A 144,179-nucleotide genomic window follows, 5' to 3' on the forward strand; every position below is an offset into this window, starting at 1 on the left:
CGAAATGTTCAGCCATGCCCATTTTTCGGCCACAGCGATGCGGGTTTCGATCAAGTTGCTTCTTTTCTTTATTTTTGGAACCATTTCTGCTGATGTAGCTGTTTTCTTCTGCCCACTTCCTTGACGTCGGGCTACGCTACCAGTATCACGGTAACGAGCGATGGTACGAGACACAAAAGATCTATTCACATTTAGATTTTGGAGTGCTCTAACGATAGCCACTTGTGTTTTTCCAGCCAAATATAAAGAAATCACACTATCCCGCTTGAGATCCTTCACGAATAACTTTTTTTCTGGAAAATTCTCATCAATATGCTTTTGTACGCTTATAAACAATATAATGAGCTATCACTGGAATAATTTTAACAGCTGTCGGACGAGTGGCTTAAAAATGACAGCAGTCTGAAGTTGGTTGCAGTTTTTTTCATCTCACCCTGTATATATTTGGTGCACAATAAACCTAATATCGTATAAAGATATATATGGGAGCTATATCCTAATTTGAACCGATCTCGATAAAATTCGACAGAATATTTTTCGAGCAGTATCTGATGTCCGGTACCAAATATTATTCTTCTGGAGTGCATATTACGCTTGTGAGGGACTTGAAACCCCAAATTGGATGAAATATATATATATATATATATATATATATATATATATATATATATATATATATATATATATATATATATATATATATATATATATATGTATATATATAACTTTGATTTACTTGTTTCTAGACTGAATTCGAAGCGATGCAAAATACAGGTCATCTCGACTTATATTAGCCATTTTGTGCACAATTAACCCGAAATCGGTTGAAAATATATGGGAGCTATATCTAAATCTGATCCGATTTTCGATTTGTATATCTCAAAACCAATGTATCTTACATGAAAAACAATTCCTCTCGGATTTCCCTATCCGCGAGCACACGGCATTGACAACACTGTCCAATGTTTACTGCACGATGCTGCACATACTCTATGCACATTTTTATTGGCTTTGTTGTTTACGTCTGCATTCATCCCAACATTCACCTATTACACATGGATCAAATGAAGACAGCCGGCTGGCTAGCTGATGAATGCATCTGAGTGGAAACTAAGACTTGGCTAGCCTTAGCATCCTCAGATTTTACTTCTGATACATAAAAGCAGTTGCCTAGATAATTTTCTTGTCATTTTATTAGTTCAGCTCCTTGCAATCACATCATTCACATTCACACCACTTTCGATTGTCGTCGGTTTGGAGCGGATAGAAGAAAAGTGAAAAGTTGTCAGGAAGCAAAACAGTGAATTAAAAAAAAGAAAACAAAAGTAAACCAATCAAAATGTCCTGCAATATAATTGTGGTTGTTAGTTTTGTCTATATCTTCAGCACCAAAACCCTTATTGTAGCGGCCACAAATTCAACTACCAATTCTTATAATTCTCGTCCGCGTTCTCTGCTAACAAAAAGTGATGCATATGTTGCGCAAAATCAAAAACAGTGTCTCCAAACTCGCAGTATAGTGTCGTGCATTAAATATAAAGCTTCGAAAATTGTTTGGAAATTGGCAACAAATAGTTTGGGATATTTTCCACGGCAAAATAGTCGTGAAATGGCCGAGGATAAACGTAGAATCAATTTTGTTCAATTGGATGAACCATCGGATATTAGTTTTTTCGGTGATGTCAGAAGTTTTGAAGGTATGTGTGAAAATCGTTTAGCTGCGAGGAACTGCATACAGACGGCAGGAAGATATATCTTTAAATTTACAAAAAAGGAAAAAATAGTAAAAAAGCTGTATGTTCGGCCGGGCCGAACTTTGAATACCCTCCACCATTTGGAACGAATTCACAATACTTAAATTGGGGTATGAAATCATTCCTGTAAAGGATAAGATCAGGTATTTAGGTGTTATACTTTGTGAGAAATTCGAATTCATCAGGCATGTGGATTTCATACTTGAACGGGCGAAAAAAGTATATTTTGCATATCAAGGCGTCCTTAGATATAATGGTGGGCTATCAAATGACATCAAATTCCTATTGTATAAACAGGTAATTAGACCCATAATATCCTATGCCTTTCCGATCTGGTCCCCTATTTCGTCGAGTCAGATGGAAAGGCTTATAAAATGGGAAAGGTCCATTTTAAACTATTGCTTAGGGCTGAGACCAACTTTAAGATATGATGGGTCCATTAAAAGCCCATCATATAGAGTCACATATGTAATGGCAGGCATCGAGCGAATTGATCGCTTCCTCATGAGGGGGGCCTTGAACTTTGTACAAGGGGCACAACAACTGGAGAATGGTTTGGTTGAGGATTCTCTGTATTGCCCATACGATACAGAGGCTCTGCGTTTAAAGAAACACTTCCCACCAGGGTCTCTTCCTAAACTACTTGAAGAAGGTCTATTATATAATGAATCAGAAGAATTGTTATTCTACCATAGAAGGTATAATACTTTTTATACCCTACACCACAAGGTGGTCAGGGTATTATGTCTTTGTGCATTTGTTTGTAACAGGCGGAAGGAAACGAGATAGACCCATAGTTCCTTTTGATGATCAGCATAGAATCACATTCTGAGTCGATTTATGCATGTCCGTCAGTCCGTCTGTCCATGTATTTTTGTAAACAAAGTACAGGTCGCATTTATTGCCCGATCCAGATGAAATTTTGCAAAGATCTTTCGTTTGGCCCAAGGACGAACCCTATTGAAATTGGAGATAATCGGTCAAAATTTAGATATAGCTCCCATATATATCTTCGTCCGATTTGCCTTTTATTGTGCACCAAACGTGTAATATCAGTCCGAATTGTATGGAATTTTGCACATACACCCATATTAGGCCTGAAAATATGTATACAGCTCAGAAATACATTTGCTAAATTTTATCGAGATCGGTTCAGATTTGGATATAGCTCTCACATATAACTTCGTCCGATTTACCTTTTATTGTGCACCAAACGTCTAATATTTGTCCAAATGGGATGGAATTTGGAACTTACGACCGAATTGAGCCTAGAAGTTAGTATGTCAAATTTGGTGAAGATCGGTTCAGATATAGCTATAGCTTCCATATATATTATTCATCCGATTTGTTATATTTGTTACCCACAACCGTAATATGCACTCCGTAACAACGATATTCAGGGAAATATATCAAATACAACTCAGAAATATCTTTGCCAAATTTTATCGAGATCGGTTCAGATTTGGATATAGCTCCCATATATATCTTTATCCGATTTTAAATTAATTGTGCACCAAATGGGCAATACAATTCCGAATTTAAAAGATACAAATGCTTCGGCATATTTAGTCCTTTGAACTTTAAATTATAATTATAATCATAGCGTGTATGATTGAATTCTCCCATAAAAACTTTTAATTGTTATGTGGAGCTATACTTAATTAGCAAAGTGGTGTATGGCATCATAAAGTCGGCCCCGCCCGACTTTAAGACTTTCTTTACTGGTTTATCTTAGTTTATAGTAGATAGTAAGTAGTTCATAAGTTAGTTTAGTTTATTTTTTTTTAAATGACCTTGCCTTTTTTCACTTTGATTTTTGGGGTGCCACTGAATTTGAATTGAATTTCTTTTATATAATTTGTATGATTACCGCTTGCAGTAAACTGCAGCGTTTTACTTTATTGTTAAGTAGATAGCGAAAAGCCATATGTTTATTTATCTTTTTATTTAGCAGTAAGTCATGCTGTATAGCTTGTAAGTTTTTAATCAATAAATATGGCCTTAGCCAAAATGAAATGGACTCTTGTTCTATGAAAATATGAAATGAAAAATATTTGCTTTATAAACATTTTCATTTGACATTTCTTTCCTTTATAAAAGTTTTCATTTCACATTTTCATAGAACAAGAATTGATGCCCAGACGTTAAGTCTTATTCGTCTTATTTAAAAGGTTTTGCGGCAATGGGTATTTTCAAAAAAGAATTTTTTGAAGAAGTTTATTGTTTACCTTGTCAAAAAAAAATTCTTCCTTTGCTTTTGTCTTGTTTCACAACACAATACAAACAGCGAATGTCGCTGTGGAATAATTATCGTGTTTAATTTTTGTAGAAAATTTTTGACACATCAATTCAATTGTCATTAATGTTCACTCACGCCAGATGCCATTGAACTTTGTCCATTACACAAGGCCTTTGTATTCTGCATGCTATCCTTTCTGTAGCGTGTGGTACTTAAAGTAAAAAAAATAATAATGTAACCTTGTATTGACAAATAATTTTGCCTTGTAACGGAAATGTCCTTTCTTTGATAAACAATTATTAAATATTAGCATGATAGACAATGTCAGAACATTGACATTTGCGTCGTCTATTCCTTGGGGGACAAATAAATTATAATTAAAATAGCAAAAGTCTGTATAAAATTTAAAAAGGGGCACATAATTTGGCAAATTTTAATGGACTCAAGGCAATGAAAAGGAAGTCCTTTGCTGTTATTATTCTGTGGGCAAAATTGGTTAATTAAAAAAACCCTAACTCTCTCTCTCTCTCTTAATTTAACTACTGTCATAATAGACACCAAACTAAATTTTATAAAATGTTATTGTTAAATATATTCGAATTTTAAATTAGTTAGTAAAACTAAAATCTTTGTGTTTATCTTTTCAGATGATAATGAAATGAATGCCATTGTCAAATTTGTGAAACGAGCCATTGAATATTTTGGCCAAAACCATGCAATCCAATTGACCATAACCAGTGACAGTGGAGCGCGCATAATTTCCAGTGATATGGGTAAGGCAATGAATTTTGTTGGGCTTTTCTTTTAGATATTAACACAATATAAACCAGTAAGGAATGATCAAAAATCAGGTGGAACCGACTAAATTATACGATGTGTATTTAGTAGAGCTCCTGTAACAAAGAAAGTTTATATTGAGAATTTATGTGAAGTAGATCATAGCAACTATGAACCTCATTTGAATGCGTATTATGGCTTTAGACTAGTCACAATTTGGGAACTATATCCAACTCGGAATCGATTTTCAACAAATTTGATGGAGGCTTTTGTACCTCTAGTTTCAAATAATATTAAAAAATATATATTGAAGCAATAAATATACCTGACCGAGTTTCACCAAATGGTAAAATTCAGTTGAATATGAAAAAATCTATCCAATTTGGACTGTCATTACATATATGGTGGACAACAACCGGATCGGATGAAGATGTATATCGAAGGTATGTAAAAATCTGAACCGATCTCGATAACATTTGCCAGAGGTATTTTCGAGCTGTATGTAATGTCCGGTATAAAATATTCTTATTGTAGAGTGCATATTACGCATGTGAGGGACTTTAGCACCAAATTGGATGAAACATATATAGGGGAGCTATAGGTATATCTCAACCGATTTTCACCAAAATTTGGAGCACTTGCTCCAGACTGAATTGGGTCGGATGTGCCAAAATTCAGTTCATTTGCGTTGTTATTAGTCACTTGGCGAACAATTAACCCGAACTCGGTTGAAGATACATATACAGGTTGAGAAAAAAAACTGCAACAAAGTCAAAAGCCATAATTTTTACATTTTTTATACCCTACACTACAAGGTGGTCAGGGTAGTATGACTTTGTGCATCTGTTTGTAACATGCAAAAGGAAACGAGATTGACCCATAGTTCCTTTTGATGATCTGCAAAGAATCACTTTCTGAGTCGATTTATGCATGTTCGTCCGTCCGTCTGTCCATGTATTTTTGTAAACAAAGTAAGTTCGCATTTATTGCTCCATCCAGATGAAATTTTGCACAAATCATTTGTTAGGCCCAAGGACGAACCCTATTGAAATTGGAGATACTCGGTCAAAATTTAGATATAGCTCCCATATATACTTTCGTCCGATTTGCATTTTATTGTGCACCAAACGTGTATCGAAATGGGTTCAGGTGTAGCTCCCATATACATTGTCCATCCGATTTGTTACTTTTGTCCTCCGCAGCCGTAATATGCACTCTGTAACAACAATATTTAGGGAAATATATCAAATACAGCTCAGAAATGCATTTTCTAAATTTTATCGAGATTGGTTCAGATTTGGATATAGCTCCCATATATAACTTCGTCCGATTTACCTTTTATTGTGCAGCAAACGTCTAATATTTGTCCAAATGGGATGGAATTTGACACTTACAACCGAATTGAGTCTAGAAGCTAGTATGTCAAATTTGGTGAAGCTCGGTTCAGACATAGCTATAGCTCCCATATATAATGTTCATCCGATTAATATGCAATCCGTAACAACGATATTCAGGGAAATATATCAAATACAGCTCAGAAATATGTTTGCCAAATTTTATCGAGATCGGTTCCGATTTGGATATAGCTCCCATATATATCTTTATCCGATTTCAAATTAATTGTGCACCAAATGGGCAATAAAAGTCCGAATTTAAAAGATACAAATGATTCGGCATATTTAGTCCTTTGAACTTTAAATTATAATTATAATTATCGCGTGTATGATTTAATTCTACCATAAAAACTTTTAATTGTTATGCGGAGCTCTACTAAATTAGCAAAGTGGTGTATCATAAAGTCGGCCCGCTCGAATTTAAGAATTTCTTTACTGGTTTAAATTTTATTGAATGGAAGCAAAAAATGTCGGAAATAGTATCAACGTTTTAGGATAAGTTTAGATTTGTTCGAATTGGTCACTTTTGGCACGAATTATGGTTGTAGGAGAATTTTGTTTTTGTTGCTACTGTATTCTGACCCCCATGGTCAGAATAGTAAAACACTTTAATTTTTTTTTTTATTTAAATTGAGATCTTCATGATCAAAATTTTTATTAAAATATTCTATTCTTTTTCTTCAATAATTATGATCTGCTTCATGCAGATGTACAAAAGGCAACTGAACAATTTTTGCTGCGACCAAACAAAACGAAAACGCAATAGCAGCAGCAGCGAGATGACCGACGGCCGTTGTTAGGTAGCTATGTACATATGTACATACATACATACTCGTATGATCGTCTGTACCTACATAAGGGACCGTTAGGTTTGGTTTCGCGTAAACAAATAATAATAGAAAAGGGAATAGAAAAGAGTTCAACAAACTCTTGAGGAGGAAAATAATTGTATGTAGGGTTTGCAGTGTATTTTTAGTTTGGGGAAAAAAAATCCCAAACATTCTCCCGCGCCAAGAACGACTGTTCTTATGTTGTTAGAATTTTCTCTTCTTTAGGTAGAACTTCATCTGATGGCAGGAGGCATACTTTGGAGATAGGGCGTTTGATGTATTTGCCATTACAATACAGTGTGACAACTCGTACCAAGTCGTCATTACCAGGGTGAAGTTGTTCAACTTTTGCAAGCGGCCATTGACCCGGAATGCTTCGTTCGTGTAGGAGGAGAACTATATCGCCTACTCTGATGTTTCGTTCCATTTTATTCCATTTTGGACGTGATTGAAGGCGACACAAATATTCTCTATTCCAGCGATCCCAAAAGTTTTGCTTGAGGCGTTCGACCAATTTCCATCTACTCAAGCGGTCAATGCTCACAGAAAGCAAGTCTTCTTCGGGAATGCAATTGGTGGCCTCACCAATTAGAAAATGAGCCGGTGTGAGGGCATCGGAGTCAGCGGGGTCTGCTGACAGTGGGCATAAAGGCCTAGAATTCAGGCAACTTTCAATTTGCGCCAAAAGTGTGCTGAGTTCCTCGTAGGTAAGTATGCGGTCTCTCATTATGCGGCGCAGATGATGTTTTGTTGACTTCACTCCTGCTTCCCATAAACCTCCGAAGTGGGGTGAAGCGGGGGGAATGAAGTGCCAGGTAGTGCCTTGATTTGCGAGCGTTTCTACAAGATGCTCGGGCAGTGACGATTTATTACGTTGATAGAGGACTTGAAGTTCCTTGTTGGCACCCACGAAATTTGTTCCACAGTCGGAATAAAGATCGCTGCATAAACCTCTTCGAGAGATAAAGCGCCTGAATGCGGCTAGAAATGAATCGACGTTTAGACTTGTCACTGCTTCCAAGTGTATCGCTTTGGTACACATGCAGATAAAAAGACAGATGTAGCCCTTTGTGGTTGATGCTGTCCTAAGTGACGATGTTTTTATATTAATTGGGCCGGCATAGTCTAGTCCACTATGTTTAAATGCCCTGGTTGGGTGTAGACGCACAGAGGGCAGGTTGCCCATTAGTTGTTGACATATTTGAGCTTTATACTTAAAGCAGACGACACACTGGCGTTGGACACGTTTTGCTATGTTTCTAGCAGAAACAACCCAGTAGGCACGAGACACATAGGACTGCATTAGCTGGAGGCTACCATGAAATGTTTTCATATGTGCTTCTGAAAATAGAAGAAAAGAAAGAGGATTTTGCTTCGATAGCAAAATCGGGTGTTTAGTGTTGTAGGGTATAGATGCATTTGACAATCTACCGCCAACTCGTAGAATGTTCTTTTCATCTAAGAACGGTGATAATTTTGCAATACTGCTTTGGTTAGGAACCCTCATTCCTTGTGTAAGGCAGCGAATTTCTTCTTGAAAACACACGGCCTGTGTTTGTTTTATGAGTAATTGTAATGCTCGTTGTAACTCAGAAGTTTTCAAAAATCCATTCTCTCTGCTTACTTTGGATTTTTGTTTTACGTTGTTATAAAATCGTAGAATATATGACGTCACTCGTATCATAGTTGACAGTTTTGAGTATTTAAGTGTGATTTCGGGATATTGTAGACTTGTTGTTTTTGTGTGGAAAGATACAGCATAATTGTTATTGATTTCTTCACAGTAAACTTCATTGGGGAAAGTTGGCCATGTATCGGAAGTATTTTGGAGCCAAGGTGGGCCTTTCCACCAAAGCGTGTGACGAACTAATTGTTCTGGAAGTAAACCCCTGGACGCGCAGTCAGCTGGGTTTTCCTTTGTGGGAACATACTTCCAATTATTAACGTTCGAAATACGTTGTATTTGTGCTACTCGATTTGCCACGTAGACTTCCAACCGTGTTGAATTATTTTTTAGCCACGCAAGAACGATAGTGCTATCCGTCCAGTATACGATGCTGCTAATGTTGAATTCTACGCTGGCTTTTATTTTAGCAACTAATTTTGCTAGTAGAGTTGCTGCAGTTAATTCCAGACGAGGGATTGTTTCACTTTTCAGGGGAACGACTTTGGTTTTGGCTTGTAGTAAGTTTATTAATATCTCACCGGATTCCGTTATAATTCTGGCATATACGACAGCTGCATATGCTAATCTAGAAGCATCGCTGAAGCCATGTAGTTCAACTGTGGATGTTGGTCGGTAACCAATCCATCGTGGGATTCGAATCTCTTCCAGAGATTTCAGCTTTTCTCTGAAGTGAATCCATTGATGTTGAATTTCTTCTGGCAGAAGGTCATTCCAGTCAAGCTTGAGTTTCCAGAGCTGTTGAAATATAATTTTGGCTGTAATGGTCGTAGCGCTGATCCATCCTAGGGGATCAAACAGCTTAGAGGCATCTGAAAGTAGACTGCTTTTAGTTATAGGATGAGAAAATTTGAAATTTATCGAGAAACAAAATGCATCTTGATTGGTATCCCAATTTATACCAAGTGCTTTGGACATTTTCGGTTTTTGAATCGGAAATAAATTATTTATTTCACGATCTTCCTCAGGAATACGCTCCATTAGTTCAGGGCAATTCGAATTCCATTTCCTTAAATGAAAGCCTCCTGATTTCAATAGATTCGAAAGCTGATTTTGTAGCTGTAAAGCTTCGTGTGGATTGTCCGTCCCAGATATGACGTCATCGACATATGTATCTTCGCGTAGAATTTGACTGGCTTCTGGAAAGCGTGTTTCTTCATCTGCTGCGAGTTGTTGGAGTACCCTTATAGCCAAGTAGGGGGCGGACGTAGTACCATAGGTGACTGTTTGAAGAGTGTAAACACAAATTTTTCCAGTGGCATCTCTCCAGAGAATACATTGGAATGGCTGATGTTCTGGACAGACATTTATTTGCCTAAACATCTTCTCCAAATCGGCAGTAAACCCAATGCAATGTCTTCGCCATCGTATGATGATTGTAGACAAATCATTTTGTAAAGCAGGACCAGCTGATAATTCGTCATTTATCGAAGTTTGTGGTGGTCTCCGATTTCCACCATCAAAAACAACACGAAGTTTAGTTGTTGTACTACTCTCTCTGAGTACACCGTGATGTGGAAAGAAATATGCATTGTGTGGTATTGAGTGAGGATACTCACCAAGCTTAACCATGTGCTGAAGTGTTTCGTATTCCAACATAAACTTTCGGTATTCATCGGCAAATTGCATTTTCTGTTGAAACGATGATTCCAACTGCTTCAATCGTTTCATTGCGTTATAGTCCGTGTGGGTAAATGTAGGTAGCTCTTGACCTTGTAGTAACCTTTTGAATGGAAGGTGGACCGTGTATCGACCAGTTTCATCACGTGAGTGTGTATCAGCAAACAATTTCTCGCAGAGTTCTTCTTCATTAGTTTGCGGTTTTATATCCAAAAGTTCTTCTTGTTCCCAGAACATACGGAGCTGCTCATCTAAAGAGCACACATTTGCTGAAATTCTTGTTGCGATCGTTTGTGACCTTGGGGACCCTGATATCATCCATCCAAACTGTGTTTCTTGCAGTAAGAAACTGTTTTCAAATTTCTTCATACCAGATAGAAGGAGGTCACCATATACATCATTTCCAAGTAGGATATCAATCTTCTGCGGGAAGAGGAAGTCTGGATCTGCAAGGAAGAAATCTGAGAGATCTGGAATACAGAGGGGTGTTATTTTCGTAGGTATGTACGACGTAACGCTCGGAACCACTAAAGCCGTAATAGGTAGTTCAAATTCTTTTTTGTAGTTAGAATGTAGAATGAATCTTGTAGACTTCTTTACTGTTAAAGCTCGATGTCCTCCAATACCAGAAACGTTAATTCGAGTTTTATGTTTTGGAAATGGTAGCACTTGGGAAAGTTCCTCAGAAATGAAGGAAAGTTGAGACCCCTGATCGACCAAAGCTTTCACTTTCAAATTCCGATTTTGAGTTTTTATTATCAGTTGCACAGTGGGCAGCAAAGCAGGATTCAAGTTCCTAGTACTTAGGTTTGTAATGTGCGTACTTACAGTTGCAGTTTCTGGAGTGGATGTATTTTCTGGTGGCTGGAATGTTTGATTTACCGTGGTATTGGCTAATTCCGCAGGGGGCGAACTATTCTTCGAGAACTCATTGTGTAATATGGTATGATGAGATTCACGACAGATGTGACATCTGGTAGTGTGTTTGCAAGCGAATTGCATGTGTCCAGAGTTTAGACAATTTCGGCAGAGACGATGCTGATTTACAAAATTCTTCTTTTCCGTCGAAGGCAAATTTGTAAATCGAAAGCATTTGTATAGCGGATGACGTTTATGGCAGCAGGGGCAGTTGTCGTCATTTACTGTAGAAATAGTGTGAGCTCGTACAAATTTCGTTGGCTTTCTTCGCGTTTCTCTGTTGATAGCGTGTGGCGTGGTGGAGACTGCTTCTTCTTCTATTGACTCCAGAGTACGAAAAGTTGTTTCCAAAAATATTAACATTTCCGCCATTGTTGGAATAGACGTACTCGCTTTTAGTGACTGCTCCCATTCCTTGCGGGTCTGTATGTCCAATTTTTGCGAAATCACGTAGATAAGTATTGAGTTCCAGGTGGACGTATCAATTCCCAAAGTCTTTAATTGAGACAGACAGATTCTCGTAGTATCGAGCAACACCTTTATGCTTTTGAATGTTCCATCGGTGTTTGGAATAGAAAAAAATCGCTTTAAAATCTGCTCTACTAATTTCCGTTCGTTATGGAATCTCTTCTCCAGAGCATCCCATGCCAAATCATAACTCGTTTCTGCAGCAGGATATTCATTTACCATACTCAATGGAGTACCAGTACACGAACTTTTTAAGTAAAAATATTTTTGCACCTTCGTGAGGGAATTATTTTGATGTACGAGCGATTTGAACATATCCCTATATGAAATCCAGTCGATATAATCCCCTGAAAAGGATGGCAAATCAATTTTTGGAAGCCTAGCTCCTGCACAAAAGGATTCGTTCCGGCTTGTGCCAGCGAATGTACTTGCGTGAACGGTTGGAGTCTGTGGAGAATCAAATTCAAAAATTGTATCAAGTAAATTAGTTTTCAATGTAATATACGAGTCATAGCACTTGTAGTAAGTATCACCACTTATGTAAGGCACTTCTTTTTCCGGTATAGATTCCTCACGTAGAATCTCCATGATTTGATCGTGTCCATCTTTGAATGTTTTGAAATTATTCTCCAAATCTTCAAGAATGGTTTGTACATAACCTTTGGAAATTGTATTTTTAGGTTTGGCCTCGAAGGCTCTGGCCACACGTTCGATGTGGTGGAAGATCCTCCTCTGGTCTTCAATAGCTGCTTCGGATGACATGTTGCTTTAAATTTAGCTCGAAATTTGTCAGCAACACGTAGTACAGACTGTACGTTGATGATATGTACCGCAGACAAGACGGCAGTAATTTTGTTTTTTTTTTTTTTTTTTCACAATTTACCGTAGGCAAGACGACAGTAGTTTCTCTTTTTTTGCAATTTACCGTAGGCAAGACGGCAGTAGTTTTGCTTTTTTCACAATATGTGGCATTTGTCAGCACATCGACAAATCCCGGGTTTCGGCACCATTTAAATGTAGGAGAATTTTGTTTTTGTTGCTACTGTATTCTGACCCCCATGGTCAGAATAGTAAAACACTTTAATTTTTTTTTTTATTTAAATTGAGATCTTCATGATCAAAATTTTTATTAAAATATTCTATTCTTTTTCTTCAATAATTATGATCTGCTTCATGCAGATGTACAAAAGGCAACTGAACAATTTTTGCTGCGACCAAACAAAACGAAAACGCAATAGCAGCAGCAGCGAGATGACCGACGGCCGTTGTTAGGTAGCTATGTACATATGTACATACATACATACTCGTATGATCGTCTGTACCTACATAAGGGACCGTTAGGTTTGGTTTCGCGTAAACAAATAATAATAGAAAAGGGAATAGAAAAGAGTTCAACAAACTCTTGAGGAGGAAAATAATTGTATGTAGGGTTTGCAGTGTATTTTTAGTTTGGGGAAAAAAAATCCCAAACAATGGTCTTCAAACTGCCAATGAAACCGTCACACACTACCCGAATATTGCTCCGCTTCGAAAAGTAAAGAAGCAACTTGATCGAAACACGCGTCGCAGTGGCCGAAAAATGGCTCGTGAGTTGAACATATCGGAATATTCCATTCGGCAAATATTAAAAAATTAGCTCGGGGTAAAGCCATTGAAATTCCAAAAAGTGCAAGAACTTACACCGCAACAGAAAGAAAATATACTTAAAAGAGCTAAAGAGTTGCTTCGCTTGGCCAAAAGTGGTGAACGTCCGAATTCAGTTTTCTCCGATGAAAAAACATTCGTTGTCCAGCAGTTTGTAAACAAGGAAAATGAAAGTGTTTACTTGCCAAAGAGGTCTGCTGAAAATGTTCACCTTTTTGTCCGCAGACCTTGGACATGCCAACAGGACTCAGACCATCGCACTCAGCATGCGCCACCCAAGATTGATTACAAAATTAAGTTCCTTGATTCATTCCAGCGCGAAATGGGCACCAAAATCTCCGGATACCAATCCGTTGGACTATTGTGTCTGGAGGATTTTGGAAAACAAGGTTGGCACTAAAAATATCAATGCGCTTCGCCGGGAATGGGCCAAAATACCGCAGAGAAACATTCGGGCAGTGTCTGACGGTTTTATTGGCCGTTTGATAATTCGTGTCAAAGGTGACCAATTCGAACAAATATAAACTTATTCTAAAATGTAATGCTATTTCTGACATTTTTTGATTTCATTCAATAAAATTAAAAAAAATATGTAAATATTTCGGCGTTTGACTTTATTGCAGATTTTTTTATCTCACCCTGTTTACACAACTTAATTTACAATGAAGTAATGTATAAACATTTTCTTAATGAGACATTGTCAAAGGTTACCTAGGAAGGAAGCCTTGCAACAGTAAATTTTTAGTTTTAATTTTAAAGAATATTTTGGGACGTTTTAATTAACTGATGTGTATGTCTGGTTTCCTTGATTCAAAAAAAAAAAAAAATTAATTAATTTTTAAACTCTTAAAATTCCCTATATATCCCAGAATCACGGCGTATTATTAAGAGAAAAGCTAAAAAATGGATGATTCTGCTACCCCTGATTATTTTGATGAAAATAACCCATCTAAAGATGACACTAGTGGGTCTGATACTGGGTGTTTTGGCCTTAAATATTTTGATTGTGGGCGGAGGCGGTTGGCTGATACACTATTTGAAATTTAAAACTTTGTGTAAAATTCATCCGCAATTGGTGCATCATCATTCGCATGCCTATGACTCAGATCCGGGGGGTAAGTTTGTAGTAAACTTGAAATTTTCTGTAAAAATAATTGCCATAATAATTGTCAAATTTACCATTAACAGATTATTCACAATTCTTGGGCAGCACCTTTCCGGGCTCCTCGCATGGCTCGTCGGCCAACACCAATACACATGAGATTCTAAATCCATATTATTATTCAAAAGATTGGAGTACCAGCAAGGCATATCAGGGCTACAATTATTTGGATACGATAAGCAAACGAATACAATAGCTAAAAATATTCTTATATCGTAATTTTAATCGGTATACTCGCAAATACTTTATGAAATTCCTTCGTTACATGACACCAATATTTGGTCAGGATTTATTTTTTGATTTCACCGCCAATTTGTGGTGAACATTGACAGCATCAAACTATTCAAGTTGTATTATTAGTGTGTATTTATTGTTGATTAATATAAGTGAATAAAATATATTGAAGTTAAATAAATTAATTTTCATTATTGTACTTATAATAATTTAATTTATTTACTGGAATTCCAAAAGATTGTCACTAATTTTCCGGGAAGTTAGGTCATATTAAAGGCAATATAAATTGGGTTATGTGCATTAGTAGTAAAAAATATCTATTTGTTTCAAATTAAAGAAATATTTAAAAAAATCGTGAAAGGTTATTATATTGTAAAGTAGGCAGAATTAGGTTATATATGGAAGAAGATACCGTGAAGATGGCCGCAGCTAATTTGCTGGCATACACACGATTTTTTATTGAAATTTTCAATTACCGTTTTGCTTCAGCCTTTATCTATAAAAGGTTAGTGAACTAACTGACTGATCTACAATCAACTCCCAGACGAAACATCTGAAGTTACTTATAGTGACTTGGAGCGTGTGTAATGGCTTGAACGTATGTTAGGAGCGATTGGAGGTCAGCAGCTAACAGCTGATGCATCACCTGGAGTTTGTACGGAAACATCTACAAACCTTGTAAGAAAATTCGCTGCAAAGGCCGTCGACTGATACCCATTTGGGTGCAACTTCCATGACATCCTCGGCTACAGCAGCAATATTCTCCGCAGAGCTGATACTCTGGGGTCTGCCACGCCTGGCAGCATCTTTTGTTGTATCAGTCTCTTCGAGACGAGCGGCTAAACGTCGCAGTGTTTCACCAGTGGGCGTTGGACGGGCAGGAAATCTGCGAAGAAATTCACGTTGTTCCAAAGTCACCGACGGAGTATTGGTCAAATAAATGGTCACCAATATTCCGCGTGTATTTCGTATGTGTTCACTACAATAATGTCAAAGCAGAACTGACATTACTATTGGCATTTTCTGATAGGAGGATTACTTTTGCGCCATATTGTAGTACCATATTTGATACAATTTGGTATTGAGTGAACAGATGTTTTTGAGATCTGAAAATTGGTATTAGCGGTCGCTCTTTATGTGTAGCCTGGACATATGGAAGTGTAGCAGTGGAAATGTATACGATGTGTAATTGTACGACAAGTATTAAATTCGTTTTTAGTTGAAGGAGGAAGGCTGAAGTCTCGAAATTTGATATAAATGCCCATATGTTGATCTGCGGTATTTTGGCCCATTCCCGGTGAAGCTCTTGCTTGAGGTGATCTACACTTTGTTATTTTTTAGAGCCAACCTTGGTTTCCAAAATACTCCAGACTCAATAGTCCAACGGATTGGCATCCGGAGATTTTGGTGACCATTGTGCGCTGGAAATGAAGCGAGGAACCTCATTTTGTAACCATTCTTGGGTGGAGCATGCTGAGTGCGATGTTGCTGAGTCCTGTTTGAATGTCCAAGGTCTGCGGCCAAAAGGTTTGAGTGTCCAAGGCTTTAATACACCCTCCAGAATATTTTCGCGATAATATTCGGCATTTATTATGATGCCACGGTCGATTAATACAAGCCGAGAGCGACCATCAGCTGTTATGGCGTCACCATGGCCGACGCTAGAGTTCTAGTAGCCAACCGAATATGCACATTTTCTGCTGACCTCTTTGGCAAGTAAACACGATCATTTTGTTTGTTTACAAACTGCTGGACAACGAATGTTTTCTTATCGGAAAAAACCAAATTCGGCAGTTCACAACTTTCGACCAAGCGAAGCAACTCTTTAGCTCTTTTGAGTCTATTTTCTTTCTGTTGCGGTGTAAGTTCGTGCATTTTTGGAATTTTAATAGTTTTACCCCGAACTCACTTTTCAATATTTGCCGAATGGAATATTGCGATATGTTAAGCTCACGAGCCATTTTCCGGACACTGCGACGCAGGTTTCGATCAAGGCGCTTCTTTACTTTTCGAACTATTTCTGCTGTTTTTTTCCGTCCACTTCCTTGACGTTGGGTAACGAGCGATGGTACGAGACACAAAAGATTTCACATTTAAATGCTGGATTGCTCTAACGATAGCCACTTGAGGTTTCCCAACCAAATATAAATAAATCACACTATCACGCTTGAATTCCATCACGAATAGTTTTTTTCTGGAAAATTCTCACCAATTTTTTTTGCACGTTTGGAATAATTTTAACAGCTGTCGGACGAGTGGCTTAGAAATGACAGCAGTCTGAAGTTGGTTGCAGTTTTCTTGATCTCACCCTCTTAATAATGTTCAATAAATGTTTCTATCTCTCTGAACCCTGGAATTAATTTCTAGGGGATAAAAAAATTAGGAAATAGAATATTGTTTAATAACAAATTATTTTTATTTAACACATGATTTATTTTCCCTTATATAGACACAAGTTTGTCCATCTTTGGCTTGGATTTATATATTTACTGGTTTATTATTTGTTTTCATTTCAAATTGAAAAGTCATTCTACATCGTTTGTCAAAAGTGATTGTCTAAGAAGGCAATAGCAATAGCGTTTGTCGTTGATAAACAAAACTATTAAATGGCCCTTGGATATTGGCGAAACAAATCATAGAAGTGCTAATTGGGTCTACTGATAATTTAAACATTAAATAAATGTTTATTTGAAAATTTGGGTAGCCAAACCCCATATTTTTAGTAAATTTCTAGATACGGAAACGTTCAAGGTTAATTACAAGAATTCTCCTTTGATCTCAAAAGGACACCATTCATCCATAATTACTTTTAGTCTAACAAGCCGTCATTAATATGATTTCCTTTGAAATATATTTTTGATTAAGTGCCTTGGCAGACGGTTGCCAAAAGGGCAGTGGCTAATTTTAGAATATTTCACAGGTTCTTGGAATTCAATGTGAATTGCCATATTTCAACTTCCGTTGATGGTTTGTTTACATGAACCTATAACAAAACAGAGGACAGTAATTGACTTTGTATACATTTTATAGAAATAAGGTGTGCAAGCAGACATTTCTCACTCCATAAACTTAATTTGCTAAAGGGAGGTGGCAAGCCCTACTGTACTCGGTTGATCGGCAATCACAGAATAAATTCAAAAGCTTGGCAAGTGCCATGGCCAGAACACTGTGGGTGGGCTTGCTGGTTACTATTTATTTAAATGTACAACTGTAAAAAGTGTGAAAATCGAAATGAACCCCAGCCCAAAAAAAAAATGAACTTAGTTTACTTTAAAATTTGTCAATAGAAAAGTGTTTTAAAAATGAAATCAACTATTTTTATAAAACAAATGTTCTAAATGCTTTATTTCAACCCATGTTCTTTTTGAAGAACAATTTTGAATTTGACTATTGATTGTTAAAACTACCGGACATTATTCAATCGAGCATACAGGGTGAGATGAGAAAACTGCAATCAACTCCAGACTGCTGTCATTTCTAAACCACTCGTCTGAAAGGTGTCAAAATTATTCCAGTGACAGCTCATTATATTGTTTACAAGCGAACAAAAGCATTTTGTTGAGAATTTTCCAGACAAAATGTTATTCGTGATGGAATTCAAGCGTGATAGTGCGATTTCTTTATATTTGGCTGGAAAACCTCAAGTGACTATCAATAGAGCGCTCCAGAAGCGACTTGATCGAAACCCGAAAAATGGCTCGGTAGCTATGGACAATGAGCTCAGGGTAAAGCTGTTGAAATTCCAAAAAGTGCAAGAACTTACACCGCAGCAGAATGCAGATAGACTCAAAAGAGCTAAAGAGTTACTTCGCTAGGCCGAAAGTGGTGAAGTGCCGCATTTGGTTTTCTCCGATGAGAAAATATACGTTGTCCGGCAGTTTGTAACCAAATAAACCACTAGAACTCAAGCGACGGGCATGGTGTGGGCCGTCATAACAGCCGATGCTCGCTCTCCGCTCGTATTAATCGACCGTGGCATCAGAATAAATGCCGAAAAATTATCGCGAAAATATTCTGGAGGGTTTATAAAGCCTTGGGCACGCAAACATTTTGGCCACAGACCTTGGACATTCCAACAGGACTCAGAACCAGCGCACTCAGCACGCGCCACCCAAGAATGGTTACAGATTGAGGTTCCTCGTTTCATTTCCAGCGCACAATGGCCACCAAAATCTCCGGATACCAATCCGTTGGACTGTTGTGTCTGGAGTATTTTGGAAAACAGGGTTGGCACTAAAGCGCTTCGCCAGGAATGGACCAAAATACCAAAGAACTACATTCGGGCAGCGTGTGACGGTTTCATTGGCCATTTGAAGGCCATAATTCGTGCCAAAGGTCGAATTGGTCGCCTTTGGTCACAAATCTAAATTTATTCTAAAATTTGATGCTATTTCCGACATTTTTTGCTTTCATTCAATAGAATTTAAAAAAAATGGTGTTCGTTGCAGTTTTTTTATCTCACTCTGTATATAGATAATATAAAACAGTGTTGGCATGTTTGTTCGAGATACCGCAGTATTTTGTTGTTTCAAAATAGTTAGGCTTAATCCCATTATTGTTGTTTTTACAAAAACAACGTTGGTTTATTACCAGGGGGTAGGGCATTGAATAACTAGATTTCGGAAAGAGGCACCAATCCTCATCAGTTCCCTGAAAGAGCCACCAATCCTCATCAGTTCCCTTGCCCATTTTTGTCTCTTGTATTCTCCCCAATTCAATATTTCAGCCCCAATTCAACATTGCAGCCTGTCCCCATGACAAAATTTTGTACCACTTAGTACAATTATAGTATGCATATCGAAAGCCTGCCCCTGACATCCATATCCAATTTCATGTTTGCAGTTCCCTTTCAGGATCTCTTAGCCCATTACTAATTTTAGGGCCAGTTAGTACTTTTCGTACAATTTATGTACATGTTTCCAAAAATTCCTCCATATCTCAATTCCAGAAACTAAAATATGGAGATTTCCGCTCTATCCCTTCGCCCAATTTAGTACCACTACGTAGAGTATGCATTTGTAAAACCACTTCCATATCTTAACAACAGAGACCTACAGTGACGTCTAGTAAAATTCAGATATATTCCTTCAGTCAATACAAAATTTTATACTATTTGGTACTTTTCGTACAATTATAGTATACATTTCAAAAGCCATCTCCATATCTCAATATCAAATTTCGGAATTACAGTTCTATCCTTTCACCCAATACCAAATTTAATACCACTTAGTGCTTTTCGAACAAGTATAGTACGCATTTGCAAAACCACCTCCAAATCTTAACAACGGACACCAACATCTAGTAAAATTCAGATCTATTATATGGTACTTTTCGTACAATTATAGCTTACATTTTAAAAGCCACCTCCATATGTCGATACTATAAACCAACAGACACCTCAATATGAAATTTCGGTATTCCGGCTCTATCCATTCAACCAATACCAAATTTACAAGCCCTTCTCGAAATATATATATATATATATATATATATATATATATATATATATATATATATATATATATATATATATATATATGTATATATATATATATATATATATATATATATATATATATATATATATATATATATATATATATGTATATATATATATATATATAATTTCAGATCCCTTCTTTCACCCAATACCTGCTTTAGTACCACTTCGTTCTTTTCGAACAATTATGGTACACATTTCTAAAACCACCTCAATATCACAATCTCATACACCAACAGAAACCTCTATATCAAAGTTCGGGAATCCAGCTCTATCCCTTTTCGTACAATTACACATTTCCAATACTACTTCCATATCTCAATGTCAGATACAAAAAGAGGCCTCAATATTAAATTGTTAGATTTCGGTTCCGTCCATCCACCCAATACACAACATAGTTCCACTTAGTACTTTTCGAACAATTGTAGTACACATTTTCAAAACCACTTCTATATCTAACCACAGGTATATCAAATATCAGGATTTCAGTTTTTCCCCTTTACCCAATACTACATTTAGTACTTTTCGTACAAAGATGGGAAGTATTTCCAACTACTGCCAAATCTTAAACACAGGTATCCTCAGTCACCTAAATATCAAATACCAAATATAGTACAATTCAGTACTTTTTGTACAATAATAGTACACATTTCCAAGCCATGTCCAGGCTACACATAAACAGCGACCAAAATTTCAGATATCGAGATATCGATTCAACCTAAACCAAACCAAGTACAAGTGCCATTTAGTTCAGTTCTTCTACTTAGTACACATTTTCAAAACCACCTCAGTATATCAAACAAACCTTGAATCTCAAACTAGTTTTTAGCTTTATCTATTTACCAAATTGTACTATTTTAGAAGTTTAGTACAATTTTGGAACTTTTCGTGACCTTACAGTTCTAAATTTCAAAAACCCTTTGGTACATCCATCCTGCACTCCATAAGTGACACTTGTTCAATGTTTTAGGATTCTAGGTCATTCCGTTTGCCCAATACAAATTATTAAATTTTTAGTACTTTTCGTACTCATTTAGTACGAATTTCCAAAAAGTCATTCCAAGACTGACCCTCATGCAAAATTTTAAGATTCAAGCTTGAGCCGTTTCGCTTGGGCGTTGATTCGCAGTCAGTTATTTCCCTTGATTAACATTTACATTTAATTTCAAAACCATTTTCCGGCCAATTGTAACCTCACCCATTAGGAAAAGTATTGAGAATGAACAATTTTCCATCAAATAGTGTAATTGTATTGTCAATTGGGGTTTCTCTTTTCATGTAATTCGTAAATATTAATAAAATGAATATTTATTTTATTGTAAATGACCTAATTGCCAATGTTTCCGCTTTATTTTTTTCTGTAAAATTATTTTAAATGGCCTTTGTAAACTTTGATGATGAAATCAACACCATTTTAGTTTATTCAATGTCAGCCATTTCCCAAACTTTTAGCAAATTTTCAAATTAATGAGTTGTACGAAGGCGGGACATTGGGCATAAATGAATAATTTTACCCACTGGAATATGGAATAACCGGAAAGGCAAACATTCTGTGTTGACATTTTCTTTTTTGTTGTCCAAAAGAAAAATAACGAACACGACCTCTACAAGCCCAATTGAACATTTATTGGTGCGTATCTCGTATAAATATGCGGACAAAAGTATGCTTGGCCTGTAGTCCTTTTTCCAATATTGATATTTGATTACCAAGTTTTATGTTTGACCAAGCCGTCGTCCACGAGGGATTATAAAAATGTTCGCACACATTGTGGGCACATAAATGTTCTAGTCGAATTGACTAGTTACGGATATGGAAGCGTTATTATTAATTGATTGTGTTATTAGTTTTACATTTTTATTTCACCCGAAGGACCGTAGAAATATTAATGGCTCAGCAAACATGTGGTAGAGTAATTCGGTTGTGTTCTTTTTTGGGGTTACTTTAAATTTTGACATGGGAGAATTTGAGGTATGTGGGGATACTTTTTGATAATTTCGGTTCAATAGTTTATTTTAGTTATATTAAATTTAAGAAGAAATTATAAAATGAAATCAGTCTTGGACCGTAGAGTTTCTGACTTCTATAATGCAAGCCACACATGATACAACTGGTTGTACAACTTGGAGAGTACTCAAATTGTGTGTTTCGGCCATAAACGATACAACTATGGAAAACTTCTTGGTGCAACTTCACTTTTCGTAGAGTTTATTTGAGTTAAGATGACACCGGAGAAAAAATCATGTTCTATAATTATACATACATTGAAATCACACATTTGATTAGATTACGTTTTGTTTTGATGTGCGAAACAATTGTGTTGTCCCATGGTATATATATTACAGGTAGCATCAAACCCCAGTTGATTTGAATCTATAGTAATACTAGAGTCAAATTAGATATGACGTTTGGTTATTTAATTCCCTTTTGGTCATAAAAAAATATACACTTTTTTGATATTCAATTTCACTGCAGTTCAATGTGTCCATTTTTTGCCTAATAATATAAAAAAAAAACTCTGCAATACTTTACAAAACATCAACAGCATTTTTGCAGAAACTTTTTTCGCGGCCCCACATTAAGTAATATAGTCGTATATTTCATGCTCCCTAAAATTGCAAAATTTGGAATACTTTATGTTTTCAATTTGAAAGAATTTTGTATTTTTCACGATTTTTTTAGCAATTGCTTGAAGTGTTGGGAGATTTCGACCTAGATATTGCCCATTTCGTATCGGCCCTAAATAAATATGATATACAGCGTGAGATGAAAAACCAACTTCAGACTGCCATAATTTCTATGCCACTCGTCCGACAGCTATTAAAATTATTCCAGTGACAGCTTATTATACTATTTACAAGCATACAAAAGCATTTTGGTGAGAATTTTCCAGAAAAAAAAGTTATTCGTGATGGAATTCAAGCGTGATTTGTATTTGGCTGGAAAACCACAAGTGGCTATCGTTAGAGCACTCCAGCATTTAAATGTGATAAATCTTTTGTATCTGGTACCATCGCTCGTTACCGTGAAACTAGTAGCGAAGCCCAACGTCAAGGAAGTGGACGGAAGAAAACAGCAACATCACCGAAATGGTTCGAAAAGTAAAGAAGCCACTTGATCGTAAGCCGCGTCACTGTGGCCGAAAAATGAACATGAGCTGAATATATCGCAATATTCCATTCGGCAAATATTGAAAAATGAGCTCGGAGTAAAGCCATTGGAATTCAAAAAAGTGCAAGAACTTACACCGCAACAGAAAGAAAATAGACTCAAAAGAGCTAGAGAGTTGCTTCGCTTGGCCGAAAGTGGTGAACTGCCGAATTTTGTTTTCTCCGATGAGAAAACATTCGTTGTCCAGTAATTTGTAAAGAAACAAAATGATCGTGTTTACTTGCCAAAGAGGTCAGCTGAAAATGTGAACATTCGGTTGGCCACCAGAACTCAAGCGCCGGCCATGGTGATGGTGTGGGCCGCCATAACAGCCGATGGTCGTTCTTCGCTCGTATTAATCGACCGTGGCATCAGAATAAATGCCGAATGTTATCGCACTCAGCACGAGCCAACCAAGAATGGTTACAAAATGAGGTTCCTCGCTTCATTTCCAGCGCACAATGGCCACCGCTGGACTATTGTGTCTGGAGTATTTTGGAAAGCAAGGTTGGCACTAAAAAATACCAAAGTGTCGATCACCTCAAGCAAGCGCTTCGCCATAATACCGCAGAGCTACATTCGAGCAGCGTGTGCCGGTTTCATTGGCCGTGTCAAAAATGACCAATTCGAACAAATCAAAACGTATTCTAAAATTTGATGCTATTTCGACACATTTGCTTTTATTCAATAAAATTTAAAAAAAAAATGTAAAAATTATGGCGTCTGACTTTGTTGCAGTTTTTTTTATCTCACCCTGTATATATATTTGATTAGCGTAAAATTCTTAGACGATTTAGCCCTGTCCGTTCGTCCGTCTGTTGTAATCATGCTAGAGTCAAAACGAATTAAAATAGGAAGCACAAGTTCGAAGATGGCCTATGTCGGTTCACGACATCGTATAGCCCCTAGATAACGATACCGCCGATATTTAATATTTTGATAATTTTTGCCACATTTTTCAATGGAATGAAATTCTACAAAAGGAGTTGGTTGTGAGAGCTTTGCCTCTTGAATTGCTTATATTTCTCTGCGATATCTTATAGCCCCCATATAACGGTACCCCCGATTTTCGGTATTTTGATGATTGACATTTTTCAATGGAATTGTCTGAAATTCTATACAAGGAGTTTTTTGTTGGTACTTTAATCCCGGGAAGAGAATTGTCTATATAGGTCCACGATATCGATATCTTGATGGTTTTAGCGACATTTTTACCGAAATTCTTTCAAACTTTCGTATTTAAATTTCGTGATGTGCACTACAGCCTATGACGGAACAACATGACGTCTTCATATAGCCCTCAAATAACGATACCTTCTGATCGGTATTTTGAAGATTTTAGGGAAGTGTTTCAAATTTCGTATGTGATGCTTGTAATGGGTATTACAAGCTATGGCGGAAATTATTCTGATTCATCCCCCACTAAAAATTGCTAAGGAAATCCATTATTTCTACAAACATTAAATATAGTACAAAGATAGGATATATAGGTCAACATTTGCCGTATCTCCCTTAGAAAGATAATATGTAAATATATGGTCAAATTCAAAGGACATGTATCTGTCTGAACACCTACTGAGGCTTTCTATTTTGCTACATGTTTTTTTGATATAATATTCCTGTATTCTGCAAAAGAACATCTGCTAAATAGGAATAGGAATCATATTTGGATGATAGTTATTATTTGTTTATTGCTTTATTTTATTTTCTATTATTATATATTATATTCGAATGTTTTTCCGTCATTGTAGTAGGCAGTTATTTTGATGATTTCATTTCTTAATATTTTTTTGTCATGTACTTACATTTCACATTAACAGCATTTGTTGCTTACGATTTTCTAGAATAGCTTTGACGGTCTGTTTCAAACTTCGATTAACAAAAATGTTCCCAGGCGATTTAATGAAATCTCTTAGTTTTTTTTATTAACTCGTCAAACTGGTTATTAATTTTTATTGTGCAGTGAGTAAATAGTTGCATCATAAGATAATTCTGAATTATTTGAAAGATTTAATTAAATACACTTATTGCGTTTTATCATAAGAGGCCATACATTAGGGTATATATTTTCGAATTTGTTAATTTGTATTTATTGACTCAAATATTTAAATCGGTGTGCAATTAACACATGGCTATTTCAATGTTGTCTGAGGTGCAAATTGTATTTTATCTTAGAATAATTTTAATATTGATATTGATTATTATTTCAAATAAGAAACTGTTTTTATTGTCACGATTAATTAGTGTTTTGACATTGCAATTCATAATCACAATTTAAATAGCTGTTTTTCGTTCTATGAAAAAAAAAAATAATTGTTTATTTAGATATAAATCTTCCATATCATTCGTTAAACAAAAAACACCAACAATGTCATCTTCAATGATTCCCCCATTTTAGGCACTATGGGCCAAGACGAGTTCGTCTTCCTTTTCACAGTTGAATGTCACTTTGTAACCATTCTCCAACCAGGGTTGAGCCCAAATCTTGATATCACAATTCTTTGCCTTCTCCTCATCACCATCGATGATATCAGCATTAATTTTGTACAGAATACCGGACACCAATTGTTTGCTGGCCGAATGAATTTTCCTCACTCTGCAAAGAAAAAAAGTGAAAATATATTCATGTTATTGTGGATATTATTAACAACTAATTGAATGTAAACAAGCAACATCGTTTTGTAGATGGAAAAACTCTCTTGGAAATGTAATTTTCAAGTTCCTTCCAAATGGTGGAGGGTATTAAAAGCACATAGCTGCATTTTAATTGTTTAATATTTATGAATTTCTGGAGTTTAGGTAAGATCGAAACTATTGATGTCTTCTGAGAACTATAGTAGAATTTTATGAAAAATAAATTTGAACTTGCTACAAATAATTCTCATATTGTATTATAATATTGCCGAAGACACTACAGGGTGAGATAAAAAAAAAACTGAAACAAAGTCTAACGTCATCATTTTTATTTTTTTTTAAATTTTATTGAATGAACGCAAAAAATGTCGGAAATATCATCAAATTTTAGAATAAGTTTAGATTTGTTCGAATTGGTCACCTTTGGCACGAATTATGGCCTTCAAACGGCCAATGAAACTCTCACACGCTGCCCGGATGCTGCTCTGGGGTATTTGGGCCTATTCCCGGCGAAGCGCTTGTTTGAGGTAATCGATTCTTTGGTATATTTTAGTGCCAACCTTGCTTTCCAAAATACTCCATGGTCGGCGCTTGAGTTCTGGTGGCCAACCGTAGGTGCACATTTTCAACTGACCTCTTTGGCAAGTAAACACGATCATTTTGTTTATTCACAAACCGCTGACAACGAATGTTTTCTCATCGGAGAAAACCAAATTCATCAGTTCACCACTTTCGGCCAAGCGAAGCCACTCCTTAGCTCTTTAAGTCTATTTTCTTTCTGTTGCGTTGTAAGTTCTTGCACTTTTTGGAATTACAATGGCGATATGTTGGAATTTTGCGATACGTTCAGCTCACGAGCCATTTTTCGGCCACTGCGACGCGGGTTTCGATTAAGTCGCTTCTTTACTTTTCGAACCATTTCTGTTGATGTTGTTGTTTTCTTCCGTCCACTTCCTCGGCATCAGACTACGCTACCAGTATCACGGTAACGAGCGATGGTACGAGACACAATAGTTTTATTCACATTTAAATTCTGGAGTGCTCTAACGATAGCCACTTGTAGTTTTCCAGCCAAATATAAAGAAATCACACAACCACGCATGAATTCCAAGATGAATAACTTGTTTTCTGGAAAATTCTCACCAAAATGCTTTTGTACGCTTGTAAACAATATAATTAGCTGTCACTGGAATAATTTAACCTGATGTCGGACGAGTGGCCTAGAAATGACAGCGGTCTGAAATTGGTTGCGGATGATTTTGGTCCAAAATTGTTAACTACCAAGCGAGTTACCAAAAAAGGTATTTTTGTCCTTTTACAAAATATGGATAACATATCCTATTCGAAGTTCGAAATTGGTACTTCAGTCTATAGCCTCCATATAACGGTTTTTATTTAGTAGTACTTTTCGATGGGTTCTTTTTTTGTACATTTTCAAGTTCCTTCAAAAAAGGGGAACATACCGCCTCTATTTATTTTGTCACACAGTGTAATGACAATAATTCATAATGTCTGCATTTGTATTCGTATATTAAGTTTGTCATTCCGTCTGTAACACCTCGAAATATACATTTTAGACTCCACAAAGTATATGTACTCTATTTCGATTTAGAGATGTCCGTCCGTCTGTCCGTCTGTGGAAATAACTCTAGTTTCCGAACGAAATGAATTGCTCCAAATTTGGTATTTGAAGTTCGTAATGAATACTACAAATAAATACCACGTCTTCGTATAGCCCCCATATAACAGTACCACCTGATATTCGGTATTTTAATGATATTAGCGACATTATTCACCGGAATTGTTTCAAATTTAGTATTTGAAGTTCGTAGTAGATACTACAGCCATATGGCTACAGAGGGTATATACAATTTGATACGGTCAAAACGTGCCTAGTCGAAATAACGGTTTTAGACCCTAGGTATCTTTAGACCAAATCTGTCTGACTGGTGCTCACGAAAACTCTCAAAGGGAGTGTCCGATTTGGTCCAAACTGGGTACATCGTAATATTTTTGTCAAACTTAGAACGAGTTCGGAGATGGGCAATATCGGTCCACTCCTTTTGGTACTTCCCCCACAAAAGGTCGAAATTTTCAAAAAATATATTTTTTGCTCAGAAAGAGAAATGATAATCCGATTTGGCTGCAACTTTGCATTTTTGCGTCAGTGCTAGGTCAGGTGTGAAAATGGACAATATCGCTCTGCTCCATCAAGTAACTCCCCCACAAATGGTCAAAATTTTAAATAATTACAACTCTCATAAAATGTGATGTATGAGTCCGATTGTCTTCAAATTTCACACATGCCAATATTTAAATTAACCCAAGGTCCTACTTAAAAAGAGCAAACCTGAGCTCTATACACCGATATTTGGCGACCGCTTTAAATTAATGTGTAATACGCTTATAAATTGGGGAAGCTTCATTTTAAAAGATTTCGCTCGAAAAATATATATTTTCGAGATTTGATATTCTTTGAGTAAATATCCAACAAAAGTATACTTTCTTTATTCGTTCCTGCGATTATAAATGCGATTAGTTTAGGCTATAAAGCAATTATAGTCTGAAAGTCCACCTTTTAGTACTGGAGGACACAAAACCGGATGTTGACATTGCATGTAACAACAAACACATATTTTCTGATGTCATCGTAAAATTGATGGTTATTATAACAAAGAAACTGCATTATTCGTCTCTTTATGGACTTTATGCTATTATTTTGACCAGGAACTTTTATTTAATTTTTTTTTCGATAATACGTTGTTCCATTTATCTTCACGAATATACCTGCCGATTGATTTTTGTATAACCCATATTACTACTAAACTTAGCGTTAATTAACACTTCCGAATAACCGGTTCCACTGGTATCTACTCACTTGTAGTTTGGTCCATTGTCACCCTTTGCCAATTGTTTCAGTGAAAAGTTCAAAGTCTCCTCAGCTTCTTCCACGTCCAATTTTTGAGCACCACCAACGACATGAGCTGCCTAGTAAAATATACCGCAGTAAAATACATTGCAATAAAAATATTATTTAATCTTTTAAATGCTTAAACCTACCCCATTATTTGGCCGTGCGTTAATGACAACACAAAGAAGAGCAAAAATAGCCAATGCTAGTAATTTATTCATATTTGCTTGCGATGCGACGTTTGTTGTTTGCTTCTCAAAGCCGACGGAGAGACTGTTTTTATCTAACTGATCGTTTAAACTTTTAACAAAAACTTGTTGGCGTTATTTACTTTATAAATTAGACGGTACAGTGTTAAAATTCCGTTTTTTAGTGATTGGTGAACATATAAAATACATAGACGTATAAAATTATAATTGGAAATATATGTCTAATAAAGAAATTTAATAAAATTAAAATCAAATCAAAGAACTTAATTATTGGGAAATAGGTTCAACACACCAAAGAACTTCATTACTATTTTTTGTTTAGCAATTCAAAACTAGTTTAAAGACAATTAAATAAATGCCACGTTCGGGCGCTGTTGACCATGCGATACTCTACATCGCCATTTTTGACGTAAAGCTTCTGTATATCTGATACTTTTTATACCCTCCACCAAAAAAATTATTTTGTCACACAGTGTAACATATGCCATTGTAGTATTCAGCCCTCTAAACATACTATTAGGTATGGATTTTATCAGTTAAATATACAATAATAGCCGGCAAGGATGGATGGATGGATGAAGGAATGTTAATAGACGTATGAAAGTTGGAGTAGAATTTTTGGTAAAATCCCTATAGCGGTTGACCATCCGATACTCTACATCGCCATTTTTGACGTAAAGCTTCTGTATATCTGAGACCTTTTTATACTCTCCACCATACTATGGAGGGTATATTAACTTTTTTATTCCGCTTGTAATTCCTCGCAATACTCATGTAGACCCAACAAATACATGTTTATTTTGCCAGTAGGCAGGTTAAGTTCGTAAATGGGCCATGTATAGGCCGCGTATAACGTCACCTCCCGATATTCGGCATTTTGATGATTTTAGCGATATTAATCACCGGAATTGTTTCAAATTTGGTATTTGAAAGTTGTCTATGTAGGTCCAGGACTTTGTATAGGCCCCACATATAACTGCCTCCCTATATTCGGTGTTTTGACGATTTTAGCTACAATACTCACCGAAATTGTTGGAGATGTCGTATTTGAAGTTCGTAATGGATGATATAGGCTATAAAAGAAAATTGTCTATGCAAGTCCAGGTCTTCGTTTAGTTCCGATGTAATGGTACGTACGGTGTCTTGATGATTTTAGCTACATTATTCGCCGTAATGATTTTAAAAAGGCCGCAGACCTTGGACATCCCAACAGTACTCAGCACCATCGCACTCAGCACGCGCCACCCAAAAATGGTTACAAAATGTGGTTGCTCGCTTCATTTTCAGCGCACAATGGCCACCAAAATCTCCGGATACCAATCCGATGTACTATTGTGTCTTGAGTATTTTGGAAAGCAAGGTTAGGACAGCGTGTGCCGGTTTCATTGGCCGGTTAAAAGCCATAATTCGTACTAAAGGTGACCAAATCGAACAAATCTAGACTTATTTTAAAATTTGATGCTATTTCCGCCTTTTTTAGCTTTCAATCACTAAAATTAAAAAATGTAAATATTATGGCGTATGACTTGTTGCAGTTTTTTATCTCACCCTGTATAGACACATTTCATCGGAACCTCTCGTAAAAGTTCGTCAACAGTTCGAATTATGAGAATGCAAGTCAAAATATATTTAAATAAACGAACATTGGCGAAGAGTATACATCTGTCGGCAAAATCGACTAATATTTCTTGACTTGTTTTTTCTTTTTTGTGTTGCACAGTGTAATTATCAAATTTTAATTCGTAGTCATTTCATTCTTCATTGAATTTCCCTTTAATTTCTGATATTTCTGACGACTATAAGAAGTCAAACACTTTCGTCAGCACTAGTTTATCATAGTTTCAATGAAGGTAGGTTAACCTGTTGAACATTTTCTCTCCTTTTTCAACATCCTCCACTGTTTGGGTTGCTTGGCGCCAAAAACACCGACAACTTTTATTCTCTGTTTACATGCGAGTGAAAAGCTTTTCTCTCTCTCTGACTGATAAGAAAGCTCCTTGGCACGGAGTGTGTGTGCAACAGCTGTTTATTGTTTCCTACTCCTTGCCAGAGACCAAAAAGCAAAAACCTTCTACACGAATGAAAATCTGCACAGACGACAACGAACTTTTGATTGAATGTCACAGGCGGCAAATTTTCTGTTGCTGAAATTTCAGTTGATATTTGACCACGTTCAGGAAAACAACGGTTAACGGATGTGAAGAACTGTAACGCCAAATTGTAACTGTCATCTGTAAAAAAAACAAGAAGATTTAAAAATTATTATTGTGAAAAAAAACGTTAAGATTCTAGTGTTTATAAAACAAGAGAAATTCGAAGAAAATGTTTATTTTAGTGGGAAAAATAATTGTTTTCTTTGTGCCAACTTAAAAAAAAAAAAGAAAAACAATAGAAAACCCATAAATCCAATTTGTCAACAATACACAGCTGTTAAACAAAAGAAAAAATTTAAATAAATGAAGTGGAAAATAAACACATTATGTGTCAATTCTTCTTTTGAGGAGCTAATTTAAATCGGCAACATAAAGCGAATGATTAACAACAACAAAATCAACAACATGGCAAACATATGTAAACATCTATTAAATTGTGTGCGAATGAAAAATTAAAGTGCAAACCATATTGTTTGTTGATTTTCTTTTTCGAGAAGAAGAGAAAAAAAGTCGGGCAAAAAGTCTTTGGCGGAAAAAAAATTGCCTGTGCGGGTGTGTGAGTGTTAAATGTTTATGGCCAGAGTTTTATGGGCACCTCCCAATAAAATAGGAATTTATGTGGCTTCCTGCTCCCACAGCCGCATTGTGTGTGATCTTTAATGCGTAGTGGATATTTGCGGCATCTCTAAAACAATTTATTGGTGTTTCGGCTCTTGTACTTACTGATAATTTATTCGTGTGCGACTCGATTATTTGGCTAGCAATAATGCACAGTAGTGAGATTACAACAGAAACAAAGTAAACAGTTGTAAGTTTGGAATTTATGTAACAGCATATGAAATTTGTGTGTATGTGTCAAAAGTAAATATATATAAAATGACAAGTTGATAGTGCGGAACTAAAAGTTCATTAGTTTTTAAAACAAAAGGGGTGTAACCAAATATTGTAAAAATAGAAATTCAAATATTTTTTTCGTAATTGTTTGCTTAAACCACAGCTGGCTAGACAGCATTTAAAGAATATGTGTAATTTTTTTTTAGTTTAAGAATGTATGTGCGGGTCTGTTTGGATAGCTAACAAATTCAAAATAGCTTTGAATTTTAAAATGAGAACCTTCTAATCCATTTTATTAATTTTATTTTGAAAGATATTGATAGTTATTGGGAATATTGATAGTTATTGATTAGTTATTATTGATAGTATTGATTGTATAGAAATAAAGGAGAAATTAATATTAAATTAAAACAAGTAAAAAGGGTCCTAAGTCCGGCCGCGCCACCATTTGGAAGAAACTTGAAAATTTTCAAGAAAAATACCGTCGGAAACTACCGCTCAAATGAAAACCGTTATATGTGGGCTATACAAAGACGTGGTCCTGCAAAAGTAATTTGTGCCATAGGCTGTAGTAACTGTTCCGAACTTTATTCCGGTGAATAACGTCGCAAAAATCATTAAAATGCCGAATATCGGGAGGATATCGTGGACCTATATAAACAATTATTCTCTTCCAGGGTATAATGTACTCGCAAGGAACTCCATTTCTGGATTTTAAGACAATTCCATTGAAAAATTTTGCTGAAATCGTCAAAATACCGAATATCGGGACGTACCGTTATATGGTGGATATAAGATATCGTGGACCTACATAAAAAATTCTTTTTCAGAGGGTAAAGTACTTACAAAGAACTCCTTTCAGAGATTTCAATTGAATATGTGTCTAAAATTCCATTACCGAATAATGGGGGGTAGCGTTATATAGTGGTTATACGAAATCGTGGATCGATATAGCCCATATTCGAACTTGACATGAACTTCGAACTTGATTACAACAGGCGGACAGAAATGGTCTTAGAATTTGACGAATATCAAGAATATATATACTTTGTTGGGTCTAAAATTCTGATTTCGATGAGTTACAAACGGAATGACGAATTTAATATACAATCCATACCATGTATGATGAGGGTATAAAAACAGTTTTTAATTGAATGAAAATAATAAATTTCGGAGATAGCATCAAATTTTTGAATAATATTAGATTTGTTCGAATTGGTCATCTTTGGCACGAATTATGGCCTTCAGGCGGCCAATGAAACCGTCACATGCTGTCCGAATGTTGCTCTGCGGTTTTTTGGCCCATTCCCGGCGAAGCGCTTGATTGAGGTGGTCGACACTTTGGTATTTTTTAGTGCAAACCTTGCTTTCCAAAATAATTCAGACACAACAGTCCAACAGATTGGTATCCGAAGATGTTGGTGGCTATTTTACGTTGGAAATGAAGCAAGGAACCTCATTTTGTAACCATTTTTTGTTGGCGCCTGCTGTGTGCGATGGTGCTGAGTCCCGTTGGAATGTCCAAGGTGTGCGGCCAAAATGTTTGCTTGCCCAAGGCTTTAATACACCCTCCAGAATATCTTTGCCATAACATTCGGCATATATTCTGATGCCACAGTCGAATAATACGAGTGGAGAGCGACCACCGGCTGTTATGGCGGTCCACACTATCACTATGGCCGGCGCTTGAGTTCTGGGGGCCAAAGGTGCACATTTTCAGTTGACCTCTTTTGCAAGTAAACACGATCATATGATTGTTTTAAAAACTGCTGGACAAGGAATATTTTCTCATCGGAGAAAACGAAATTCGGCAGTTCACCACTTCGGCCAAGCGGAGCAACTCTTTAGCTCTTCTAAGTCTATTTTCTTTCTGTTGCAGTGTAAGTTCTTGCACTTTTTGTAATTTCAATGGCTTTACCCCGAGCTCATTTTTCAATATTTGCCGAAAGGAATATTGCGATATGTTCAGCTCAAGTCGCTTCTTTACTTTTCGAACCAATTCTGCTGATGTTGCTGGTTTCTTCCGTCCACTTCCCTGACGTCGGGCTACGCTACCAGTATCAAGCGATGGTACGAGACACAAAATATTTATTCACGTTTAAATGCTGGAGTTCTCTAACGATAGGCACTTGTGGTTTTCCAGTCAAATATAATGAAATCACACTATCACGCTTGAATTCCAGCACGAATAACTGTTTTTATTGGAAAATTCTCCCCAAAATGCTTTAGTATGCTTGTGAATAATATAATGAGCTGTCACTGGAATAATTTTAACATCTGTCGGACGTGTGGCCTAGAAATGACAGCGGTCTGAAGTTGGTTGCAGTTTTTTCATCTCATCCTGTACGTGTTGGGGGTATTATAAGTTTGATTGGTTCAAAAATTATGTAACAGCTCGAAATATTGGTTTCCCACATAAGAAAGTATTAATGGATCTTCTTATTTCGCCGAGCTGAGTCTATCTAGCTGTCTAGATGTCCGTATGTCTGTCTGTCTATGTTAATTTGTAATCACACGCTACATGTCGCAATTATGGCCCGATCCTCACGAAATTGAAAATCGACATGGGGTTATGGTCAGAATTGAAGGCTATTGCTGTTGGATGATCGTATAACATTTAGGGTTTGAAATAGACCAATCGACGGCGAACTTCTGGCTTTTAATGCTGATTTCGTTGACGAATATAACCAAGTATCGTAGACAAGCAAATCATATAGATGCGTTTAAGTGTGGAGATACAGAGGAGCCTCTTGCTTTTGGAGCTGATCGCGAAATATTTAGGGGTTTTCCTGATCACACAATTAAAACCAATCAATACGGAATTTTGCATGAGAAGAGAGATAAGGGCAGGGAAGAAGTCTAGCATTCTGGATGGCCATTGGATTATATTTAGCTGTAAAATATACCACAACAACTAACAGCACGACGGAGTGCATAATTATATGGGGAAAATGTCCCTGATCAAAATGCTAAGGGTAATATCTGAGCAGTGCTCCATGACATTATTTCAAAGGCTAAATCTTACAAAATGGATTTGGACATAACGGGGGCTTCTAACATATTGTAGTGTTGTAGGGTATCACTTGGTTGGCCCCGCACGACCATAGCCTTTGCATTCTTGTTTAATATTTCTTTTATTGCAATTAGAGTTGAGTCATTCTAGTTCATATTTCAGTGCAACAGTCCCTAAACGTATGAGTGATTTAAAAAATGTCACATATTTCATATCACTCATACGCAGAGTTTTCACACCAAGGACACAAAACTATAGGTACAACTCTTATTGCAGTTACTTTCGGTAATGGAAATAACAATAATCCAATACAAACAAGGAGTTCAATACATCACCATGTAAGGGAAAATATATTGTGGCGGATTTAATTGCCTGCATTTATTGGCACATTGTGAGATGTTTTCACTCTATTCAGCTTTCAATTGTGATATAGATCTTCCTGCAGCAACAATAATAAATTCACAACCGGAACGTTTAATAAAGTGCCAAAAGATATAAAAACAACAAAATAACAACCAGGTTGAGCATCAGCCATTCATTCCGACTCATTCAGGAAAAGAAAAGGCAATTGAGGAGAATACATCCCGCACATACGATTAGTGAGTATTCCAAAGCAATGGATTGCCAATGCTCAAGAGAGGGGAATTTGACTTGGCGATTCATAGAAATATGATAATAAAATCTGATTTTTATTATCTTTACCGCAAAGAAAATATTTGCAGACTTCAGACAGCCAGCCAGCCGGCTTGTTGTCTTTTTTGGGCATAATGAATTATGTGTGAAGTGAATTCTTTGTGGGGGAAAAAAAGAAAACATTGCCCGATTGCGAAAATATAATATTAAAATACAAAACGTTTGATGAATCTAGTGATCTGCGCATCTGAGTGAGTGGCGCACATTCACATTTTCCCCCAAATAGAACAAAGCTCTACATTTGTGTATTCTTTGTGGGGTAATGTGGTATTTGTCTTTCACATTGTGTGTCATATAAAAATCTTGAAATAATTAAATATTTAAAATCTTGCATACTTTCCAGTGAATATTTTTATTATACATCGTGGCAACACATGTCAAATATTTGAACAAATTTGTATGGAAATGCAAACCATACGAATGCAATTAAGTAAAACAATAAACGCTATTTTTAGTTGAACAAGTATACAAATTTAATTTCCACTTGGCTAGACAAAAAAAAATTGTGTAAAATATTTTAACTTAATGGTCTAGAAATATTTGAAAATGTTTGTGGCGCACAACACTATGCTGTGAGGTATTATAATTTTGGGTGGGTCAAATATAGGCAAATCCTCAAAATATTGGTGCTAGGTCCACAATGTCGTTAACCGATCATCTTTTATAGACAGGACAGAAGACTTACATCTAAGATGTTGACTGAATAATTCTCAGCAGGCAAAACGGACCAGAACTATTCTGTGCGTTACCATTACCAACGCAAATATTTTTATACTCTCCACCATTCTATGGAGGGTATATGAACTTTGTCATTCCGTTTGTAGCTTCTGGAAATACTCATGATAGACTTTTTTGGATTTTTTTTTTAAATATTCCAGTTCCTTCCTAATGCGCATTTAAAGTTTGGCCCGGTCGAACTTAGTTGCTTTTTTACTTGTTAATACTGAAGGTTACATTAAAATTACACTTTTATTTTAAAATTGATGTCAATATCTTTGACAAACAATTTTGCCGAAATTGCACAGAATTTGGACAAATTCTCTGCACAAGTTTCCCATTTCAGATGCCGAATTCGAACACAAAACATATTAGAAATTGTGTGAAAAGTTTTCCATTGTACGAAAAATTTGGTTGAGGAAAATTCGGAAACATCAGGAGAGTTTATTAATTAAATTTTAAGAATTCATCAGAAAAAATAAATAAATTAGGAGATAAATTCTGAGATTTGTCCGAATTTCGGACAGTACTATATATAAGGCAGGCTCATTCCTGGCGAAGCGCTTGCTTGAATTGATTGCCACTTTGCTATTTTTTAGTGCCAATCTTGCTTTCCAAAATACTTAAGACACAATAGTCCAATGGGTTGGTATCCGGAGATTTTGGTGGCCATTGTGCGCTGGAAATTAAGCGAGGAACCTCATTTTGTAACCATTCTTCTGGAAATGATCCGAGGAACCTCATTTTGTAACTATTCTTGGTTGGCGCGTTCCGAGTTCGCTGGTGCTGAGTCCTGTTGGAATGTCCAAGGTCTGCGGCCAAAATGTTTGCGTGCCCAAGACTCTAATACATCCTCCAGAATATTTTCGCGATAATATTCGGCATTTATTCTGATGCCACGGTCGATTAATATGAGCGGTCGGCTATTATGGCGGTCTACACCATCACCATGGCCGGTGGCCAACCGAAGGTGCACATTTCCAGCTTACCTCTTTGCCAAGTAAACACGATAATTTTGTTTGTTTACACACTGCTGGACAACGAATGTTTTCTTATCGGCAAATTCGGCAGTTCACCACTTTCGGCCAAGCGAAGCAACTCTTTAGCTCTTTTAAATCTATTTTCTTTTCGTTTCAGTGTAATTTCTTGCACTTTTTGGATTTTCAATGGCTTTACCTTAGCTCATTTTTCAATAATTGCCGAATGGAATATTGCGATATGTTCACCTCACGAGCCATTTTTTGGCCACTGCGAAGCGGGTTTCGATCAAGTCGCTTATTTACTTTTCGAACCATTTCTGCTAATGTTGCTCTTTTCTTCCGTCCACTTCCTTGACGTCGGTCTACGCTACCAGTATCACGGTAACGAGCGATGGTACGAAACACAAAATATTTATTCACATTTAAATGCTGGAGTGCTCTAACGATAGCCACTTTTGGTTTTCCAGCCAAATATAAAGAAATCACGTGATACGCTTGAATTTCATCACGAATACCTTTTTTCTGGAAAATTCTCAACAGAATGCTTTTGTACGCTTGTAAACAACATAATGAGCTGTCACTGGCATAATTTTAACAGCTGTCGGAAGAGTGGCTTGGATATGGCAGCATTCTGAATGAGGTTGCAGTTTTTTCATCTTACCCTGTTTTGAAATATATCTCAAAACATCAAAATGCAAGGAGTTTTTGGCATTTATTTATTTTTTTTTTTATTAAGATTCCTTAAAATAAAAAAAATGTCGACGCGGAAGAATTTTCCCCTCTGGCTTTACATTGTTTCATTGTGATATATTCTAATAAAATGTTAAAGACTTAGCAACTATTTTTTTCTCAAATGTTGTTTGATAAGGGTTGGGATGCTTCAAGTAGATTGTTTAAATTCTGCCTAAAAACCCTTTAGAGTCAAACATCTTTATTTTTTTAGGCTGGTAAAGAAATTGCTCATCCAATCTAAATTTAAAATAAATATATATTAATTTTTTTTTTAAATAAAAATGAAAAAGAATGGAAAATTGATATTCTCTTAAAGACCCATTTGTTATTTACAAACGTACGAAGTAGACTTCGTTCATTTGAAAATATATTTTTTTTCATTCGTCCTGCACTGTCGTTTTTGTTTTGTTAAGTTTTGTCCCAAAAATCTTGAGTTTATTAAGATTTTTCAGCAAAATAAATAAATATTGTATTTGGCAGTAAAATGTTGACGTAATGTACTACTATAAGATTACATGGGATAACACAAAATTTAATTGAAGTTATTGCCAAGTAAATGGACTTTTGCAATCCAAGGGCAAAAGCAAAGACTCGATGTTGGTGATGGTGGTGCTAATAGATATATTGATTTTATTTGATTGACAAATTGAACAAACAATGACTTGTTGGTTTTATTTTATTGTTGTGATAAGTTCGATGTTTTCCAAATTAATTATTTGAAGAAAAATGACTAGCAAGTAAATAAAGTTTGTTTTTAGATTTTTAAGTATTTCGAATATTGCACGGAGTTTCAAAAGTGCATGGTCGAAGGGAATAATATAAGAAAAAAAAGAATAAAAATAAAAAATTCAGAATGTAACAGTAGGTCTTGCCAAAATCCGGGGTGTCTCAGCCTATAGCATCTAACTTCTCACTCTCCCATTTTTTATACCCACCACCATAGTTTGTCATTCTAGTTGGAACATCTCGAAATATACATTTTAGACCCAACAAAGAATACATAGTCTTCATCATATCAAGGCCAACATTGCGAATTTTTAAAAGACTTCCTTTTATTTTTGAGAATACTTAAAAAATTCCTTTTAGAACAAGGATGTATATTTTTGATTTTTTTATTAGTAATACCTTTTTAAGGACATCTTAATAAAAATTATTATATATAATTATTATATATTATATAACATATTGTTATATATATATATATATATATATTGTAAAACGGACTAATACTTTCTAACTAGTTTACTTAAAAACACCATTTGGATCTAATTTAAAAGTTAAAAAAAAAGAAATAGAAAGTTAAATGCGTTAAAAATATAGAATATAGGAAATTATCGTTATATTGGTGTCTATTCGAAAAATTGGAACTGCATAAGCAGTTTTTTTTATTGTCAATTACAATATTGAAATACGATACTTGAAACAACTCCGGTGAATAATGTCGCAAAAGCATCAAAATACCGAATATAGGGAGGTACTGATACTTACCGAATATAGGGAGGTACTGATACTTACGGGCAATACGAAGACCTGGACATGCATTAGGAATTAAAAAATCGAAATTTGAAACAATTCCAGTCTATAATATAGCTTAAATCATCAAAATACCGAATGCATTGACAATTTTAAGTTATATAGAAGTATGCATTAAGAACTTCAAATACGAAATTTCAATTTTTTTCTGGTGAATAAAAATACCGAATATGGGAGATAGCGATATATGGGCGTATTACGATGACCTGGACCTGTATAGACCATTTTCTGTCATATACTGATGTTCTCATTAGGAATATCAAATACGAAATTCGAAAGAATTCCGGAGTATAATGTCACTAAAATCATCAAAATACTGAATATAGGGAATATAGGGAGGTGATGTATAAGGATTATACAAAAACCTGGACTTGCATAGTCAATTTTCTGTCATAGATTGTAGTACTAATAATGAACTATCATTACGAAGTTTGAAACGAGACCGGAGAACAATGTCGCTAAAATCATCAAAATAACGAATATAAGAGGTACTGCTATTAGGCCATTTTCAATACCAAAAGTCCTGCAGACTAATACATATTTGAGTAAAATTTTATCAACCTACTTCAATTCATTCGGAAGCTAGAGTGATTTCCTCAGAAGGACAGACGGACGGTTATCGTTAAATCGAATTTTAGCCGATCAAGAATAACAGGGTGAGATGAAAAAACTTTAGACTACTGTAATTTCTAAGCCACTCGTCCGACAGCTGTTAACATTATTTCAGTGACAGCTCATTATATTGTTTAAAAGCGTACAAAAGCATTTTGGTGATAGTTTTTCAGAAAAAAATTATTTCTGGTGGAATTCAAGCGTGATATTGTGATTTATTTTTATTTAGCTGGAAACCACAAATGGCATCGTTAGAGCACTTCTGCATTTAAATGTCAATACTTCTTTTGTGTCTCGTACCATCGCTCGTTACCATGATACTGGTAGCGTAGCCCGACGTCAAGGAAGTTGACGGAAGAAAACAGCAACATCAGCAGAAATGGTTCGAAAAATAAAAAAGCGACTCGATCGAAACCCGAGTCGCAGTGGCCGAAAAATGGCTCGTCAGCTGAACATATCGCAATATTCAATTCAGCAAATATTGAAAAATGAGCTGGGTCTAAAGCCTTTGAAATTCCAAAAAGTGCAAACACTTAGACCGCAACAGAAAGAAAATACACTCAAAAGAGCTATAGAGTAGCTTCGCTTGGCCGAATGTGGTGAACTGCCGAATTTGGTTTTCTCCGGTGAAAAAACATTCGTTGTCCTGCAGTTTGTAAACAAACAAAATGATCGTGTTTATTTGCCAAAGAGGTCAGATGAAAATGTGCATCTTCGGTTGGCCACCTCAACTCAAGCGCCGGTCATGGTGATGGTGTGGGCAGCCATAACAGCCGATGGTCGCTCTCCGATCGTATTAATCGACATCAGAATAAATACCGAATATTATCTCGAAAATATTCTGGAGGGTGTATTAAAGCCTTGGGCACGCAAACATTTTTGCCGAAGACCATGGACATGCCAACAGGACTCAGCACCACAGCACTCAGCATGCGCCACCCAGGAATGGTTACAAAATGAGGTTCCCCGCTTCATTTCCAGCGCACAATGGCCACCAAAATCTTCAGATACCAATCCGTTGGACTATTGTGTCTGGAGTATTTTGGAAAGCAAGGTTGGTACTAAAAAATACCAAAGTGTCGATCACCTCAGGCAAGCGCTTCGCCGGGAATGGGTCAAAATACCACAGAGCTACATTCGAGCATTGGCCGTTTGAAGGTCATAATTCGTGCCAAAAATGACCAATGCGAACAAATCTAAACATATTCTAAAATTTGATGCTATTTACGACATTGTTTGCTTTCATTCAATAAAATTTAAAAAAAAAAATGTAAAAATAATGGCGTTTGACTTTGCTGCATTTTTTATCTCACTCTGTACACTACACCACACTGTGGTCAGGATATTATGTCTTTGTGCATTTGTATGTTATGAAGGAAGCGAGATAGACCCATAGTTCCTTTTGATGATCTGCATATAATCATATTCTAAGCCGATTATGCATGTCCGCCCATGTATTTTTGTAAATCAAAGTATATGTTGCACAATTTTTATGCTTGTTTTGTTATTTTTGTCCTCCGCACCCGTAATATGCAACGATATTCAGGGAAATATATCAAATATTGCTCAGAAATACCTTTGCCAAATCGAGATCAGGTCAGATTTGGATATAGCTCCCATAGATATCTTTACTCGATTTCAAGTTTTTTGCAAACCTATGGTTAATATAAGTCCGAGTTGAATAAATGTTGGTACAGACGAACGTATTCAGCCGGGGCGAAAGTGTATGAAATTTGGATTAATTCGGTTAAGATGTACCTATAGATCCACATATATGTTTCATCCGATTTTGTATTTAAGTCCTTCACACCCGTAAAATGCTCTCACAAAAACGATTTTTGGTCCCTGCAATCAGATGTAGCATAATCTGCTAATTTTGGTAGAGATCGGTTCCGATTTGGATATAGCTTCCATATATATCTCCATCCGATTTCACGTCTATTGTCCCTAGAAAATGTAATGTCAGCTCAAATAAGAAGAATTGTTATGAATATCATCGGTTTAGTCCGTCATGTTTGGTGGAAATCGGTAAAGAGGAGGATATTCTACCATATAATAGATCCTGTCTGCTTCAAAAAACATTTTTTATGGGTAGCTCTACTAAATCTACAAATTGGTGTAGGGTATCCTAAAGTCGCTCTGCCTGACTTTGGACTTTTCTCTAAAGTTTTTTATACCCTCCAGCATTGTATGGAGGGTATATTAAATTTGTCATTCCATTTATAACACCTCGAAATATACATTTTCGACCCCACAAAGTATATATATTCTTGATTACCATAAAATTCTATGGCGATTTAGCGATGTCCGTCCGTCTGTCCGTCTATCCGTCTGTGGAATCACTCTAGCTTCCGAACGAAATGAAGTAGATCGATAACATTTTACTCAAATGTATATTATGTCTGCAGGACTTTTGGTATTGAAAATGAGCCATGAGCCAAAACGTGGACCTAGTTTTGGTATAGCCCCCATATAACGGTACATACCGATATTCGGTATTTTAATGAATTAAGCTAAATTATTCACCGGAATTGTTCCAAATTTGGTATTTGATGTTCCTAATGAATACTACAGCCTAAGTCAGAAAATTGTCTGTGCTGGTCCACGTCCTCGTATAGCCCCTCGGTACCTCCCGATATTCGGTACTTTGTTGATTTAAGCGACATTATTCACGGGAATTGTTCCAAATTTGGTATTTGAAGTTCGTAATGACTACTACAGCCTAAGGCAGAAAATTGTCTGTGCTGGTCCACGTTTGGTATAGCCCTACTATAATGGTACCTCCAGATATTCGGTATTTTGATGATTTTTGTTTCGCATTTGAATATTGTAATGGCTTATGACAAAAGTTACCTATGCCGTTTAATGTCATCGTATAGACCCTAATATAACAGCTACATTCAGTATTTTTGAGATTTTAATATAATTTTTAACTGATTTTATTGTTTCTGAGAATTGCTAAATTCGTCCCAAATGGTGGACGGTATTCATAGTTCGGCCCGACTGAGCTTAAATCTTTTTTACTTCTTTTTTAATAAAAATCCTGTTTTTAAGGACGTGTTGATAAAAATGAGGGCTTTGGTCGGGAATACCTTGTATGAACATATTCTTATATGTATCGTCAAACGGACTAATATTTTCTAACTGGTTTACTTAAACAAAATACTATGTTAAATAGGGACTTACATTTGGTGCATGTGTTAGACTTTGTTATCTGAACAGAGTGCGATATGATTTTTATGTGGGAATTACAAAGTGTGCATTTTCGAACTTGGTATTCAGTAACTCCCACACAAAAATCATATCGCACTTATAGACTAATGATATTTATCTGTCGGCAAAGCCCATTGATTCTTTCTCACTTGATTTTCACAGTCTGTGGCGAATTAAATGCTCTTTGAAAAGTTTTTTGCTTTTCAAACTGCTTTTGATGGGTGTAATTACATAGACCATCACAAATTCGATCCGCTCGACAATAAATTCTGTTTAACATTTATTAATTTAAATACAACACTCACAAAGAAACAACAATGTCTTCTTTCCTATCACTAACATCCTCCGGATAAAGAATCTATCAATATAGAATGTCTGCAATAAAACTGTCAGCATAACCTAAAAATCTATCAATCACAAGAGGGCCAGAAGAAAAATATTGAATTTGATTAATCATTGTTTGCTGCGTACAGAGTGTGATATTAATACCCACACTCTGTGTTCCAACTAACCAACCAATCAACCAACGGACGGAAAAAGAAACGCTGACTTTCAGGATTTATGTGAAAGTCCTTTCAAGCTTATTTTTCCCAGGAAAAAGGTCAAACGCAAAAACCAATATGAAACACTTTTCAGAGAAAAATAAAAAATAAACTTTATGATTTGCATATTCCCGACAGCAACAAAAATATATTTTCTGCATTTATATTTCAAACATCAATAATTTTATGACCTAGAAATCTATAACGGAAAAAATTGTTGTTCACACTTCAAAGCTATTTAAAGTTTTATGACAAATTTCCTTCACAAAGGAAACCTAAGAATATATTTTTGTGTATATTATGTTCAAATTTTATGATTACTTAATAATGCTCCTCGATAATCCCCACCCATTGATGTCCTTTAATAAAGGAAATGTTTGGCACATTTGAATTGAGTAGAGATTTTGATCTTTAATCCTCATCAAAGCAACGAAACAATTCAAAGATAAAAGCTTATAGAGTTTCACATTAACATATAATCTTGATAAACTTTTTATGTATTTAATTAAGCGAAAGTAAAATGTCAATGTTCTCAACTTGAACAAGGATGTATGAAATGATAGGAAAGACTAAATTTCGAAAAAAACTAAAAATATATGGAAAATGTTTTATGGGATAGGAGTAATACTATTGAACTGTCTAGTAGCCGCCACTTGGTTAGCAAAAAGACAACACTGTTAAGAAAAAGCCAGTCTTGAAGGATCTTAAAATAAACAATTAAAATGTATATTAAGTTTCACCATTCCGAACGTTTTATTACCTACTCCAATAAGGGCCAAAATGGTTGAGCTCAATATCCTTAAAGTTTTGGAGAGCGGTACAAGGTTGATGTGCCATAACATGCCAATCCGGATTTTTTTATCAGATCATTTTCTACAATTAAACAAACTTACTGTGCACTACCAGAAGGTTAAACAGTTAACACCTCGAAATATGTGGAAATCACTCTAGCTTCCGAACGAATAGAAGTAGGTTGATAAAATTTTACTCAAATGTATATTATGTCTGTAGGACTTTTGGTATTGAAAATGGACCATGTAGGTCCCCGTTTTGGTATAGCCCTCATATAACGGTGCCTCCCGATATTTGGTATTTTAATGATTTAAGCGACATTATTCACAGAATTGTTTTAATTTTGGTATTTTATGTTCGTAATGGATACTACAGCCTATGACGGAAAATTGTGTGTGCAGGTCCACGTCTTCGTATATAACGGTACCACCCGATATTCGGTACTTTGATGTTTCTAGCGACATTGTTCACCGGAAATGTTTCAAATTTGGTACTTGAAGTTCGTAATGGATACTACAGCCTATGACGGAAAATTGTCTGTGCAGGTCCACAATTTGGTATAACCCCATGGAACCTCCCTATATATTAGGTATTTTTATGATTTTAGGTACATTATAAACAGAATTTTTTATTCAAGTTTCGCATTTGAATATTATAATGGTTTATGACAAAAGTTGTCTATGCAGGGCCATGTCGTCGTATAGACCCTAATATAACAGCTACATACGGTACTTTTAAGATTTTAAAATAATTTTTAACGGATTTTATTTTATTTTTTTTTTTTTTTTGAAAATTATCGAATTTTTTCAGAATGGTGGAGGGTATACACTCTGGTATTTTTTAGTGCCAACCTTGCTTTCCAAAATACTCCAGAGGGCGATGGTGCTGAGTCCTGTTGGAATGTCCAAGGTCTGCGGCTAAAATGTTTGCGTGCCCAAGGCTTTAATACACCCTCCAGAATATTTTCGCTATAATATTCGGCATTTATTCTGATGCCACGGTCGATTCATACGAGCGGAGAGCGACCACTGGCGAAACAAAGGTGCACATTTTCAGCTGACCTCTTTGGCAAGTTAACACGATCATTTTGGCTGTTTACAAACTGCAGGACAACGAAGTTTTTCTCATCAGAGAAAATTAAATTCGGCAGTTCTCCACTTTCGGCCTAGAAAGCAACAATTTATCTCTATTGAGTCTATTTTCTTCCTGTTGCGGTGTAAGTTCTTGGACTTTTTGGTATTTCAATGGCTTTTCCCCGAGCTCATTTTTCAATATTTGCCGAATGGAATATTGCGATATGTTCAGCTCCCCGGTCTACGCTACCAGTATCACGGTAACGAGCGATGGTACTAGACACAAAAGATTTATTCACATTTAAATGCTGGAGTGATGTTACGAGAGCCACTTGTGATTTTCCAAATATAAATACATCACACTATCACGCTTGAATTCCATAACGAATGACTTTTTTTCTGGACATTTTAAACAATATGATGGGCTGTCGCTGAAATAATTTTAACAGCTGTCGGACAAGTTGCTTGGAAATGACAGCACTCTGAAGTTAGTTGCAGTTTTTTTATCTCACGCTGCATATGGGACCTAACCCATTTTCCCAAATATGAATTCGGACTTATATTAATCATTTGGTCTGAAATAAACTTGATATCTAGCAAATATATATATGGGAGATACATTCAAATCTGACCCGATTTCGATAAAATTTGGCAAAGGTATTTCTGAGCTATATCTGATATATTTCATCGAATATAGTTGTTACCGAGTGCATATTACGGCTGTTGAGGACAAAGATAACAAATCGGATGAACAATACATATGGGAGCCATAGCTATACTTGAACCGATTTCCAACAAAATTTAACATACTTGCTTCTAGGCTCAATTTCGTCGTATGTGCCCAATTCCATCCGATTCGGGCTATGTGAAATGGGTGCGCAATAAAAGTCTAATCGGACGAAGATATATGGAAGCTGAATCTAAATTCGTCCATGGGTCAAATAAAAATATTGTGCAAAATTTCATCTCGAAAAAATACATTGACAGACGGACGCACATGCATAAATCGACTCAGATACAAAATACTACCTCCTTCCTACCTTCGTCTAACAAAAAACCTCCAATTTGGCACTTAAGGTCTTCAATATAGCTAGACTGGCTTTTTCTCCCTTTTTATAGGTACTAACATGATTTTAGAAAGATTTCAAAGGATATAGATGCTTTTTTATCACATAAGTTTCAACAAAAGTAGCACTTAATATAATGTATTTCGCTGATTTTAGTCCTAATGTTATTTTTCAATTGGGGATCTCATTAGATATGATAATGGACTTTAAATTTATATTTTGAGCAATGAATAGGTAGAGCACGTTCTTTTAGAATGCTAAATTTGAGTCCAAAAGTTGGAGGGATAGATTTCAGTTCTAATCACATTTTCCTACTGAAAGGGCTACATTTTGGAAAGTTCATCGTTTAGGATCGAAGTTTTTTTTATTTTTTCATCAGAATTAAAAAAACTAAAACTATTCAAAATGCAGAATTGAATATAACAAGGCAATTCAAGCATATGTTAATATTTTTTTTTATAATTATACCCAACACCACGAGGCGGTCAGGGTCTTATGTCGTTGTGCCTGTTACATACAAATGGGACCGTTGATTTATGCTTGTCCATCCGTCTATTCATGTATTTTAGTAAACAAAGTACATGTCGCATTTATTGCCGGATCCAGGTACAATTTTGCAAAAATCATTTGTTTGAACCAAGGATGAACCGTATTGGAATTAGAGATAATCGGTCAAAATTTATCTTCGTCCGATTTGACTTTTTTTGTGCACCAAACGTGTTATTTTAGCTTAAACAGAATGCAAGTTTGCACAAACGACCAAATTAGGCTTATGCAATTTAAATCGAAATTGGTTCGGATATAACTATAGGTCCCATATATATTGTCCATCTGGTTTGTTATTTTTGTTCTCCGCAGCCATAACATGCACTCTGTAACAACGATATTTGGGGAAATATATCAAATACAGCTCAGAAGTACCTTTGCTAAATTTTATCGAGATAGGTTCAGATTTGGGTATAGATAACCAAACGTGTTAGCCCAAATTGGCTGGAATTGGCTCTTACGACCAAATTGGGTCTAGAAACAAGTATGTAAAATTTGGTTAAAACTGGTTCAGATATAGCTACAGCTCCCATATACTATTTGCTCTCCACAGCCGCAATATGCTCTCCGTAACAACGATATTCGGGGAAATATATCAAATACAACTCACAAAATACCATTGCCAAATTGTATCGATATCGGTTCAGGTTTGGATATAGCTCCCATATATATCTTTATCCGATTTCAATTTAATTGTGCACCAAATACAATACAAGCCCTATTGAAAAATCACAAATGCCTTGGCAAAATTATAGGAAATCGATTCAGAGCAGGATATTTATCTGAGGTATTAGTTCCTTTCGAATTTAAATTATAACTATAGTCTCTGTTGGTATGATTTTATTCTCACAAACTTCCCTTAAAACATTTATTTGTTACTACTAAATATGCAAAGTGATGTAGGGTATCATAAAGTCGGCCCGACTTGTCAATATTAAAGGAGTTATGGCCATTTTAAAGAATGCTATTTTTCCTCTTTTAAAAAGTGATCACAAATAATAGCTAAAACCCCGAAATGTCAATATTAAAGGAGTTAAGGCCATTATAAAGTATGCTATTTTACCTATCTAAAAAAGTGATCACAAATAATAGCTAAAAACCCTGAAATGTCAATATTAAAGGAGTTATGACCATTTTAAAGATTGCTATTTTTCCTCTTTTAAAAAGTGATCACAAATAATAGCTAAAAACCCCGAAGTGTCAATATTAAAGGAGTTATGGCCATTTTAAAGGTTGCTATTTTTCCTCAAATAATAGCTAAAAAGCCCGAAATGTCAATATTAAAGGAGTTATGGTCATTTTAAAGAATGCTATTTTTCCTCTTTTAAAAAGTGATCACAAATAATAGCTAAAAACCCCGAAATGTTAATATTAAAGGAGTTATGGCCATTTTAAAGATTGCTATTTTTCCTCTTTTAAAAAGTGATCGCAAATAATAGCTAAAAACCCCGAAATGTCAATATTAAAGGAGTTATGGCCATTTTAAAGTATGATATTTTTCCTATCTAAAAAAGTGATCAAAAATAATAGCTAAAAACCCCGAAATGTCAATATTAAAGGATTATGGCCATTTTAAAGATTGCTATTTTTCCTATTTTAAAAAGTGATCACAAATAATAGCTAAAAAGCCCGAAATGTCAATATTAAAGGAGTTATGGCCATTTTAAAGAATGCTATTTTTCCTATCTAAAAAAGTGATCACAAATAATAGCTAAAAACCCTGAAATGTCAATATTAAAGGAGTTATGACCATTTTAAAGATTGCTATTTTTCCTCTTTTAAAAAGTGATCGCAAATAATAGCTAAAAACCCCGAAATGTCAATATTAAAGGAGTTATGGCCATTTTAAAGAATGCTATTTTTCCTCTTTTAAAAAGTGATCACAAATAATAGCTAAGAACCCCGAAATATCAATATTAAAGGAGTTATGGCCATTTTAAAGTATGCTATTTTTCCTATCTAAAAAAGTGATCACAAATAATAGCTAAAAACCCCGAAATGTCAATATTAAAGGAGTTATGGCCATTTTAAAGATTGCTATTTTTCCTCTTTTGAAAAGTGATCACAAATAATAGCTAAAAAGCCCGAAATGTCAATATTAAAGGAGTTATGGCCATTTTAAAGAATGCTATTTTTCCTCTTTTAAAAAGTGATCACAAATAATAGCTAAAAACCCCGAAATGTCAATATTAAAGGAGTTATGGCCATTTTAAAGGTTGCTATTTTTCCTCAAATAATAGCTAAAAAGCCCGAAATGTCAATATTAAAGGAGTTATGGCCATTTTAAAGAATGCTATTTTTCCTATCTAAAAAAGTGATCACAAATAATAGCTAAAAACCCCGAAATGTCAATATTAAAGGAGTTATGGCTATTTTAAAGTATGCTATTTTTCCTATCTAAAAAAGTGATCACAAATAATAGCTAAAAACCCTGAAATGTCAATATTAAAGGAGTTATGACCATTTTAAAGATTGCTATTTTTCCTCTTTTAAAAAGTGATCGCAAATAATAGCTAAAAACCCCGAAATGTCAATATTAAAGGAGTTATGGCCATTTTAAAGTATGCTATTTTTCCTGTCTAAAAAAGTGATCAAAAATAATAGCTAAAAACCCCGAAATGTCAATATTAAAGGAGTTATGGCCATTTTAAAGATTGCTATTTTTCCTCTTTTAAAAAGTGATCGCAAATAATAGCTAAAAACCCCGAAATGTCAATATTAAAGGAGTTATGGCCATTTTAAAGTATGCTATTTTTCCTATCTAAAAAAGTGATCAAAAATAATAGCTAAAAACCCCGAAATGTCAATATTAAAGGATTATGGCCATTTTAAAGATTGCTATTTTTCCTATTTTAAAAAGTGATCACAAATAATAGCTAAAAAGCCCGAAATGTCAATATTAAAGGAGTTATGGCCATTTTAAAGAATGCTATTTTCCTATCTAAAAAAGTGATCACAAATAATAGCTAAAAACCCTGAAATGTCAATATTAAAGGAGTTATGACCATTTTAAAGATTGCTATTTTTCCTCTTTTAAAAAGTGATCGCAAATAATAGCTAAAAACCCCGAAATGTCAATATTAAAGGAGTTATGGCCATTTTAAAGAATGCTATTTTTCCTCTTTTAAAAAGTGATCACAAATAATAGCTAAAAACCCCGAAATATCAATATTAAAGGAGTTATGGCCATTTTAAAGTATGCTATTTTTCCTATCTAAAAAAGTGATCACAAATAATAGCTAAAAACCCCGAAATGTCAATATTAAAGGAGTTATGGCCATTTTAAAGAATGCTATTTTTCCTATCTAAAAAAGTGATCACAAATAATAGCTAAAAACCCTGAAATGCCAATATTAAAGGAGTTATGACCATTTTAAAGATTGCTATTTTTCCTCTTTTAAAAAGTGATCGCAAATAATAGCTAAAAACCCCGAAATGTCAATATTAAAGGAGTTATGGCCATTTTAAAGTATGCTATTTTTCCTCTTTTAAAAAGTGATCACAAATAATAGCTAAAAAACCCCGAAATGTCAATATTAAAGGAGTTATGGCCATTTTAAAGAATGCTATTTTTCCTCTTTTAAAAGTGATCACAAATAATAGCTAAAAACCCCGAAATGTCAATATTAAAGGAGTTATGGCCATTTTAAAGAATGCTATTTTTCCTCTTTTAAAAAGTGATCACAAATAATAGCTAAAAACCCCGAAATGTCAATATTAAAGGAGTTATGGCCATTTTAAAGGTTGCTATTTTTCCTCAAATAATAGCTAAAAAGCCCGAAATGTCAATATTAAAGGAGTTATGGCCATTTTAAAGTATGCTATTTTTCCTATCTAAAAAAGTGATCACAAATAATAGCTAAAAACCCTGAAATGTCAATATTAAAGGAGTTATGACCATTTTAAAGATTGCTATTTTTCCTCTTTTAAAAAGTGATCGCAAATAATAGCTAAAAACCCCGAAATGACAATATTAAAGGAGTTATGGCCATTTTAAAGAATGATATTTTTCCTCTTTTAAAAAGTGATCACAAATAATAGCTAAAAACCCCGAAATATCAATATTAAAGGAGTTATGGCCATTTTAAAGTATGCTATTTTTCCTATCTAAAAAAGTGATCACAAATAATAGCTAAAAACCCCGAAATGTCAATATTAAAGGAGTTATGGCCATTTTAAAGAATGCTATTTTTCCTATCTAAAAAAGTGATCACAAATAATAGCTAAAAACCCTGAAATGTCAATATTAAAGGAGTTATGACCATTTTAAAGATTGCTATTTTTCCTCTTTTAAAAAGTGATCGCAAATAATAGCTAAAAACCCCGAAATGTCAATATTAAAGGAGTTATGGCCATTTTAAAGTATGCTATTTTTCCTGTCTAAAAAAGTGATCAAAAATAATAGCTAAAAACCCCGAAATGTCAATATTAAAGGAGTTATGGCCATTTTAAAGATTGCTATTTTTCCTCTTTTAAAAAGTGATCGCAAATAATAGCTAAAAACCCCGAAATGTCAATATTAAAGGAGTTATGGCCATTTTAAAGTATGCTATTTTTCCTATCTAAAAAAGTGATCAAAAATAATAGCTAAAAACCCCGAAATGTCAATATTAAAGGATTATGGCAATTTTAAAGATTGCTATTTTTCCTATTTTAAAAAGTGATCACAAATAATAGCTAAAAACCCCGAAATGTCAATATTAAAGGAGTTATGGCCATTTTAAAGAATGCTATTTTTCCTATCTAAAAAAGTGATCACAAATAATAGCTAAAAACCCCGAAATGTCAATATTAAAGGAGTTATGGCCATTTTAAAGTATGCTATTTTTCCTATCTAAAAAAGTGATCACAAATAATAGCTAAAAACCCCGAAATGTCAATATTAAAGGAGTTATGGCCATTTTAAAGAATGCTATTTTTCCTCTTTTAAAAAGTGATCACAAATAATAGCTAAAAACCCCGAAATGTCAATATTAAAGGAGTTATGACCATTTTAAAGATTGCTATTTTTCCTCTTTTAAAAAGTGATCGCAAATAATAGCTAAAAACCCCGAAATGTCAATATTAAAGGAGTTATGGCCATTTTAAAGTATGCTATTTTTCCTATCTAAAAAAGTGATCAAAATTAATAGCTAAAAACCCTGAAATGTCAATATTAAAGGAGTTATGACCATTTTAAAATAACGTCAATATTAAAGGAGTTATGGCCATTTTAAAGTATGCTATTTTTCCTCTTTTAAAAAGTGATCACAAATAATAGCTAAAAACCCCAAAATGTCAATATTAAAGGAGTTATGGCCATTTTAAAGAATGCTGTTTTTCCTCTTTTAAAAAGTGATCACAAATAATAGCTAAAAACCCCGAAATGTCAATATTAAAGGAGTTATGGCCATTTTAAAGGTTGCTATTTTTCCTCAAATAATAGCTAAAAAGCCCGAAATGTCAATATTAAAGGAGTTATGGCCATTTTAAAGAATGCTATTTTTCCTATCTAAAAAAGTGATCACAAATAATAGCTAAAAACCCCGAAATGTCAATATTAAAGGAGTTATGGCTATTTTAAAGTATGCTATTTTTCCTATCTAAAAAAGTGATCACAAATAATAGCTAAAAACCCTGAAATCTCAATATTAAAGGAGTTATGACCATTTTAAAGATTGCTATTTTTCCTCTTTTAAAAAGTGATCGCAAATAATAGCTAAAAACCCCGAAATGTCAATATTAAAGGAGTTATGGCCATTTTAAAGTATGCTATTTTTCCTGTCTAAAAAAGTGATCAAAAATAATAGCTAAAAACCCCGAAATGTCAATATTAAAGGAGTTATGGCCATTTTAAAGATTGCTATTTTTCCTCTTTTAAAAAGTGATCGCAAATAATAGCTAAAAACCCCGAAATGTCAATATTAAAGGAGTTATGGCCATTTTAAAGTATGCTATTTTTCCTATCTAAAAAAGTGATCAAAAATAATAGCTAAAAACCCCAAAATGTCAATATTAAAGGAGTTATGGCCATTTTAAAGAATGCTATTTTTCCTATCTAAAAAAGTGATCACAAATAATAGCTAAAAACCCTGAAATGTCAATATTAAAGGAGTTATGACCATTTTAAAGATTGCTATTTTCCTCTTTTAAAAAGTGATCGCAAATAATAGCTAAAAACCCCGAAATGTCAATATTAAAGGAGTTATGGCCATTTTAAAGAATGCTATTTTTCCTCTTTTAAAAAGTGATCACAAATAATAGCTAAAAACCCCGAAATATCAATATTAAAGGAGTTATGGCCATTTTAAAGTATGCTATTTTTCCTATCTAAAAAAGTGATCAAAAATAATAGCTAAAAACCCCAAAATGTCAATATTAAAGGAGTTATGGCCATTTTAAAGAATGCTATTTTTCCTATCTAAAAAAGTGATCACAAATAATAGCTAAAAACCCTGAAATGTCAATATTAAAGGAGTTATGACCATTTTAAAGATTGCTATTTTTCCTCTTTTAAAAAGTGATCGCAAATAATAGCTAAAAACCCCGAAATGTCAATATTAAAGGAGTTATGGCCATTTTAAAGAATGCTATTTTTCCTCTTTAAAAAGTGATCACAAATAATAGCTAAAAACCCCGAAATATCAATATTAAAGGAGTTATGGCCATTTTAAAGTATGCTATTTTTCCTCTTTTAAAAAGTGATCACAAATAATAGCTAAAAACCCCGAAATGTCAATATTAAAGGAGTTATGGCCATTTTAAAGAATGCTATTTTTCCTCTTTTAAAAAGTGATCACAAATAATAGCTAAAAACCCCGAAATGTCAATATTAAAGGAGTTATGGCCATTTTAAAGGTTGCTATTTTTCCTCAAATAATAGCTAAAAAGCCCGAAATGTCAATATTAAAGGAGTTATGGCCATTTTAAAGAATGCTATTTTTCCTATCTAAAAAAGTGATCACAAATAATAGCTAAAAACCCCGAAATGTCAATATTAAAGGAGTTATGGCCATTTTAAAGAATGCTATTTTTCCTATCTAAAAAAGTGATCACAAATAATAGCTAAAAAACCCTGAAATGTCAATATTAAAGGAGTTATGACCATTTTAAAGATAGCTATTTTTCCTCTTTTAAAAAGTGATCGCAAATAATAGCTAAAACCCCGAAATGACAATATTAAAGGAGTTATGGCCATTTTAAAGAATGCTATTTTTCCTCTTTTAAAAAGTGATCACAAATAATAGCTAAAAACCCCGAAATATAAATATTAAAGGAGTTATGGCCATTTTAAAGTATGCTATTTTTCCTATCTAAAAAAGTGATCACAAATAATAGCTAAAAACCCCGAAATGTCAATATTAAAGGAGTTATGGCCATTTTAAAGAATGCTATTTTTCCTATCTAAAAAAGTGATCACAAATAATAGCTAAAAACCCTGAAATGTCAATATTAAAGGAGTTATGACCATTTTAAAGATTGATATTTTTCCTCTTTTAAAAAGTGATCGCAAATAATAGCTAAAAACCCCGAAATGTCAATATTAAAGGAGTTATGGCCATTTTAAAGTATGCTATTTTTCCTGTCTAAAAAAGTGATCAAAAATAATAGCTAAAAACCCCGAAATGTCAATATTAAAGGAGTTATGGCCATTTTAAAGATTGCTATTTTTCCTCTTTTAAAAAGTGATCGCAAATAATAGCTAAAAACCCCGAAATGTCAATATTAAAGGAGTTATGGCCATTTTAAAGTATGCTATTTTTCCTATCTAAAAAAGTGATCAAAAATAATAGCTAAAAACCCCGAAATGTCAATATTAAAGGATTATGGCAATTTTAAAGATTGCTATTTTTCCTATTTTAAAAAGTGATCACAAATAATAGCTAAAAAGCCCGAAATGTCAATATTAAAGGAGTTATGGCCATTTTAAAGAATGCTATTTTTCCTATCTAAAAAAGTGATCACAAATAATAGCTAAAAACCCCGAAATGTCAATATTAAAGGAGTTATGGCCATTTTAAAGTATGCTATTTTTCCTATCTAAAAAAGTGATCACAAATAATAGCTAAAAACCCCGAAATGTCAATATTAAAGGAGTTATGGCCATTTTAAAGAATGCTATTTTTCCTCTTTAAAAAGTGATCACAAATAATAGCTAAAAACCCCGAAATGTCAATATTAAAGGAGTTATGACCATTTTAAAGATTGCTATTTTTCCTCTTTTAAAAAGTGATCGCAAATAATAGCTAAAAACCCCGAAATGTCAATATTAAAGGAGTTATGGCCATTTTAAAGAATGCTATTTTTCCTATCTAAAAAAGTGATCAAAATTAATAGCTAAAAACCCTGAAATATCAATATTAAAGGAGTTATGACCATTTTAAAATAACGTCAATATTAAAGGAGTTATGGCCATTTTAAAGTATGCTATTTTTCCTCTTTTAAAAAGTGATCACAAATAATAGCTAAAAACCCCGAAATGTCAATATTAAAGGAGTTATGGCCATTTTAAAGTATGCTATTTTTCCTCTTTTAAAAAGTGATCACAAATAATAGCTAAAAACCCCGAAATGTCAATATTAAAGGAGTTATGGCCATTTTAAAGAATGCTATTTTTCCTCTTTTAAAAAGTGATCACAAATAATAGCTAAAAACCCCGAAATGTCAATATTAAAGGAGTTATGGCCATTTTAAAGGTTGCTATTTTTCCTCAAATAATAGCTAAAAAGCCCGAAATGTCAATATTAAAGGAGTTATGGCCATTTTAAAGTATGCTATTTTTCCTATCTAAAAAAGTGATCACAAATAATAGCTAAAAACCCCGAAATGTCAATATTAAAGGAGTTATGGCCATTTTAAAGTATGCTATTTTTCCTATCTAAAAAAGTGATCACAAATAATAGCTAAAAACCCTGAAATGTCAATATTAAAGGAGTTATGACCATTTTAAAGATTGCTATTTTTCCTCTTTTAAAAAGTGATCGCAAATAATAGCTAAAAACCCCGAAATGTCAATATTAAAGGAGTTATGGCCATTTTAAAGTATGCTATTTTTCCTATCTAAAAAAGTGATCACAAATAATAGCTAAAAACCCCGAAATGTCAATATTAAAGGAGTTATGGCCATTTTAAAGTATGCTATTTTTCCTATCTAAAAAAGTGATCACAAATAATAGCTAAAAACCCTGAAATGTCAATATTAAAGGAGTTATGACCATTTTAAAGATTGCTATTTTTCCTCTTTTAAAAAGTGATCGCAAATAATAGCTAAAAACCCCGAAATGTCAATATTAAAGGAGTTATGGCCATTTTAAAGTATGCTATTTTTCCTATCTAAAAGCTAAAAACCCCGAAATGTCAATATTAAAGGATTATGGCCATTTTAAAGATTGCTATTTTTCCTATTTTAAAAAGTGATCACAAATAATAGCTAAAAAAGCCCGAAATGTCAATATTAAAGGAGTTATGGCCATTTTAAAGAATGCTATTTTTCCTATCTAAAAAAGTGATCACAAATAATAGCTAAAAACCCTGAAATGTCAATATTAAAGGAGTTATGACCATTTTAAAGATTGCTATTTTTCCTCTTTTAAAAAGTGATCGCAAATAATAGCTAAAAACCCCGAAATGTCAATATTAAAGGAGTTATGGCCATTTTAAAGATTGCTATTTTTCCTCTTTTAAAAAGTGATCGCAAATAATAGCTAAAAACCCCGAAATGTCAATATTAAAGGAGTTATGGCCATTTTAAAGAATGCTATTTTTCCTCTTTTAAAAAGTGATCACAAATAATAGCTAAAAACCCCGAAATATCAATATTAAAGGAGTTATGGCCATTTTAAAGTATGCTATTTTTCCTATCTAAAAAGTGATCACAAATAATAGCTAAAAACCCCGAAATGTCAATATTAAAGGAGTTATGGCCATTTTAAAGTATGCTATTTTTCCTATCTAAAAAAGTGATCACAAATAATAGCTAAAAACCCTGAAATGTCAATATTAAAGGAGTTATGGCCATTTTAAAGAATGCTATTTTTCCTATCTAAAAAAGTGATCACAAATAATAGCTAAAAACCCTGAAATGTCAATATTAAAGGAGTTATGACCATTTTAAAGATTGCTATTTTTCCTCTTTTAAAAAGTGATCGCAAATAATAGCTAAAAACCCCGAAATGTCAATATTAAAGGAGTTATGGCCATTTTAAAGAATGCTATTTTTCCTATCTAAAAAAGTGATCACAAATAATAGCTAAAAACCCTGAAATGTCAATATTAAAGGAGTTATGACCATTTAAAGATTGCTATTTTTCCTCTTTTAAAAAGTGATCGCAAATAATAGCTAAAAACCCCGAAATGTCAATATTAAAGGAGTTATGGCCATTTTAAAGAATGCTATATTTCCTCTTTTAAAAAGTGATCACAAATAATAGCTAAAAACCCCGAAATATCAATATTAAAGGAGTTATGACCATTTTAAAGTATGCTATTTTTCCTATCTAAAAAAGTGATCACAAATAATAGCTAAAAACCCCGAAATGTCAATATTAAAGGAGTTATGGCCATTTTAAAGATTGATATTTTTCCTCTTTTGAAAAGTGATCATAAATAATAGCTAAAAAGCCCGAAATGTCAATATTAAAGGAGTTATGACCATTTTAAAGAATGCTATTTTTCCTATCTAAAAAAGTGATCACAAATAATAGCTAAAAACCCTGAAATGTCAATATTAAAGGAGTTATGACCATTTTAAAGATTGCTATTTTTCCTCTTTTAAAAAGTGATCGCAAATAATAGCTAAAAACCCTGAAATGTCAATATTAAAGGAGTTATGACCATTTTAAAGATTGCTATTTTTCCTCTTTTAAAAAGTGATCGCAAATAATAGCTAAAAACCCCGAAATGTCAATATTAAAGGAGTTATGGCCATTTTAAAGTATGCTATTTTTCCTCTTTTAAAAAGTGATCACAAATAATAGCTAAAAACCCCGAAATGTCAATATTAAAGGAGTTATGGCCATTTTAAAGAATGCTATTTTTCCTCTTTTAAAAAGTGATCACAAATAATAGCTAAAAACCCCGAAATGTCAATATTAAAGGAGTTATGGCCATTTTAAAGTATGCTATTTTTCCTATCTAAAAAAGTGATCACAAATAATAGCTAAAAACCCCGAAATGTCAATATTAAAGGAGTTATGGCCATTTTAAAGAATGCTATTTTTCCTATCTAAAAAAGTGATCACAAATAATAGCTAAAAACCCTGAAATGTCAATATTAAAGGAGTTATGACCATTTTAAAGATTGCTATTTTTCCTATTTAAAAAAGTGATCACAAATAATAGCTAAAAACCCCGAAATGTCAATATTAAAGGAGTTATGACCATTTTAAAGATTGCTATTTTTCCTCTTTTAAAAAGTGATCGCAAATGATAGCTAAAAACCCCGAAATGTCAATATTAAAGGAGTTATGGCCATTTTAAAGAATGCTATTTTTCCTCTTTTAAAAAGTGATCACAAATAATAGCTAAAAACCCCGAAATGTCAATATTAAAGGAGTTATGACCATTTTAAAGATTGCTATTTTTCCTATTTAAAAAAGTGATCACAAATAATAGCTAAAAACCCCGAAATGTCAATATTAAAGGAGTTATGACCATTTTAAAGATTGCTATTTTTCCTATCTAAAAAAGTGATCACAAATAATAGCTAAAAACCCCGAAATGTCAATATTAAAGGAGTTATGGCCATTTTAAAGAATGCTATTTTTCCTCTTTTAAAAAGTGATCACAAATAATAGCTAAAAACCCCGAAATGTCAATATTAAAGGAGTTATGACCATTTTAAAGATTGCTATTTTTCCTCTTTTAAAAAGTGATCGCAAATAATAGCTAAAAACCCCGAAATGTCAATATTAAAGGAGTTATGGCCATTTTAAAGAATGCTATTTTTCCTATCTAAAAAAGTGATCAAAATTAATAGCTAAAAACCCTGAAATATCAATATTAAAGGAGTTATGACCATTTTAAAATAACGTCAATATTAAAGGAGTTATGGCCATTTTAAAGTATGCTATTTTTCCTCTTTTAAAAAGTGATCACAAATAATAGCTAAAAACCCCGAAATGTCAATATTAAAGGAGTTATGGCCATTTTAAAGTATGCTATTTTTCCTCTTTTAAAAAGTGATCACAAATAATAGCTAAAAACCCCGAAATGTCAATATTAAAGGAGTTATGGCCATTTTAAAGAATGCTATTTTTCCTCTTTTAAAAAGTGATCACAAATAATAGCTAAAAACCCCGAAATGTCAATATTAAAGGAGTTATGGCCATTTTAAAGGTTGCTATTTTTCCTCAAATAATAGCTAAAAAGCCCGAAATGTCAATATTAAAGGAGTTATGGCCATTTTAAAGTATGCTATTTTTCCTATCTAAAAAAGTGATCACAAATAATAGCTAAAAACCCCGAAATGTCAATATTAAAGGAGTTATGGCCATTTTAAAGTATGCTATTTTTCCTATCTAAAAAAGTGATCACAAATAATAGCTAAAAACCCTGAAATGTCAATATTAAAGGAGTTATGACCATTTTAAAGATTGCTATTTTTCCTCTTTTAAAAAGTGATCGCAAATAATAGCTAAAAACCCCGAAATGTCAATATTAAAGGAGTTATGGCCATTTTAAAGTATGCTATTTTTCCTATCTAAAAAAGTGATCACAAATAATAGCTAAAAACCCCGAAATGTCAATATTAAAGGAGTTATGGCCATTTTAAAGTATGCTATTTTTCCTATCTAAAAAAGTGATCACAAATAATAGCTAAAAACCCTGAAATGTCAATATTAAAGGAGTTATGACCATTTTAAAGATTGCTATTTTTCCTCTTTTAAAAAGTGATCGCAAATAATAGCTAAAAACCCCGAAATGTCAATATTAAAGGAGTTATGGCCATTTTAAAGTATGCTATTTTTCCTATCTAAAAGCTAAAAACCCCGAAATGTCAATATTAAAGGATTATGGCCATTTTAAAGATTGCTATTTTTCCTATTTTAAAAAGTGATCACAAATAATAGCTAAAAAGCCCGAAATGTCAATATTAAAGGAGTTATGGCCATTTTAAAGAATGCTATTTTTCCTATCTAAAAAAGTGATCACAAATAATAGCTAAAAACCCTGAAATGTCAATATTAAAGGAGTTATGACCATTTTAAAGATTGCTATTTTTCCTCTTTTAAAAAGTGATCGCAAATAATAGCTAAAAACCCCGAAATGTCAATATTAAAGGAGTTATGGCCATTTTAAAGATTGCTATTTTTCCTCTTTTAAAAAGTGATCGCAAATAATAGCTAAAAACCCCGAAATGTCAATATTAAAGGAGTTATGGCCATTTTAAAGAATGCTATTTTTCCTCTTTTAAAAAGTGATCACAAATAATAGCTAAAAACCCCGAAATATCAATATTAAAGGAGTTATGGCCATTTTAAAGTATGCTATTTTTCCTATCTAAAAAAGTGATCACAAATAATAGCTAAAAACCCCGAAATGTCAATATTAAAGGAGTTATGGCCATTTTAAAGTATGCTATTTTTCCTATCTAAAAAAGTGATCACAAATAATAGCTAAAAACCCTGAAATGTCAATATTAAAGGAGTTATGGCCATTTTAAAGAATGCTATTTTTCCTATCTAAAAAAGTGATCACAAATAATAGCTAAAAACCCTGAAATGTCAATATTAAAGGAGTTATGACCATTTTAAAGATTGCTATTTTTCCTCTTTTAAAAAGTGATCGCAAATAATAGCTAAAAACCCCGAAATGTCAATATTAAAGGAGTTATGGCCATTTTAAAGAATGCTATTTTTCCTATCTAAAAAAGTGATCACAAATAATAGCTAAAAACCCTGAAATGTCAATATTAAAGGAGTTATGACCATTTTAAAGATTGCTATTTTTCCTCTTTTAAAAAGTGATCGCAAATAATAGCTAAAAACCCCGAAATGTCAATATTAAAGGAGTTATGGCCATTTTAAAGAATGCTATATTTCCTCTTTTAAAAAGTGATCACAAATAATAGCTAAAAACCCCGAAATATCAATATTAAAGGAGTTATGACCATTTTAAAGTATGCTATTTTTCCTATCTAAAAAAGTGATCACAAATAATAGCTAAAAACCCCGAAATGTCAATATTAAAGGAGTTATGGCCATTTTAAAGATTGATATTTTTCCTCTTTTGAAAAGTGATCATAAATAATAGCTAAAAAGCCCGAAATGTCAATATTAAAGGAGTTATGGCCATTTTAAAGAATGCTATTTTTCCTATCTAAAAAAGTGATCACAAATAATAGCTAAAAACCCTGAAATGTCAATATTAAAGGAGTTATGACCATTTTAAAGATTGCTATTTTTCCTCTTTTAAAAAGTGATCGCAAATAATAGCTAAAAACCCTGAAATGTCAATATTAAAGGAGTTATGACCATTTTAAAGATTGCTATTTTTCCTCTTTTAAAAAGTGATCGCAAATAATAGCTAAAAACCCCGAAATGTCAATATTAAAGGAGTTATGGCCATTTTAAAGTATGCTATTTTTCCTCTTTTAAAAAGTGATCACAAATAATAGCTAAAAACCCCGAAATGTCAATATTAAAGGAGTTATGGCCATTTTAAAGAATGCTATTTTTCCTCTTTTAAAAAGTGATCACAAATAATAGCTAAAAACCCCGAAATGTCAATATTAAAGGAGTTATGGCCATTTTAAAGTATGCTATTTTTCCTATCTAAAAAAGTGATCACAAATAATAGCTAAAAACCCCGAAATGTCAATATTAAAGGAGTTATGGCCATTTTAAAGAATGCTATTTTTCCTATCTAAAAAAGTGATCACAAATAATAGCTAAAAACCCTGAAATGTCAATATTAAAGGAGTTATGACCATTTTAAAGATTGCTATTTTTCCTATTTAAAAAAGTGATCACAAATAATAGCTAAAAACCCCGAAATGTCAATATTAAAGGAGTTATGACCATTTTAAAGATTGCTATTTTTCCTCTTTTAAAAAGTGATCGCAAATGATAGCTAAAAACCCCGAAATGTCAATATTAAAGGAGTTATGGCCATTTTAAAGAATGCTATTTTTCCTCTTTTAAAAAGTGATCACAAATAATAGCTAAAAACCCCGAAATATCAATATTAAAGGAGTTATGGCCATTTTAAAGTATGCTATTTTTCCTATTTAAAAAAGTGATCACAAATAATGGCTAAAAACCCCGAAATGTCAATATTAAAGGAGTTATGGCCATTTTAAAGATTGCTATTTTTCCTCTTTTGAAAAGTGATCATAAATAATAGCTAAAAAGCCCGAAATGTCAATATTAAAGGAGTTATGGCCATTTTAAACAATGCTATTTTTCCTATCTAAAAAAGTGATCACCAATAATAGCTAAAAACCCTGAAATGTCAATATTAAAGGAGTTATGACCATTTTAAGGATTGCTATTTTTCCTCTTTTAAAAAGTGATCGCAAATAATAGCTAAAAACCCCGAAATGTCAATATTAAAGGAGTTATGGCCATTTTAAAGTATGCTATTTTTCCTCTTTTAAAAAGTGATCACAAATAATAGCTAAAAACCCCGAAATGTCAATATTAAAGGAGTTATGGCCATTTTAAAGAATGCTATTTTTCCTCTTTTAAAAAGTGATCTCAAATAATAGCTAAAAACCCCGAAATGTCACTATTAAAGGAGTTATGGCCATTTTAAAGGTTGCTATTTTTCCTCAAATAATACCTAAAAAGCCCGAAATGTCAATATTAAAGGAGTTATGGCCATTTTAAAGTATGCTATTTTTCCTATCCAAAAAAGTGATCACAAATAATAGCTAAAAACCCCGAAATGTCAATATTAAAGGAGTTATGGCCATTTTAAAGTATGCTATTTTTCCTATCTAAAAAAGTGATCACAAATAATAGCTAAAAACCCTGAAATGTCAATATTAAAGGAGTTATGACCATTTTAAAGATTGCTATTTTTCCTCTTTTAAAAAGTGATCGCAAATAATAGCTAAAAACCCCGAAATGTCAATATTAAAGGAGTTATGGCCATTTTAAAGTATGCTATTTTTATACCCTACACCACAAGGTGGTCAGGGTATTATGTCTTTGTGCATTTGTTTGTAACAGGCAAAAGGAAACGAGATAGACCCATAGTTCCTTTTGATGATCTGCATAGATTCACATTCTGAGTCGATTTATGAATGTCCGTCCGTCCGTCTGTCCGTCCGTCCGTCCGTCCGTCCGTCCGTCCGTCCGTCCGTCTGTCCGTCTGTCCATGCATTTTTGTAAACAAAGTACAGGTCGCATTTATTGCCCGATCCAGATGAAATTTTGCACAGATCATTTGTTTGGCCCAAGGACGAACCCTATTGAAATTGGAGATAATCGGTCAAAATTTAGATATAGCTCCCATATATATCTTCGTCCGATTTGCTTTTATTGTGCACCAAGCGTGTAATATCAGCCCGAATAGTATGGAATTTTGCACATACAACCAAATTAGGCCTGAAAATATGTATGCCAAATTTGATCGAAATCGGTTCAGATATAGCTATAGCTCCCATATATATTGTTCATCCGATTTGTTATTTTTGTCCACCGCCGCCGTAATATGCACTCTGCAAGAACAATATTTGGGGAAATATATCAAATACAGCTCAGAAATACATTTGCTTAATTTTATCGAGATCGGTTCAGATTTGGATACAGCTCCCATATATAACTTCGTCCGATTTACCTTTTATTGTGCACCAAACATCTAATATTTGTCCAAATGGGATGGAATTTGGCACATACGACCGAATTGAGTCTAGAAGCTAGTATGTCAAATTTGGTGAAGATCGGTTCAGATATAGCTATAGCTCCCATATATATTATTCATCCGATTTGTTATATTTGTTTCCCACAACCGTAATATACACTCCGTAACAACGATACTCAGGGAAATATATCAAATACAGCTTAGAAATATCTTTGCCAAATTTTATCGAGATCGGTTCAGATGTGGATATAGCTCCCATATATATATATATATATATATATATATATATATATATATATATATATATATATATATATATATATATATATATATATATATATATATATATATATATATATTTATCCGATTTCAAATTAATTGTGCACCAAATGGTCAATACAAGTCCGAATTTAAAAGATACAAATTCTTCGGCATGTTTAGTCCTTTGAACTTTAAATTATAATTATAATTATAATCATAGCGTTTATGATTGAATTCTCCCATAAAAACTTTTAATTGTTATGTGGAGCTCTACTAAATTAGCAAAGTGGTGTAGGGTATCATAAAGTCGGCCCCGCCCGACTTTAAGACTTTCTTTACTGGTTTCTATCTAAAAAAGTGATCAAAAATAATAGCTAAAAACCCCGAAATGTCAATATTAAAGGAGTTATGGCCATTTTAAAGATTGATATTTTTCCTATTTTAAAAAGTGATCACAAATAATAGCTAAAAACCCCGAAATGTCAATATTAAAGGAGTTATGGCCATTTTAAAGAATGCTATTTTTCCTCTTTTAAAAAGTGATCACAAATAATAGGTAAAAACCCCGAAATATCAATATTAAAGGAGTTATGGCCATTTTAAAGTATGCTATTTTTCCTATCTAAAAAAGTGATCACAAATAATAGCTAAAAACCCCGAAATGTCAATATTAAAGGAGTTATGGCCATTTTTAAGATTGCTATTTTTCCTCTTTTGAAAAGTGATCACAAATAATAGCTAAAAAGCCCGAAATGTCAATATTAAAGGAGTTATGGCCATTTTAAAGTATGCTATTTTTCCTATCTAAAAAAGTGATCACAAATAATAGCTAAAAACCCCGAAATGTCAATATTAAAGGAGTTATGGCCATTTTAAAGAATGCTATTTTTCCTCTTTTAAAAAGTGATCACAAATAATAGCTAAAAACCCCGAAATGTCAATATTAAAGGAGTTATGGCCATTTTAAAGAATGCTATTTTTCCTCTAAGGGTTCCTTTACCGTTTTTTTTTTTGTGCTGAACCCTTGTTACAATTGGCGAATGAAACTGTCGAAAACACTATCAGAAAAGTTCTGACTTGTTAACTTTATTTTTGACGATTTTTTCTTTCTTTAAATAAAAAAAAACTTTAATTTCAGCTGAAATATGCCTAGCGTTCGAAGGTCTTATTTTTTCATTATCCTGCTAACCCTTATTTCTACAAAAAATTTTTTTTAAACAAAGTGCTTATTAATTCACTTAAAATGTTAGAAAACTTGACTAATATTTTAAATGAGAAATTCATAACAACTTTGATTTCAATACCAATAGTTGAAATGCCAGAAAAAGCAAAAGATTTCACTAGATGTACATCCATTACATCCATTACACAACAAAATCGAGAATGTAAGAACCATATATTCAACTGCATTCCTTTAAATACACCCGCACATACTGGCATTGGCATTCCAAGAATTCTATTACAACACTATAAAGATTTGTCTAATGCAATTATAACGTCCCCCACACGCACACATACTCGTACATGTACATTACTTCCATCAACTCTATTCAGATTTAATCAAACAGTAAATCCATAAAAATGCAAAAAACTTACTCGAGCCATTAGGCAGATACAAATATACTAACATTCATGTAGGGAAAAAGAATGGAAGTTTTTTATTACTTTTTTTTCTCCTTTCATTTTTGTAATCAGAAATGTTTATGGCTGCAGTTTTGCAAAATCTTTATGAAATTGAATTACACACACGAATCCCATTTTGTAATGATTACTTTTCATTCTATTTCAGATAAAGGCTTTCTACGGCGGACTTGTTGTGCGACGAATGTCTAAACAAACATTAAACCGGAAAAGTGCAGTGAGTGCAAAATAAAATCAATAAAAATCGAATAATCGAAGTGTGGCGACGCATCAGCGTCGAGAGAGGGAAATGTGCGCGACAAAACACTCTCTAGCCCCATGCAGCCAGCCCACTTAAATATCGACAATAACAAACAATAACAACAAGGATATTAAGGAATTATTGATGTTTTTACATTCGCAGAATAGAACGCCATCACAGCACAGCCACCGAGGTCGTCACGCACAGCCAACTTTTCAGCAGAGACAAATTTAATATTGAAAATGGTAAGTACCATTTAAGTGATGACGACAACGACGGCGACAGTGAAGACAATAACTGACAACACTTAAATTTGGAGAAAATTGCATTTTGAATGGATGTAGTGAACATCGGCTGTAGCTGTGGGCGAACTCGCCGAAACACTGAAGTCGCGTTTTTCATATTATCATTTTCCAAGTTTGGTTTTTGTTGTTCGATTATTTGAATACTTGAAACACACTTCGGTGTTAAATATTTACACGGACTTCTACTACTACCGTGAAACAAATAAAAGCCATTAGATTATCCATTGTTTGACAAAGGCCATTAGAAAATTCATTAGCCAAATGTTATTTCGAACTCTAGTTTCAGACTTTTTCCACTCCCGCACAGAATGTCATGTACAGGACCCCAGCCAACAAATAAATAATAATAAAAAACACAGATAAATGATCCATTAGTAACAGCTGTCATGGATGTCATTGTAGGGTCAAGTTTTGAAATGTCATTTACCGAATCTAGTTAAAAGTAGATTATGTTATAAACCAAAGTTTTTGGCATTATTTTGTTTTTTCTTTTTTATGTCAACCGAATTTGAGTGATGCACGTGTCTATCGCAAATTAAAATATCATTGCAATTATCAAAAAAAAAAAAAAAAAAAAAAAAAACAAAAGAAAAAATTGTTGAAAAGTTGGCATGGCAAAGTACGTTCTAATTGAAACGTAGAAAGTTGGTCGGAAAAATGAGAAAAATGAGGTTTGTGGGAGGGAAGTGGGTTAAACGAGTACATTTTTCGCACGTCCCTTTCTCTCAAAAACTGTTTTACCCCTTGCCCTTGAGGAAAATTTTTCGGCGTGGGATTATACTCGTAGATTAAATAAAGTTTAATTTGTTACAAAGCAATTAAGCAAAGGCTAGTCGTGCCAGACAAGGACAAGCGAACTTCTGAAAACATTGTGATACATACTTAAACGACATTAAACATCATTGCAATTATCAAGGTACGTTCTCCATTTTTCGTTTGATGCATTATATTAGGATACCGCCTGTGGTGGAGATCCAAAACCTAACCAACAGGGCGCGAAATTCTAAAAAATTTAAAATATTGGAAATATGCTATTTGGTACCGGCCATCAGATATTGCTCGAAAATACCTCTGCCAAATTTTATTGAGATCAGTTCAGATTTTTATATAGCTTCGATATATATCTTCATCTGATTGTACGATGCTCATACTCATGTCAGACCTAACAAAGTTATTACATTATTGATCAGCGTAAAATTCTAAGTCTATTTAATGATCTCCGTCCCTCTGTGTGTCCACGTTTTTGTATAGCCCCCCATATTACGGTTTATCCCAATATTCGGTATTTTGACGATTTTTTAAATTTCGTATTTAAAGTTCAAAATTGGTACTACAGCCTATGACAAGAAATTACTTATGCAGGTTCTCGTCTCGTCTTCGCATAGCCTCCAGGTTTCTCGTATTCGTATAGCCCCCATATAACGGTTGTCATCTAAACGGAAGAAATTTTAAAAGAAAAATGGTACCTATACAGTCAGCTTTATACTGTAAGGATCGTAATCTATTGCGAGTCTGACAAATTTGAAAAAATTTCGGATACTCAAATTAGGATACTCAAAATATCGAATATCAGTGAGTACTGTTATATGTGCGCTATAGGAAAACATGAACCAAGATATTCAATGTTCTGCCACCCACCCATTTGACATACAAACAACAATTTCTGGACAAATCCGTGGAAAAATGTTGCAAAAGTCATCAAAATACCGAATATGGGAAGGTACTGTTATATGGGGGGTTATACGAAAAAATGACCTACCTACAATGTTCCACCACGGGAGCTAAAATCCATTAAGAACTACAAATACCAATTTTTAGACAAATCCGTGGGAACTTGTGGCAAAAGTCATCAAAATACGGAATATCGGGAGGTAACGTTATATGGGGGCTATACGAAGATGTGTTGGAAGAAGCTGCATTAGGGTAGACATATTAAACACTTGGGCTTTTAAAGAAATTACATTACGAATTTCAAATACCAAATTTCAAACAATTCCTGTGAATAATTTAGGGAGGTGTCGTTATATGGGGCTGTACGAAGACGTGTATCTGCACTGACAATTTTCTGTCATAGGCTGTAGTATCCATTACGAACTGCTAATGCCAAATTTTAAACAATTCAGATAAATAATATTGCTAAAATCATCAAAGTGTCGAATTCGGGAGGAACCGTTATTTGAGGACTACACGAAGACGTGTATCTGCACTTACAATTTTCTGTCATAGGCTGTAGTATCCATTACAAACTTCAAATACCAAATTTGAAACATTTCCGGTGAATAATGTCGCTTAAATTACCATTTTCAACATCAAAAGTCCTGCATACATAATATACATTTGAGTAAAATTGTATTAACCTACTTAATTCCGTTCGGAAGCTAGAGTGATTTCCACATATTTGTTACAGTTGGAAAGTTACTTAAAATTACTTTTTGTTTTCCATTTCTGTTTTAGTGCTGGCTATCCTATAAAAACCCCCTTTGAAACTTCGTCAAGATAATGACAAATGCAATCACTCATGCAAATGCAAAAATGCAATTAAAATCCATGGCAGAGAGCACAGTTGAGATTGTGATTTGTTTCAAATGAAGTAGAAATCCAAGTGAACATAATTTGTAAATTCATTTCTGGGGAATTTTTGCAAAGCTTATTTTGTTCAAGGAATAAATGAATAAAATATGGACTACATAGAATTAATGGGACTGAGAGTTATTCTGCGTATCACTATCCTAACGCAGAGAAATTAGTTTCGTAATGAAATTTAGAGGGCATGTGTTGAATTGACATGTCAACAGTTACCATTGAAATTTGACTTATTTGGAAGTTTGGCACATTTTTTACATAACATAATTGAGAAATTTTAGCAATTTTGTGGAGAATGTTGGTACCAGAAAATATTTTCTGGTTTTTGTAGACAAATAAAACCATTGTTGTCCAATCTGCATTCGCTTGGACATAATAAACAGTTGGAATCTTAAAGAAATCACTCGAAATTTTTAAATTTCGATAAGTATGTTTTTATAAGTAAGTAGCAAGTGCCCTCTACTTCGTTAGCGAAAATTTTCGATTCGTTTCGACAGCTCGTGTTAGGCCTTTTAAATATTCAAACTGCTCAATTTGTTCAGTTTGACAACATTTTCTAATCAAAACTTCATACATCGTATAAAAGTTTTATATTTTATTAAAGTGTTTTCTTTTTCGGAAAGACTAATAGAAAAATGTTTACTTCTACGAAGTTTGCCGAGGAGGATGTTAGTAAAACTATTGTACAATGCATACACGTCCAATTTTTCTGTCCAAAACTATTTTAATGTCTCTATATGTTAATCATAGACACCAAAAGTGACCTCAATGCCAAAGTGTGCATCAAATATCTAGTAAATTTTAGTACACATACCCAAAACAACACCTCCACATCACAATTCCCTCCTCAATCAAATTTGAGAATTCCAGTCCTATTCCTTCACCCTATACCAAATTTAGTATTATTTAACACTTTACGTACAACTACAGAAGTAAAAGTTTTCAAAACCCAATACCAGTACAAAATGTTGTCCCCATTAGTACTTTTCGTACAATTGTAGAACACATATCCGAAACTGGCTTTTCATGTCCAGGCTACACATGAACATCAACCTTGATATAATTTGAGTTTTCCAGCACTGTATGTTCACCCAACACCAAATTGTACAAAATATAGTACTCTTTTGTACTTTTCGTGCAGTTGTAGTACACATTTCCCAAACAACATCTTTATTACAAATCTACCACAAATAGAGACCCAAAGAAAATATTTCGAAATTTCATCCGTACACCCTAAACAAAACTGTTCTAAATTTAGTACTATTTAGTACAGTTCGTACACATTTCCAAAACCTTCATGTATCAAACATACTTTCCAACGTTGATTCTCAAACCAAATTTCACATAATAAAAATGGTACCAAATATATATATATAAGTACTTTTCGTAGACTTATAGTTCGAATTTCCGAAACCCGTTTGGTACATCTATCATACACTCCATCAGTGACCCTCATTTCAAATTTAAGAGTTCTAGTTTTCTGCTTCGCCAAATAAAAGGGCTACCATACTTGGTACCGTTTAATGTTTTTCGTACTGTTCTAGCACGAATTTTCAAAAACCCATCTTTCTGACACCTTCGGACCTAGAGTGACTTTCACCCAAAATTCCAAAATATCTTGGGGGCCTTGATGAATAGTCAGTCAATTACTTTTTGACTTTCACCCACTAAATATTATCCGAAGTCCTTTTAAAATTGTATTCTTCAGCACCGTTCCAAGATCTAACCACATGTTAAATTATGTGTCGTAAGTTTTATAAATATAACCTGTATAGCGAGTGTTAAAATCAAGAAAATTTTCTGATTTTGGTCCATTTTATCCCCTAATATACCTCCATATAGGCTGATTCTAACTCTAACTGCATGCAAAATTTCGTGAACATAGATAATAATAACGACCTGTAGAGTAATATCAAATTAATAGGGACAGACGGACGTATGGTCACACATAACTACATCGATTCAGCTTGGCGAGATAGGCAGATCCATCGTTGGTTTGAGACCAACTTTTCCAACTTTTAATACAGAGTGAGATAAAAAAAAAAACTGCAACAAAGTCAAACGCCATAATTTTTACATTTTTTTTTAAATTTATTGAATAAAAGCAAAAAATGTCGGAAATAGCATCAAATTTTAGAATAGGTTTAGATTTGTTCGAATTGGTCACCTTTGTCACGAATTATGGCCTTCAAACGGCCAATGAAACCGTCACATGCTGCCCGAATATAGCTCTGCGGTATTTTGGCCCCTTCCCAGCGAAGCGCTTGCTGTAGTGCCAACCTTGCTTTCCAGAATATATTCGCGATAATATTAGGTCTATTAATACGAGCGGAGAGCGACCATCGGCTGTTATTGCGGCCCACACCATCACCATGGCCGGCGCTTGAGTGCTGGTGGCCTACCAAAGGTGCATATTTTCAGCTGACCTCTTTGTTAAGCAAACACGATCATTTTTTTTTTTTTTTTTGTTTACAAACTGCTGGACAACGAACGTTTTCTCATCGGAGAAAACCAAATTCGGCAATTCCCCACTTTCGGCCAAGTGAATAAACTCTTTAGTTCTTTTGAGTCTATTCATTTTCCGATGCGGTGTAAGTTCCTGCACTATTTGGAATTTCAATGGATTTACCCCGAGATTTTTTTCAATATTTGCCGAATGGAATATTGCGATATGTTCAGGTCACGAGCCATTTTTCTGCCACTGCGAAGCGGGTTTCGATCAAGTCGCTTCTTTACTTTTCGAACCATTTCTGCTGATGTTGCCAAATGCTTTAAATGCTGGAGTGCTCTAACGATAACGACTTTTGGTTTTCCAGACAAATATAAAGAAATCATTTTTTGAATTCCATCACGAATAATTTTTTTTTTTCTGAAAAATTCTCAACAAAATGCTTTTGTACGATTCTAAACAATATAATGAGATGTCACTGGAATAGTTTTAACAGCTGTCGAAGTTGGTTGTAGTTTGTTTTTAACTCACCCTGTACAACCAAGGCCTGTACATTTAAAATTTGTTAGGTTTGCTTTATAGTTTAAAAATGTTACCTTATAATATTAATTTTTTTCTATGCCAATTTAGACGTCATCTTCCTCTCTCTTGTTCTCCGGAATCTATTACATGACATTATATCTGAAATTATTTACATGACAACAAAACTCATTAAAACTTATTTGTTGTGTCAGCAGAGCTTGACAAATTTCAAAGGAATGGTATATCCTTACATGTATTATAAAATGCAAATATTATGCACATTTTCTTGTTGTTATTCTTCTTCATCTTCAAACCGATTGGAACCATGGTACAATGAAAAGAAGGTAGGCTAACTTTGAAAAAATTGCAAGTATAGAGGTCTACCTGTTTGGCTTGTAATGTCAGAATTAGTATCAAAACAATAAAAAATCAAACAACTTGTTGCATTAATTTTGAACAAATAATTGAAAACCGCGAAAACTGAATGAAAGGTCAACATTTCTTTTCAAAATCATGTTCTATATATCTCTCATGGTTTATTTCGCGACAAAAACTGTAGACTTTGTCGATGCATATGTTGCAATAAGCATTTTGAAAACACCCGAATTTGAATATTTTCTGAACAATTTTTTTATTATTGAAAAGAATATGCACACATAAACAAATGAAGTTGACATATTAAGCCAGAAAAATAAAAAAATTGAAATCATATGGTAGTTCTGCCCTACCTTGAATTTATTGTACCATGATTGGAACAATCTTAATGACATTCAACATTGTGTGTTAGCTTCAAAAGAAAAAAGAAAAGAAAACAAAAAACGGTTTTCTCTTCGGTGTTGTCGTTCGACTATTACCACCAGGTGTCAAGTCATTTCAAAAATAAATTTCTGTCACACAAGTTCTTTATCAGGATGTATTGTCAGTGGTAGCAGTAAACCGAAACTATACATACAAACATTATATCAAACAGCCTTGAACTTTTTCAAAAATGAAAATGACAAAGTACTGACATGGTGTGCATATCTGGAACAAATCTAATTTAACTTCCATATGTGTGTGTTTATAACAAATTAAAAATCCAACAACACCTTCGGCATGAAATCTTATTTCGAGATAAATTTTTGTAGTCATAACAAGGAAGGAAAGAACGCATTTATATTTATACTTGAAGTACAAATCTGAACTACATTTCACAGAAGTAGTTCTAGCCAACATGTTTAGTTGTAGCATGTTTAGTTGGGATGTGTTATTAGAAAGTAAATAGTTTTTGCAGAAGTTCTCTAGGATAAGCACCACTGAAAATAAAAACAAGTTAAAAAGCAGTAAGTTCGGCCGGGCAAAACTTTGATTACCCACCACCATTTGGAACGAATTTGGAAATTAAAAAAAAATCCTTAAAAAATTCTGTTAAATTTTAAAAATACCGAATATTGCCGTTATATTGGGGTTTATACGACGTGGACCTACATAGGCATTGTTTGCCATTAGCCATTACCATATTCAAATTCGAAACTTGAAATAAAGGGTGAATAATGTAGCTAAAATCATCAAAATATCGTATATAGGGACTGATATATGGGGCCTATACGAAGACCTGGACCTGCATAGACATTTTTCTGTCACAGACTGTAGTTCCCATTACGAACTCTAAATACGTAATTTGAAACAATTCCGGTGAATAATGGCGCTAAAATCATCAAAATACCGAATTTTGGGAGGTACCGTTATATGGGGGCTATATATATACATGGCCCATTTACGAACTTAACCTGCCTACTGGAAAAATAAGCACATGTGCAAAATTTTAGCCTTCTATCCCAATTCGTTCGAAAGATAGTGTGATTACAACAGACAGACAGTCAGTCGGACATGGCTAAATCGACTTAGAACGCTGATCAAGAATATATATATACTTTGTTGGGTCTGACATTAGTATTTCGGGGATAGTATGGTGGAGGGTATAAACAAACACAAATTTAAGGTTATTATAAGTCTATATAAGTGGAGGGATCTGGCAGGGTCCAACGAAATCTTTGGAAATAATTGAGATAGGAAACTGCAATATATACACAGGTCGAACTTGAAGATGTGACATTTCGCCACACGTTTATGTATAGCATCCACATATTAACACTTCCATAAATTCTACTTTCTGATAATGCGTACTATATTTTGTATTTGAAGTTGGAAACGGTTGCCGTTCTCTTTGGTAGACAGTTGTCTATGTAGGTTTATGTTTTCAAATAGCATCCGCATACAGAATCTCCCGTTCTATAAAGGTGTGCTACTTCGTATAGCCGAAATGAAATGGTATCTCCTGATATACATTAGTCGAAGTATTGCTCCCCATGTAACGATATCACCCCAAACTCGCTAGTTAGAGGTCTTTAAAGACATAAAAAAGGATGGCATTTAAAATTGTTAGCAAGAAACAAGTAAGATACGAACAATGCAACAAAGTCAAACGCCATAATTTTATCATTTTTATACCCTACAACACTAAGTTTGATTGGGCCAAAAATAATATAACACCTCGAAATATTGGTTTCCCACATAGGAAATTATATATGGATCTTCCTATCTCGCCGAGCTGAGTCGATCTAGCTATGTATGTCCGTCTGTCCATGTTAATTTGTAATCACTCTACAGGTCGCAATTATGGTCCGATCTTCACGTAATTAAGAATGAAGGAGGGGCTAGAGACAGAATAGAACCCTATTGCTTTTGGAGATGATCGCATAATATTTAAGGGTTGAAATGGACCAAAAACTGAAAAATTTCCTGATTTTGCAATTATGGACCAATCGAAGCGGAAGATAGCATGGGGCTATAGCTTAGGGGTAGGCAGAAGCCTTCCAATTTTGATGGTCATCGGGTAATATTTAGTGAGTGAAATAGGCCACAACATTTGTGTTAAATAAAAGTCAAAATTTCCATTAAATATTTGTAATCCCGGCGAAATAATAAATAGACGTACAGGTCAATTCTGAACGATACTTAGATGCCAATAATAAAAATATCGGGATATATAGCGAAATATGTACAATGTGTATATACAAAGGAAGGGGATGTTAGCTAGAATGCTTATATCTCAAAAACGAGTTAGGCTCAGAAGGGCTAGGCCTATTATTTTCAAAGATGTCCGCAATATATAGGGGTTGAAATGGACCAACAACTAAAATTTTTCCTGATTTTAAAATCGTTATAAAGGAAACCAAAAAACACGAAATAGAGTTAGAGTTAGGACAGCGGGTAGAATGGACCACTACTTTTGAGTGAAACCAGTAAAGAAAGTCTTAAAGTCGGGCGGGGCCGACTTTATGATACCCTACACCACTTTGCTAATTTAGTAGAGCTCCGATCTCGATAAAATTTTGCAAAGATATTTCTGAGCTGTATTTGATATATCTCCCTGAATACCGTTGTTACGGAGTGCATATTACGGTTGTGGGTAACAAATATAACAAATCGGATGAATAATATATATGGAGGCTATAGGTATATCTGAACCGATCTTCACCAAATTTGACATACTAGCTTCTAGACTCAATTCGGTCGTATGTGCCAAATTCCATCCCATTTGGACAAATATTAGACGTTTGGTGCACAATAAAAGGTAAATCGGCCGAAGTTATATATGGGAGCTATATCCAAATCTGAACCGATCTCCATAAAATTTTGCAAGTGTATTTCTGAGCTGTATTTGATATATTCCCCTAAATATTGTTGTTGCAGAGTGCATATTACGGCGGCGGTGGACAAAAATAACAAATCGGATGAACAATATATATGGGAGCTATAGCTATATCTGAACCGATTTCGATCAAATTTGGCATAAATATTTTCAGGCTTAATTTAGTTGTATGTGCAAAATTCCATACAATTCGGGCTGATATTACACGTTTGGTGCACAATAAAAGGCAAATCGGACGAAGATATATATGGGAGCTATATCTAAATTTTGACTGATTATCTCCAATTTCAATAGGGTTCGTCCTTGGGCCAAACAAATGATCTGTGCAACATTTCATCTGGATCGGGCAATAAATGCGACCTGTACTTTGTTTACAAAAATACATGGACAGACGGACGGACGGACGGACGGACGGATAGACGGACATGCATAAATCGACTCAGAATGTGATTCTATGCAGATCATCAAAAGGAACTATGGGTCTATCTCGTTTCCTTTTGCCTGTTACAAACAAATGCACAAAGACATAATACCCTGACCACCTTGTGGTGTAGGGTATAAAAATACTAACATTACAGGCAATACCGAAATACACAAAAGGCGAACTTCTGGCTTTTTTATGCTGATTTCGTTGACGAATATAGCCAAATGTCGTAGACAAGCAAATCATATAGATGAGTCTAAATTTGGAGGTACGGAGGGGCTTCTTGTTTTGGAGATGATTGCAAAATATTCAGGGGTTCAAATTAAGCAAAAACAGAAATGTTTTTCCGAGCACACAATTGAAGCCAATCGACACTGAGAAGAGAGTCAAGGACATGAAAGAATTCTAGCATTTTGGATGACCATTGGATTATATTTAGGTGTAACTAATAGAACGACGGAGTGAGTAAATATTGGGCTGTTTTCTTCCGTCTACTTCCTTGACTTCGGGCTACGCTACCAGTATCACGGTAACGAGCGATGATACGAGACAAACGATTTATTCACATTTAATCTATATATACAATAAAGTAATAAAATAACTGACTGACCGAGGAAAAACCCACAGACAAAACGGCTGAAGCTAGAATCTCGAAATTTCGCACGAGCGTGAATCTTGGTTTGTCGGCGTTTTTGATAATTCGTACCAAATGTACTAAAATGTACTAAAAACGATATACATTGTACTGGACAAATGAAATTACTTCGCAGTCATGGCTAAATGTCTCAATACTTGAATGTCTTTGATGGTGTTAATGTGTGCGCAAACGTCACTAAGAAGGAAACTACGACATAACAACTTCCACAGCTACTGAGCCATCTTAAAATCTTGTCAAACTAAAAATAGATAAGGCGTTATGAATGCTGGATGGAAAAGTAATCTAATTTTGTCAGTAGGCGACTAGGTATGTGTACATCCTTGTTACCTAAAGTCATCTTAGGTGGTGTTAAATTTAGCGTTAATTTAAATTTGTTAGCTTGTGACAAAATAGGAATCTATTAGATGATCCAAGAACTTTTCTGGCGTTTATTTAATCCAACATAATTTGAGAAATTTATTTGATTGTGGGTAGGTATTAGATTAGTAGGATGAAAAGCATAGCAGTGTCGTCAGTACCGTCACCAAGACGGAATTACAATTACTTGTTAACGATACATTATAGGTTGAAGTAAATTGCACAATTTTGCAAACTAAATATGTTTAAGAATAAAGTTTGATAAGAACATGGATTAAAAATGTTCGAAATGCTACGCAAAGGTAAGGTGCAATGACTCAAATCACATATATACAGGGTGAGATGAAAAAACTGCAACCAACATTTCTAAGCCACTCGTCTGACAGCTGTTAAAATCGCTCGTTACCGTGATACTGGTAGCGTAGCCCGACGTCAAAGAAGTGGACGGAAGAAAACAGCAACATCAGCAGAAATGGTTTGAAACATAAAGATGCGACTTAATCGAAACCCGTGTCGCAGTGGTCGAAAAATGGCTCGTGAGCTGAACACATCGCGATATTCCATTCAGCAAATACTAGAAAATGAGCTTTGGGTAACGCCATTGAAATTCCAAAAAGTGCAAGAACTTACACCGCAACAGAAAGAAAATAGACTCAAAAGAGCTAAAGAGTTGCTTCGCTTGGCCGAAAGTGGTGAACTGTCGAATTTGGTTTTCTCTGATGAGAAAACATTCGTTGTTTAGCAGTTTGTAAACAAAACAAGTAAAAAAGCTGTAAGTTCGGCTAGGCCGAACTTTTAATACCCTCCACCATTTGGTACAAAGTTGACAATTTCCAAAAAAAAAAATAAAATAAAATCCGTTAAAAATTCTGTTAAAATCTTAAAAATACCGAATGCCTAAACTGGAAGAAAAATCTGTTTAAATGTAGCTAAAATCATCAAAATACCGAATATCGGGGGGTACCGTTATATATAGGGGCTATACGAAGACGTGGACCTACACAGATTATTTTCTGTCTTAGGCTGTAGTATCCAATACGAACTTCAAATGCCAAATTTGAAACAATTCCGGTGAATAGTGGCGCTAAAATCATCAAAATATCGAATATCGGGAGGTACCGTTATATGGGGGCTATATGATAACTTGGACCTACATGGCCCATTTACGAACTTAACCTGCCTACTGGCAAAATATACATGTGTGCAAAACTTTAGCCTTCTATCTCAATTTGTTCGAAAGATAGCGTGATTACAACAGACAGACAGACGGACAGACAGATGGACAGACAGACAGACAGACGGACATGGTTAAATCGTCTTAGAATTTTACGCTGATCAAGAATATATATACTTTGTTGGGTCTGACATGAGTATTTCGAGGAGTTACAAACGGAATGATAAAATTAATATACCCTCCATAGTATGGTGGAGGGTATAAAAATGATCGTGTGTACATGTCAAAGAGGTCAGCTGAAAATGTGCATCTTCGGTTGGCCACCAGAACTCAGGCGCCGACCATGGGTATTGTGTGGGCCGCCCTAACAGCCGATGGTCGCTCTCCGCTCGTATTAATCGACCGTGGCGTCAGAATAAATGCCGAATATTATCGCGAAAATATTCTGGAGGGTGTACGAAAGCCTTGGGCGCACAAACATTTTGGCCGATGACCTTGGACATTGCAACAGAACTTACCACCATCGCACTCAGCACGCGCACCCAAGCATGGTTACAAAATGAAGTTCCCCGCTACATTTCCAGCACACAATGGCCACCAAAATCTCTGGATATCAATCCGTTGGACTATTGTGCCGGGAGTATTTTGGAAAGCAAGGTTGGCGCTAAAAAATACAAAGTGTCGATAACCTCAAGCAAGCGCTTCGCAAGGGCAATATTCGGGGAGCGTGTGACGGTTTCAGTGGCCGTTTGAAGGTCATAATTCGTGCCAATGGTGACCAATTCGAACAAATCTAAACTTATTCTAAAATTTGATAATTTGATTTCCGACATTTTTTGTTTCCATTCAATAAAAATAAAAAAAAGTAAAATTTTTGGCGTTTGACTTTTTTGCAGTTTTTTATTTCATCCTGTATATGTTATCTCTTTCTCATACCTTCCCAATAAACGTCGAACATTTTGAAAAGTGCTCAGTTCCGGAAGTGTGTCGATCCACTGTTAGCATGGAATGGAAAACAAATTCAGTAAAAAATGGATCATATTTGAAGATGAACCATACTCATTATTTTCTACTACTACTCAATTTTATACTTTCTTTTCTACTACTCGAAAACACTCCAGAGAAAATAGTTATGGCAGTATATGTTGAGGGAAGATATTTTCGCAATATGTTGTCCTCAAGTATTTATGTTGTCCTCATTCAATATCATACTTTTCTCTGTATTTATATGCTCAAATTATTATCTCATTCCGGTCGAATTCATGACATCCAATTAAAATCATTTCTATTCCATTGTGATTCATATCAGGAAACGAACAACATTCAAACAAATCCAGAGAACTTAGCCGAATCATAACATATGCGTGTCTGACTATAAAAGTGTATTAAATTATTACTTACTACAGTAAATATAAAATGCCGGAATGGAGAGGGATATGCTTTGTGAAGTAAGCGGGCGGCTTTTACATGTGTTGTCTTCCAGCAACAAATTCTCTACATGAAGGGCCTAGCTGGCGGTAGCAACAAATCACAAGGATTTAGATAGTAAAATATAGCTGTTGACTGTATAAACAGGGGGCTTTGCTGGAAATATATACATTTGGTACATATGCTTCTGTATATATACAAATTCACACACACACACACACTAGCATTACATTGTTAAAATGACTGATTGATAGCACTCGTATCGTAGTCGTCGTCGTCGTTGGCAATGTAAATATTTATTTCCGTTCTTTTCTAAATAAACTTTAGTGTCCGCTCACGCACACATACACAGACCGAGACACACTTAAATTGACTCATTTCATTTCCGTTTCATGTGCCTCCTAACCTCACCTCCACCCTTCTTTTTCTTTGCAGATCATCAATATGAATCACACTGTCTTAGGTCTGGGCAGTTTTTCCCTGCAAACAAATTCCATGGACATGTTGAGTTCCATGGGCAACGGTGACAGTAGCGAAAGTAGGGATATATCCATGGATTACCTGGAGATGACTGATGATGGCCAGAATAACCTACAGCAATTAAATGCGTCATTGAGCGGCAGCGGCGGCGGTGGCAACAACAACAACGACACACTAACAATAGATCCAGTATTGCTGGAGCGATTTACTCGTAATCGTAGCATAGACGGCCTGTGGTACCATGTGCTCATCATGCTCTACTGTGTTCTAATCATTTTCGGAGCAATGGGCAATATTCTAGTTGTAGTAGCTGTGATACGAAAACCAATGATGCGAACAGCAAGAAATTTATTCATATTGAATTTAGCTGTATCAGGTAAGGAAAAAAGTTTAATTTGTGTGTGTGTGTGAACACAGTGGGTACAGTGGGTATTGAAAGCGACTTAAGGGCGTAAGGAGATAATTGCGTAGGAGTATTGAGGACATGAAACTGTGGTAATGGCGCATGAAATGAGGAAGAAGAAATAAAAACAGTATATGTCCGTCAAGATAAATTTAAATTTAATTAGCAAAGACACAAACCAAGGTGATTTTTTCTCCGGTTCACAAAGGGTTAATAAAGAGAGAGAGAGAGAGAGAGAGAGAAAGAGAGAGAGAGTAGTAAACCAGAGAAAATTAAAGGTAAACTAAATTATATTAGTTTTCATCAAATTTCAAAATTTTCCCTACAAATTTCAAATGAAATCGCTAATTAAAAACCTAATTAAAATTTACGTTGAAAAACTTTGAAACCCTTAACTCTACATTTAAACTGAGAATAAAATATTTAAAAATGAAGCGGTGTCGAGGCTGGGCACAAATGAAAGGTCTCGAGGAGTACTTTCCGAATCTGTGGACCTTATAGTCTAAAAGAATTTCAGAATTAGGAATTTTTTGCATTTTCTGAAGAATTATCGCTCAATTTTATGGAAATTGCAGATAAAAACGTCCACAGAACAGAAACTAAAAATGAAGCGGTGTCGAGGCTGGGCACAAATGAAAGGTCTCGAGGAGTACTTTCCGAATCAGTGGACCTTATAGTCAAAAAGAATTTCAGACTTCGGAATTTTTTGCATTTTCTGAAGAATTATCGCTCAATTTTATGGAAATTGAAGATAGAAGCGTCCACAGAACAGAAACTAAAATGAAGCGGTGTCGAGGCTGGGCACAAATGAAAGGTCTCGAGGAGTACTTTCCGAATCTGTGGACCTTATAGTCAAAAAGAATTTCAGAATTAGGAATTTTTTGCATTTTCTGAAAAATTATCGCTCAATTTTATGGAAATTGCAGATAAAAGCGTCCACAGAACAGAAAGTAAAAATGAAGCGGTGTCGAGGCTGGGCACAAATGAAAGGTCTCGAGGAGTACTTTCCGAATCTGTGGACCTTATAGTCGAAAAGAATTTCAGACTTAGGCATTTTTTGCATTTTCTGAAGAATTATCGCTCAATTTTATGGAAATTGCAGATAAAAGCGTCCACAGAACAGAAACTAAAAATGAAGCGGTGTCGAGGCTGGGCACAAATGAAAGGTCTCGAGGAGTACTTTCCGAATCTGTGGACCTTATAGTCAAAAAAAATTTCAGAATTAGGAATTTTTGCATTTTCTGAAGAATTATCGCTCAATTTTATGGAAATTGAAGATAGAAGCGTCCACAGAACAGAAACTAAAAATGAAGCGGTGTCGAGGCTGGGCACAAATGAAAGGTCTCGAGGAGTACTTTCCGAATCTGTGGACCTTATAGTCGAAAAGAATTTCAGACATAGGCATTTTTTGCATTTTCTGAAGAATTATCGCTCAATTTTATGGAAATTGCGTCCACAGAACAGAAACTAAAAATGAAGCGGTGTCGAGGCTGGGCACAAATGAAAGGTCTCGAGGAGTACTTTCCGAATCTGTGGACCTTATAGTCAAAAAGAATTTCAGAATTAGGAATTTTTTGCATTTTCTGAAGAATTATCGCTCAATTTTATGGAAATTGCAGATAAAAGCGTCCACAGAACAGAAACTAAAAATGAAGCGGTGTCGAGGCTGGGCGCAAATGAAAGGTCTCGAGGAGTACTTTCCGAATCTGTGGACCTTATAGTCAAAAAGAATTTAAGACTTAGGAATTTTTTGCATTTTCTGAAGAATTATCGCTCAATTTTATGGAAATTGCAGATAAAAGCGTCCACAGAACTGAAACTAAAAATGAAGCGGTGTCGAGGCTGGGCACAAATGAAAGGTCTCGAGGAGTACTTTCCGAATCTGTGGACCTTATAGTCGAAAAGAATTTCAGACTTAGGAATTTCCATAAAATTGAGCGATAATTCTTCAGAAAATGCAAAAAATGCCTAAGTCTGAAATTCTTTTCGACTATAAGGTCCACAGATTCGGAAAGTACTCCTCGAGACCTTTCATTTGTGCCCAGCCTCGACACCGCTTCATTTTTAGTTTCTGTTCTGTGGACGCTTCTATCTTCAATTTCCATAAAATTGAGCGATAATTCTTCAGAAAATGCAAAAAAATTCCTAAGTCTGAAATTCTTTTGACTATAAGGTCCACAGATTCGGAAAGTACTCCTCGAGACCTTTCATTTGTGCCCAGCCTCGACACCGCTTCATTTTTAGTTTCTGTTCTGTGGACGCTTCTATCTTCAATTTCCATAAAATTGAGCGATAATTCTTCAGAAAATGCAAAAAATTCCTAAGTCTGAAATTCTTTTGACTATAAGGTCCACAGATTCGGAAAGTACTCCTCGAGACCTTTCATTTGTGCCCAGCCTCGACACCGCTTCATTTTTAGTTTCTGTTCTGTGGACGCTTCTATCTTCAATTTCCATAAAATTGAGCGATAATTCTTCAGAAAATGCAAAAAATTCCTAAGTCTGAAATTCTTTTTGACTATAAGGTCCACAGATTCGGAAAGTACTCCTCGAGACCTTTCATTTGTGCCCAGCCTCGACACCGCTTCATTTTTAAATATTTTATTCTCAGTTTAAATGTAGAGTTAAGGGTTTCAAAGTTTTTCAACGTAAATTTGAATTAGGTTTTTATTTAGCGATTTCATTTGAAATTTGTAGGGAAAATTATGAAATTTGATGAAAACTAATATAATTTAGTTTACCTTTAATTTTCTCTGGTTTACTACTCTCTCTCTCTTTCTCTCTCTCTCTCTCTCTCTTTATTAACCCTTTGTGAACCGGAGAAAAAATCACCTTGGTTTGTGTCTTTGCTAATTAAATTTAAATTTATCTTGACGGACATAAACAGTATTTACTTTTATCGAGAGATGATGTATAGCATATTCATTCTCTGTACAGATGTTAGTAGATTATCAGAAGCAGCTAACTTGTAAAAAATATGGAGGCTCTTGAAATGTATAAAAATATTTTTAACAAATTTACTCTGAGTATAGTTGGAAATTCTTAAAAAAAAATATATCGGTAGTTTATCAAGTGAACCTTAATCCTAGAAGTTCAGTGTGATTCTCTAAAAAGTGAACGACTGAATTAACGACAATTATCTATGACAGCAGTTTCAAAAAAGTTTGTTTGTAATTTATGGACTCGAAAACCGCTTCACAGATTTTCCTGAAAAATTACTGGTATACTACTACATCACCTGAAAGTAACATAGGCTATATACATTTTTGAAATTCCACTTCGAACTGGAGGTATAGCACCAGAAACTGAGATACCTTCCAAAAAATTAGATTTTATATGCACATATCTCTTGATTAGTTACAGATAAAATCTTTAGATTTGGTAAGCGTAACGGAATTTGGAACAAAAATAAATTTACCAAATTATATTGAAATCGGTTCGGATTTGGATATAGCACCCATATACATTATCGGCCAATATCATGTATTTGATGTACCAAACACGATATGTATGTTCTTTTTTAATAAAATTTGGAGTGACGGGATTTAATCAGAAAATAAATTTGCTAAATTATACTAAAATCGGTTCAGATTTGGATGTAGCTCCCATTTATATTTTTGACCGAATTCGTTTATTTGATGCACCAAACACGATACGTATGTCCGATTCCAATTAAATTCGGCATGATTGACAAAATTTGGTGCAAAAAAAAAAAAAATTGCTAAATTATATTGAAATCGGTTGAGGTTTGGGTTTGACTCCCATATACAGGGTGAGATGAAAGAACTGCAACCAAATTCAGACTGATGTCATTTCTAATCCACTCGTACAAAGAGCAAGAACTTACACCACAACAGAAAGGAAATCGACTCAAAAGAGCTAAAGAGTTGCTTCGTTTGACCGATAGTGGTGAACTGCCGAATTTGATTTTCTCCGATGAGAAAACATTCGTTGTCCAGCAGTTTGAAAACAAAAAAAAATGATCGTGTTTACTTGCCAAAGAGGTCAGCTGAAAATGTGCATCTTCGGTTGGCCACCTAAACTCAAGCGAGCCGGTGGTCGCTCTCCGCTCGTATTAATCGACCGTGGTATTAGAATAAATGTCAAATATTATCACGAAAATATTCTGAAGGGTGTTTTAAAGCCATGGGCACGCTAACATTTTGGCCGCATACCTTGGACATTTCAACAGGACTCAGCAGCAGCGCACTCAGCACGCGCCAACCATGAATGGTTACAAAAGGAGGTTCCTCGCTTAATTTCCAGCGCACAATGGCCACCAAAATCTCCGGATACCAACCCTTTGGGCTATTGTGTCTGGAGTATTTTGGAAGGCAAGGTTGGCGCTAAAAAATACCTAAGTGTCGATCACATCAAGCAAGCGCTTCGCCGGGAATGGGGCAAAATACCGCAGATCAACATTCGGGCAGCGTTTGACGGTTTCATTGGCCATAGTTTGTGCCAAACAAACAAATCTAAACTTATCCTAAAATTTTATGTTATTTCCGATATTTTTTGCCTTCATTCAATTAAATTGCGTTTGACTTTGTTACACTTTTTTATCTCACCCTGTATTAGTGAATTTTTTCAGTTAATGAGATATACAATATAATCCAAATATTAATAATTCTGACTGACTGTTTTCTTGCTTTACCCAATTTTTATACAAATTTTATTTTTTTAACAGTTTTTCGGGCACAAATTTTTTTGAACTCTATATTGGAAAAAATCCTTGATCTTACATTTATTTTTGGCCACTCTCCTTCATTTTTCTTTCAATAAAAGAAACAACTTGTATATTTGAAATTACTAGACTCTATCTTTATATCTCTTTATAATAATTATTTTTTAATACAAATGAATATTTTCTATTAAACTGAGTTTAAATGCCATTTCGATCCCGAATGTGTTAAATGACACGTATTGAAATATCTATCAAAGTCATTAATGGGGAAAATGTTAAATGTGTAAAACACATTCTGTTGAAAAATATCGCCAACATAGTTTAGCATACTTGCCCTAATGATGGTGATTCCTCCTAAACCACATAGTGGGCAAAGAAAATCATTGGTAAATTATTCTCTTTAACAGTTTATTTCCCACAACAGCACAGTCCATTTCTTGGTATTCTAATTTCACCATTGAAATGTGATGCGCTCGTTGCTGATTTGGTTGTTTGTCATGTCGGACAAATGAATGGTTCATCATTAATTCCAGCTTCCATTGACAGTAACATGCAATTCGCCCTGACCGCTCAGCTCAGCTCAGCAACTTGCGACAATGTTCATTATTTTTGTCATTTCGTGGCAATGAAACAATGAGGAGATAACCATGGCCACCATCGAATAAGTATATCAAATAATAACATGTTTTAAAAGTTTTCCAATTAATTGCTAATTAGAAACTTAATACAAAGCAAAATTTGACAAATTAGAGGTAAGATAATATAAGTTCGAAATTATTTTAATAATTTTCATGGAAATGGGATGAGCATAGTGAAATTTTGCAAGAATAGGAACCTCCTTGTAGTTATGCCTCATTAAATATATGTGTGTATACTTGATCAGCATAAAATTGTGGATTTTGCATGAATGTCAACCTAACCCAATATGGATTATAAGTTGGTAAAGCATCGAAATAATTGTCATAGACCTCCCTCTTATTAATTTATGTCAACATTTGGTTTGTTCCTGAACTGCAACAATATATAAGTGTTTTTCTATGATAACCGATTTTCCCTTTATGATATCGAAAAAAAAATGCAAAAATAGTAGATTCTTACAGGTTCTGGAACAGACCAATTATTGTCTCGAAGAACTGAGTCGTTCAAACAATGTGTGCCCGTCTGTGTGTTTTGAATGGAAAAGTCATCTTGTATTATCAAATTTGAGAATTCTAGACTTATCCATTACCAAATTTAGTACCATTTTTAAATCACCTCCAAACATCAAACACAGATACCATCAGTAATCTAAATATCAAGTATTAGAATTTTGTCTCTATCCCTTAAACCATAATTCTCATACCAAAGCTCTATTCGTTCACATAATACCAAATGGTATTATTTTAGAATATAGTACCATTTTAGAATTTTACCCAACCATAAGTTGGAATTTTCAAAATCCTTTTGGTGCATCTATCCTGCACTCCCTCAGTGACCCTTATTCCAAATTTCAGCTCATTTCGTTTGTCCAATACAAAGTAGGATTTTCCAGTCTTATCACACCCCTGCGCACTAAGACTTCTAGCTTCAGCCGTTTCAGTTATTTTTCTACACTTTTATATACAGGGTGAGATAAAAAACCTGCAACAAAGTCAAACACCATAATTTTTATTTTTTTTTTTTTTTTCAAATTTTATTGAATGAAAGCAAAAAATGTGGGAAATAACATAAAATTTTAGATCAAGTTTAGATTTGTTTGAATTGGTCACCTTTGGCACGAGTTATGGCCTTTACACTGGCAATGAATCCTTCACACGCTGCCCGAATGTTGCTCTGAGCTATTTTGGCCCATTCCCGGCGTAGCGCTTGCTTGAGGTGATCGACACTTTTGTATTTTTAGTGCCAACCTTGCTTTCCAAAATACTCCAGACACAATAGTCCAACGGATTGGTATGAAGCGGGGAACCTCATTTTCTAACCATTCTTGGGTGGCGCTAGTGCTGAGTCCTGTTGGAATGTCACAGATCGGCGGCCAAAATATTTGAGTGCCCAAGACTTTAATACACCCTCCAGAATATTTTCGCGATAATATTCCAAATTTATTCTGAGGCCACGGACGATTAATACGAGCGGAGAGCGACCATTGGTTATTTCTGTTGTGGTGTAAGTTCTTGCACTTTTTATAGCCTCCACCATATTATGGAGGGTATATTAACTTTGTCATTCCGTTTGTAACTCCTCGAAATACTCATGTCAGACCTAACAAAGTATATATATTCTTGATCAGCGTAAAATTCTAAGTCGATTTAGCGATGTCCGTCTGTCTGTCTGTTGTAATCACGCAATCTTTCGAACGAATTGAGATAGAAGGCTAAAATTTGGCACATATGTTTATTTTTCCAGTAGCAAGGTTAAGTTCGTAACTGGGCCATGTAGGTCCACGTTTTCATATACCCTCCATATAACGGCACCCCCGATATTCGGTATTTTGATCATTTTAGCGACATTATTCACCGGAATTGTTTCAAATTTGGTATTTGAAGTTCGTAGTGGTTACTACAGCCTATGACAGAAAATGTCTGTGCAGAGCCACGTCTTTGTATAGCCCCCATATAACAGTACCTCCCAATATTCGGTATTTGGATGATTTTAGCGTCATTATTCACCGAAGTAGTTTCAAATTACGTATTTAGAGTTCGTAATGGGATCTACAGTCTGTGACAGAAAATTGTATATACAGGGCCAGGTCTTCGTATAGGCCCCATATATCAGTACCTCCCTATATTCGTTGTTTTGACGATTTTAAGTACAATACACAAAGAAATTGTTTGAGATGTCGTATTTCAAATTCGTAATGGATGCAACAGCATGTAACAGGAAATTTGCTATGGAGATCCAGGTCTTAGCATAGCTCCGATATAACGGTACCTCCCTATATACGGTATTTTGATGATTTTAGCTGCATTATTCACCGTTTTTTTTTTTTCAAGTTTCGAATTTGAATATGGTAATGGCTTATGACAAACCACGTCATATAGACTCCAATATGTTTTTAAGATTTCAACAGAGTTTTTAACGGATTTATTTTTGGAAAATTTCCAAATTCTTTCCAAATGTTGAACGGTATTGAAAATTCGGCACGACCGAACTTACTGCTTTTTAACTTTAACTTTATCAATATTTGTCGAATGAAATATTGCGATAAGTTCAGCTCACGAGCCATTTTTCGACCACTTCGAAGCGGGTTTCGATCAAGTTGCTTCTTTACTTTTGGAACCATTTATGCTGATTTTCCAGCCAAATATAAAGAAATCACGCTTGAATTCCACCACGAATAACTTTTTTCTGGAAAATTCTCACCAAAGTGCTTTTTACGCTTGTAAACAATATAATGAGCTGTCACTGGAATAATTTTTACAGCTGTCGGACGAGTGACTTAGAAATGACAGCAGTCTGAAATTGGTCGCAATTTTTTATCTCACCCTGTATGCTTAATGGGGTCTACGACGAATATTTAAGGATGTTATATATTTAGGGATGCTATTCATGATCAGCATATAATTCTAAGTCTATTTAACGATGTCCGTCTGTTGAAATCACGATGCAGCCCAATTTGTATTGTGTCTAGGATGATTGGTATTGAAAATGAGATATATCCGCCATATAACGGTATCTCCAGATATTCGCCAGTTTGATAATGTTTTGCACATATTTCCACGGATTTGTTCAAAAATTGGTATTTGTAGTTCGTAATGGGTTCCAGCTCCCTCCATAGCATGTTTCGGTCCACGTTTTCGTCAAGTCCCACATATTGGTACCCTCCGGATCTTCAGTATTTTGATGGTATTTGCCACATTTTTCCATTGATTTGTTTAAAGATTTGTATTTGTAGTTCATAATGGGTTCTAGCTCCGGTGGAAGAATATTTAATATTTCCAGGTTTTCCTATAGCGCATATGCAACGGTACCCACAGATATTCGTTATTTTGATAATTCTAGTCACATTTACCAACGAAATTGTTTCTAATTTGTTATTTAAAAAAATTGAAGACAGCCTCAGCCGGTTTTTTTTTTTTTTTTTTTTGAAAAGTGTAACAACATTATCCAAACGGTCTTTCTGGTATTTGTAGTTTAAAGTGGAACACGGTTGAATTCAGATACTTTTATATATAAATGTTTTATTTACCCAATGGTAGAGGATATTAAAAGTTCGACCCGACCGAACTTAATATTTTTTACTTGTTTTAATTTGGTTTATAAACACCTCGTTTAAATACCTGCATAAACTTCAAATACTCATAACGATTTCCTTATATTTAATAAAAAAAATCAAAATTTACTCCTATACTCCACTGTGCTGCCACCACGAATTGCGATTAAATGAAGTACATAAATCACAATTTATCTATATTTAACTCCCAGTCTAACCTGTATTAGTTGTCAGGGGCGGTGGTGGTGGTGGTGGCATTGTTGTATGTTTTTAATAAACATCATACATCTAATTTTGTCATGTTTATATTTGTTTTCTGTTTTTCTTTTCTAGATTTATTGCTGTGCTTGGTTACGATGCCTTTAACTTTAATGGAAATTTTATCAAAATATTGGCCATTCGGTTCCTGTGCAATTCTGTGCAAAATGATTGCCATGCTCCAGGCGCTGAGTATATTTGTATCGACAATATCAATAACGGCGATAGCCTTCGACAGATACCAGGTGAGTAAATAATCCCCAAAAGATAATTCTGTAATTCACTCCCTTGACCAGAGATAATGATTGGACAACGGCGAGCAAAAAAAAAAAATAAATAAAATAAAACAACACGAAAATGAGTTAAGGATATTATCCTTAATAATACCCAAAAAAAAGGAGTGTTAAATACTTTGTGTTTAATTAATGAATTTGTTTGCTATGATGGTACATGAAATTAATAAACTGGGAGAAAAGTTCAAAAGGATATGGATTGAGAATATTGTTATTTATTTAAACAGAAAGTTTAAAAATAACCTATATAGAGTACATTGATTCTTAAAAAACGGAGGTAAAGTTTAATTATATTTTGTTTTCTATTGAAAATCAGTTGTAGTAAAATACTAACAAACAATTTTCTTTGAGAAAAATAATTGAAGCAATTAATACCGAATTCATGCCGCACGTATACGTCTTATATGCGTATAAGACCTGCAGAAAATATTAGATGTGTAGAAGACCTCCGAGAAAACATACAGAAGGTCTTATATAGAAGACTTCCAGAAGATATCTTTCGTATTGAAGATATTCAGAAGGTGTTCTACGAATAGAAGGCCTCTAGAGAGTTTTCTCTGTCTAGAATGATCCGGAATTCCAAAACCAGAATGCCAGATTTCAAAGCCAGAAGACTTATTGGTCGTCAAGAGCCAGAAGATCTACTGGTCTTCAATAGCCAGAAGACCTACTGGTCTTCAATAGCCAGAAGACCTACTGGTCTTCAATAGCCAAAAGTCCTACGGGTCTTCTAGTGTCAGAAGACCTACTAGTCTTCAACAGCTAGAAGACCTCCTGGTCTTTAAGAGCCAGAAGACCTACTAGTCTTCTAACTCTACAAAGTCAACTGGTCTTTAACAGCCAGAAGACCTCCTGGTCTTCAGTAGCCAGAAGACCTATTGGTCTTCAGCAGCCAGAAGACTTACTGGTCTTCTGCAGATAGTCTTCTGGCTCTGGAAGGCCTACTATTCTTCTAACTCTAGAAGGTCTACTGGTCTTCCACAGCCAGAAGACCTACTTGTCTTCTACAGTCAGAAGACCTGCTGGTCAGCTACAGTCAGAAGCCTTACTGCTCTTCTACAGCTAGGAGACCTCCTGAAATTCTACAGCTAAAAGACCTCCTGATCTTCTACAGCTAAAAGACCTCTTTCGTCCACTGTGACCCGGGTTTCGATCAAGTCGCTTCTTTACTTTTCGAACCATTTCTGCTGATGTTGCTGTGGCTTAGAAATGACTGCAGTCTGATATTGGTTGCAGTTTTTTCGTTTTACCCTGTAGAAAGAATATCTCCTGCTCTTCTATAATTTTGAGATCTTTTGGTTTGATAAAGATAGAAGGTGATCTAGAAAGTCTTCCGTGTAAAGAAGACCTTGTGCCTTCTTTCTAAAGAAATACACCATTCTTTTATAATACTTGTAAATTCATCTGAAGGTCTTATATATACTTCAACGGTCTTATATACCATGAATATCTCTGAAGGTCATCTACACAACCTGGAATTTTTCCGGAGGTCCTCTTCTTCTGCAATCCTTCGGAATATCTTGTCTTCTGTTAAAAAGAAACCTTATTGAGACCTTGTATCGATAGATGAAACATTACAAATCCGTAATAAACATTCTAAAAATGCGAGCTCTCCTAACGTATATGTTCCCATTCAATCATAATGACTACTTTTCTTGGTAGTTAACTGCAAAATTCTAATTTAACTCTTCCATCTAACATTCATTAACTTATTACCTTTGCATCTTAATTTCTTTGAAAAATTTAACCACTGTGGAGTTTTCATCAACATATGTTGCTTGGTGACACGAATACAACATATGGCAAATACATGCGTGTATGTATGTGTGTGTGTGCGTGTATATGTGTAATAACGTATTCGAGCATAAGAAGCCAAAGTAAATTTAAATTTACGAGTATGTTGACTTTCTGCTGCTATGCTTCACTCATCAAATTCTTGGTATCGTCTGATGATGTTGCCACAGTCTTTGAGCCGACAAATAACTTAACGAATATAATTTGTCAAAGGCCATATGGTTTTAAGACATGACACGAGAAACAAATATAAGAACATTTATCTATTGGATTTGAACAAATTACAACAATATCTGTTGCGTGCGTTGTATTTTATGGTTGGAATTTGCATTAAAGTTGTATTCTGTTTGTTAGAAATTCAATATAAATAGAGATACTTTTATTATGTATACCGACGGTAAGATAGGATAATAAATGCGATTCGTTTGACCTAGTTTCTGGGCAATTGAAAGGAAACAGCATCATTTTTTGTTGCAATTCCGATACTGAAATTCTTGGTCAGATATATTAATATATATATAAATGTATTAATATAATAGGGCCACAGATTTCCTTCTTATTTGCATCTCAGATGGTAGGAATACCTTTCCTTTGTGGTAGGAATTTTTGATAATGATGACAATATTTGCGTCATATCTTATAACATAAAATGATTAACATAACTTCAAGTTTATGCTCAGCTTTTAATTTTTCTTTTTTTTATTTTTAAACAGCTATAGGAAAATTTTTCGAAAGAAACAAAAAAACCACATTTACAAAAAAAAAAAAAAAAGTAAAAAAGCAGTAACTTAGGCCGGGCAGAACTTTGAATACCTTCCACCATTTGGAACGAATTAGAAAATTTTCAAAAAAATAAAATCCATTAAATTTTATTTTAAATCTTTACAATATCTAATATAGGAAGGTGTCGATATATGGGGGTATATATGATATTGTGGACCTATTAAGACAAATCTATGTCTGGGTGTAAAGTACTCACAAGGAACTCCTTGTGTGGACTTTCAGATAATTCCATTGGAAAAAGTGGCTAAAATCATCAAAGTACTGAATATCGGGGGGTATCGTTATATGGGGGATATACGATATTACGGACCTATATAGACAATTCCCTTTCAGGGGGTAAAGTGCTCACAGAGAACTCCTTGTGTAGATTTTCAGACAATACGATTTGAAAATGTGGCCAAATCATCAAAATACCGAATATCGGGTTACCGTTATATGGGTGCTAACCTATATAAAGAATTCTCTGTTGGGGGGTAAAGTGCTCACAAACAACCCCTTGTGTACAATTTCCGTTGACAAATGTGGCTAACATCATCAAAACACCGAATATCGGGGGTACAGTTATATGGGGGATATACGATATCGTGGACCTATATAGACAATTCTCTCTCAGGGGGTAAAGTATTCACAAGGAACTACTTGTGTGAATTTTTAGACAATTCCATTGAAAAATGTGGCTAACATTTTCAAAATACCGAATATCAGAGGGTACCGTTATATGGGGGCTATACGATATCGTGGACCGATATAGCCCATCTTCGAACTTGACCTGCCTGCAGCCAAAAGAGAGATCTGTGCAAAATTTTAGCTTCCTATATTAATTCGTTTAGACTGTAGCGTGATTACAACAGACGGACAGACGGACGGACATGGCTAAATCGTCTTAGAGTTTTACGCTGATCAAAAATATATATACTTTGTTGGGTCTACAATGATTATTTCGATGAGTTACAAACGGAATGACGAACTTAATATACCCTCCATACTATGTATGGTGGAGGATATAAAAATACATGAAATATTTAATAAAATTTGCCAATTAAGCGGTCCTGAAGGTGAAATAAAATTATGCAAGTCAAGCTCTTGCAGTTTGTTCAGAAAAAGGCGGATATCATATCACGGTGGCGCCCACCACTAACAGTTACGTTGCGATTTGCAGCATTTTTGAAGAAAAATTGTCCAATGATGCCACCAGCCCAAAAACCGCACCAAACCGCAATACTTCTAGCTGATCTCCACTCCAAAATCGACAAGTATGTATATCGAAATATACATCTATTTTTAAAGAATTGAAGTAGGTTAATAACATTTTACACAAATGTACATTATGTGTGCAGGGCTTTTGGTATTGAAAATTGGCCATGTAGGTCCACGTTTTGGTATAGCCCCTATATAACGGTACCTCCCGATATCCAGTGTTTTGATGATTTTTGCCACATTTTTAACGGATTTGCCCAGAAATTGGTATTTGCAGTTCATAATGGGTTCTAGCTCGTGTGGCGAAACATTGTGGGTATAGGTGCACGTTTTGGTATAGCCCCCATATAATAGCACCTCCCGATATTCGGTATTTTTAGCGATATTATTCCCCGGAATTCTTTCAAATTTGGTATTTGAAGTTCGAAATGGATAAACCAGTCTATAAGAGGAAATTGTCTGTGCAGGTCCACGTCTTCGTATATCCCCCATAAACGCTACCTCCCGATATTCGGTATTTTGATGATTTTTGCCACATTTTTTTCACGGATTTGTCCAAAAATTAGTATTTGTAGGTCATAATGGGTTCTAGCTCGTGTGGTGAAACATTGTATGTATAATTCCTCGTTTTGCCGATATTCGATATTTTCATGATTTTTGCCACATTTTTCCACGGATTTATTTTCACGTTTTCCTATAGCGCACATATAATGATACCCACCAATATCCGGTATTTTGATAGTCCTAGTCACATTTATGCACATAAAATCATTTCAAATGTGATAGATGACAATCCTTGATGTATTAAATTGTCCGTAGAGGTTCCCCTTTTGGTATGGCCCCATATAACGGCCTCATTCACTTTATGTTTTTTTGATAAGTTTAACTGCATTATCCATACGGTCTTACTGGTATATGTAGTTTAAAGTGAAACACGCTTGAATGCAGATACTTTTATATAAAAATGTTTCCTTTATCCTAAGGTGGAGCGTATAAAAAGTTCTGATTTTTTACTTGTTTATTTTGCTTTTATTTTTTGACTATTTCGTTTATCCCCTTTGATGATTTCGAAATGGCTGCTGACAGTGTTTTATGCTTACACGCATTTTTTAATAAAAAAAAGTCCTGCAGCCTACATTTCTTCAGTTGTTGAACTCAACACATACCGACTTACACACTCTCAGTTCAAAAAAAATTATAGCTATTACGGCGTGTCATTGAACCCATGTAACTTTGCTACTATCTTATCTATTAGCATGCAGCTGTTCGTAAATAACTTAAATGCTGGGTGGTTTACAACACAAGCCTAAATCCCTAGACAGTTATACACTATCCCTTTGTATGACGATTTGAATTAATGAATGTTAATATTTAATATTTTTTGTTGTCTGGCAAAAAATTAAAAACTTTCCTTATCTTCAACAAAAAAGCGCCCACAAACAAGTGTGCCCTCCTTTCATAACTTTTCGTGTCTAGTTATGAATATGTCAAAAACATAACAAGAACAATTTTAATATGTAATTGTATCCAAACAGTTGGATGCTCGGCAACAACAATAACAAAGACACAGGCCATTTAGAACATTTGGCGCTAAGCACGAGGTTAGGCATTGTTTTTATGAGTTTGTAAATTTGTTCAAAATAATTCTGAAATGTCAATATGTATTCGACATTTCTGTTAAATGGAAATCCCTCTTTATGTAATCTTTCTATTGTGACATTACAAAAAATATGGGAGAGAGAGAAAAAAAAAAAACACAAAATATTGAATTTTAAGTGGAAACATTACATGCGTATTTTTAATCGTAAAACAAGTCATTATGCGTGTACCAACAGCTCGTGTGCCTTAAAGAGCTTAACGAAAAGTTGCTGGAAAACAAATGCGCACATACATATGTAGCCTCGAGGCTGAATTATTATTAGGAATTGCTGCTTCGCTGGCTTTGTCAAATTCCAAATAATAGGAAGAAATAATTTTCTTTAACTTTGACATTTGGCTCATCAACAATTTCACATTATATTTATAGAGAAGGAAGGGAGATAGACACATAGTTTCTTTTGATGATCTTCATAGAAACAGATTTTGAGTCGATTTATAAATGTCCGCCCGTCAGTCCATGTATTTTGGTAAACAAAGTACAGATCGGATAAAATAAATTATCCGATTGAGATGCAATTTTGCACAAATCAGTGGTTTGGCCCAAGGACGAAATCTATTGAATCAATAAATTTGGATATGGCTCCCATATATATTTCGTCCGATTTACTTCTTAGTGTGCACCAAATATTTAGTATTAGTTTAAATGGGATGAAATTTGGCACATACAACCAAATCGAGCCTAGAGACAAGAATGTCATATTGGTGGAAATGGGTTCAGATAAAGCTCCCTAATATATTGTTTATCCGATTTGTTATTTTTGTCCTCCACAGCCGTAATATGCACTCCATAACATGGATATTTGGGCAAATATATTAATTACAGCTTAGAAATGCGTCTGCCAAATTTTACCGATATCGCTTTGAATATAGCTCCCATATACATCTTCATCCGATTTGACGGTTATTGTGCACATTCAAACGAATTTATCCCGGAAGCAAATACGACATATATTGACTTTCTGTCCCCACATATCTATTGCTACGATATAGATTTTTGTACCCTTCACCATAGTATGGAGGGTATACTAAGTTTGTCAACCGTTTAGGCCACCTCGAAATATACATTTTGGACCCCACAAAGTATATATATTCTTGATCAGCATCAAATTCTATGTCGAGTAGGTTGAAACAATATTAGGCGGATGTGTCTTTCGGCTGTCTTTTGTTGTTGAAAATAATATAACGGTACCTCCCCATATTCGTTATTTTGATGCTTTTAGCGACATTGTTCACCGGCATTGTTTAAAATTTCGTATTTGTAGTTCCTAATCGGTATTACAGTCTATGGCAGAAAATTGTGTTTGCATGCCCAGGTCTTTATAGTTCGTAACGTGTACCACAATCCTGTGACAGAAAATTGCCTATGCAGGTCCACGTCTTCGTTTAGCATCCATATAACGGTACCTCCCTATATTCATTATCTTGCTTTTCAGCGACATTATTCACAGAAATTGTTTCAAACTTTGTATTTGAAGGTACTATGGCCTGTGACAATAAATTGCTTATGCAGGTCCACGTCTTCGTATAGCCCCCACATAACGGAACCTCCCTATACTCAGTATTTTCATGATTTCAGCGACATTATTCACCGGAATTGTTTCGAATTCCGTATTTGTAGTTCGTAACGGGTACTACAGCCTGTGACAGAAAACTTTTGATACAATTTTTAACGGATTCTTTACCGTGGGGACTATACAAAAATATGTACATATACTAAAATTTTCCGTTAGTTAATTTTCGTAAGATATTTATTTGTTCCCAAAGTAGGCCAACTACACGTTTTTAGCCAAATCGATTGGAAAATGTGGTCGAGTCGAGACGCGAAATAAGGGCCAAGTCAATTGAAAACTCTGACCACTACCCAGGAAATAGCCAAAACGTTGAACTTAAGGTCCTTTGTGTATGGTTAGGGCTATATACAGAGTGAGATAAGAAAACTGCAAACAACTTCAGACTGCTGTCATTTCTAAGGCACTCGTCTGACAGCTGTTAAAATTATTCCAGTGACAGCTCATTACATTGTTAACAAGCGTACAAAAACATTTTGGTGAGTATTTTCTTGAAAAAAAAAGTTATTCGTGTTGGAATTGAAGCGCGATTGTGTGACTTCTTTATATTTGACTGAAAACCACAAGTGGCTATCGTTAGAGCACTCTAGCATTTAAATGTGAATGAATCTTTTATGTCTCGTACGGAAGAAAAAAGCAACATCAACTGAAATGGTTCGAAAAGTAAAGAAGCGACTTGATCGAAACCTGCGTCGCAGTGGCCGAAAAATGGCTCGTGACCTGAACATATCGCAATATTCCATTCGGCAAATATAAAAAAATGAGCTCGGGTTAAAACCATTGAAACTCCAAAAAGTGGAAGAACTTACACCGCAACAGAAAGAAAATAAACTCAAAAGAGCTAAAGAGTGGCTTCACTTGGACGAAAGTGGTGAACTGCCGAATTTGGTTTTCTCCAATGAGAAAACATTAGTTGTCCAGCAGTTTGAAAACAAACAAAATGAAAATGTGCATCTTCGGTTGGCCACCAGAACTCAAGCGCCGGCCATGGTGATAGTGTGGGCCGCCATAACAGCCGATGGTCGCTCTCCGCTCGTATTAATCGACCGTGGAATCAGAATAAATGCACAATGGCCACAAAAATCTCCGGATATCAATCTGTTGGACTATTGTGTCTTGAGTATTTTTGGAAAGCAAGGTTGGCACTAAAAAATACCAAAGTGTCGATCACCTCAAGAAAGCGTATCGCCGGGAACGGGCCAAAATATCGCAGATCAACATTCGGGCAGGGTGTGACGGTTTCATTGGCCGTTTGAAGGACAAAATTCGTACCAATTCGAACAAATCAAACTTATTCTAAAATTTGATGCTATTTTCGTTATATGTTGCTTTTATTCAACAAAATTTATGGCGTTTAACTTTTTTGCGGTTTTTTTTTATCTCACCCTGTATTCTCTGATAGAAAATTACCTACACAGGTCCACATTTTGTATGGATCTAAAATGTAACTGTACCAAATGGTTTCAAATTTGGCATTTTAAGTTGGTAATGGGTATAACTCCCTATTACATTTTTATACCCTACAACACTATGTGTTGGGGGTATTATAAGTTTGATTGGGCCAAAAATTATATAACACCTCGAAATATTGGTTTCCCACATAGGAAAGTATATATGGATCTTCCTATCTCGCCGAGCTGAGTCGATCTAGATATTTGATATGTCCGTCCGTCCGTCTGTCCGTCTGTCCATGTTAATTTGTAATCACTCTACAGGTCGCAATTATGGCCCGATCTGCACGAAATTTATAATGGAGAATATAACCCTATTTCTTTTGGAGATGATCCCATTATATTTAGGGGTTGAAAAGGACCAAATACTGAAAGAATTCCTGATTTTGCAGCTGCTCTACAGGTCGCAGTTATAGACCAATCAAAGTGGAAGTTAGCATGGGGCTAGAGCTTAGGGCTGGGCAGAAGCCTTCCAATTTTGATGGGTAATATTTAGTGGGTGAAATAGGCCACAACATTTGTGTTAAATAAAAGTCAAATTTTCCAATAATCCCGGCGAAATCGCAAATAGACGAACAGGTCAATTCTGACCGTTACGTAGATGCCGATTGAAAATATATCGGATATATGTAGCGAAATATATACAATGTGTATTGACAAAGGAAGGGGACGTTAGTTAGAATGTTATATCTCAAGAATGGCTTGACCGCTTTTGACAAATTTTGTCAATTCAGAATGCCCTCTTGACCTAAAAGTATAAAATTTAAAAAAAATCACAAATAAATATGCCAATAATGATGTTAATATAGATTTTGTAGTTATTTGTGACATTTTTTCATATTTTTTATCGCATGCATTTTATAACTTATCGCATGCATTTTAATACTTATAATATTTTTAAATGTTTTTTCACCTTACAACACAGGTTGGATTTATTATATAAGGATTGCAAATATCGTCCGATCCTAAAGGGTAGGGTTGGGCTCAGAAGGTTAGGCCTATTGTTTTCAAAGATGTCCGCAATACATTAGGGGTTAAAATGGACCAACAACTAAAAATTGTCCTGATTTTGCAGCAGTTATAAAGGTCACAAATAGAGACCAGAGGACACGAAATCTCGCATGAAGTTAGAGTTTAGGACAGCGGGTGGAATGGACCACTACTTTTGTGTGTAAAAATACCAACATTACTTACAGACGATATCCGAAATACACAAAAGGCGAACTTCAGGCTTTTTTATGTTGATTTCGTTGACGAATATAGCCAAATACCGTAGACAAGCAAATCATATAGATGAGTCTAAATTTAGAGGTACGGAGAAGCTTCTTGATTTTGGAGATGATCGCAAAAAAGTTAGGGGTTCAAATTAATGAAAAACATAAATGTTTTTCCGATCACACAATTGAAGGCAATCGACACGCCTGAGAAGAGATTTAAGGACAGCGAAGAATTCTAGCATTTTTAACGACCATTGGATTATATTTAGCTTTAAAGTGGACCACACAACTATAAGCACGACGAAGTGCGTAAATAGTGGGAAAATGTCCCTGGTGACATAATTTCAAAAGCGAAATCTTCCAAAATGGATTTGGACATTAGGGGGCTACTAAGATATTGTAGTGTTGTAGGGTATCACATGGTCGGCCCCGCACGACTATAGTCTTTGCTTACTTGTTTTTAAATAGAAATAAATATTTATGGCAAAAATTATCTTGAATCTGTGTGATTTTTAAACTCGTTAATTTTAATTAAAAATGTGTTTAATTTAATATGTACCAAAATACTTAAGGAAAGTACAGGACTTTATAAATATTTTTATTTACTATGGACAAACCAAAATAATTAACAAACTAAATCCCTCACCACTTATTGTACGTGTCATAACAAGATAAATTTCCTTGGCCTAAGGAAGCGTCCTTACGTTTAAATATATACCCCATCATGGCGTTACGTCCATGGGCCAAGACAGTTTTTTTTTTGCCTTCTACTTAATATTTTAAATAGGCCAACTTTCATATTTTTAATTTAACAAGTTTTCACGTGCCTTTTTCCCTTCTGTCCTCCCTAATCTTCGCCTGCTGTGCTCTTGAAAATGAATGCGTTTTAATTAAAGTAAATTTATTTATAACAACATCATTATTATATGCGTCAACTAGAAAAGTTATGACTGAAAATTGTCACTGTTTCTTCATTCTTGTATCTTTTTTCTTTTTTTTTGCCTTTTCTAGGTTATTGTCTATCCAACACGTGACAGTTTACAGTTTGTGGGAGCAGTGTCCATATTGGCAGGCATCTGGCTGCTTGCCTTGCTGCTGGCATCTCCCATGTTTATTTATAAACGTCTAATTCATGCTGACATTCCACCCGTTCTGCAGGAACTCGGCATACATGGAGTCTCGTTTTGCATAGAAGATTGGCCGCTGAATCATGGCCGTTTCTACTACTCCATGTTCTCGCTCTGTGTCCAATACTTGGTGCCCATACTGATAGTGTCGGCTGCCTATTTCGGCATTTACAACAAATTAAAAAGTCGCATAACCGTGGTCGCAGTACAGGCGTCGTCCCAACGCAAGACTGAGCGAGGGCGACGCATGAAACGCACCAATTGCCTGCTCATTAGCATAGCTGTGATCTTTGGGGTGTCGTGGCTGCCGCTAAACTTTTTCAATTTATACGCCGACATGAAGCGGGGAGCGGTGACCAACAGCATGCTGGTGGCATATGCCTTCTGTCACATGATTGGCATGAGTTCGGCGTGCTCGAATCCCCTGCTGTATGGATGGCTGAACGATAATTTCCGTAAAGAATTTCAAGAATTATTATGCCGTTATAAAGAAAACACTAATATTGCTCTTAATGGTCATACAACAGGAGGCGGACAATCGCGACGGAAACGAAAGAATGCCGACATATCAAAGGGTGATCTAAAGCTATTGAGTAGTGTGGGCGTTGGTGGAACAGCCGGAACTGGGGCTGGTGGTGGGGATGGACGCCTGACCGGTGGTTTGTTGGGCCTCGGTAATTCCAATAATAATATTGGCAGCGGCATGCGAAGTGCTGTAACCGAATCAGTGGCTTTAACAGAGAATCCCATGTCAATGGAGGTTACGACGACACTTGTGATCCGGTAAATTTACCCCCAAAAACTTATGACACCACATCAAAACCACACAAAGTATCCTTCCACCATATGCCACAGACACAAAAACACACACCAATACATGCGCCCATTGACACACACACACATTTACACACTGTCTCTTTCATATACATAAAGGCACAGAAACATACAGAGGGACAGCCAGACAAACAAAGTCATTGAATCAAATTCAATGCAAATTCCACAAATGAAGAAAAACCAAATACCAAAAAAATTATTTTAAATAATATAAAAGAAAAAAAAACAAAACGAATTATTTTTAAAATAAATATTTAATTGAACAACTGTACACAGTGACCACACAATTCCAATGTAAGTTTATTGTTTAATACACACTGAAAGTTATTAAATAGTGAAATTGTAAAAAAACAAACAAACAAACAAAGTTAGAACATCTCCCTCCTCAATCCAGTATTCTTCCGAATAGCCACCAGCATATTTACATACCCACACATACATACATATGCATATATTTGTACATTTCCTTTTCGATGTATTCAATGTCTATTTTACTATTGGCTGTAATTGCATGATTAATGTAAATATCTATGTAGAGTTGAATAATTAATTTTGTTTGAATTTTTAAGTTTTTTGTTTGTATTTGACAAGTTAAATAGATTTAAACTAAAAACAAAATCAAATCATAAATCAACCAGAACGAAATGTTAAAAAATTGTACAAAATTGTTTAATAATTTTTTGTGGCAGATTTGTTTTATTTCATTGTTCGGTTCGTTAATTTCGTGTTGACAAAAAATTGTGTGCAAATCAAAATTATGCCTTTCAATATGAGAATACGAACTAAATGCAACAAGAAGACAAATTGTCCCGCATCCAAATTCGTTGAATATGAGTTTATTTTTTTTAATTGTAAAAATATGGAATATTTTTCGAGACAGTCTTCTACCCTTAAGGAGGGTAAATATAAATCGTAGCATATTCATATGAGGCATCCGTTCAAAATCGTAAAAATAAATCAAAATATCGCTGCTATATGTTTTTAATTGGGTCATTATTGAAAATTGTTCAAAACATTTTATCCTACGGTAATCTAAGATCAGGCGATCATGCCAAATGTGGGATCTATCTTGAACATTTTCTGCAGGTACTATTAATAAATTCTGAGATTTAAAATTAACCATACAACTTTTTTATGCCCTTTACCACAGTATGGAGGGTATATAAGGTTTGTAATTCCGTTTGTAACACCTCGAAATATACATTTTAGACCCCACAGATCAGAATAAAACTCTATGTTGATTTGGTGATGTCCGTCCGTCTGTGAAAATCACTCTAGCTTCCGAACGAAATGAAGTAAGTTGTTATAATTTAATAATTTGTATACTATGTCTGCAGGACTTTTGGTATTGAAAATGTAGGTCCATGTTTTGTTATAAACCCCATATAATGGTACCTCCCTATTTTCGGTATTTTGGTAATTTTTCAAATTTCGTATTTAAAGTTCGTAATGGGCACTACATCCTATGACAGAAAATTGTCCGAGCAGGTCCACCCCTTTGTATAGCCCCCATAAAACGGCTCCTCCTGATATTCGGTATTTTGATGATTTTAGCGACATTAATCAACGGAATTTTTTCAAATTTGAAGTTCGTAATGGATATTACAGCCCAAAACAGAAAATTGTCTGTGCAGGTCCACGTTTTGGTGTTGCCCCCATATAATGGTAACAGCCTATATTTGGTATCTTGGTGATTTGATTCACCCATTTTTTTCAAGTTTCGCATTTGAATATTGTAATGGCTTATGACAAAACTTGCCTATGAAGGTCCACGTCGTCGTATAGACAGAATTATTAGGGGAATTTAATTTTTTGAGAATTGCTAATTTCGTTCCAAATAGTGAAGGGTATTCAAAGTTCGGCTCGTTCGAACTTACAGCTTTTTTACTTAATTATTTAAATTATCATTTTCCAATTTTCTTCAAAGTTCACACATCACAATATGACAATATCAATATTAATTTTTTTCAATAGTTATAGAACAAAAATTCCAGCATATTACGAAAGTCGAACTAAATTTTGAAGACATGTATATCGGCGTTTTGAAAGTAAATATCGCAAAGTAACCTAAATTTAGATCTTCCTTTTCCACATTTTTCTAAATTTTGTGATTAAGATTCTTGCAAGCCGTTAATTTCAGGTGTGTAGAATCTACAGGGTGAGATAAAAAACTGCAACAAAGTCAAACGCCATAATGTTTACATTTTTTTAAATTCTTTTAAAAGAAAGCATAAAATGTCGAAAATAGCATCACATTTTAGAATAAGTTTAGATTTGTTCGAATTGGTCATTATTGGCACGAATTTTGTCTTTCAAACGGCCAATGAAACCGTCACGCCCTGCCCGAATGTTGCTCTGCGGCATTTTGACCAATTCATGGCAAAGCGCTTGTTTGAGGTGATCGACACTTTGGTATTTTTTAGTGCCAACCTTGCTTTCCAAAATACTAAAGACCCAATAGATTCTGTTGGCCATTGTGCGCTAGAAATGAAGCGAGGAGTTCTGGTGGTCAACGAAAGGTGAACATTTGCAGCTGACCTCTTTGGCAAGTAAACACGATCATTTTGTTTGTTCACAAATTGCTGGACAACGAATGTTTTCTCATCGGAGAAACCCAAATTCGGCAGTTCTCCACCTCAGCCAAGCGAAGTAACTCTTTAGCTCTTTTGAGTCTATTTTCTTTCTGTAGCGGAAATTAATTTCTTGTACTTTTTGGAATTTCAATGGCTTTACCCCGAGCTAATTTTTCAATATTTGCCGAATGGTATATTGCGATATGTTCAGCTCACGAGCGATTTTTCGGCCACTGCGACGCGTGTTTCGATCAAGTCGTTCTTTACATTTCAAACCATTTCTGATGCTATTGCTGTTTTCTTCCGTTCACTTCCTTGTCGTCGGGCTACGCTGCAAGCATCACGGTAACGAGCGATGCTACGAGACACAAAATATTTATTCACATTTAAATGCTGGAGTGCTCTAACGATAGCCACTTGTGGTTTTCCAGCCAAATATAAATAAATCACACTATCCCGCTTGAATTCCATCACGAATAACTTTATTTCTGGAAAATTCTCACCAAAATGCTTTTGTACACTTGTAAACAATATAATGAGCTGTCACTGGAATAATTTTAACAGCTGTCGGACGAGTAGCTTAAAAATGACAGCAGTCTGAAGCTGGTTGCAGTTTTCTCATCTCATCCTGTATAGATCCACTCCTTCTGGTACCTCCCTCACAAAGGGCAAAAATTTTGAATATACCGGAAACATAAAATGCGACTGAGTGAGCAGATTGCGACCAACTCACTTCAAATTTCACACTACAATACAAAATGAACAATATTGGCCCATTCCTTCGGAACCTATTCCAAAGAGGGTCAACAATTTGAATGAAAATAACAGCAGTCAAGATATGTTTAAATAATCGAATATTGGCTGATGGTATACATCTGTCGGCAAAACCTTGTTTTAGTTCTACTTTAATAATCGGTTGAATTTTTCCTGTAAGTATTTCTTGTGTTACAAAGTGTATTTTGAGCCACCTTTAAAAAAAAAAATATTTGAAAAGTGATATTGAAAGTTCGCCATACCTTTTCAGACAGAAAATTGGGGTTTCAGAAATTAATATTTGCTTGTTCAATGTTAATAGATAAAAAAACAGAGTTTGTTTCCAAGCAGGGGTACTCCTGCTAGAACAGAGAGAAATCGTGCAAACTCTCTGAGCATGATTTGCTCATGTCTTAACTTTGCCATATGTGCGGAATTTTTCACACCAACAATACCTATTTTGGTTTAAACAGCAGATAACACGTCTTTCCTTTAATATACTTTAAGAAAGATATGTTTATTTTTTTCCTCAAAATAATTTCATTTACCGATTTTGGGAGCATCTGAATTCCATAGTAATTCTGATGTATTTTATACATTCTAATAGTCCAATCCCCTGTCTTTTATTTAAACAGCCTAGAGCTAGGTTCTACTTTATTTTGTCCTTTTTTTACATATTTTTCTGCTATTGCCAACTCCACGTGACTTTTAAAACTTAATAATAAATATCACATTTTCCGAACAATATTAATTAATTTATATGTATTCATATAAAACGACATATAAGTGCATATGAATGCAGCCTGCTGGTCCCTCATATGCGATATCCAAGAATTCACTCCAATTCACTTTTGATAGAGCCCAACAAAAGTCATTTCGAGTGAAATCTGTCCATTACCAACGAGGGATGACGGCGGCGGCGAACTTATTTATTTGTCAACAATTTTGTATGCAGTTTTTGTGCGTTTCGTTCCATATTTTTATTGTTGATGGAATTTACTTTGTTGTGTAATATTAAATACGTTTTCGGTGTATTTATTTTATCATTTTATATTTGTTTGTGTAGCAGAAATATATGAATTAAATGACAACATTTATTTGTATTTTTTGTAATTTTAATAAATTGTAAGAATTTAATTTAGAAACAGAAAAAATTAAAATAATTGAAATGTAGACTAAGGAATATGTATTCTTTGCATTTTTTCTTCCAACTTCAAATGTACAATTTTATGAAATAAATGCAAATTGTAATTTTATATTCAAATAAATAATGTGTGGTGTTTTATTTATTCAATAAAAGAATTATGCGGTAAGTATAAAGTAAATCTGTGCGTGTATGCAAAACATACATAAATGATGACTTGGTTGGAAAAACTACAGACGATAGATAAATTCATTTGATATTCTACACAGAATGAAACTTTCTCAAAAAGAAGGTGCATAAGGATTTCCTAAAGTCAAAGGCAAAAAAGTATTGAACGTTACAAATATAACAGGATATAATAAAAGTTTGCTATCAAAAAAAAAATCATAAAGGATTATTCTGACATATTTTTTGTCGATTAATGGAACTTGAGTTTGATAATTTTTATACTACAACACTATGTGTTAGGGGTATTATAAGATTGATTGGGCCAGAATTTATGTAACACCTCGAAATATTAGTTTCCCATATAGGAAAGTACATATGGATCTTCCTAGCTCGTCGAGCGGAGTCGATCTACCTATGTATGTCCGTCCGTCTGTCCATGTTAAATTGTAATCACGCTACAGGTCGCAATTGTGGCCCGATCCTAACGAAATTTTGCACGAAGGTGGGTTAGGATCAGAATAGAAGCCTATTTCTTTATTTCTTTTGGAGATGATCGCCAAATGTTTAGGGGTTTAAATGGACCAAGTACTGAAAAAATGTCGGATTTTGCAGTAGCTATACATGTCGCAATTATAGACCAATCGCATGTAGCTAGAGTTTAGGGCGGGGAAGAAGCCTACCAATTTGGGTGGTCATCGGATAATATTTAGCGGGTAAAATATACCATATCTTTTGTGTTGAAAAAATTCAAAATTTTTCATTAAACCGCGAATATTTAAAATCCCGGCAAAATCTCAAAGCCATGACAAGGATATATATGTCTATCAAAGAAAATATGCTTGAAAGATCTCTTATATGTCGAGAACGGCTGAACTGATTTCGACAGTTCTCATTAATTCAGAATGGCCTCTTGGCAGGAAAGAAAAAATTCTAAAAAATCGCATAAAAATATCTCTCTAAAGATGAAAATATTGATTTTGTAAAATTTTCTCATATTTTTTCAATTTTGTCATATTTTTGGCATATTTATATTTTCTAATTTGCAGTGGGGACTAATAGTGAAATTTGTTGAAGAATTTCTTTGTCTTTGATATCGTAAATGATGCTTCGTATAAGACTTTTTCATAAACTCAAATAAGGTAAAACTTTAACCCTAAATTTTCTATTTGATATATATGAATTCCTGACGGTTAGGTAGGACATAGACTTTAGACGTCCGCTAGGCTGAAGTAGAATTTTATGACAACTAATTCTGAACAATACTTGGAATTGCTTCGATCCCATTTATAGGAAGTATTTAACTATATATTAAACCATTAAGGAAAGGTCAAACATCGGGCGGGGCCGATTATATAATACCCTACACCACTAGGAGCATACAGGGTGAGATAAAAACTGCAACAAAGTCATACGCCATAATTTTTACATTTTTATACCCTCCACCATACTATGGAGGAATATTAATTTTGTCATTCCGTTTGTAACTCCTCGAAATACTCATGTCAGACCCAACAAAGTATATATTTTTATACCCTACAACACTATGTGTTGGGGGTATTATAAGTTTGATTGGGCCAAAAATTATGTAACACCTCGAAATATTGGTTTCCCACATAGGAAGGTACATATGGATCTTCCTATCTCGCCGAGCTGAGTCGATCTAGCTATGTATGTCCGTCCGTCCGTCTGTCCGTCTGTCCATGTTAATTTGTAATCACTCTACAGGTCGCAATTATGGCCCGATCTTTACGAAATTTAGAATGGAGGTGGGGTTAAGGTCAGAATAGAACCCTATTTCTTTTGGAAATGATCGCATAATATTTAGGGGTCGAAATGGACCAAAAACTGAAAAATTTCTTGATTTTGCAGTTGCTCTACAGGTCGCAATTATGGACCAATCGACGCGGAAATTAGCATGGGGCTAGAGCTTCGGGCTGGGCAGAAGCCTTCCAATTTTGATGGTCATCGGATAATATTTAGTGGGTGAAAAAGACTATACATTTGTTTAAATAAAACTCAAATTTTCTATGAAACCGCGAATATTTTTAGTCCCGGCGAAACCAAAAATAGACGAACAGGCCAATTCTGATCGTTACGTAGATACCGATAGTAAATATATCGGATATATATAACGAAATGTATACAATGTGTATATACAAAGGAAAGGAATGTTAGACGGAATGTTTATATCTCAAGAATGGCTGGATCGATTTGGACAAATTTTGCCAATTCAGAACGCGCTCTTGACATAAAAGTATAAAATCTAAAAAAATCGCATAAAAATAAGTCAAAAATGATGTTAATATAGATTTTGTAGTATTTTGTGACATTTTTTTATTTTTTCATATATTTATCGCATGCGATTTTTTCATTTTGACTTATACTATTAAGGTATATATTTTGTAATATTTTTCCACCTTACAACACAGGTTTGGGATATTATATACAGATTGCAATTATCGTCCGATCCTCACGAAAAGGGTAGGGATAGGCCCAGAAGGGCTGGGCCTATTGTTTTCAAAGATGTCCGCAATATATTTAGGGGTTGAAATGGACCAACAACTAAAATGTTCCTGATTTTGCAGCCGTTATAAAGGTCACAAATAGAAACGAATGGACACGAAATCTCCCATGAAGTTAGAGTTTAGGACAGCGGGAAGAATGAAACACTACTTTTGTCTGACTGCTTTTGCTGATTTCGTTGACGAATATAGCCAAATATCCTAGACAAGCAAATCATATAGATGAGTCTAAACTTAGAAATACAGAGGGACCTCTTGCTTTTGGAGATGATCGCACAATATTCAAAAACAGGGAAAATTTCCTGATCACACAATTGAAGCCAATCGACACGCCTGAGAAGAAAGTTAGGGACAGGGAAGAAGTCTGGCATTATGTAGGGCTATTGGATTATATTTAGCTGTAAAATGGACCACTACAACTAACAGCACGATGAAGTTCGTAAATATTGGTTAAATGTCCCTGGTCAAAATGCTAGTAATATCTGGGCAGTGCTAAAATGGATTTGGACATAAGAGGGCTTCTAACATATTGTAGTGTTGTAGGGTATCACATAGTCGGCCCCGCACGACTATAGCCTTTGCTTACTTGTTTTTTTTATCAAATTGAGATAGAAGGCTAAAATTTTGGACACACGTATATTTTGTCAGTAGGCAGGTTAAGTTCGTAAATGGGCCATGTAGGTCCAAGTTATCATATACCCCCATATAATGGTACCTCCCGAAATTCGGTATTTTGATGATTTTAGCGACATTATTCACCGGAATTGTTTCAAATTTGGCATTTGAAGTTCGTAATGAATACTACAGCCTATGACAGAAAATTATCTGTTCAGGTCCACGTCTTCGTGTAGCCCCCATATAACGGTACCCCCCGATATTCGGTATTTTGATGATTTTAGCGACATTGTTTACAGGAATCGTTTCACATTTGGTATTTGAAGTTCGTAACCGATACTACATCCTACGTAAAAAAATGAGCCATGTAGGTCCACGTCTTCATATAGCCCCCATATACCGTACCCCCTGATATTCGGTATTTTGATGATTTTAGCCCCCATATAACGGTACACTCCATATTCGGTATTTTGATGATTTCAGCTACATTATAAACAGATTTTTCTTCAAGTTTCGCATTTAAATATTGTAATAACTTATGACAAAAGTTGCCTATGCAGGCCCACGTCGTCGTATAAGGATTCGGTATTTTTAAGATTTTAACAAAATTTTTAACGGATTTTATTTTTTGGAAATTTGCAAATTTGTACCAAATGGTGGAGGGTATTAAAAGTTCGGCCCGGCCGTACTTACGGCTATTTTACTTGTTTTATTTTAACACTCCAGACGCAATAGTCTATCGGATTGGTATCTAGAGATTTTGGTGGCCATTGTGCGCTGGAAATGAAGCGAGGAACCTCATTCTGTAACCATTCTTGGGTGGTGCGTGCTGAGTGCGATGGTGGTGAGTCCTGTTGGAATGTCTAAGGTTTGCGGCCAAAATGTTTGTCTGCCCAGGGCTTTAATACACCCTCCAAAATATTTTCGCGATAATTTTCGGCATTTATTACGATGCCACGGTCGATTAATACAAGTGGGAGCTACCATCGGCTGTTATGGCGGCCTACATCATCACCATTTCCGGCGCTTGAGTTCTGGTGGCCAACCGAAGGTGCATATTTTCAGCTGACCTCTTTGGCAACATTTTTATTTTGTTTATTTACAAACTGCTGGACAGCGAATGTTTTCTCATCGGCAGTTTAACACTTTCGTCCAAGCGAAGCCGCTCTATAGCTCTTTTGAGTATATTTTCTTTCTGTTGCGGTGTATGTTCTTGCACTTTTTGGAATTTCAATGGATTTACCCCGAGCTCATTTTTCAATATTTGCCGAATGGAATATTGCGATATGTTCAGCTCATTTTTCGGCCACTTCGACGCGAGTTTCGATCAAGTCGCTTCTTTACATTTCGAACCTTGTCTGTTGTTTTCTTCCGTCCACTTCCTTGACATCGGGCTACGCTACCAGTATAACGGTAACGAGCATTGCTACGAGACACAAAAGATTTATTCACATTTAAATGCTGGAGTGCTCTAACTATAGCCACTTGTAGTTTTCCAGCCAAATATAAATAAATCACACTATCACGCTTGAATTCCATAACGAATAACTTCTTTTCTCGAAATGCTTTTGTACCCTTTTAAACAATATAATGAGCTGTCACTATAATAATTTCAGTAGCTGTCGGAGAAGTGGCTTAGAAATGACAGCAGTCTGAAGTTGGTTGCAGTTTTTTCATCTCACCCTGTATGTCCGATATAAAATATCATTGATGTATGATGGTGTATATTACGAATGTAAGGGGCTTTACCATCACGTTGAATGAAACATATATATGGGAGCTATAGCTATATCTGAATCGATTTTCACCAAATTTGAAGTACTTGTTTCTAAGATGAATTCAGTGGGAATTGCCTATATTCAGTTTATTTGGGCTGGTATTAGCCATATCTACAGGGGTTATATCCAAATCTGATCCGATCTATCCGAAATCACGATACAGCCCACATTATTTGACGTAGAGGTTAAAAATTTGGCAGAACAATTTGTATTGTGTGTAGGATGATTGTTATTCAAAATGAGTCCACTTTTTGATATAGGCGCCTTATAATAGTACCTCCTGATATTCTGTATTTGGATGATTTTCGCCAAGGATATGTCTAAAAATTGGTATTTATAGGTCATGATTGTTTCTAACTTGTGTGGCGAAAATTTTTATATATGGGCCCCATATAACGGTACCACCCGATATTCGGTATTTTGACGATTTCTCCCACCTTTTTTGCGGATTTTTTTTTAAAAAATTGGTATTTGTTGATCGTAATGGGTTCTGGCTGTGGTGAAGAAAAATTGTATATATAGGTCCACGTTTTGGTATAGCCCCCATATAACGGTACCTCCTGATATTCTGTATTTTCGTGATTTTTGCAAATTTTTTCATGGTCGAACATTGTATGTGTAGGTCCATGTTTTGGTATAGCCCCCATATAGCGGCACCTTCCGATATTCGGTATTTTCATGACTTTTCCTAAATTTTTTCACGGATTTTTCTAGAAATTGGGTTCTAGCTCCAGTGGCGAACAATTTTATATATAGGTCCACGTTTTGGTATGGGCACCATATAACTCTACCTCCCGATATTCAGTGTTTTGATGATCTTTGCCACATTTTATTTTACTTTTTAGACCAGATTCCAAAGTTTATTGACAGTTTACATACATAGCATGTTTGGTGCCTGAAATATACGAAGTCGACCGAAAATATGGGAGTTATATCTAGTATTTGTATTTGGTTTGGTATTTGGTGCATCAAATATATAAAATCGGGCTATTTTCAAATCTGAATATACACAATGTAAGTCCTCTTTTTGGTATAAACCCCTGATTTTCGGTATGTTAAAAGTTTAGGTTCCAAATACCAACTACATCAGCTGTCATTTGACGTTCTATGTTCAAATTGACTAGTTCTATTTCTCTCAATGTAGTGTCACTTTATAGTATAGCTTCCATACCACATGATTTTCGGTAATTTGAAGGCTTCTGATCCTATTTCCAATTATATTAGCTGTAATTTGATATTTCAGGATCATTGTGGGTAGATAAAATCCTCTGAGTTGTAACTATAAATTCAATGATGAATTTATATTTTACAGTGGTAAATAATTATAATTATTTTGTCTGCTGATAGTATCGAACTCACCGTCTTTTGTTGTGCTAAGGTTACTCATTACCTGGTAATGAGAAGAATTTATTTGTTGCAATAAAAATGGTAGTTATTTTACATTACTTTGTAATGAGTTATTCGCCTGATATTGTAAAACTCCCAATTGCAGATCCCTCATTGATTTCGATTAGCTTGTTCTACAATCTCTGCAAGTATCCATATTGTTGACGTAAACACTGGGATATTTGCTTGAACAAGGCATACCAATTCATGGAACAATGAATCGATTCATTTTATGCTTAAAATTGCGTGGCGTATGACCTCGCACCAAAACAATTTCAAATTCACGATAATCATAAGCACAGCTTATGAATGCGTATATGAACACAAACAATTTCTATTATGTAAATATTTGTAAGAAAACAAAATAATATTTACTTCAAATTAAGATGAAAATTTGAAGATCCTAAGACAAACGGAAGAATATGCAAACCAAAAAAAAAAAAAAAAAAAAAAAAAAGCGAAAAAATGCGTCTGTCTGGGTATTGTTTTTTAAGCATATATTTACTTACAAACGAATATAAATACGTCCATACATACAAAATACTGCCGACATACGAACGTACACATGGGTCTGTTTGCATTTTCACTTTTTTTTTGTTTAAACTCATAAAAAATGCTAATCGAATACTCATGAATTTGGAACGTCTTATCATTTGAAAGAAATTCGTTCATTCACAGTATCAGGGGCGTTAACAAATTTCGCATCGTTTATCTGTTAGTTTTGCTTTGGTTTTTGTTTTTGCCGAGTAGACAAAACAAAGGAAAAAAGAAACCTTTTAAAATGTTAAATCGTTTTCGAACTAAACGTGTGCTGAGAGTCAACCGAGGCGATTATCGTTTGGCATGCTAAGCTGCAGATGTAATGTGATTGATACTAAAACGATGCGAAAAAATTACATCATCAAACTTTAAGAATTCACCATTAGGAACGTGTTGAATGCTAATGACGTTGTGACGCAAGAGAGTATATCTCCAAAATGTTAACATAAAACAGTTTCAAACAAAAGGAGATTGAGTAATGGAATTGAATAAAGCTAAAGTTTATGACAATCGAATGTAGATTTGAGTGCCTATTATTAATAAAAATTAATTAAAAATGCAGATTATATATATCTCAGAGTAAAAGTGATGTGAATTTGGCATTTAAATATGGCAAATATATCATCTGTGGTTAATCAATAATGCATTAGAAATATAATCGGTGTTTAACAAAGATCACAGAAGGTTGGATAGGAAATAATACATTTTATTGTCTGAATAGATACTATTAGCATATAATCGGAATTTTTCGCTGGTTGTTGTTAGATAACTTACTTATAAAGATGTTTGAATATTTCTTACACTATTTCTTTTGAATTTGAAACTATCAAAATGTGCCTCATTGAAACATCGGTTTATACCGTATATGGCGGTTTATACTTGACGTCCATCCGTCAGTTCGTCTGGCTGACTTAATTCTGGGCTGCAATTTTGTTACATATTAACATTTTAATACATTTTCATCGAGAACTAAGATGAGCAAATAGATTCACTCCTTCGAGTACCAGGTGCGAAAATAGTTACTATGGAATGCATTTCGAGTAGAGGGTGCAACTTACAAGACAAGTAAGAAACAGAGATTCCACTCCTAACGAGTGTTCGTTTAGTTTTTGAAATACCATTTCGATCGAAACCAAAACAAATACGATGAAGATCATTACCGTCAATTCCTACAAACAAAGCATATGATGTTGGCTTTTGTACTGAAAATTATTAATACACAAAAAAGTACGTTTGCTTTTAAATTCACTTACATTGTCTCTTGCATTCGTTCTCTTCCGGTCTTTATTGGAAACTTGCTAAATGAAAAACAAGTAAAAAGCCGGGTCGAACCTTGAATACCCTCCAACATTTGGAACGAATTTGGCAATTTTCAAAAAAAAAAAAAAAAAAGAAAAAAAATAAAAAAAAATAAAATCAATTAAAAACTCTGTTAAATCTTAACACTACCGAATGTATAGGATCTATATGACGACGTGGACCTGCATAGGCAATTTTGTCATAAGCCATTACAAAATTCAAATGGGAAACTGGAAAAAAATTCGGTGAATAATGTAGCTAAAATCATAAATTACCGAATATGGGGAGGTACCATGGGGGCTATGCCAAAACGTGGATCTGCACAGATACTTTTCTGTCATAGGTTGCAGTATCCATTACGAACTTGTAATACCAAATTTGAAACAATTTCAGTGAATAATGTCGTTAAAAAAAATTAAAGTACCGAATATCGGGAGGTACCGTTATATGGGGGCTATACAAAGACATGACATGGACCTGCACAAACAATTTTCTGCTTAGGCTGTAGTGTCCACTCGGAACTTCAAATGCCAAATTTTAAACATTTCTGGTGAATAATGTCGCTTAAATCACCAAAATACTGAAAATAGGGTGGATATCATTATACGGAAGCTATACCAAAACGTTGTCCTACATGACCCATTTTCAATACCAAAAGTCCTGCAGACATAATATACATTTGAGTACCATCTTATCAACCTACTTCATTTCGTTCGGAAGCTAGAGTGATTTCCATAGACGGACGGGCATCGCTAAATCGACCTAGAATTTTGTGCTGGTCAAAGAAAATATAATACCTAGGTTTCGAAAGAGCCACCAATCCTCTTCAGTTCCCTTGTTTTTTGTCTGGGATATTCTCCCCAGAAGTTATTTAAAATAACTCCTATGACAAAAAACTTTTTTTACCCAAGTAACGAGATGACAAAAAACAAGGGAACTGATGAGGATTGGTGGCTCTTTCCGAAACCTAGGTATTCCCTGCCTTGCCCCACGGTAAACATTACCATCGTTCTCCACTAGTAAACAAATGTTGTTTTATAAAAACAACAATAATGGGATTAAGTCTGACGATTTTTGCAACAACAAAATACTACGGTATCCCAAGCAATTATGCCAACACTGTTCTAATTATAGACAAGGCACCGTCGACGAAAGGGTTTTTGTTGTAACAGACAGTTCCCTTGTTTTTGCCTGGGGTATTCTCCCCAGAAGTTATTTTAAAATAACTCCTATGACAAAAAAACTTTTTTACCCAAGTGACGAGACCGTAAGCTCAATAGAAGAGCAACCAAAGAATTATATAAAACTAAAATACTTTTGGAAAATCTTCTAAATCTTACAACCGCAGTTATAAACATTTACATATTTCTCCATTTGTTATGCGTTCGTTTTATCTCAACGAAAAAACATAACCATGTAAGTTGGTTGTCCGTCATAACCATAGGAGTTATTTTAAAATAACTTCTGGGGAGAATATCCCAGGCAAAAAACAAGGGAACTGATGAGGATTGGTGGCTCTTTCCGAAACCTAGGTATTCCCTGCTTTACCCCCTGGTAAATATTGTTTTATAAAAACAACAATAATGGGATAAAGCATGACGATTTTTGCAACAACAAAATATGAAAAAATAAAAAAAATGTCACTACAACTACAAAATCTATATTAACATCGTTATTGACATCTTTTTATGCGATTTTATTTATACTTTTTTCTTTATACTTCTATGCCAAGAGGGCATTCTGAATTAACAAAATTAATCAAAAACGATCCAACCAATCATGAGATATATGCATTCTAGCTAACATCCCCTTCCTTTGTATATACACATTTTACATATTTCGCTATATATATCCGATATATTTACTATCGGCATCTGCGTACCGGTCAAAAATGACCTGTTCGTCTATTTGTGATTTCGTCGGGATTAAAAATATTCGCGGTTTAATGAAAAATTTGACTTTGGTTTAAAACAAATGTTATGGTCTGGACTGGACTATCAAAATTGAAAGTCTTCTGCCCAGGCCTATGCCCTAAATTTTTCGATTTTTGATCCAGTAAATATTATGCGGTCATCTCCAAAAGCAATAAGCTTCTATTCTGACCATAACACCACCACCATTCTAAATTTCGTGAAGATCGGACAATAATTGCGACCTGTAGAGTGATTATAAATTAACATGGACAGACGGACGGACATACACAGCTAGATCAACTCAGCTCTGCGAGAAATCAATATATCGAGGTGAAATCAATATTTCGACGTGTTACATAATTTTCAAAGTTATAATACCCCCAACACAAAGTGTTGTAGGGTATAATAATGTACAAATTTGTTTCCCTTTTTTGACATGCGTTCAAAAAGTTCGTATGAACTTTCCGTGTTTATTCAAAAATGGACCATAGACAGATTTCAAAATCATTGAGGAAATTCTTTAGAGTTATTATAGATTGCCATTGGCGAATGATTTGCACTATTTCTAGCACATAGCACATAAACTAAACCCATCTCAATTGAACAAGCCATTGTTGGTGTGTCATTAGTAAAAAAAATAAAATTTATGCTTACTTTCTCTATTTCAAATATTGAACTGCAAATAAACATCTCTGCGATTGATTTCTCATAATTTTAATTAATCCAGTAGACATTAACACAAATCCGTCTATGCCACTGGTATAGTCTTCACATTTTTGTTTTTTTTTTGTTTTATTTTATTGTCTTTCTTCTTCTCGTCGGATTGTTGCCTGTTACCATAATCATCAGCAATAAATAAATAGAGAAAGAAAGAAGAAAAAAAAAAGAGTTATATAAGTATTCGATATATTTGTTTTTGCTTCTCATTTCAAATGGATAGTTTGGCGTGGTCTTCGCATAAACGTGAGAAAGTCTAATCGGATAAATTTATTTATTATTCGCACAAAGTGTCTATTCATTCCTAAGCCATTGGCAAGACAAATGGACGCTATTCCCTGGCTTAGGTCATGGTTTCAAACACTTTAAATGATGGCAAAGAAAACAAGAGCTCTCAAGAATCAGAACAAGTTCGCACTCAGTCCAGTTGACTTAGATGAATTGAATTGAATGTGAGAGTAAAATATTTGTGGACGTGTTCTTTGCAGAAAACCAATCTTGTGGATTCACTGCAGGCACCATCAGTAAATGTCTATATTTGTGGGTCATGTCTGTCTAACGACGACTGCGGAGATAGTTCAGAAATATGAAATGCTATTCCATATTGTTATTTCAATAAATTTTTATTGTTATTATTTTGTATGAGAATTGTTTCCTGGTATTGTGTTGCATGGTTTAATTAGGCGACTTCGAGAATTGTTCTGCTTTAAAAGTACTAAGGACAAACAGTTCTGGCATGAAATTTAAAAATAGTAGTGGCAACGATATGGCTACAACTGGTGTATATCATATAATACCCTCATAAAGTGTATATTCGAAATAACCGTTTAGATCGCATAACCCTCCACCATAGTATGGAGGGTATATTAAGTTTGTCATTCCGTTTGTAACACATCGAAATATAATTTAAGATCCCGCAAAGTATATATATTCTTGATCAGCTTAGAATTCTATGTCGATTTAGCGATGTCCGTCCGTCTGTGGAAATCACTCTAACTTCCGAAAGAAATGAAGTAGATTGATAAAATGTTACTCAAATGTGCAGGACTTTTGGCATTGAAAATGGGCCATGTAGGGCCACGTTTTGGTATAGCCCCCATATAACGGTACCTTCCGTATTCGGTATTTTGATGATTTTAGCGACATTATTCACCCGAATTGTTTCAAATTTGGTATTTGAAGTTAGTGATGGATACTAAAGCCTAAGACAGAAAATTGTCTGTGCAGATCCACATTTTGGTATAGCCCCCATATAATAGTATATCCATATATTGACCATTTTAGTTATATTATTTTTCGACATTTTTTCAAGTTTGAATATTGTAATGGCTTATGACAAAAGTTGTCTATGCAGATCCATATCGTCGTATAGACCCTAATATAACAGCTACATGGGAATTTTTAAGATTTTAACACAGTTCTTAACGGATTTTATTTTTTTGAAAATTGCCAAATTTGTTCCAAATGGTAGGGCCGAACTTACATTTTTTTCACTTGTTATATCCTCAGCCATGTGGCAAGAGGGGGTATATATCATTTGATACGGTCAAAACGTGTCTAGTCGAAATAACGGTTTTAGACCCTAGGTGTCTTTGGACCAAATCCATTTCAGGATATTGTCTGGCTGGTGCACACGATAACTCTCGAAGGGAGTATTAGATTTTGTCCAAACTTGGTACATCGTAATATTTTTTGTCAAACTTAGATCGAGTTCGGAGATGGGCAATATCGGTCCACTCCTTCTGGTACCTCCCCCCCAAAATTTCAAAATTTTCTTTGTTGCAGTTTTTTTATATCACCCTGTATACATATCTGCGAAACCCTTTTTGTATCTCAGCCACAAAGGGTCACAATTTTCAATATTTTTATCTGTCATAACTTCCCAAATAAGTCAGCGATTCTTTACAATTTGCTATATCTTAATATTTCTCTCAACCAGAAACTTGGGAAAAATATTGATTTTATAATAAAGTTACCAATATAGACCAAATCTGGCACGTTGCAATATTTATATCGATTGATTTTGGTCCGATATAAAATTGACAATATTGGCCCATTCCTTCAGAACCCACCCAATAGAGGGTCAAGAGTTTGTATAATCATAACATAAGTCCAAATATATTTAAATAATCGAACATTGGCTGAAGGTTTACGTCTGTCGGCAGAACCGACTGATACTTTTTAAATTGTTTGTTCATATTTTTAGCCAAAGAATTCCACATATTATTTTTTCTTTGCAGCGGTATCCAGCAACTGATTGCTGTTGCAAATATTAAATTGAACATAAGTTATTTAATTTTGAAATACCTAATATCCAACTCATGCGTATTTGCAACAACAACAACAACACTCAATATTCATCGTTATCATCATAGATGGATAGAATGAAAGTGAAATGTCTCCACCCCTGAAACTCTCAAAGAAATTCATTTATGACATGTTCATAAGATGTATGGGCCACCATTTTTGGGTTCACACTTTCACAAATCATTCATGCGTAAATTTATTTAAAAAAAAAAATTCTCATCATGTAGACAACAATGCAAACATAACCTCAGGCTTGGTAAAATATTTACTTGACAATTGTCGTCGGTACAGCAAAGAAACAAAATAAAAATAATAATGACGAGAAGGCAGGCCATCGACAACAACATCGACTTCGACCAAGTCATGTAAATATAAAAATAATATTATGTCAGAGTCAACACGAGTTGATGTCTTTTTTATTTTGGGCTTTTTTGGATGAAAGTTTGTTTTCTTGTTACATATAGATGGCCGGAAATGCTATGGGGTTTTTTTTTTCTTGTGTCATATAATTTATGTTTATCTTTTCGTGGAATCCGATTCTGTGCAAACGTAGGGATTAAGGCGAGATAAATTTATATTTAATGCTGATACATCATAAGTGGAAAATATTGTCAACAGCCAGGAATTCTTCGGAGATTGTGTTAATTTTTGTTGACTTTTCTGCGAACTTTTCAAGTTTGCTACAATAAACCAGTAAAGAAAGTCCTAAAGTCGGGCGGGACCGACTTTATGATACCCTACACCACTTTGCTAATTTAGTTGAGCTCCATATAACAATTAAAAGTTTTTATGGGATAATTCAAATCAAACAACCTATGATTATAATTATAATTTAAAATTCAAAGGACTTAATATGCCGAAGCATTTGTATCTTTTAAATTCGGACTTGTATTGCCCATTTGGTGCAAAATTAATTTGAAATCAGATAAAGATATATATGGGAGCTATATCCAAATCTGAAGCGATCTCGATAAAATTTGGCAAAGATATTTCTGAGCTGTATTTGATATATTTCCTTGAATATCGTTGTTACGGAGTGCATATTACTTCTGTGGGTAACAAATACAACAAATCGGATGAACAATATATATGGGAACTATAGCTATATCTGAACTGATCTTCACCAAATTTGACATACTACCTTCTAGACTCAATTCGGTATGTGTCAAATTCCATCCCATTTGGACAAATATTAGACGTTTGGTGCACAATAAAAGGTAAATCGGACGAAGTTATATATGGGAGCTATATCCAAATCTGAACCGATTTCGATAGAATTTAGCAAAGGTATTTCTGAGCTTCATTTGATATATTTCCCCAAATATTGTTGTTACAGAGTGCATATTACGGCTGCGGAGGACAAAAATAACAAATCGGATGAACGATATATATGGGAGCTATAGCTATATCTGAACCGATTTCGATCAAATTTGGCATACATATTTTCAGGCCTAATTAGGGTGTATATACAAAACTCCATACAATTCGGGCTGATCTTACACGTTTGGTGCACAATAAAAGGCAAATCGGACGAAGATATATATGGGAGCTATATCTAAATGTTTACCGATTATCTCCAATTTCAATAGGGTTCGTCCTTGGGCCAAACAAATGTTGTTTGGAAAATTTCATCTCAATCGGATAATAAATACGACCTGCATTTTGTTCACAAGAATACATGGACAGACGGACGGACTGACATGCATAAATCAACTCAGAAAGTGATTCTATGCAGATCATCAAAAGGAACTATGGGTCTATCTCGTTTCCTTTTGCCTGTTACAAACAAATGCACAAAGACATAATACCCTGACCACTTTGTGGTGTAGGGTATTAAAAGCTATCTATGGAAACAGAATAGAAAGAGCTACAATAGGCGGGGATGGCCATTTGATCTTCGCTTATCTATAATTATAGAGGAGTAGTGAAATAACTGACTGAGTGAAAATCAACGCCAGGACAAAACGGAATAAGTTTAGATTTGTTCGAATTGGTCACCTTTGGCACGAATTATGGCTTTCGAACGACAATGACAATGAAACCGTTACACGCTGCCCGAATGTTGCTCTGCGGTATTTTGGCCCATTCACGGTGAAGCGCTTGCTTAAGGTCATCGACACTTTGGTATTTTTTAGTGGCAACCTTGCTTTCCAAAATACTCCAGACACAATAGTCCAATGGGTTGTTATCCGGAGATTTTGGGGGCCATTGTGCGGTGAAAATGAAGCGAATCTCATTTTGTAAACATTCTTGGGTGGCGCGTGCTGAGTCCTGTTGGAATGTCCAAGATCTGCGGCCAATATGTTTGCGTTCCCAAGGCTTTAATACACCCCCAGAATATTTTCGCGATAATATTCGGCATGTATGCTAATGCCACAGCCGATTAATACGAGCGAAGAGCGACCATCGGCTATCATGGCGGCAGACACTATCACCATGACCGGCGCTTGAGTTCTGGTGGCCAACCGAAGGTGCAAGTAAACACGATCGTTTTGTTTGTTTACTAACTGCTGGACAACGAATGTTTTCTCATCGGAGAAAACCAAATTCAACAGTTCACCAATTTCGGTCAAGCGGAGCAACTCTTTAGCTATTCTGTTGCCGTGTACGTTCTTGCACTTTTTGGAATTTCAATGGCTTTACCCCGAGCTCATTTTTCAATATTTACGAATGGAATGTTGCGATTTGTTCAGCTCACGGGCCATTTTTCGGCAACTGCGACGAGGTTTTCGATCAAGTCGCTTCTTTACTTTCGAACCATTTCTGCTGATATTGCTGTTTTCTTCCGTCCATTTCCTTGACGTCGGGCTACGTTACCAGTATCACGGTAACGAGCGATGGTACGAGGCACATAAGATTTTTTCATATTTAAATGCTGAAGTGCTCTAACCATAGCCACTTTTGATTTTCGAGCCAAATAGAAAGAAATCACAATAACAGATAAAGGAAGAGTATCTTAGAAATGACAGCAGACTGAAGTTGGTTGCATTTTTTCAACTCACCCTGTATTTGTCCTGATGATAGGAACTCAAAAAAAACCACAAATTTTTTTGGTCATTTTATCCGCTATATATTATCCGATGGCCTCCAAAATGCTGTCCTTGACTCTATCCTCTTGCGAAATTCCGTGTCCATTGGTCTTTAATTGTTACCTGTGGATGAGGAAATGTTTCTGTTTTTGGTCCCCTTGCTATCGTCTCCCCCAACAATAGGCTCCTATTCTGATCTTACCCCTAACTTCATACCAAATTTTGTGCAAATCAGGCTATAATTGTGACCTGTAGCGTGATCACAAATTAATATGGAAAGACAGACTCATAGTCGGAAGAATACACATAGCTACATCGACTCAGCTCGGTGATATTGAAAAATGCATAATTAGCATCCTATGTACAGAACCAAATAAAATGTACTTTTAAAGATTTTGTTGAGTAGAGTTTTAATTCAAAATCGTTAATATTTTTATACCTTCCACCATAGTATGGAGGGTATATAAGGTTTGTCATTCCGTTTGTAACACCTTGAAATATACATTTTAAACCCCGCAAAGTATATACATTGTTGATCAGCATAAAATTCTATGTCGATTTAGCGATATCTGCAGGACTTTTGGTATGAGCCATGTAGGTCCACGTTTTGGTATAGCCCCCATATAACGGTACCTCCCGATTTTCGATATTTTAAGGATTTTAGCGACATTATTCACCGGAATTGTTTTAAATTTGGTATTTGAAGTTCGTAATGGATACTACAGCTAAAGACAGAAAATTGTCTGTGCAGGTCCATGTCCTCTTATAGCCCCATATAGCGGTACCTCCCTATAAACGGTATTTTGATGATTTTTATGATGCAGGTCCATGTCGTCGTATAGACCCTAATTTAGCGCCTACATTAGGTATTTTTAAGATTTTAAAAGAATTTTCAACGAATTTTATTTTTTTGAAAATTGCTAAATTCGTTCAAAGTGGTGGAGGATATTCAAAGTTCGGTCCGGCCGAAGTTATAGCTTTTTTACTAGTTTTTTTTTATTTAAAATAATTTTCTGGTTAAGAACTTAGCTTTTTTGTAGAATTAATAATATTTTCGATACAATGAACATTTCACAGTACACGCAATTCAATTATGGAAGAGACTTGCTTCCTCGATCAATGCAGGAGAACTCAAAAGGATTAAATTTGTTTTTATGTTGACTTTGTTGTAGTTCAAATGGTAGTGCAAAGAAAGAGAAAACAAATGGAAAGTTTTTTTTTGTTTTGTTTTCACTTCCGTGGCAAATTATGACATTTTGCATCCTGTTGATTGTCGGTCTTAAAATACACCATTTTGTGTCAGTCTTGAATGGGGAGTTTTTGTCACGTTTTATAGCTTTGGGTTCTTTGCTGGTGCTCTATAATAAATAGCCTATCATAACAAAGCGGTGTCAAGTTGTTGTTCGAGCAGTGGCTAGTGTTGGTGCTAGATGATAGACATCAAAACATATTCTCACATACATATACATATATGCTAAGAGTTTTTCACTTTGACAGTAAACTATAACAATATGTGTCACGTTTTATCAGCATACTACCGGTTATTGGAAATATATTTACATTTTTATATAACCCGAACATATGCATGAATAGATTATTCCGTTGAGTCTCATGAGACCTGCAAAAAAAAAAAAAAATTTAAAAATTGTCAGAGTATTTCATTTATTTATTTTTTTTTTTTCCAAAAAAGTTTACAAAACAGCAAAAGATTTATTCCAGGAACATCTGTCGTTCGAGTCATTTCTTTTTCGAATATATCTATGCAATATTATTGAAACTGTTCACATAGTGGATATTGGCAAATGTTATTTAATTTCAGTTGTCATCTCCGTATTTAATTTTGTTATATAATCGGCCGTCTTATTTAGCTTTTGATAAATTCACTTGAAAACAACATATCAACCAATCTGATGTTGATAACCGGGAGAGCGTCCCTAGATGGTAGATGACCACAATATCTCGTTTCCAAGTCTTGGTAAAAATAGTACGTTAACCTGTCCAAAGCGATATTGATAAGCAATTTTATGATATTGATGCTGAGAGATTGGGCTGAGAATTTGAGTGGCGGACACTATTCTGTTTTAAATACATTGTTACCTAGACTCTCCAAATGCTTACCGGTTATTCGTGGGAGCTTAAATCAATAAAAATACTGCAAAAAAAAAAAAAAATAATAATAATAATTTTACAAAACTTAACCGTAAATATTTTGGTATAGATCCCATATTACGGAACTGCCCACTTTATTGTATTTTGACTTTAACTATGTTCTCCAACCGATTGAATCCCTTTAGCTTTATTTTTTAACATTTTCATTAGCTCAAGGGCGGCAGACCACGTTTTGGTATAGTGCCCATATAACGCTTTCTCCCGATATTCGGTATTTTGATGATTTTGTCACATTTTTTCACGGATTTATCTAAAAATTGGTATTTGTTGGTCATAATGGATTCTAGCTCCGGTGGCGAAACATTATATGTATAAGTCCACGTTTTGGTATAGCCCCCATATAACGGTACCTCCCGATATTCGGTATTTCGTGATTTTTGCCACATTTTTTCACGGATTTGTCAAAATATTGGTATTTGAGGGTCATTACAGGTTCTTGCTCGTATGACGAAACATTGTATGTGTAGTTCCATGTTTTGGTATAGCTCCTATATTTCGGTGCCTGCCGATATTCGATATTTTGATTAAAAAAATGATATTTGTCGTTCTTAATGGGTTCTAGCCCGGTGGCGGAACATTGAATATTTAGTTCCACGCACATATAATGATACCTACCGATATTCGGTATTTGATATTCTTAGTCACACTTACACAAATAATTGTTTCATATTTGGTATTTTAGAATATTTGATAGATGACAATCCTTGAAGTAAAAAATTGTTCATAGAGGTTCCCGTTTCGGTGTGGCCGACCTCACTCACTTAATAGTTTTTTGATAAGTTTAACTACATTGTCCAAACGATCTCACTGGTATATGAAGTTAAAAGTGAAACACGCTTGAATTCAGAGCTGTCCCAGTCCGCGTTGCCGGCCCGTAGTTTTAGTCTTTCATGCATATTTTATGAAGCACAATAAATCACAGATCTGACTATAAATCACAACTTTTATAATAAGTGATGACTTCCTAATAATTTCTAAATAGAAATAAATATTCATGGTAAAAATTATAATAGATGTTCACCTACCGTCGGTGTCAGATATTTTGAATAGCCTGATCTTATTTTTCAGCCATAGGTTTTAATTTGAGTGTATTTTTTGTATTGTAATTCAAATGAGCAACATTTTCCATAATTGAGGGCAGAATGATTTCAGAATAGTCAAAGACAATTACACTTTTACACCTTTATCAGAAGATGGGAATTATTTTTTGTCATTTAAATTGTGCGTTGGAGACCCCATAAAGTCCATATTTTTCATTATAAAATAATTTAATGTCGATTAAACAAATTTTCGATCCCGTGTAACTTTCTTATATTCACCTTTTTATGTTTCTGCCATAATTTCCAACTGAATGAGTCCCAGTTTGACATTTCTGAGTTTATTTCGTATAGACGTACATCCCAAATCAACGTTCCTAACCAATATTCTTTTGAGGGTTACAAATTCAATAGTATACAAAATGTTCTATTCTGACAACACATATTGGTTGGGAAAGTGGACTTGGGGGTACATATAATGTGGGGACGATACTTAAATAACCGAATAAGTAGGCAATTACCTGTAAAATGGTTCTCTACAACAGAATAGCCTAAATACAATATTCTGAATCTGGACTTAGCCAGATCAATTGATGAATGTTGTCAAGACAGAGATAGCCCAACTCGAAAAAAATTAAAAAACATGTTTAGCATAGACATTTATTTCGTATCACATTCTGAGTCGATTTATGCATGTCCATCCGTCCGTCTGTCCATGTGTTTTTGTAAACAAGGTACAGGTCGCATTTATTGCCCGATCATTTGTTTGACCCAAGGACGAACTCTATTGAAATTGAAGATAATCGGTCAAAATTTAGATATAGCTCCCATATACAGTGGGGAGCAAAAGTGATTTCATGTTCAGCATATGCATGTTTGACCGCTCATGAAACGTAAACCAATGAACCAAATGAAACAAACTTTTTTTCCCGGAATACTTATTTTATTAGTAACAAATATACTTAAATACTACAATAATACAACAAGAAATGTGAGAGATAGAAATAAAAAACAACAAGTTAAAAAGCAGTAAGTTCGGCCGGGCCAAACTTTGAATACCCTCCACCATTTGGAACGAATTTGGAAATTTAAACAAATTCTGTTAAATTTTAAAAAACCGAATATTGCCGTTATATTGGGGTCTATACGACGTGGACCTACAAAAGCATTGTTTGCCATTAGCCATTACCATATTCAAGTTCGAAACTTACAATAAAAGGTGAATAATAATGTATCATAACGTATGTAATCATCAAAATATCGTATATAGGGAGGTACCATTATATCGGAGCTGTGCGAAGACTGTGCTGTGCGCTAAAATCATCAAAATACCGAATTTTGGGAGGTACCGTTATATGGGGGCTATACGAAGACGTGGACCTGTACAGACAATTTTCTGTCATAGGCTGTAGCATCCATTACGAATCTCAAATACCAAATTTTTAACAATTCCGGTGAATAATGTCGCTAAAATCATGAAAATATCGAATATCGGGAGGTACCGTCATATGGGGGCTATATGAAAACGTGAAACTACAAGGCCTACTGGAAAAATAAACACGTGTGCAAAATTTTAGCCTTCTATCTCAATTCGTTCGAAAGATAGCGTGATTACAACAGAGAAACAGACGGACATGGCTAAATCGACTTAGAATTTTACGCTGATCATGAGTATTTCGAGGAGTTACAAACGGAATAACAAAGTTAATATATATAGTGGAGGGTATAAAAACAGAAGGCATTTACTCAGTTTTGCAACTTTTATGAAAAATTATAAAGAAATACCAAATTAATATTTGGTCCAAAGACCATTATTCTCTATTACATTTTTTATGCGCTTTGGCATACTCTCAACTAGGATCTGTATAATTTCTTTCGGAATTTGGTTCCATTCAATCTCCACGCGTCTCCAGAGATCGTCAAGGTTGCATGGGGCCGATTGATACTGCCCGAGCCGTTGCCTCACAATTGACCATAAGTTTTCAATTGGATTGAAGTCGGGACTTTGGCCACTCCATGACCTTAAAATTTTGTTTTGGTAACCATTCTTTGACAATTTTCGCTGTGTGCTTTGGATCCCCATCCAGTTGGAAAGGATTTTTTCCTTCAGGATAGGCACTCTTATCGAGAAAATTGTGAAGACGGGTTTTTAAAATGTTTAAATAGTCCTCTGTTTTAATAGTCCAATCAAATACAGCTCTGAAATACCTTTGTCAAATCGGTTCAGATTTAGTTGGTATGATTTATGATGATTTCAGTTGGTATGATTTAATTCTCACAAATTCCTCATAAAAACTTTTATTTGTTATGTGAAGCTTTACTAAATATGCAAAGTGGTGTAGGGTATCATAAAGTCAGCCCCGCCCGACTTTAAGACTTTACTGTTTAGACAAATACTTTAGGGTTAGACAAACACTTTATATTAAATTTAGAATATATATTGAAAAAGTACCATGTTCTGTATACTCCTAGAATTGTTGTAATTCATAGGTTTATTGACAGCGTTCGTTGTTTGCAGTAAGGAGTGTGCTTTTCTGTTTAAATATTTAAGCTGCAAATTTAAAATTTTCCTGAACAAAAAATTCATTCACAACTAAATTTTTTGAATTTCGTTTCAAGAGACATAGGGCCGATATTGTCAATCTTCGAAATCTAATTATAGGATGACCAATGTTTGGGACAAATCCCATCGTCCTTTCAAGAATTTACTTGGAAATCGTATCAATTTCTTAATGTATTACAATTTAAAAATTAAAATAATAATTTCCAAAGGAAGTAAAAGTAGAAAACCTTATTTGGAACACCCAATGTTCAGCATTGCCTTAACTTTCTTTATTGTGAATTGAGTCTTCAATCACTTTCATAATTATGGCAGCCGTTGGTACTAATCAAACTTTTAATCTATGTTAATGAAATGAAGGAACCAGCTATTGACCGTTTCATTATCGAATTTATGCATATCAGAAAACTGAAAAATAATTCGCTTAAAATCACTAATCAACAACAATAGGCTGTATTGAGTAAGCAAAGCAAATTTTACATTTATCTTGTATGTCTTGGTTCATTTCTTTGTATCATTTGTTGATCCATCATCAAGTCGTAAATGAATAGGTTCGATCATGGTTTCAAACATGTCGTTTATACCATAGTACTGTCAATTTATTTTTTACAAATTAAATCCTGAAATAATACAGCCTATGTTGCAAACTTGATCTTGCCATAAATTAACTGCACGTTTTCATGTGGTTAAATTGTCTAAACACATATGACGTATGACTGATTGACTGGCTGACTGACTGGCTCAGTGTGCCAATCTGGCGATGTTTTTATGGTTGGTTTAATACTTTCACGTACGTACATACATACATTCACATTCGAGTACAACAATGAAAAGGTATGTTGTACAATTATTTGTAAGTACTCAATCATTTGTGAACGAATATATGTTACAGATACATATATTTTCGAACTGTTGTTTTTTATATATATGTATACATCTACTAAGGGGGTGGTTTAATAATTATAGATAAATTATTGGGAGAATATAAATATGTAAAACAGGGATACCATACTAGTCAGTACAAAAATGCCATTTATTATTTTATTTAAGCGACAATTAAATTCCAAATTATGGGTGGGATGTTCGATATTATATTCTAAGTGCCTAACCCATATCCTTATTAAGATAAAATACACCCAAGATTTTGTATTTAAAACTGACTCGGGTATCTGCAGATAACAATACCTCGAGGTATTCAGTATTTTTATGACTTTAGCAATATTCATAATTTTTTTAATTCACTATTTGATGTAGCAGACGGCTATCTTTATAGGCCCACGTTTTTTAAAGCTCCAGTAAAACTGTTTGATATCCGTTCTCGGAAAGCCATAGTATTTGTTTAAGTTTCGATATTTGCAGTTCGTAATGGATTCTACTTTTGCAGAACTATTTCAAATTTGGCATTCTGAGTTCGCAATATATTAAATCCTTTGTAGTTGAAATTTGTCTGTTATTTTGAAGATTTTAACAGTATTTTCCAACCGATCTAACTAGTATTTGTCGTTTAAAATTAAACACTTTCGAGCATTTTACTGCAATACTGGTTATACTCTCAGCCATATGGGTACAGAAGGTATATATCATTTGATACGGCCAAAACGTGGTTCATCGAAATAACGGTTTTTGACTCTTGGTCTCTTGGGACCAAATAGGTTTCACGACATTTGGATTCGATCTAGGGGTGTCCGTTCTTCTGTCTAGCAGGCTTGATACTTGGTAAATCTCATTACTATTAACAAATTTAGATTGAGATCGGAGATGGGGAATATCAACTCCTTTGGAGAATATCAACTCCTGCACACAAGGTCAACATTTCATAGAAAATAATTTACTTCATAGAACTAGAAAGGATCAAAAAGTGCGAAATATGCATTCGATTCTTTCAAAACTTCATAAATGTCGATATTTCTACTAACACAGTTTTGACAGATATGATGTGAATATCGAATTTATCGGCATTTATCTATATGTACACTATATCTGGATATCAACATTTTCAAAAAATATCTCTAATCTCATATTAAGTGAAGGAAATGGCCGATATAGTCAAAATTTGGCACGTTGTAATATTTATGTCAGATTTATGTCTATACGAAATTAACAATATTGGCCCACCGCTTCGGTACCTCCCCGAACATTTATATCAAATGTCCTTAAAGGACCAACAGTTTGAATAATCACAACTCAGGTCAAAAATATTTAAACAAACGAACATTGACTTAAGGTAACTGTATTGCAAACCGACTAATACTTTTTAACTTTTTTTATAAAGGGTTTCTTTACCACACGTTAGAGGGTATTAAACGTTCGGCCTGGTCGAACTTCAATATTTTTCAAGGTTACTTTGTTATAAATACTTTTGTATACTTTGCCTATTATGAATTGATCGTTTCGGATTATTACTATTTTTCTGAAATACCAATTATTTATCCTTTAAATTTCGGCCAAGATCCCTCAAAAACTAATCTATAAAGTTCAAGAGTTTTGTTCAAAAATACATCGTAAAATATATTTACAAGAAGAAAGAAGTCAAAATTTTTTGCCAGAACTTGGAAAAATATTTCTAGAACTCCACGAACTTTCTCAACAAAAAAAAAAATTTTGAAAAAATTAGTATTTTCTTTAATTACACTGATGAAAGGCTATGCTCTTGAGATTCTGTATTAATTTTTACATTGCTCAAAATTTGTCAATGAAATATTTAATTTTTTTTTCTACAAAAAAAAAAAGATTTTGTTCAGATCTCAAGTTTTAGGTATTGGATTATTTTGATATTACATCTATCTTTTTTAGTTAGGAGGTCAATGAAAGAATTTTCGTAAAAGTACCAATTGTTGTGAACAATATAATTAAAAAATTGTATATGTTTTCATAAAGATAAAAAAAGCCAGTAAGGAAAGCTCAAAAGTCGGGCGGGGCCGACTATATGATACCCTACACCACTATGCATATTTAGTAGAGCTCTCGTAAAAAGGTTTATACAGGGCATTTCAGAGCTCTATGAGATATTTGGTACAAAATCAAAATCTATCTAATTCTATCGTGCATTTTACGAACTATAGCTATCTCTGAACCGGGTTTCTCCAAATTTTACGTGTTAGCTTCTAGACTGGTGATTTGGGCTGATATTGACCATTTAGTGCACATTTAACCCGAAATCGGATGAAGATATATATGGGAGCTATATCCAAATCTGAACCGATTTCGATACAATTTAATACAGCTATTCCTGTGCTCCATATAATACCTGGTACCAAATATCACGGTTGTGGAGTGAATATTACGAATGTATGGGACTAAAACTCTAAATCGGATGAAACATATATATGGTTGCTATATCTATATCTGAACCGATTTTCACTAAATTTGATATACTTGCTTCTAGGCTGAATTTGGTCCGATGTATTAAAATTCAGTCCATTTGGACTTATATCGGCCATTTGGTGCACAATTAACCCGAAATCGGATGAAGATATATATGGGAGCTATATCCAAATCTGAACCGATTTCGATAAAATTACAAAAAGCTATTTCTGGGCTGTATCTTATATCTGGTACCAAATATCATTCTTGTGGAGTGCATATTACGAATGTGAGAGGCTTAAACACCAAATCGGATGAAAGATATATATGGGAGCTATAGCTATATCTGAGCCGATTTTCTCCAAATTTGATATACTTGCTTCTAGGCCGAACTCGGTTGGGTGTGCCAAAATTCAGGTAATTTGGACTGATAGTGGACATTTGGTGCATATTTAACCCGAAATCGGATGAAGATATGTATGGGAGCTATAGCTGTTTCTGAACCGATTTTCTCCAAATTTGTTGAATTTGCTTTAAGGCTAATCTCGGTCACATGTGCCAAAATTCGGGCCATTTGGGCTGATATTGGCCATTTGGTGGTCAATTAACCCGAAATCGGATGAAGATATATATGGGAGCTATATCCAAATCTGAACCGATTTCGATAAAATTTAAAACAGCTATTTCTGTGCTCCATCTAATACCTGGTACCAAATATCACGGTTGTGGAGTGCATAGTAGGAATGTGAGGGACTTAAAGATCAAATCGGATGAAAGATATATATGGGAAGCTTTAGCTATATCTGAACCGATTTTCTCCAAATTTGATATACTTGCTTCTAGGCCGAACTCGGTTGGGTGTGCCAAAATTCAGGTAATTTGGACTGATAGTGGATATTTGGTGCACATTTAACCCGAAATCGGATGAAGATATATATGGGAGCTATATCTAAATTTGATCCGATTCTCACCAATTTCAATAGGGTTCGTCCTTGGGCCAAAAAAATATTGTTTGGAAAAAATCATCTCAATCGGATAATAAATGCGACCTGCATTTTGTTCACAAGAATACATGGACAGACGGACGGACGGACGGACGGACAGACGGACTGACATGCATAAATCGACTCAGAAAGTGATTCTATGAAGGTTCTCAAAAGTAACTATGGGTCTATCTCGTTTCCTTCTCCATGTTACAAACAAATGCACAAAGACATAATACCCTTACCACTATGTGGTGTAGGGAATAAATACCAAAGGGGAGATGTGCGAAGACCTAGACCTACAAATATAACATTAACATAACGAATATCGTTAGGTACAGTTATATTAGGGATATACTAAAATATGTCCCTATGTAAAAATTTCCTATTGGAGAAGATAGTACCTATTGTCAATACTAAATGCCAACTTTAAAGTAATTCCGTTTAACAATGTCAGCAAAAGCATCAAATGGGGCCTATGCGAACGTAAACCTGAGCAGGCAATTCTTTATTATGGTAAATAGTAGCCATGGTAAACTTCCAATTAATAACTTGAAAAGTGTGCCTAAATTCAGCAAACTACCGAATTAAGGAAGATACCGCAGTATGGCGGCTATACGAAGAAGTGAATCTGTACTGACAATTTACTGTAATAGGTTCTATACCAAAAATTGGACCTATGTGAACTGTTCTCTATAAGGATGTTTCCTATATGCTTGGAATACATATTAACAAATAACAGCAAATGCGGTTTAAAATTGTGACTAAAACAGGGAAAACACCTTTAAACTGCCAGTACAGTTATCTGTGGCTATACCAGAACGTGGATCTATATGACCCATTATCAATACCAACAATTCTACGGATCTAAAATATCTCTGAGTGAAATTTTGTTCACCCACTTCATTCTCTTCGGAGACTAGAATCTGTGGAAATACAGACAAACATACCGATGGACGGACATGGCTAAAACGACATAGAATCTTATGATTTTCAAGAATATATACATTTTGAGGGGTCTAGAATGCTTATTTTGAGACAAGATGACGAAGTTAGTATACCCTCCATAATACATATATTGTATCTATTTTTCTAAATATCTGATATCTTGGTTATCAACATAAATTTAATAGACAGAGGTGGTATTTAAATTTATTTGTTATTTAGGCAGGGTTAAGTGAACATTTTCTTGTTTTTTACTTAAAAGTTATGGCTTATTTTACCCGATAAATATTGACCGATGACCTTCCAAATTGGTAGGGTCCTGCACAGCCCTGAACTCTAACACCATTCGAAATTCCGTCGATTAGTTTATAATTGTGGCCTCTAGAGCAACAGGACATTTTCAGTTGTTGGTCCTTTTTAACCCCTAAATATTTTGCGATCATCTTCAAAAACAATAGGGTTCTATTCTGACCCAAACCCCACCTCCATTTTAAATTTCGTACGACCTGTAGCGTGATTACAAAATAACATAGGGCCAAAAATTATGTAACACCTCGAAATAGTCGTCCCCGACATAGGAAACCATGTATGGATCTTCCTATCTCGCCGAGCTGAGTCGATCTAGCTATGTATGTCCGTCCGTCCTTCTGTCCATGTTAATTTGTAATCACTCTACAGGTCGCCATTATGGTCCTTTCTTCACGAAATTTAGAATGGAAGTGGGGCTAGGGTCAGAATAGAATCCTATTTCTTTTGGAGATGATCGCATAATATTTAGGGGTTGAAATGGACCAAAAACTGAAACAATTCCTGAATTTGCAGTTGCTCTACAGGTCGCAATTATAGACCAATCGACGCGGAAGTTAGTATGTGGCTAGACCTTAGGGCTGGGCAGAAGCCTTCCAATTTTTATCGTGTAATATTTAGTGGGTGAAATAGGCCACAACATTTGTGTTAAATAAAAGTCAAATTTTCCATTAAACCGCGAATATTTTTAATCCCGGCGAAATCACACAGGTCACAGGTCAATTCTGACCGTAGCGTAGATGCCGATAGTAAATATATCGGTTATATATAGCGAAATATATACAACGTGTATATACAAAGGCAGGCGATGTTAGTTAGAATGCTTATATCTCAAGAATGGCTGGGTCGATTTTGACAAATTTTATCAACTCAGCATGCCCTCTTGACATAAAAGTATAAAATCTAAAAAAATCGCAGAAAATTTTGCCAATAATGATTTTAATATAGATTTTGTAGTATTTTTTGTAGTATAGTTTTTATTTTTTTATCGCATGCGATTTTTTTTTTTGATTTTTTAAATATGATATAAAATGAACTTAGTTTTGACCTATTGACTCTGAGGAGAAAGCATTTAGCCATTGACTATCGTCATGAACAGACCTCGTTTTGTAAATTCAATTTATTGATTTCCCCCAAACACATGCTACTGTTGTTCAATTTTTTTTTGTTTGCCATAATATCTGGTAGCCGAGTAATCTACGTTATTTGTTATAAACTTGTTTTCATCTGTTGTCCGTGCAATTCTGGCGAAAAAAAGAACTATCTACGCACCATATGGTCGTTATGGATTGTTAGTTCTGTTATAAACTTGTTTTCATCTGTTGTCCGTGCAAATTCTGGCGAAAAAAAGAACTATCTACGCACCATATGGTCGTTATGGATTGTTAGTTCTGTCAATTTACTTTGGACCAATGACAACAGTGGTGGCTCTTTGTTGGTAGGTATGTTAGTTGACAAATAATGATAGCGACAGCTATTGTTACAGACCGCAATATCAGTGACCATGTCCACAAACAAACTCTCCGAACAATTATTATTTGCTGAAATAGCAGTAGTTTCCAATTTTATATTGATTAAATGTTTTGTTGCCTTTTATGCGTTTTTTTCTTCAGCTGGCAGAAAATCTCAGTTCGCACAGAAAACAATGTAATCAGAGCAGTAACGAATTGTCGATGTTAGTTAGTTGTGGTTGATCAAAATGTTCCAATAACCCACAAAACTAGGCTATCAATTGAATGGTAGGGTAATCTAAAATGTGATAAAAGTTGTGTGGGTATTCCAAGCTGTAATTTTGGTTTTAAAAAAATATAGTTTTACACTTGATTGAAAGCAAATACACATTGGTGCATTTGGTTGATGGAAATATCAATATATTTATATATCAATTTGATATTAGTTTCTACTTTTTGGCTTTTCATTAAGCTTATAATAATAACTGAAGTATTTGAAAAAAAAAACGGCGGAAAATGAAAATCTACTCATGTCAAGCTGTTTGCATATTTTGGAACATTGGATCGATTTTTATTTTGAATTCATATGACGAAATGGGAAATTATAAAGTGATACAATTATTTTCCACACCTATTAAATATGATTAAAACTTTTACATCATATTTATTTGGTGCATTATAGAATTAATAATAAGAAGTTATCATATTACTAACATAACAACATGTTTTATCATGCCTAAAATATCAGTTCCAAATTAATAATGTAGAATTATTATCTACATTAGATCCTAGAGAGATCCTCAGCAGTTTTCACCCTACTCATCAAAGTATTAAAATATAGGAACGTATATTCTATGCTATTTCACCCTTATAAAGTTATTAAATTATTACTTATTATTAATACTTCTTTTTTATACCCTCCACCATTGTATGGAGGATATATTACTTTGACTTTCCGTTTGTATCTCCCCAAAATATTGATGAAAAACCTAAAAAAAACCTAACCTAAGAATATATTTCTGGATCAGCGTAAAATAGTAATAAGACGATTTAGCGATGTTGTAACACGTTGTCTTTCGAACGATTTGAAAAAAGGCTAAAATTTTCCACACATGTGTTTTTTGCCAGTAGGCAGGCTAAGTTGGTAAATTGGTCGTGTCGTAAATGGGCCATGCCCCACCGATATTCGGTATTATATTGATTTTAGCTACATTCTTCACAAGTATTGTTTCAAAATTCGTATTTGTCTTTGTATAGTCCCCCCTTTATTTGGTATTATGATGATTTAAGCGACTTTATTCACCGGAATTTTTTCAAATTTGAAGATCTTATTGGGTACTATAGCCCATGACATATGCAGGTCCACATCTTTGTATAGATATATAGATAGATCATATCCACTATGAACCTTATTTAAATGTGCATAATGTATCAATTTTCAACAAATTTGACGGAGGATTTGTACCTCTAGTACCAAATATCAATGCTGTATGGTACATGCATTATATGACTTATATAAGATTTATATTTAGCCAGTAAGAAAAAGTCAAAAGTCGGGCAGACCGACTTTATGATACCCTACAACAATATGCATATTTAGTAGAGCTCCCGTAACAAAGGAATTTATTTCTAGCAGATTACATATCAACATTTGGCTTTAGAGCAGTTTGCTATAGAGTGCATGATATCACTTGGAGAAGGATTATATTAAAATATATATATATCGGAGCAGAGTTGCATAAAATGGAAACGTTCGACCCGAAATTCAAAATAAACCTGAAATCGGATTGAGGACATATGTGGGAGCTACATCCAAATCTTAGCCGTTCTCGATAACATTTGATAAAGGCATTTCCGAGCTTTAAGAGATATCTGGTGCCAAATATGATTATTGTCGAATGCATATTACGAATGTGAAGTACTGGTTTATAGGATGAATTCAGTCATAATTGCCAAAATTCAGTCCATTTGGGCTGGTATTACCCATTTGGTGCACAATTAACCCGAAATCGCTTGAGGATATATATGGGAGCTATATCCAAATCTGAACCGATCTTGACAAAATTTGATACACTTCTTTAAGAGCTGGTACCCAAGATCATAGTTGTGGAATGCATATTACGGTTGTGAGGGGCTTTAAGCTCCAAATCGGATATAACATATATATGACAGCTGTAGCTATATCTGAACAAATTTTCTACTAAAGTAATATTCTTGCCTCTAGATTGAATTCGGTGGGATGTACCAAAACTCCTGTCATTTGGACTTATATTATCCATATGGTCCACAATAAACGTGATATCGGATAAAGATATATATGGGGACTATATCATAGTCTGAACCGATCTCTATAAAATTTGACTGGGGTATTTTCGAGCAGCATCTGATATCCGGTACCAAATATCATTTTTCTGCATATTACGCATGTGAAGGACTTAAAACCCCCAAATCGGATGAAACGTATTGTATATGGGAGCTACAAGTATTTCTGCAAATTTGATTTACTTGCATCTAGATTCAGGTCGTTTGTACTTATATTAGCCATTTGGCGCAAAATTAACCCGAAATCGGTTGAAGATATATGGAGCTATATCTAAATCAGATCCGAATATTACAAATTTCAATATAGTTCATCCTTGGACCAAACAAATATTGTTTGTAAAATTTCATTCGGATAATAAATGCGACCTGCAGTTTGTTCATAAGAATACATGAACGGACGGACCGACAGACTGACATGTATAAATCGACTCAAAAAGTGAGTCTATGAAGATCCTCAAAAGCAACTATGGGTTTATCCCGTTTCCTCTTACCTGTTACAAACAAACGCACAAAGACCTCCTTGTGGTGTAGGGTATAAATATCAATATGTCATAAAGACCTTCGACCTACTTTGGCTCAAGAAAAAAAAGGAAAATTAAATTTATTTTTCCGTTTCTTAAAAACTAAAATTGTCCTACCAAATATAACCGCAAATCGGTGAAATGTAGAAAATGATGTTTTTTTTTTCTTTTTCGAAAATGTATGGTTATTTATGGTTACATTACGGTTATGTCATGCTCTCGTCTCTCATTATTTTGATCTTATTGTTTTTCTATCACATTTTAATTTTAATATTATCACTTTCGAATCCCACCACTATTTTTGGAAATGGGCGATGACAAAAAGCACAGTTCTTGACTAGGAAATTGAAAGCCTTAATAAGGGTTCCTACCAAGTTCAAAGACTCACAGTTCAATAATAAGCAGGAGTATCTTATATCTGACATTTGGATGCCATGGAGTTTTATTTTTGTGATTTGTTGGTATATATTTGTCTATCTTATAAATTTGTTACGCTGATTTAAACTCATCGCTTCTTCTCATTATTAATTATTTCGTAATTCTTTGTAAACATTACATCAAATTACAAAAAGTAATTAATAAATATAATTTCATTAGTTAGCAGACGCACAATGAGCTGGAAATTGGTTTGGAAACAAAATTATTTACGCTGCATGAGTAGTAACAAACGATTCAAAAAAAAAAAAAAAAAAAAAACATCAAATGGTAATTCCAACCAAAAAACCAGAAAATTATGACTTTAACATACAACTAAAATCCAAACAAAGTCAGGGTAAAATGACAAGTGTTGTAAATTGATGTCCATAGAGGCCAAACGAATGGGAAGACAACTGTAAACAAAAAAGAAAAGCATCAAGTGCCGAAATTAAGAGAGTCTCTATGCTCTCTTAGTGGCAGAGATCTACTCTTAAGTAAACATAAATAAACGTAAGCCAAGCTTACGTGAAAACAGTCATTTTACACAGAGCAACAGTTGGCCCATGTTTGACTGTGACTGTTTGCTTGTTCGATGGAGCCACAGCCATGGCTTTCTCCGACTGCAACTTGAATTAGTTAAGAAGCGCCATTTACTTCAGACGGTTGTAGCAAGCGGAAGATCGGTATTTACGGGTTTTGTTTTTCTTTCTTTCTTTCTTGCTCGCTGGATTGTGTTAACGGGGAAGTGCGTGTTACGGAAAGAGGAATCACTTCCAACAAATCTTGTCTTAAAGCGGTTAATCTGTGCTTAAAGAATTTGGCGAAATTTTGACCTTTGCATTGGGGTTTTAAAAAATACGTTTTTTTTCTAATAATTGTGTTTAGCTAAAGGCCAAAACTAGGCTTTAAATGCAACAAATCGATTTATCCCCTCCATTGGTGCGTGTGCTTGTATATCATTTACACTAAACCAAGTTAACCGCAGATCATCTTTGGAAAGTTATACTTTCAGTTACCATAACAAAATCGACAACAACAACAACTGCTACAACGGAGCTAAAGCGTTTAAAAGAAAAATTAACTACGTGCAACAAATATTTAAGTTTTAAATTGCATTTGTGGCCAAAACAAATAGTGTCTGCGCGGTTTAGTAAGGCGGGCGGTGCTGTTTGTTCAATGACCTTTTGTTTGGCATTAAGACGCGGGCTTTGACGTAAATCGAAAGTACCGAAAACAAAAAGTTATTCATAATTACGGAAAAACCCTCAAAATAAAGAAAACGAAATCACACCTATCCTATATGGTTTGCTTCAGAAAGTTTTGAGTGAAAGGAGTGAAATTAAACGTCAGCAACAACAGAAACAACGACAAGAAGTGAAAAAAGTAAACCATGCCTTGTGATCCTTACCGGTTTTCTGTAGTGCCAGCCAACATTGTCTAAGCGTCTTTCAGAGTCCGGCAGCATCCAAAAAGTTGCAGAGTAAAGTTATTTCTGGTTGCAACGTAGCCTCGTTGTCATTTTGTTCACGTTTTTATGGCCAGAAAAAGAAAAAGCCAACAAAACTTTAGCCTGTTGTGCAAAGCAAAGAAGTGGCCAAAATTATCCACAACCAATAAAAGTTATTATTGTTGTTGTTAATGTTTGTGTTAAAGTGAATGAAAACTAAAAGCGAAAATTTAGCTTATCACCGAATTTACCAAAACAACAATAAAAACCAAAACAAAAACAACAACTGTTGCTCTCTTACCATTCAAAATTCAAAAAGGGTTTAACAACACAGCATCATCCCATTAACCAGAATCGGTGTTGATTTGCATCTTGAAGCGGATAACTTGGGGTCTTTTTGTGTTTCGTTCATTTCATTTCTTTTTTTTTTGACGGTTTCGTACAAGCAAAAGTAAAAGGTAAGTCAATGAAAGTGAAATTAGTGGATAAGGTGCTTTATGCTTCTTCTTCTTCTTCTTCGGCTTGTTATTATTGTTATTAAAAATACCTTTCTTGTTACTCAACCAACCAACCAGCCAATGCGACGAGCAAAGAATTTTAAACAACTTTTCGAATAAAAGTTGGTGACCAAACTTTTTAATTTGGTCTTTAGATTCAAAGCATATGACAATGGTTTTGAAGGGCGGGGTGGGATGGGGTGCAATGTTATGCATGAGATAAAATATAACTTTTTTTATTTGGTTACAGTTAAATTCAATTAAAATGCAAAAAGAGCGGTGATCGATTTGGGTTGGCAATGATGATACCCTACACCAGTTTGAAACTACACATTTGCCATTGGAATATTTCGCGACTTTTTTATGAGATAAAATTGCCAATAGATTGCTCTATATCTTTTTTCCTCTATACATATAAAAATGATTAGCCTTCCTTACTTCTTTAGTAGGTTTTATATGTAAATGGTTCATAAGTCACAGCCAATTTAGTTAACAGTTAGTGACTAAGTGACTGATTCAACGCTCAGGCGAAGCAGCTGAAGCTAGAATATTGCTCTATGTTGATGGGAAGGGTTGAAATAGGGCTGGGTTGTTGAAAATACGAACTATACAGGGTGAGATAAAAAAACTGCAACGAAGTCAAACGCCATAATTTTAACCTTTTTTTTTAATTTTATTGAATGAAAGTAAAAAATGTCGGAAATAGTATCAAATTTTAGAATACCTTCACCTTTGGCACGAATTATGGCCTTCAAACGGTCAATGAAACCGTCACACGCTGCCCGAATGTTGCTCTGCGGTATTTTAGCCTATTGCCGGCGAAGCACTTGCTTGAGGTGATCGACACTTTGGTATATTTTATTTCCAACCTTGCTTTCCAAAATATTCCAGACATAATAGTCCAACGGATTGGTATCCGGAGATTTTGTTGGCAATTGATGCGAGGAACCTCATGTTGTAATCATTCTTAGGTGGCGCATGCTAAGTCCGATGATGCTGAGTCCTGTTGGAATGTCCAAGGTCTGCGGTCAAAATATTTGCGTTCCCAAGGCTTTAATACACCCTCCAGAATATTTTCGCGATAATATTCGGCATTTATTCTGATGCAACGGTCGATTAATACGAGCGGAGAGTGACCATCCACATGGCCGGCGTTTGAGTTCTGATGACCAACCGAATGTGCACATTTTCAGCTGTTTCTTTACAAGCTGCTGGACAAAGAATGTTTTCTCATCGGTAGTACACCACTTTCGGCCAAGCGAAGCAACTCTTTAGCTCTTGTGAGTCTATTTTCTTTCTGGGGCGGTGTAAGTTCTTGCACTTTTTGAAATTTCAATGGCTTTACCCCGAGCTCATTTTTCAATATTTGCCGAATGGAATATTGCGATATATTCAGCTCACGAGCCATTTTCGGCCACTGTGACGCGGGTTTCGCGTCTTTACTTTTCGAACCATTTCTGTTGATGTTGCTGTTTTCTTCCGTCCACTTCCTTCCTAGGCCACCAGTATCACGGTAACGAGCGGTGGTACGAGACACAGAAGATTTATTCACATTTGAATGCTGGAGTGCTCTAACGATCGCCACTTGTGATTTTACAGCCAAATATAAAGAAAACACCATATCCCGCTTGAATTCCATCACGAATAACATTTTTTCTGGAAAATTCTCACTAAAATGCTTTCGTACGCTTGTAAACAATATAATGAGCTTTCGCTGGAATAATTTTAGCAGATGTCGGACGAGTGGCTTAGGAATGACGGCAGTCTGAAGTTGGTTGCAGTTTTTTCATATTTACTTACTTTGTGGGGTTTAAAATGTATATTTCGAGGTATTACAAACGGAAAGACAAACTTACTGTACGCTCCATACCATAGTGAAGAGCATAAAAATAAAAAAAAAGGAAAAAAAATAAAATCTATTAAAAATTCTGTTATAATCTTTACAATACTTAATATCGGAGGGCGCCGATATATGGGGGGATATACGATGTTGTGGAACTATATAAAAAATTTATGTCTGGAGGTAAAATACTCACAAGGAACTCCTTGTGTGGATTTTCAGATAATTTCCAAAATCCCGAATATCGGGGGGTACCGGAAAATGCGGCTAAAATCATCAAAATACCGAATATCCGGGGGTACCGTTATATGGGGGCTATACGATATCGTGGACCTATATAGATAATTCTCTTTCAATGGATAAATACTCACAAGGAACTCCTTGTGTGAATTTTCAGTTCATTCCATTGAAAAATGTGGCTGAAATCATCAAAATACCGAATATCGGGGGGTATGTTATATGGGGGCCATACGATATCGTAGACCTATATACATAATTCTCTTCCAAGGGATAAAGTATGATCTCCTCGTGTGGAATTTGAGACAATTCAAAAATGAGGCTGAAAATACAATATGTTAGAAGCCCCCTTATGTCCATATCCATTTTGTAATATTTCGCTTTTGAAATTATATCACGGAGCACCGCCCAGATATTTCCCTTAGCCTTTCAATCAGGGACATTTGCCCAATATTTACGCACTTCGTCGTGCTGTTAGTTGTTGTGGTCCATTTTACAGCTAAATATAATACAATGCTCATCCAAAATGCTAGAATTCTTCCCTGTCGTTAACTCTCTTCTCCGGCGTGTCGATTAGCTTCAATTGTGTGATAAGGAATTTTTTTCTTTTTTTGGTTCATTTGAGCCACTAAATATTTTGCGATCATCTCCAAAAGCAAGAGTCCCCTCTGTGTCTCCAAATTTAGACTCATCTATATGAATTGCTTGTCTACGATATTTGGCTATATTCGTCAACGAAATCAGCATAAAAAGCCAGAATCTCGCCTTTTGTGTATTTCGGATATCGCCTGTAAGTAATGTTGGTATTTTTTCATACAAAAGTAGTGGTCCATTCCACCCACTGTCCTATACTCTAACTGCCCGCGAGATTTCGTGTCCTTTGGTTTCTATTAGTGACCTTTATAGCTGCAAAATCAAAGCGTTTTTAGTTGTTGGTCCATTTCAATATCTAAATATTTTGCGGACATCTTTGAAACCAACAGGCCTAGCCCTTCTGAGCCTAACCCTACCCTTATGGGCATCGAACGATAATTGCAATCAGTATACAAAAACCCCTACCTGTGTTGTAAGGTGAAAAAAATAGTACATCAATCAAATAATAATAATAATAATAATAATAATAATAATAATAATAATAATAATAATAATAATAATAATAATAATAATAATAATAATAATAATAATAATAATAATAATAATAATAATAATAATAATAATAATAATAATAATAATAATAATAATAATAATAATAATAATAATAATATAATAATAATAGTAATAATAATAATAATAATAATAATAATAATAATAAT

At 34.7% G+C, this 144,179-nt stretch overlaps 3 protein-coding genes across 4 annotated transcripts; 2 read left to right on the forward strand and 1 right to left on the reverse strand.

The window, feature by feature from the left end:
- The first annotated feature begins 1,226 nt into the window (after window positions 1-1,226).
- Window positions 1,227-14,889, forward strand: LOC101900319 (uncharacterized). Its single transcript, XM_011293687.3, has 4 exons — window positions 1,227-1,697; window positions 4,641-4,766; window positions 14,198-14,443; window positions 14,517-14,889. The coding sequence occupies exons 1-4, from the start codon at window positions 1,340-1,342 to the stop codon at window positions 14,684-14,686; spliced, it is 900 nt and encodes a 299-aa protein (XP_011291989.1). The 5' UTR covers window positions 1,227-1,339; the 3' UTR covers window positions 14,687-14,889.
- A 10,378-nt stretch (window positions 14,890-25,267) lies between these two features.
- On the reverse strand, window positions 25,268-29,226 carry LOC101899297 (sarcocystatin-A). Its single transcript, XM_005182223.4, has 3 exons — window positions 29,067-29,226; window positions 28,885-28,994; window positions 25,268-25,968 (listed from the first exon to the last, which is right to left on the reverse strand). Exons 1-3 carry the CDS (start codon window positions 29,136-29,138, stop codon window positions 25,767-25,769), a joined length of 384 nt encoding a protein of 127 aa, XP_005182280.1. The 5' UTR covers window positions 29,139-29,226; the 3' UTR covers window positions 25,268-25,766.
- Window positions 29,227-31,355: 2,129 nt separating this feature from the next.
- LOC101899006 (neuropeptide F receptor) lies at window positions 31,356-102,318 on the forward strand. 2 transcript variants are annotated; one of them, XM_005182221.4, is made up of 5 exons: window positions 31,356-32,087; window positions 66,465-66,802; window positions 80,587-81,007; window positions 90,240-90,409; window positions 101,138-102,318. In XM_005182221.4, exons 2-5 carry the CDS (start codon window positions 66,800-66,802, stop codon window positions 102,038-102,040), a joined length of 1,497 nt encoding a protein of 498 aa, XP_005182278.1. In that variant the 5' UTR covers window positions 31,356-32,087; window positions 66,465-66,799; the 3' UTR covers window positions 102,041-102,318. The 2 variants fall into 2 exon arrangements, with proteins under 2 accessions (XP_005182278.1, XP_011291984.1); XM_011293682.3 differs by having other exon boundaries at window positions 31,356-32,077.
- The last annotated feature ends 41,861 nt before the right edge of the window (window positions 102,319-144,179 follow it).

This window comes from Musca domestica, unplaced genomic scaffold (assembly GCF_030504385.1).
Source record: "Musca domestica strain aabys unplaced genomic scaffold, Musca_domestica.polishedcontigs.V.1.1 1, whole genome shotgun sequence".
In the NCBI taxonomy this organism is placed as follows: domain Eukaryota; kingdom Metazoa; phylum Arthropoda; class Insecta; order Diptera; family Muscidae; genus Musca; species Musca domestica.

Coding starts and splice junctions, on each gene's coding strand:
- LOC101899006 (XM_005182221.4), top strand. Junction 81,008..90,239: donor ATTGAATTTAGCTGTATCAG/GTAAGGAAAAAA, acceptor TTTCTTTTCTAG/ATTTATTGCTGTGCTTGGTT. Junction 90,410..101,137: donor TAGCCTTCGACAGATACCAG/GTGAGTAAATAA, acceptor TGCCTTTTCTAG/GTTATTGTCTATCCAACACG.
- LOC101900319 (XM_011293687.3), top strand. CDS start 1,340: ATGTCCTGCAATATAATTGTGGTTGTTAGTTTTGTCTATATCTTCAGC. Junction 1,698..4,640: donor TGATGTCAGAAGTTTTGAAG/GTATGTGTGAAA, acceptor TTATCTTTTCAG/ATGATAATGAAATGAATGCC. Junction 4,767..14,197: donor CATAATTTCCAGTGATATGG/GTAAGGCAATGA, acceptor TATATATCCCAG/AATCACGGCGTATTATTAAG.
- LOC101899297 (XM_005182223.4), bottom strand. CDS start 29,138: ATGAATAAATTACTAGCATTGGCTATTTTTGCTCTTCTTTGTGTTGTC. Junction 28,995..29,066: donor ACGCACGGCCAAATAATGGG/GTAGGTTTAAGC, acceptor ATATTTTACTAG/GCAGCTCATGTCGTTGGTGG. Junction 25,969..28,884: donor GACAATGGACCAAACTACAA/GTGAGTAGATAC, acceptor TTTTCTTTGCAG/AGTGAGGAAAATTCATTCGG.